The 117,354-nt window shown below is 37.3% G+C and overlaps 3 protein-coding genes and 5 long non-coding RNA genes across 18 annotated transcripts; 2 read left to right on the top strand and 6 right to left on the bottom strand.

The window, feature by feature from the left end:
- Window positions 1-4,633: 4,633 nt before the first annotated feature.
- On the bottom strand, window positions 4,634-6,577 carry LOC145233211 (uncharacterized). Its single transcript, XR_013861042.1, has 4 exons — window positions 6,205-6,577; window positions 5,692-5,745; window positions 5,255-5,413; window positions 4,634-4,951 (listed from the first exon to the last, which is right to left on the bottom strand). It is a non-coding gene; the product is annotated as an uncharacterized LOC145233211 (long non-coding RNA).
- Window positions 6,578-6,630: 53 nt separating this feature from the next.
- Window positions 6,631-13,922, bottom strand: LOC145229734 (uncharacterized). Its single transcript, XR_013860475.1, has 9 exons — window positions 13,719-13,922; window positions 13,212-13,406; window positions 12,573-12,694; window positions 12,066-12,260; window positions 11,427-11,548; window positions 10,919-11,113; window positions 8,891-9,090; window positions 7,242-7,365; window positions 6,631-6,873 (listed from the first exon to the last, which is right to left on the bottom strand). It is a non-coding gene; the product is annotated as an uncharacterized LOC145229734 (long non-coding RNA).
- A 15,375-nt stretch (window positions 13,923-29,297) lies between these two features.
- LOC145209193 (uncharacterized) lies at window positions 29,298-86,514 on the bottom strand. 6 transcript variants are annotated; one of them, XM_080079460.1, is made up of 30 exons: window positions 86,450-86,514; window positions 86,010-86,149; window positions 85,446-85,627; window positions 85,034-85,219; window positions 84,226-84,372; window positions 82,965-83,050; window positions 79,669-79,905; window positions 79,007-79,139; window positions 78,057-78,589; window positions 74,438-74,545; window positions 66,049-66,241; window positions 55,039-55,248; window positions 54,547-54,669; window positions 54,141-54,300; window positions 53,393-53,515; window positions 52,244-53,080; window positions 51,737-51,931; window positions 51,089-51,211; window positions 50,364-50,558; window positions 49,723-49,845; window positions 49,211-49,405; window positions 48,533-48,654; window positions 48,026-48,220; window positions 47,377-47,500; window positions 46,870-47,064; window positions 44,856-44,978; window positions 31,648-31,842; window positions 31,009-31,131; window positions 29,854-30,696; window positions 29,298-29,541 (listed from the first exon to the last, which is right to left on the bottom strand). In XM_080079460.1, coding segments are annotated over exons 2-7 (768 nt in total). In that variant the 5' UTR covers window positions 86,012-86,149; window positions 86,450-86,514; the 3' UTR covers window positions 29,298-29,541; window positions 29,854-30,696; window positions 31,009-31,131; window positions 31,648-31,842; window positions 44,856-44,978; window positions 46,870-47,064; window positions 47,377-47,500; window positions 48,026-48,220; window positions 48,533-48,654; window positions 49,211-49,405; window positions 49,723-49,845; window positions 50,364-50,558; window positions 51,089-51,211; window positions 51,737-51,931; window positions 52,244-53,080; window positions 53,393-53,515; window positions 54,141-54,300; window positions 54,547-54,669; window positions 55,039-55,248; window positions 66,049-66,241; window positions 74,438-74,545; window positions 78,057-78,589; window positions 79,007-79,139; window positions 79,669-79,740. The 6 variants fall into 6 exon arrangements, with proteins under 6 accessions (XP_079935586.1, XP_079935587.1, XP_079935588.1 ...); XM_080079461.1 differs by lacking the exons at window positions 29,298-29,541; window positions 29,854-30,696; window positions 31,009-31,131; ... (11 more) ...; window positions 52,244-53,080; window positions 53,393-53,515 and adding an exon at window positions 53,672-53,713; XM_080079462.1 differs by lacking the exons at window positions 29,298-29,541; window positions 29,854-30,696; window positions 31,009-31,131; ... (14 more) ...; window positions 54,547-54,669; window positions 55,039-55,248 and having other exon boundaries at window positions 64,008-66,241.
- LOC145235868 (uncharacterized) lies at window positions 36,249-37,649 on the bottom strand. The gene is made up of 3 exons (XR_013861933.1): window positions 37,450-37,649; window positions 36,779-36,917; window positions 36,249-36,466 (listed from the first exon to the last, which is right to left on the bottom strand). It is a non-coding gene; the product is annotated as an uncharacterized LOC145235868 (long non-coding RNA).
- LOC145209198 (uncharacterized) lies at window positions 63,144-63,781 on the top strand. The gene is made up of 2 exons (XR_013855029.1): window positions 63,144-63,408; window positions 63,523-63,781. It is a non-coding gene; the product is annotated as an uncharacterized LOC145209198 (long non-coding RNA).
- A 2,937-nt stretch (window positions 86,515-89,451) lies between the features above and the next one.
- Window positions 89,452-93,066, bottom strand: LOC145209197 (uncharacterized). Of its 3 annotated transcripts, none has more exons than XR_013855028.1 (5): window positions 92,730-93,066; window positions 92,295-92,365; window positions 92,117-92,233; window positions 91,898-92,014; window positions 89,452-91,611 (listed from the first exon to the last, which is right to left on the bottom strand). It is a non-coding gene; the product is annotated as an uncharacterized LOC145209197 (long non-coding RNA). The 3 variants fall into 3 exon arrangements; XR_013855027.1 differs by having other exon boundaries at window positions 92,295-92,948; window positions 93,012-93,026; XR_013855026.1 differs by having other exon boundaries at window positions 92,295-92,968.
- Window positions 93,067-94,170: 1,104 nt separating this feature from the next.
- LOC145209194 (mitogen-activated protein kinase-binding protein 1-like) lies at window positions 94,171-105,493 on the bottom strand. Of its 3 annotated transcripts, XM_080079467.1 has the most exons (7): window positions 103,353-105,493; window positions 102,491-102,678; window positions 99,871-101,591; window positions 99,226-99,332; window positions 99,006-99,121; window positions 98,524-98,662; window positions 94,171-95,029 (listed from the first exon to the last, which is right to left on the bottom strand). In XM_080079467.1, the coding sequence occupies exons 3-5, from the start codon at window positions 99,988-99,990 to the stop codon at window positions 99,115-99,117; spliced, it is 234 nt and encodes a 77-aa protein (XP_079935593.1). In that variant the 5' UTR covers window positions 99,991-101,591; window positions 102,491-102,678; window positions 103,353-105,493; the 3' UTR covers window positions 94,171-95,029; window positions 98,524-98,662; window positions 99,006-99,114. The 3 variants fall into 3 exon arrangements, with proteins under 3 accessions (XP_079935593.1, XP_079935592.1, XP_079935594.1); XM_080079466.1 differs by lacking the exon at window positions 99,226-99,332 and having other exon boundaries at window positions 99,026-99,121; XM_080079468.1 differs by lacking the exon at window positions 99,226-99,332 and having other exon boundaries at window positions 99,036-99,121.
- A 17-nt stretch (window positions 105,494-105,510) lies between these two features.
- LOC145209192 (uncharacterized) lies at window positions 105,511-110,937 on the top strand. 2 transcript variants are annotated; one of them, XM_080079459.1, is made up of 4 exons: window positions 105,511-105,850; window positions 105,950-106,372; window positions 106,467-106,799; window positions 106,913-110,937. In XM_080079459.1, exons 1-4 carry the CDS (start codon window positions 105,824-105,826, stop codon window positions 107,033-107,035), a joined length of 906 nt encoding a protein of 301 aa, XP_079935585.1. In that variant the 5' UTR covers window positions 105,511-105,823; the 3' UTR covers window positions 107,036-110,937. The 2 variants fall into 2 exon arrangements, with proteins under 2 accessions (XP_079935585.1, XP_079935583.1); XM_080079457.1 differs by lacking the exon at window positions 105,511-105,850 and having other exon boundaries at window positions 105,864-106,372.
- Window positions 110,938-117,354: the final 6,417 nt, after the last annotated feature.

The raw sequence follows: 117,354 nt of genomic DNA, 5'->3' as shown, positions 1-117,354 counted from the left end.
CCCTAACCCTAACCCTAACCCTAACCCTAACCCTAACCCTAACCCTAACCCTAACCCTAACCCTAACCCTAACCCTAACCCTAACCCTAACCCTAACCCTAACCCTAACCCTAACCCTAACCCTAACCCTAACCCTAACCCTAACCCTAACCCTAACCCTAACCCTAACCCTAACCCTAACCCTAACCCTAACCCTAACCCTAACCCTAACCCTAACCCTAACCCTAACCCTAACCCTAACCCTAACCCTAACCCTAACCCAACCCTAACCCTAACCCTAACCCTAACCCTAACCCTAACCCTAACCCTAACCCTAACCCTAACCCTAACCCTAACCCTAACCCTAACCCTAACCCTAACCCTAACCCTAACCCTAACCCTAACCCTAACCCTAACCCTAACCCTAACCCTAACCCTAACCCTAACCCTAACCCTAACCCTAACCCTAACCCTAACCCTAACCCTAACCCTAACCCTAACCCTAACCCTAACCCTAACCCTAACCCTAACCCTAACCCTAACCCTAACCCTAACCCTAACCCTAACCCTAACCCTAACCCTAACCCTAACCCTAACCCTAACCCTAACCCTAACCCTAACCCTAACCCTAACCCTAACCCTAACCCTAACCCTAACCCTAACCCTAACCCTAACCCTAACCCTAACCCTAACCCTAACCCTAACCCTAACCCTAACCCTAACCCTAACCCTAACCCTAACCCTAACCCTAACCCTAACCCTAACCCTAACCCTAACCCTAACCCTAACCCTAACCCTAACCCTAACCCTAACCCTAACCCTAACCCTAACCCTAACCCTAACCCTAACCCTAACCCTAACCCTAACCCTAACCCTAACCCTAACCCTAACCCTAACCCTAACCCTAACCCTAACCCTAACCCTAACCCTAACCCTAACCCTAACCCTAACCCTAACCCTAACCCTAACCCTAACCCTAACCCTAACCCTAACCCTAACCCTAACCCTAACCCTAACCCTAACCCTAACCCTAACCCTAACCCTAACCCTAACCCTAACCCTAACCCTAACCCTAACCCTAACCCTAACCCTAACCCTAACCCTAACCCTAACCCTAACCCTAACCCTAACCCTAACCCTAACCCTAACCCTAACCCTAACCCTAACCCTAACCCTAACCCTAACCCTAACCCTAACCCTAACCCTAACCCTAACCCTAACCCTAACCCTAACCCTAACCCTAACCCTAACCCTAACCCTAACCCTAACCCTAACCCTAACCCTAACCCTAACCCTAACCCTAACCCTAACCCTAACCCTAACCCTAACCCTAACCCTAACCCTAACCCTAACCCTAACCCTAACCCTAACCCTAACCCTAACCCTAACCCTAACCCTAACCCTAACCCTAACCCTAACCCTAACCCTAACCCTAACCCTAACCCTAACCCTAACCCTAACCCTAACCCTAACCCTAACCCTAACCCTAACCCTAACCCTAACCCTAACCCTAACCCTAACCCTAACCCTAACCCTAACCCTAACCCTAACCCTAACCCTAACCCTAACCCTAACCCTAACCCTAACCCTAACCCTAACCCTAACCCTAACCCTAACCCTAACCCTAACCCTAACCCTAACCCTAACCCTAACCCTAACCCTAACCCTAACCCTAACCCTAACCCTAACCCTAACCCTAACCCTAACCCTAACCCTAACCCTAACCCTAACCCTAACCCTAACCCTAACCCTAACCCTAACCCTAACCCTAACCCTAACCCTAACCCTAACCCTAACCCTAACCCTAACCCTAACCCTAACCCTAACCCTAACCCTAACCCTAACCCTAACCCTAACCCTAACCCTAACCCTAACCCTAACCCTAACCCTAACCCTAACCCTAACCCTAACCCTAACCCTAACCCTAACCCTAACCCTAACCCTAACCCTAACCCTAACCCTAACCCTAACCCTAACCCTAACCCTAACCCTAACCCTAACCCTAACCCTAACCCTAACCCTAACCCTAACCCTAACCCTAACCCTAACCCTAACCCTAACCCTAACCCTAACCCTAACCCTAACCCTAACCCTAACCCTAACCCTAACCCTAACCCTAACCCTAACCCTAACCCTAACCCTAACCCTAACCCTAACCCTAACCCTAACCCTAACCCTAACCCTAACCCTAACCCTAACCCTAACCCTAACCCTAACCCTAACCCTAACCCTAACCCTAACCCTAACCCTAACCCTAACCCTAACCCTAACCCTAACCCTAACCCTAACCCTAACCCTAACCCTAACCCTAACCCTAACCCTAACCCTAACCCTAACCCTAACCCTAACCCTAACCCTAACCCTAACCCTAACCCTAACCCTAACCCTAACCCTAACCCTAACCCTAACCCTAACCCTAACCCTAACCCTAACCCTAACCCTAACCCTAACCCTAACCCTAACCCTAACCCTAACCCTAACCCTAACCCTAACCCTAACCCTAACCCTAACCCTAACCCTAACCCTAACCCTAACCCTAACCCTAACCCTAACCCTAACCCTAACCCTAACCCTAACCCTAACCCTAACCCTAACCCTAACCCTAACCCTAACCCTAACCCTAACCCTAACCCTAACCCTAACCCTAACCCTAACCCTAACCCTAACCCTAACCCTAACCCTAACCCTAACCCTAACCCTAACCCTAACCCTAACCCTAACCCTAACCCTAACCCTAACCCTAACCCTAACCCTAACCCTAACCCTAACCCTAACCCTAACCCTAACCCTAACCCTAACCCTAACCCTAACCCTAACCCTAACCCTAACCCTAACCCTAACCCTAACCCTAACCCTAACCCTAACCCTAACCCTAACCCTAACCCTAACCCTAACCCTAACCCTAACCCTAACCCTAACCCTAACCCTAACCCTAACCCTAACCCTAACCCTAACCCTAACCCTAACCCTAACCCTAACCCTAACCCTAACCCTAACCCTAACCCTAACCCTAACCCTAACCCTAACCCTAACCCTAACCCTAACCCTAACCCTAACCCTAACCCTAACCCTAACCCTAACCCTAACCCTAACCCTAACCCTAACCCTAACCCTAACCCTAACCCTAACCCTAACCCTAACCCTAACCCTAACCCTAACCCTAACCCTAACCCTAACCCTAACCCTAACCCTAACCCTAACCCTAACCCTAACCCTAACCCTAACCCTAACCCTAACCCTAACCCTAACCCTAACCCTAACCCTAACCCTAACCCTAACCCTAACCCTAACCCTAACCCTAACCCTAACCCTAACCATTACGAAATTTACATGTTTTTTAATCATTCGTCTCATATTCCGCAATTTTGCAACTTGGTTTCCCCAATTCCCCAAATTCCGCAATTTTGATCTTTTTTCCGTCAGTTTCGAAATGTCTGCACCAGCTGCCCCGGCCCTGTCCCGGCGGCCTCAGACTTGCCCAGTCCTGCCCGGACCTGCCAAGACCTGCCCACACCTGCCTAGACCTGCCCCCACCTGCCCAGACCTGCCAGGACCTGCCCAGCCCTGCACCAACACTGTGCAAGCTGTCTCCGCTCGCCCCATTACTTTCAGCAATTCCGATGTCACGAGACTAACTTTACATGTTTTTTAATCATTCGTCTTTTATTCCGCAATTTTGCAACTTGGTTTCCCCAATTTCCAAAATTCCGCAATTTTGATCTTTTTTCCGTCAGTTCCGAAATGTCTGCACCAGCTGCCCCGGCCCTGTCCCGGCGGCCTCAGACTTGCCCAGTCCTGCCCGGACCTGCCAAGACCTGCCCACACCTGCCTAGACCTGCCCCCACCTGCCCAGACCTGCCAGGACCTGCCCAGCCCTGCACCAACACTGTGCAAGCTGTCTCCGCTCGCCCCATTACTTTCAGCAATTCCGATGTCACGAGACTAACTTTACATGTTTTTTAATCATTCGTCTCATATTCCGCAATTTTGCAACTTGGTTTCCCCAATTTCCAAAATTCCTCAATTTTGATCTTTTTTCCGTTAGTTACGAAATGTCTGCACCAGCTGCCCCGGCACTGTACCGGCTGCCTCAGCCCTGCCCAGTCCTGCCCGGACCTTTCCAGATCTGCCCGGTCCTGCCCAGATCTGCCCGGTCCTGCCCGGACCTGCCCAGCCCTGCCCCAACACTGTGCAAGCTGTCTCCGCTCTCCCCATTACTTTCAGCAATTCCGATGTCACGAGACTAACTTTACATGTTTTTTAATCTTTCGTCTCATATTCCGGAATTTTGCAACTTGGTTTCCATATTTTCCAAAATTCCGCACTTTTGATCATTTTCCCGCCTGTTCCGAAATGTCTGCACCAGCTGTCCCGGCCCTGTTCAGCCCTGTCCCGGCGGCCCCAGTCCTGCCCGGACGTGCCCAGACGTGCCCAGACCTGTCCAGGCTTGCTTAGACCTGTCCAGGCTTGCTTAGACCTGCCCCAGCCATGCCCAAACAAATTTTAATATTGCTGAACTCGAACACACCGACCAAAAAATGAAATCTAAAATGTTTACAATCGACATTACCCAATCTACTTTTCCCATTTGCTGGTGTCAAACCTAGCTGAAATAAGATAGCAGTACAATAACATCGCTATTGGAAAACAGATGTCGCAAAAATTTTGTTTTTTATTTTTTGTAAAAGACACTAATAAAGCAGACAAAATAAAAAAGTACAAACACACAGTGCACATAAACAATATGTTTAAATGGTAAAATCAGGGATGAACAAAGACTGAAAGGATTTTTTTGTGTATTTATACACAATGCTTCATACTTCTAAACAATTTCATTGCTTTTAAAAATCTCCTGTAGCCTCTTTCGATTGCCTCAAGCATTTTCTACTTTCGGAAAAATGAAAGGCAATCCTAGCATCAGTAGGTGGCTTCTTATAATTTGGCATTGTGCTGGTTGTTGCCTGCAGGTCTCCTACAAATAACAAAAACATAAATGCAAAAGTACGTACAAATTAGTTTAGAAGTACTTTTGTTTAATCCACAAGTGCAATCTTCTATTTCATTTGACTTTTCTGGTTTGTTTCCATCTCTCATATTAAACACAAGCCTTGGTTACAAATTACAATAAAGATGTGAAAATAAATGCTAGTTTTGATCAGAATTCTTTCCCTGCAGTACTCTGATAGCATATTGTTTGAGTCCAAGCCTTACAAACATAACACACACACAGTAGGTTTATTACAAATATGGAGCATAAATCATTTCATTTACATACCTGTGGGCTGTGGTGTTGTGTATAAATCTTAAACCATTGGATATTCAGTGTTATTTTTATATAGGTATCGGTAAATTTCTCTCCAAAGCAGGTTTCTCTCCAACTAGATTTTCTTGTTAAACTTGATTTCTTTAGTTGATATTGGTCAATCAAAGGATTCTACAATCATGATAGTTTAAAGTGCATAATTCACAGATTGTTGCAGAAACATCAACCAGTACTTAAGTGTATGTAAACAACAACTATGGACATATGATTTCGTAAGCAACATCCAAAATACTAATACAACATAGTTCCAAATTTCTAAACCCTGATGGCATATTTGCAGTTTCCTTTTTTTGAAATTTTGCATCAATGACATTAACTGCCAAAACTGAGTTAATATGAATTGACTCTTTCCTGACCCCTTTGTTTCCCGGAAAGCTATTGTTACTTACATTATTAGTTTTTTGTATCCCGCTGTTGTTCTGCATTCCAGTCGAGTTCGAAGTCTTTTTGCCGATTTAAAAATAAAACCTTGCATATTACTTCACTTTTATTTATTATTAAAAAAGGAGGGCTTCAAGTCTAGTGATTTTTTCAAAATAGTTCATACTAATCAACCAATCTAGAAATATCCCTCAGTTTGGCAATATCACTACACCAAAAATCGCATGCATTCGTCCGAAAAAATAGAACATGTTCTATTTGTTAGGATGGCCTTGCGTTAACGTCCGTTTTCGAATAAAACGCATGGTTCGCATTCTGTGTATACACGTCGACGGAAGGCGACGGACCGAAATTTACGCGCGTATACGCATGACGGACGAAAACGGACCGAAACGGATCCTGTGTATAGCCACCTTTAAACACGACTCCCCACCCAACTCAACACACAAAAAACTATGTTATTTCGAAACCTCAGTTTGCGAACATGGCTTTATTCCTTTAATGTCAGTTGTCACATTTACCTTTGACTTAACTTTTAATTTTTCTGTTCAGCGCCAAGCGTATCCCTTTACGTGCATTGTTCATTTGAATCTTTTCATCTACAGGTGGTAATGCACGAGTTTGACTTCACTCAAACCTTCCTGCAGGTTTTTGATATGCGTCATTGGTAAACAGGCGGTTTGCTTACAACCCAAATGTCTATCCTTTTACCCTTTTCTAATTCCACCCAGCATTTTCTGCTGATACAAGTACCTCAAAGTTAATTTTCTGCACAATGAACTAAGGTTAACAGATTAACAAATTCACCCAGTCTCGGCTAAAATACAACTCTGCCCATTAAACCATCGCTTTGGACAATATTTAGGAATAAATGGGCATGTGTTACTTAAACACGATTCCCCACCCCCCAAAATGCCCAAAAAACTATGTTATTTCGAAACCTCAGTTCGTGGACATGGCTTCGTTTCGTTAATGTCAGTTGTTACATTTACCTTTGACTTACTTTTTTATTTTTCTGTTCAGCGCCCAGCGTATCCTTTTAAGTGCGGTGTTCATTTGAAACCTTTCATCTTCATGCGGTAATGCGCGAGTTTGACTTCACTCAAACCTTCCTGCAGGTTTCTGATATGCGGCATTGGTAAATGGAGGATCCTCCACTAAACAGTCGCCGTCGTACACCGTTCTTACAGCTGAAAATAAGCATTAAAATGACAATAGGGTCAAAAGAAATACGTCAATGAAAGACGTGTATCCCATAAATGTACCCATATATTCCATCAAAACCCCCTTTAGGATCATACGATGTAATTCAGTGACACCGATAGTGTAAACTCTTTAACTGCTGAATTCGTTTTTCAAAATTGTGCGTTTGGACGTGGTTGTAGTTTATAAAGTTTCCAGCAAAACCGGTAACTTGCACACTACAGTTTGAAAATACAAGACAAGAGTTTGCTGTTATGCCATTGCAAGGATGCACACAAAATATAGAGCCTCAATATTTTACTTGCAATATTGCAGTTCCCACTGATTAGCCGTGCAGTAGTCCCTTTCATCATACCTGATACAATGTGTTTTTGCGGTCTGACTTTATAGTTTGCATGCCATCGACGAACAGCGTGCTTTTCGTTTCTAAGCAGCTCGGTTTGCAAACGCTGATGTTGATTGCTTGATACCTTCATGACCTTAAAAATGCAATCGATAACTAAATGTTACCCAAAACAATGTCTTAAACATAACAGACAATCCTTTTTAACTATTCCGACGCCACAAGACTAAATTTACATGTTTTGTAATTGTTTGTCTCATATTCCGAAATTTTGCAACTTCCTTTCCCTAATTTCCAAACTTCCGCAATTTTGATCATTTTTCCGTCTATTACGAAATGTCACAGAACGTGCAATTATATGTGTATAAGTCAGTCAGACGGTTTGCTTACATCCCAAGCCTCTATGCTTTGATCCTTTTCTAATTCCACCCAGCATTTTCTGCTGGTACGAGTATGTGAAACTTAATTTTCTGTTCAATGAACTAAGGCAGGGGTGGCCAACCCGCGGCTCGCGAGCCGCATGCGGCTCTTCGCCTAGTTGCGGCTCTTACGTCGTTGTCGAAGTTTGGGGCCTACTGTGTATATTTTGGTTAGTATGTGGCGATCTGGTACAAAAATCGTTGAATTTAAAGTAAAGCTTCAACAATTTTGCTTTTAAACAAACTTACTATCGGTATGGCCACAAACCTTGCCTTAAAATTGCAACCTTTTGTGGCAAATATCTTGATTATGATCTCATATATTCATTTGTTGAACAATGAATGGTTGCTTATTGTTGCGTACAATGCGAATGAGACACAAAGCAACAGCAATATTTACAACAAAGTGTTCCAAGTAAAATAATAGTGATTCAATCCGTTGGTTTTCGGGTTACGACGAACGTTGTATTTTATGGGAAGTTTGTATTGGGTTTGATTTGAGCAACTGTTGGTGGTAAATGCATTAGTGACGTCGCAATGAATTTAGTTTCGCCACTTTGCATTTTTGCTCGGCGCGTACGTTTGGGGCGCATGCGCATTAGATGAAAATACCACAAAGTTTTTCACCAGGGAAAATCTTTTGAGTAAACAATTTTTGTCAAGTTAGCCTTCAAACTGGCAAAAAAAAAGATTTTAGCAATTCACCAGACATGAATCTCACCGCACGTTATTGATAGAATGAGACAAAAAGGATATTTTAATTTATTTGATTTTGTTTGTGAGATTCGTTGAAATGAAGGTTTTGTGTGAGAGACAGTGTTGAAAATGACTGGCCGTGGTCTGTACAAGTCCAATTGTGTCATTATTATGTTGGTGTGCGACATTTGGAATAAATCTGGCTAAGCACAGGTCTCTGTGTGTGAGGAAGGGACAAGCCATTGAACATATCTGCTTATGTGTATAATGTGGCTCTTTGTGTTAACGCAACAAAAAAATATGGCTCTTAGGCTTCGACCGGTTGGCCACCCCTGAACTAAGGTTATAGGATTGACAAATTCACCCAGTCCAGGTAAATACACAACTCTGCCCATTAAACCATTGCTTTGGACTATATCTAGGAACAAATGTGCATGTGTTAAAACACGACTCCCCACATCTCTAAACGCCCAAAAAACTATGTTATTTCGAAACCTCAGTTTATGGACATGGCGTTGTTTCGGTAATGTCAGTTGTCACACTTACCTTTGACTTACGTTTTCCTATTTTCCTGTTCAGCGCAAAGCGTATCCTTTTAAATGTTGTGTTCAGTTGAAACTTTTCATCTTCATGCGGTAATGCACGAGTTTGACTTCACACAAACCTTCCTGTGGGTTTCTGATATGCGGCATTGGTAACTGGATAATCTTCCACTAAACAGTCGCCGTCGTAGACCGTTCTTACAGCTGAAAAGAAACATTAAAATGACAATAGGGTCAAAAGAAATACGTCAATGAAAGACGTGTATCCCATATATTCCACCGAAGCCCCATTTAGGATCATACGATGTAATTTAGTGACACCGACAGTGTAAACTCTTTAACACTTTTGGGCAGAGTTGTATATTTATCTGGACTGGGCGATCTTGTTACTACTTTAAACTTAGTTCTTTAAGCAGAAATTTGGGATTGCGAGGGTTTTGTAAGCAAATAATTCTTGGGGGAATTAGAAAGTGTCAAGTGATAGAGGTTTGGGATAAATGACGTCTGCTTGAGTAACTTTGGAAACAAGGTACAAGCGTTACTTAAACACGAAACCACCCCAAAAAATTCAAATATTTCAAAACCCCTGTTTGTCGAGATGGCTTTGTTTCTTTAACACCAATTGTCACCATTATCTTTGACTTACTTTTTTATTTATTTTTGTTCTGTGTATTGCTTGATGCAATGTTTTGAACATACCAGACAATCATTGTTGTCAGAACACTAGCTATTCCGATGCCACAAGTTTATGTATGTATAAGTTACTCAGACAGATGTCATTTATCCCAAACCTCTATCCCGTGACCCTTTTCTAATTCCCCCAGAATTATTTACTTGCAAAACCCCTGCAATCCCAAATTTCTGCTTAAAGAACTAAACTTAAAGTAGTAACAAGACCTAGCTAAGTTATATATACAACTCTGCCCATTAAACCATCGCTTTGGCCCAAAACTTGGAAACAAGCTGCTTAAGCACGTACGGTGTTCATACGAATCTTTTCGTTTTCGGGTAGAGATTATCGAGTTCGAATTCTGTCGTGTCCTAGTGGGAAACATCGTACAGCGCTCTTACAGCTGAAAAGAAATAACAAAATGTCAACGGACTTGAAAGAAATAAGTCAATGAGAGACTTCTATCCACACACATATAATACAACTGAACCCTAATTTGTGGGCAGTTAGGTGCCGCTAACAATGCAATAACATGACTTGCAGATTAAATCGCTTGAAATCAAAGTATGCACACATGACGACAATTTGAAAATGCTAAACAAGAGTTAACTGTCATATCTTTACAAGGATGTAAACAAAATTAATAGCATCAAAGTATTACTGACAATATCGCTGTACCACTCGTCAGTATGGCAATCAACATATTGAACCTAACCTGATTTAATGTGCTTTGTGTTCGGCTCCATAGTTTGCATTCAACCGACAAATAGTGTGTTTCTCTTTCCTAAGAAGCTCAGGTTGCTAACGCTGCCGATGATTGCTTGAAGCCTTCATAACCTAAACAAATGTCATCTATAAATAAATATTACGTAAAACAATGTTTTGAACATAACAGACAATCATTGTTCTCAGAACACTAGCTATCCCGATGCCACAAGACCAAATTTCCTTTTTTTAATTATTCATTTAATTTTCCGCAATTTCGATAATTTTTCCGTATGTTCCGAATTGTCTTAAAACGTACAATTATGTGTGTATAAGTTACTCAAGCAGATGTCATTTATCCCAAACCTCTGTCCCTTGACACTTTCTAATTCCCCCAAGAATTATTTGCTTACAAAACCCTCGCAATCCCAAATTTCTGCTCAAAGAACTAAGTTTAAAGGAGTAACAAGATCGCCCAGTCTAGTTAAATATACAACTCTGCCCATTAAACCATCGCTTTGGACTATAACTTGGAAACGAGGTACAAGCGTTACTTAAACACGACCCACCCCCAAAAAATAAGATATTTCAAAACCCCTGTTTGTCGAGATGGCTTTGTTTCGTTAACACCAATTGTCACCATTATCTTTGACTTACTTTTTTATTTTTTTGTTCTGCACCATGTGTATTGCCTGATGTACGGTGTTCATTCAAATCTTTTCGTTTTCGGGTAGACATTATCGAGTTCGGCTTCCCACAGGTTTCAGATATGCGTCGTTAGTAAATGGATGATGCTTGACAAAACACATTCTGTCATGTCCTAGTGGGAAACATCGTACAGCGCTCTTACAGCTGAAAAGAAATAAAAAAAATGACAGCATGCTTGAAAGAAATAAGTCAATGAGAGACTTCTATCCACACACATGTAATACAACTGAACCCTAATTTGTGGGCAGTTAGGTGCCGCTAAGAATGCAATAACATGACTTGTAGATTGAATGGTTTGCAACCAAAGTATGCACACACGACGGCAGTTTGAAAATGCTAGACAGGGGTTTACTGTCATACCATTGCAAGAATGTACACAAAATAAATAGCATCAATGTAGTACTGACAATATCGCTGAACCACTCGTCAGTATGGCAATCAACATATTGAACCTAACCTGATTTAATGTGCTTTGTGTTCGGCTCCATAGTTTGCATTCAACCGACAAATAGTGTGTTTCTCTTTCCTAAGAAGCTCAGGTTGCTAACGCTGCCAATGATTGCTTGAATCCTTCATCACCTAAACAAATTAAACTGATAAATAAATGTTCTCTGAAACAACGTTTTGAACATAACAGACAATCATGGTTGTCAGAACACTAGCTATTCCGATGCCACAAGTTTAAATTTACATGTTTTTTAATTACTCATTTAATTTTCCGCAATTTCGATAATTTTTCCGTATGTTCCGAAATGTCGTAAAACGTACAATTATGTGTGTATAAGTTACTCAGACAGATGTCATTTATCCCAAACCTCTATCCAGTGACCCTTTTCTGATTCCCCCAGAATTATTTACTTGCAAAACCCCTGCAATCCCAAACTTCTGCTTAAAGAAATAAACCTAAAGTAGTAACAAGATCGCCTAGCTAAGTTATACACAAATCTCTGCCCATTTAACCATCGCTTTGGCCCATAACTTGGAAACAAGCTGCTTAAGCACGAACCCCCCATAAAACTTAGATATTTCAAATTCTTTGTTTGTCGAGATGGCTTCGTTTCATTAACACCAATTGCCACCATTTTCTTTGACTTACTTTTTTATTTTTTTGTTCTGCACCATGTGTATTCCTTCAAGTACGGTGTTCATACGAATCTTTTCGTTTTCGGGTAGACATTATCGAGTTCGGCTTCCCACAGGTTTCTGATATGCGTCGTTAGTAAATGGATGATCCTTGACAAAACAGATTCTGTCATGTCCCAGTAGGAAACATCGTACAGCGCTCTTACAGCTGAAAAGAAATAACAAAATGTCAACGGACTTGAAAGAAATAAGTCAATGAGAGACTTCTATCCACACACATGTAATACAACTGAACCCTAATTTGTGGGCAGTTAGGTGCCGCTAAGAATGTAATAACATGACTTGCAGATTGAATGGTTTGCAACCAAAGTATGCACACACGACGGCAGTTTGAAAATGCTAGACAGGGGTTTACTGTCATACCATTGCAAGAATGTACACAAAATAAATAGCATCAATGTAGTACTGACAATATCGCTGAACCACTCGTCAGTATGGCAATCAACATATTGAACCTAACCTGATTTAATGTGCTTTGTGTTCGGCTCCATAGTTTGCACTCAACCGACAAATAGTGTGTTTCTCTTTCCTAAGAAGCTCAGGTTGCTAACGCTGCCAATGATTGCTTGAAGCCTTCATCACCTAAACAAATTAAACTGATAAATAAATGTTCTCTGAAACAACGTTTTGAACATAACAGACAATCATGGTTGTCAGAACACTAGCTATTCCGATGCCACAAGTTTAAATTTGCATGTTTTGTAATTACTCATTTAATTTTCCGCAATTTCGATAATGTTTCCGTATGTTCCGAAATGTCGTAAAACGTACAATTATGTGTGTATAAGTTACTCAGACAGATGTCATTTATCCCAAACCTCTATTCAGTGACCCTTTTCTAATTCCCCCAGAATTATTTACTTGCAAAACCCCTGCAATCCCAAATTTCTGCTTAAAGAAATAAACTTAAAGTAGTAACAAGATCGCCTAGCTAAGTTATACATACAACTCTGCCCATTAAACCATCGCTTTGGCCCAAAACTTGGAAACAAGCTGCTTAAGCACGAACCCCCCATAAAACTTAGATATTTCAAATTCTCTGTTTGTCGAGTTGGCTTCGTTTCATTAACACCAATTGCCACCATTATCTTTGACTTACTTTTTTATTTTTTTGTTCTGCACCATGTGTATTCCTTCAAGTGCGGTGTTCATACGAATCTTTTCGTTTTCGGGTAGACATTATCGAGTTCGGCTTCCCACAGGTTTCTGATATGCGTCGTTAGTAAATGGATGATGCTCGAGAAAATAGATTCTGTCGTGTCCTAGTGGGAAACATCGTACAGCGCTCATACAGCTGAAAAGAAATAACAAAATGTCAACGGACTTGAAAGAAATAAGTCAATGAGAGACTTCTATCCACACACATGTAATACAACTGAACCCTAATTTGTGCGCAGTTAGGTGCCGCTAAGAATGCAATAACATGACTTGCAGATTAAATCGCTTGCAATCAAAGTATGCACACATGACGACAATTTGAAAATGTTAGACAAGAGTTAACTGTCATATCTTTACAAGAATGTAAACAAAATAAATAGCATCAAAGTATTACTGACAATATCGCTGTACCACTCGTTAGTATGACAATCAACATATTGAACCTAACCTGATTGATTGTGCTTTGTGTTCTGGCTCCATTAGTTTGCACTCAACCGTCGAACAGTGTGTTTCTCTTTCCTAAGAAGCTCAGCTTGCTAACGCTGCCGATGATTGCTTGAAGCCTTCATAACCTAAACAAATGTCATCTATAAATAAATATTACGTAAAACAATGTTTTGAACATAACAGACAATCATGGTTGTCAGAACACTAGTTATCCCGATGCCACAACACAAAATTTCCTCTTTTTAATTACTCATTTAATTTTCCGCAATTTCGATAATTTTTCCGTATGTTCCGAAATGTCTTAAAACGTACAATTATGTTTGTATCAGTTACTCAAGCAGATGTCATTTATCCCAAACCTCTATCCCTTGACACTTTCTAATTCCCCCAAGAATTATTTGCTTACAAAACCCTCGCAATCCCAAATTTCTGCTTAAAGAACTAAGTTTAAAGTAGTAACAAGATCGCCCAGTCCAGTTAAATATACAACTCTGCCCATTAAACCATCGCTTTGGACTATAACTTGGAAACGAGGTACAAGCGTTACTTAAACACGACCCACCCCCAAAAAATAAGATACTTCACAACCCCCGTTTGTCGAGATGGCTTTGTTTCGTTAACACCAATTGTCACCATTATCTTTGACTTATTTTTTTATTTTTTTGTTCTGCACCATGTGTATTGCTTGATGTACGGTGTTCATTCGAATCTTTTCGTTTTCGGGTAGATATTATCGAGTTCGGCTTCCCACAGGTTTCAGATATGCGTCGTTAGTAAATGGATGATGCTTGACAAAACAGATTCTGTCATGTCCTAGTGGGAAACATCGTACAGCGCTCTTACAGCTGAAAAGAAATAAAAAAATGACAGCATGCTTGAAAGAAATAAGTCAATGAGAGACTTCTATCCACACACATGTAATACAACTGAACCCTAATTTGTGCGCAGTTAGGTGCCGCTAAGAATGCAATAACATGACTTGCAGATTAAATCGCTTGCAATCAAAGTATGCACACATGACGACAATTTGAAAATGTTAGACAAGAGTTAACTGTCATATCTTTACAAGAATGTAAACAAAATGAATAGCATCAAAGTATTACTGACAATATCGCTGTACCACTCGTTAGTATGACAATCAACATATTGAACCTAACCTGATTGATTGTGCTTTGTGTTCGGCTCCATTAGTTTGCACTCAACCGTCGAACAGTGTGTTTCTCTTTCCTAAGAAGCTCAGGTTGCTAACGCTGCCAATGATTGCTTGAATCCTTCATCACCTAAACAAATTAAACTGATAAATAAATGTTCTCTGAAACAACGTTCTGAACATAACAGACAATCATGGTTGTCAGAACACTAGCTATTCCGATGCCACAAGTTTAAATTTACATGTTTTTTAATTACTCATTTAATTTTCCGCAATTTCGATAATTTTTCCGTATGTTCCGAAATGTCGTAAAACGTACAATTATGTGTGTATAAGTTACTCAGACAGATGTCATTTATCCCAAACCTCTATCCAGTGACCCTTTTCTGATTCCCCCAGAATTATTTACTTGCAAAACCCCTGCAATCCCAAACTTCTGCTTAAAGAAATAAACCTAAAGTAGTAACAAGATCGCCTAGCTAATTATACACAAATCTCTGCCCATTTAACCATCGCTTTGGCCCATAACTTGGAAACAAGCTGCTTAAGCACGAACCCCCCATAAAACTTAGATATTTCAAATTCTTTGTTTGTCGAGATGGCTTCGTTTCATTAACACCAATTGCCACCATTTTCTTTGACTTACTTTTTTATTTTTTTGTTCTGCACCATGTGTATTCCTTCAAGTACGGTGTTCATACGAATCTTTTCGTTTTCGGGTAGACATTATCGAGTTCGGCTTCCCACAGGTTTCTGATATGCGTCGTTAGTAAATGGATGATCCTTGACAAAACAGATTCTGTCATGTCCCAGTAGGAAACATCGTACAGCGCTCTTACAGCTGAAAAGAAATAACAAAATGTCAACGGACTTGAAAGAAATAAGTCAATGAGAGACTTCTATCCACACACATGTAATACAACTGAACCCTAATTTGTGCGCAGTTAGGTGCCGCTAAGAATGCAATAACATGACTTGCAGATTAAATCGCTTGCAATCAAAGTATGCACACATGACGACAATTTGAAAATGTTAGACAAGAGTTAACTGTCATATCTTTACAAGAATGTAAACAAAATGAATAGCATCAAAGTATTACTGACAATATCGCTGTACCACTCGTTAGTATGACAATCAACATATTGAACCTAACCTGATTGATTGTGCTTTGTGTTCGGCTCCATTAGTTTGCACTCAACCGTCGAACAGTGTGTTTCTCTTTCCTAAGAAGCTCAGGTTGCTAACGCTGCCGATGATTGCTTGAAGCCTTCATAACCTAAACAAATGTCATCTATCAATAAATATTACGTAAAACAATGTTTTGAACATAACAGACAATCATTGTTCTCAGAACACTAGCTATCCCGATGCCACAAGACCAAATTTCCTTTTTTTAATTACTCATTTAATTTTCCGCAATTTCGATAATTTTTCCGTATGTTCCGAAATGTCTTAAAACGTACAATTATGTGTGTATAAGTTACTCAAGCAGATGTCATTTATCCCAAACCTCTATCCCTTGACACTTTCTAATTCCCCCAAGAATTATTTGCTTACAAAACCCTCGCAATCCCAAATTTCTGCTTAAAGAACTAAGTTTAAAGGAGTAACAAGATCGCCCAGTCTAGTTAAATATACAACTCTGCCCATTAAACCATCGCTTTGGACTATAACTTGGAAACGAGGTACAAGCGTTACTTAAACACGACCCACCCCCAAAAAATAAGATATTTCAAAACCCCTGTTTGTCGAGATGGCATTGTTTCGTTAACACCAATTGTCACCATTATCTTTGACTTACTTTTTTATTTTTTTGTTCTGCACCATGTGTATTGCCTGATGTACGGTGTTCATTCAAATCTTTTCGTTTTCGGGTAGACATTATCGAGTTCGGCTTCCCACAGGTTTCAGATATGCGTCGTTAGTAAATGGATGATGCTTGACAAAACAGATTCTGTCATGTCCTAGTGGGAAACATCGTACAGCGCTCTTACAGCTGAAAAGAAATAAAAAAATGACAGCATGCTTGAAAGAAATAAGTCAATGAGAGACTTGTATCCACACACATGTAATACAACTGAACCCTAATTTGTGGGCAGTTAGGTGCCGCTAAGAATGTAATAACATGACTTGTAGATTGAATGGTTTGCAACCAAAGTATGCACACACGACGGCAGTTTGAAAATGCTAGACAGGGGTTTACTGTCATACCATTGCAAGAATGTACACAAAATAAATAGCATCAATGTAGTACTGACAATATCGCTGAACCACTCGTCAGTATGGCAATCAACATATTGAACCTAACCTGATTTAATGTGCTTTGTGTTCGGCTCCATAGTTTGCATTCAACCGACAAATAGTGTGTTTCTCTTTCCTAAGAAGCTCAGGTTGCTAACGCTGCCAATGATTGCTTGAATCCTTCATCACCTGAACAAATTAAACTGATAAATAAATGTTCTCTGAAACAACGTTTTGAACATAACAGACAATCATGGTTGTCAGAACACTAGCTATTCCGATGCCACAAGTTTAAATTTACATGTTTTTTAATTACTCATTTAATTTTCCGCAATTTCGATAATTTTTCCGTATGTTCCGAAATGTCGTAAAACGTACAATTATGTGTGTATAAGTTACTCAGACAGATGTCATTTATCCCAAACCTCTATCCAGTGACCCTTTTCTGATTCCCCCAGAATTATTTACTTGCAAAACCCCTGCAATCCCAAACTTCTGCTTAAAGAAATAAACCTAAAGTAGTAACAAGATCGCCTAGCTAATTATACACAAATCTCTGCCCATTTAACCATCGCTTTGGCCCATAACTTGGAAACAAGCTGCTTAAGCACGAACCCCCCATAAAACTTAGATATTTCAAATTCTTTGTTTGTCGAGATGGCTTCGTTTCATTAACACCAATTGCCACCATTTTCTTTGACTTACTTTTTTATTTTTTTGTTCTGCACCATGTGTATTCCTTCAAGTACGGTGTTCATACGAATCTTTTCGTTTTCGGGTAGACATTATCGAGTTCGGCTTCCCACAGGTTTCTGATATGCGTCGTTAGTAAATGGATGATCCTTGACAAAACAGATTCTGTCATGTCCCAGTAGGAAACATCGTACAGCGCTCTTACAGCTGAAAAGAAATAACAAAATGTCAACGGACTTGAAAGAAATAAGTCAATGAGAGACTTCTATCCACACACATGTAATACAACTGAACCCTAATTTGTGGGCAGTTAGGTGCCGCTAAGAATGCAATAACATGACTTGCAGATTAAATCGCTTGCAATCAAAGTATGCACACATGACGACAATTTGAAAATGTTAGACAAGAGTTAACTGTCATATCTTTACAAGAATGTAAACAAAATGAATAGCATCAAAGTATTACTGACAATATCGCTGTACCACTCGTTAGTATGACAATCAACATATTGAACCTAACCTGATTGATTGTGCTTTGTGTTCGGCTCCATTAGTTTGCACTCAACCGTCGAACAGTGTGTTTCTCTTTCCTAAGAAGCTCAGGTTGCTAACGCTGCCGATGATTGCTTGAAGCCTTCATAACCTAAACAAATGTCATCTATAAATAAATATTACGTAAAACAATGTTTTGAACATAACAGACAATCATTGTTCTCAGAACTATCCCGATGCCACAAGACCAAATTTCCTTTTTTTAATTACTCATTTAATTTTCCGCAATTTCGATAATTTTTCCGTATGTTCCGAAATGTCTTAAAACGTACAATTATGTGTGTATAAGTTACTCAAGCAGATGTCATTTATCCCAAACCTCTATCCCTTGACACTTTCTAATTCCCCCAAGAATTATTTGCTTACAAAACCCTCGCAATCCCAAATTTCTGCTTAAAGAACTAAGTTTAAAGGAGTAACAAGATCGCCCAGTCTAGTTAAATATACAACTCTGCCCATTAAACCATCGCTTTGGACTATAACTTGGAAACGAGGTACAAGCGTTACTTAAACACGACCCACCCCCAAAAAATAAGATATTTCAAAACCCCTGTTTGTCGAGATGGCTTTGTTTCGTTAACACCAATTGTCACCATTATCTTTGACTTACTTTTTTATTTTTTTGTTCTGCACCATGTGTATTGCCTGATGTACGGTGTTCATTCAAATCTTTTCGTTTTCGGGTAGACATTATCGAGTTCGGCTTCCCACAGGTTTCAGATATGCGTCGTTAGTAAATGGATGATGCTTGACAAAACACATTCTGTCATGTCCTAGTGGGAAACATCGTACAGCGCTCTTACAGCTGAAAAGAAATAAAAAAATGACAGCATGCTTGAAAGAAATAAGTCAATGAGAGACTTCTATCCACACACATGTAATACAACTGAACCCTAATTTGTGGGCAGTTAGGTGCCGCTAAGAATGCAATAACATGACTTGTAGATTGAATGGTTTGCAACCAAAGTATGCACACACGACGGCAGTTTGAAAATGCTAGACAGGGGTTTACTGTCATACCATTGCAAGAATGTACACAAAATAAATAGCATCAATGTAGTACTGACAATATCGCTGAACCACTCGTCAGTATGGCAATCAACATATTGAACCTAACCTGATTTAATGTGCTTTGTGTTCGGCTCCATAGTTTGCATTCAACCGACAAATAGTGTGTTTCTCTTTCCTAAGAAGCTCAGGTTGCTAACGCTGCCAATGATTGCTTGAATCCTTCATCACCTGAACAAATTAAACTGATAAATAAATGTTCTCTGAAACAACGTTTTGAACATAACAGACAATCATGGTTGTCAGAACACTAGCTATTCCGATGCCACAAGTTTAAATTTACATGTTTTTTAATTACTCATTTAATTTTCCGCAATTTCGATAATTTTTCCGTATGTTCCGAAATGTCGTAAAACGTACAATTATGTGTGTATAAGTTACTCAGACAGATGTCATTTATCCCAAACCTCTATCCAGTGACCCTTTTCTGATTCCCCCAGAATTATTTACTTGCAAAACCCCTGCAATCCCAAACTTCTGCTTAAAGAAATAAACCTAAAGTAGTAACAAGATCGCCTAGCTAATTATACACAAATCTCTGCCCATTTAACCATCGCTTTGGCCCATAACTTGGAAACAAGCTGCTTAAGCACGAACCCCCCATAAAACTTAGATATTTCAAATTCTTTGTTTGTCGAGATGGCTTCGTTTCATTAACACCAATTGCCACCATTTTCTTTGACTTACTTTTTTATTTTTTTGTTCTGCACCATGTGTATTCCTTCAAGTACGGTGTTCATACGAATCTTTTCGTTTTCGGGTAGACATTATCGAGTTCGGCTTCCCACAGGTTTCTGATATGCGTCGTTAGTAAATGGATGATCCTTGACAAAACAGATTCTGTCATGTCCCAGTAGGAAACATCGTACAGCGCTCTTACAGCTGAAAAGAAATAACAAAATGTCAACGGACTTGAAAGAAATAAGTCAATGAGAGACTTCTATCCACACACATGTAATACAACTGAACCCTAATTTGTGGGCAGTTAGGTGCCGCTAAGAATGTAATAACATGACTTGCAGATTGAATGGTTTGCAACCAAAGTATGCACACACGACGGCAGTTTGAAAATGCTAGACAGGGGTTTACTGTCATACCATTGCAAGAATGTACACAAAATAAATAGCATCAATGTAGTACTGACAATATCGCTGAACCACTCGTCAGTATGGCAATCAACATATTGAACCTAACCTGATTTAATGTGCTTTGTGTTCGGCTCCATAGTTTGCACTCAACCGACAAATAGTGTGTTTCTCTTTCCTAAGAAGCTCAGGTTGCTAACGCTGCCAATGATTGCTTGAAGCCTTCATCACCTAAACAAATTAAACTGATAAATAAATGTTCTCTGAAACAACGTTTTGAACATAACAGACAATCATGGTTGTCAGAACACTAGCTATTCCGATGCCACAAGTTTAAATTTGCATGTTTTGTAATTACTCATTTAATTTTCCGCAATTTCGATAATTTTTCCGTATGTTCCGAAATGTCGTAAAACGTACAATTATGTGTGTATAAGTTACTCAGACAGATGTCATTTATCCCAAACCTCTATTCAGTGACCCTTTTCTAATTCCCCCAGAATTATTTACTTGCAAAACCCCTGCAATCCCAAATTTCTGCTTAAAGAAATAAACTTAAAGTAGTAACAAGATCGCCTAGCTAAGTTATACATACAACTCTGCCCATTAAACCATCGCTTTGGCCCAAAACTTGGAAACAAGCTGCTTAAGCACGAACCCCCCATAAAACTTAGATATTTCAAATTCTCTGTTTGTCGAGTTGGCTTCGTTTCATTAACACCAATTGCCACCATTATCTTTGACTTACTTTTTTATTTTTTTGTTCTGCACCATGTGTATTCCTTCAAGTGCGGTGTTCATACGAATCTTTTCGTTTTCGGGTAGACATTATCGAGTTCGGCTTCCCACAGGTTTCTGATATGCGTCGTTAGTAAATGGATGATGCTCGAGAAAATAGATTCTGTCGTGTCCTAGTGGGAAACATCGTACAGCGCTCATACAGCTGAAAAGAAATAACAAAATGTCAACGGACTTGAAAGAAATAAGTCAATGAGAGACTTCTATCCACACACATGTAATACAACTGAAACCTAATTTGTGCGCAGTTAGGTGCCGCTAAGAATGCAATAACATGACTTGCAGATTAAATCGCTTGCAATCAAAGTATGCACACATGACGACAATTTGAAAATGTTAGACAAGAGTTAACTGTCATATCTTTACAAGAATGTAAACAAAATAAATAGCATCAAAGTATTACTGACAATATCGCTGTACCACTCGTTAGTATGACAATCAACATATTGAACCTAACCTGATTGATTGTGCTTTGTGTTCTGGCTCCATTAGTTTGCACTCAACCGTCGAACAGTGTGTTTCTCTTTCCTAAGAAGCTCAGCTTGCTAACGCTGCCGATGATTGCTTGAAGCCTTCATAACCTAAACAAATGTCATCTATAAATAAATATTACGTAAAACAATGTTTTGAACATAACAGACAATCATGGTTGTCAGAACACTAGTTATCCCGATGGCATATTTCCAAAATGTTTCCGAATTCGAACCACAGGGCTTTTTCAGCCAATCACAGCAGCGGAAATCTGCGGGTTGCCGTTACGTCACGTCTAGGTTGCTAAGCGGTTACTTTGACTTCAGTATTGTCGACGTTGCAAGTTTTATGTCAGTTTTGATTAAAAAAAAACGTTTTTACAAGTCAGAACATAGTGAAGACGGATGCATTTTGGATGTTTGAACTGAAGGTAATGTTTATTAGGTTATGTATAGCAGTAAATTATACACACATAATTTTTATTGAGTGTAAAATCACTTTTGTGCAATACATGCTTCATTAATGTTAGATTATACACTCATACTTTTTATTAAGTCTGAAATAGCTTTTTTTTTTCTATTATTAATGCTATGTGTTTGTTTAGGATAGCAACGCAACCCCTTCAATCAATCAATGTCAAAATTTTTCTTTGTATATGATGAGCATGGCATGCAGTCAAGTTTGCATGGCATAAAAACAGTGTATTATGCCCCATTGTCTCTAGTGCAAGCACCTATGATCAACGCAATTAAACACATTATGCATGCCAAACCTTGGGATCAACAAACTGTTCCTAACCTACAGAGATGAATGGTTTATAATTGTACACAGTGCAGTTCTGACATAAGTGTACACTAGGCACACCATTTGCATAGTTGTTCCAAACAACTCCCAGTATTTTCAGTTATGAATGTTGTTCTGTGCCATCAATGTATATGTTATTTTTTTTTGTCGTAAGTTTACAATAAAACAGAAGTGATCTTGAATAGCAAATTGAAGTAGTGTGCTTGAGAGCAAATGCTGGATTTAAAAAAAACTACTACAGTATAAAGTAAATTATGAGAAGATTTACTTGTGCTAGCATATTTATTGTTTTTCTTGTGACATTGAAATGATAATAGTGCCAAAAAAGGTTGTGCAGAATAGCTACCACCTAAAAACAGCTATGCAGCAGTGTCAGAAATTTATTTTCTTATCTCACCTCATGTGAGCAGCTTTTTCTCAGTTATTTTATCTTTTCTTGTTTACACCAGTTTTTTTTATTATTATTTGCAATCTCATGTATGAAACAAAACACCTTTTTACTTACAATGCTCTAAATTAGGGCAAGCTTGGCTATTGACAGCACTCTATATGACCAGTCTTATTTGTCAGCAAGTTAAATTAGTTTGTCTTGACCTTGCTACACAGGCTAATTATTTTTCTTCATGGTTTACATCAGTTTATTTATTTGCAACTCTTTATATGGAACAAACAGTTGCACCTAAATTAAAACATTATATCACTCATTCCAACAGTCCTCCAAAAGTTTGTTTATTATACATGCAGTAACCACAGTTAAAAATAATCAGTCAACACTGTTCTATAAAGTAGATCCAATGATAATCTATTGGTATCACATTCTCCATGATAGTCAATATGTTTACTATTACAATAACTTTAGTTATAGCTAAATGTCAAGCAAATGCCTTTTAACTTGGAGTGCTTGATGTCTCCGATCTGCCCTGCCCTTTCCTTTAGTCCATCCCTTCTCAAGGTTTTATTTGTTTTGGCAGCGCAACTGCTCTTCCTTGGTTCCAGTCATACAGGCCTAAGCTCTGGTGGCTAAAGGCACACTAAGCTATAGGTATAATCACTTTGGAGCATGGAAAAGTAAATTCTAATTGTTAAACAGCAAATCTGATTATGCATCCATGCAGGTTCTGGAATAGCAAATAGCCCAACCTACAATCCAATAAATTAATCAAAAGCCAATTGCCCCAATCTACAAACCAATTAGGTAATAATAGTAAGCAATATGATATCTACCAGCAGTAACAATTTTATCTAAGACCCTTTAACAATTTATACAAAAATACATGGAAAAGCAGCAGGAAAAAAAGTAAAACACAAAAGGAAATGAATTTTTGTACCTCCCATACCAACAAAATATATAATTTTAATGTCAGTACCAAAAAAACCCAATGTATTTTGCTCCCAGCATTGCGGCTGCCAATTGAGTTTCTTCCAAATGAATGAAGTGCTGATCTTATTTGTGCAACGAAATGAGCAGAAGAGATAGAGTTCTTAAACCTTTCTAATGCTTTTTTAGTTTCCTTTTAATTAAAGTCACTAGAGTGCTTGGTCTTTATAAACTCAGAACACTATTAAATTTTAAGAAAAGTTCTCTGCAGTGTAGTCTGGTTTATGTGATGGTCCAGCAATGCTATCAGACAATGAAGTGGTTGGATTGATTTCCATGGCATTTGAACAGCCACCATGATCTTATGTTGATGTGTAGTGGCCAAATCACTAAAGAATTCCACAGATGGTGCCTGCTCCTGACCCAATGCAACGCCTGCATACATTTGCTTCTGAGGTGCTGATCCCTGATACATCCCCAATTGGACTACCACATAACAGGACTGTAAGTGAGGCATTAGTCTGAACCAGATTGGTTGTAGAAGCCACAAACACTATCTCAGAAGATTGTAACATCATTTTGTGGATTCTTTCCATGATCAGCCTTACAATGGCACAAACATAACAAAGCGGATCTTAGCCTCAGATTCTTCAGCATACTTCTGTATAGCACAAAACAAATTTATACCACTTTATGCCCCAAAGTTACATTTACGCCACTGATCCCAGAGATGGTACACAGAGCAGGGCTTTGGATTAGTTGTTAGTGACTGCACTTATTCCATCTGTAACAAGCAACTTGGTCTCATGGGTTTGTAATGCTTGAGACACTGACAATCATTGCCAAAAATACATGAAGAAAATCTTTCTTGTAGATTCACTGATCTTTAGCTAACCAAGGTTTCTGGCAGCTTTAAGCAAGTGATTGTGGTTAACTGCCACACTTACTATACATGGATGAGTAGAAACCAACTTATGTGATGTTTAGTTGACTTGGTGTAAAGTTTGATCTTAACATCCATAGACACAGGACACAAAGTGTTGAATTTGATACACCAGCTTCATGTTGGCAAAACTTCAAAGGTTTCCCCAAAATATTTTAGGGTTTAGAAATGTTTTGTATACATTCCAGCTAGTAATAGAAACTACACAAAAAGACTCAAGCCACTCGTCCCATTATTTTGCTGATTGTAAGGTCAATCTAAAAACCATTTCTTCATTTCCTTTTGTTACTAATTTTTCTCCAAGTTCCATCATTTGCTGCAGGGAATCCACTTAACAATATCAGATGATTATTTACAAGAAAGCTTATAATTAATTATTAAAAATGCCTTTTAAAATGCTTATATTTTAGTAATACAATTATAAAACCAAGCACAACCTTAACTTTCAAATATTGTAACTCGAGGCAGATTGACTGGTTACTACGCAAGCTGTTGTGAGATTGGTTCAATGAGTCGACTAGGCTGATTGGTTAAAAAGTCACATGACCCGGGAAAACCCGCCTTTGTGATTGGCTTAAAAAGCCCTGTGGTTCGAATTCGGAAACATTTTGGAAATATGCATCCCGATGCCACAACACAAAATTTCCTTTTTTTAATTACTCATTTAATTTTCCGCAATTTCGATAATTTTTCCGTATGTTCCGAAATGTCTTAAAACGTACAATTATGTGTGTATAAGTTACTCAAGCAGATGTCATTTATCCCAAACCTCTATCCCTTGACACTTTCTAATTCCCCCAAGAATTATTTGCTTACAAAACCCTCGCAATCCCAAATTTCTGCTTAAAGAACTAAGTTTAAAGTAGTAACAAGATCGCCCAGTCCAGTTACATATACAACTCTGCCCATTAAACCATCGCTTTGGACTATAACTTGGAAACGAGGTACAAGCGTTACTTAAACACGACCCACCCCCAAAAAATAAGATATTTCAAAACCCCTGTTTGTCGAGATGGCTTTGTTTCGTTAACACCAATTGTCACCATTATCTTTGACTTACTTTTTTATTTTTTTGTTCTGCACCATGTGTATTGCCTGATGTACGGTGTTCATTCAAATCTTTTCGTTTTCGGGTAGACATTATCGAGTTCGGCTTCCCACAGGTTTCAGATATGCGTCGTTAGTAAATGGATGATGCTTGACAAAACACATTCTGTCATGTCCTAGTGGGAAACATCGTACAGCGCTCTTACAGCTGAAAAGAAATAAAAAAATGACAGCATGCTTGAAAGAAATAAGTCAATGAGAGACTTCTATCCACACACATGTAATACAACTGAACCCTAATTTGTGGGCAGTTAGGTGCCGCTAAGAATGCAATAACATGACTTGTAGATTGAATGGTTTGCAACCAAAGTATGCACACACGACGGCAGTTTGAAAATGCTAGACAGGGGTTTACTGTCATACCATTGCAAGAATGTACACAAAATAAATAGCATCAATGTAGTACTGACAATATCGCTGAACCACTCGTCAGTATGGCAATCAACATATTGAACCTAACCTGATTTAATGTGCTTTGTGTTCGGCTCCATAGTTTGCATTCAACCGACAAATAGTGTGTTTCTCTTTCCTAAGAAGCTCAGGTTGCTAACGCTGCCAATGATTGCTTGAATCCTTCATCACCTGAACAAATTAAACTGATAAATAAATGTTCTCTGAAACAACGTTTTGAACATAACAGACAATCATGGTTGTCAGAACACTAGCTATTCCGATGCCACAAGTTTAAATTTACATGTTTTTTAATTACTCATTTAATTTTCCGCAATTTCGATAATTTTTCCGTATGTTCCGAAATGTCGTAAAACGTACAATTATGTGTGTATAAGTTACTCAGACAGATGTCATTTATCCCAAACCTCTATCCAGTGACCCTTTTCTGATTCCCCCAGAATTATTTACTTGCAAAACCCCTGCAATCCCAAACTTCTGCTTAAAGAAATAAACCTAAAGTAGTAACAAGATCGCCTAGCTAATTATACACAAATCTCTGCCCATTTAACCATCGCTTTGGCCCATAACTTGGAAACAAGCTGCTTAAGCACGAACCCCCCATAAAACTTAGATATTTCAAATTCTTTGTTTGTCGAGATGGCTTCGTTTCATTAACACCAATTGCCACCATTTTCTTTGACTTACTTTTTTATTTTTTTGTTCTGCACCATGTGTATTCCTTCAAGTACGGTGTTCATACGAATCTTTTCGTTTTCGGGTAGACATTATCGAGTTCGGCTTCCCACAGGTTTCTGATATGCGTCGTTAGTAAATGGATGATCCTTGACAAAACAGATTCTGTCATGTCCCAGTAGGAAACATCGTACAGCGCTCTTACAGCTGAAAAGAAATAACAAAATGTCAACGGACTTGAAAGAAATAAGTCAATGAGAGACTTCTATCCACACACATGTAATACAACTGAACCCTAATTTGTGGGCAGTTAGGTGCCGCTAAGAATGTAATAACATGACTTGCAGATTGAATGGTTTGCAACCAAAGTATGCACACACGACGGCAGTTTGAAAATGCTAGACAGGGGTTTACTGTCATACCATTGCAAGAATGTACACAAAATAAATAGCATCAATGTAGTACTGACAATATCGCTGAACCACTCGTCAGTATGGCAATCAACATATTGAACCTAACCTGATTTAATGTGCTTTGTGTTCGGCTCCATAGTTTGCACTCAACCGACAAATAGTGTGTTTCTCTTTCCTAAGAAGCTCAGGTTGCTAACGCTGCCAATGATTGCTTGAAGCCTTCATCACCTAAACAAATTAAACTGATAAATAAATGTTCTCTGAAACAACGTTTTGAACATAACAGACAATCATGGTTGTCAGAACACTAGCTATTCCGATGCCACAAGTTTAAATTTGCATGTTTTGTAATTACTCATTTAATTTTCCGCAATTTCGATAATTTTTCCGTATGTTCCGAAATGTCGTAAAACGTACAATTATGTGTGTATAAGTTACTCAGACAGATGTCATTTATCCCAAACCTCTATTCAGTGACCCTTTTCTAATTCCCCCAGAATTATTTACTTGCAAAACCCCTGCAATCCCAAATTTCTGCTTAAAGAAATAAACTTAAAGTAGTAACAAGATCGCCTAGCTAAGTTATACATACAACTCTGCCCATTAAACCATCGCTTTGGCCCAAAACTTGGAAACAAGCTGCTTAAGCACGAACCCCCCATAAAACTTAGATATTTCAAATTCTCTGTTTGTCGAGTTGGCTTCGTTTCATTAACACCAATTGCCACCATTATCTTTGACTTACTTTTTTATTTTTTTGTTCTGCACCATGTGTATTCCTTCAAGTGCGGTGTTCATACGAATCTTTTCGTTTTCGGGTAGACATTATCGAGTTCGGCTTCCCACAGGTTTCTGATATGCGTCGTTAGTAAATGGATGATGCTCGAGAAAATAGATTCTGTCGTGTCCTAGTGGGAAACATCGTACAGCGCTCATACAGCTGAAAAGAAATAACAAAATGTCAACGGACTTGAAAGAAATAAGTCAATGAGAGACTTCTATCCACACACATGTAATACAACTGAAACCTAATTTGTGCGCAGTTAGGTGCCGCTAAGAATGCAATAACATGACTTGCAGATTAAATCGCTTGCAATCAAAGTATGCACACATGACGACAATTTGAAAATGTTAGACAAGAGTTAACTGTCATATCTTTACAAGAATGTAAACAAAATAAATAGCATCAAAGTATTACTGACAATATCGCTGTACCACTCGTTAGTATGACAATCAACATATTGAACCTAACCTGATTGATTGTGCTTTGTGTTCTGGCTCCATTAGTTTGCACTCAACCGTCGAACAGTGTGTTTCTCTTTCCTAAGAAGCTCAGCTTGCTAACGCTGCCGATGATTGCTTGAAGCCTTCATAACCTAAACAAATGTCATCTATAAATAAATATTACGTAAAACAATGTTTTGAACATAACAGACAATCATGGTTGTCAGAACACTAGTTATCCCGATGCCACAACACAAAATTTCCTTTTTTTAATTACTCATTTAATTTTCCGCAATTTCGATAATTTTTCCGTATGTTCCGAAATGTCTTAAAACGTACAATTATGTGTGTATAAGTTACTCAAGCAGATGTCATTTATCCCAAACCTCTATCCCTTGACACTTTCTAATTCCCCCAAGAATTATTTGCTTACAAAACCCTCGCAATCCCAAATTTCTGCTTAAAGAACTAAGTTTAAAGTAGTAACAAGATCGCCCAGTCCAGTTACATATACAACTCTGCCCATTAAACCATCGCTTTGGACTATAACTTGGAAACGAGGTACAAGCGTTACTTAAACACGACCCACCCCCAAAAAATAAGATACTTCACAACCCCCGTTTGTCGAGATGGCTTTGTTTCGTTAACACCAATTGTCACCATTATCTTTGACTTATTTTTTTATTTTTTTGTTCTGCACCATGTGTATTGCTTGATGTACGGTGTTCATTCGAATCTTTTCGTTTTCGGGTAGATATTATCGAGTTCGGCTTCCCACAGGTTTCAGATATGCGTCGTTAGTAAATGGATGATGCTTGACAAAACAGATTCTGTCATGTCCTAGTGGGAAACATCGTACAGCGCTCTTACAGCTGAAAAGAAATAAAAAAATGACAGCATGCTTGAAAGAAATAAGTCAATGAGAGACTTCTATCCACACACATGTAATACAACTGAACCCTAATTTGTGCGCAGTTAGGTGCCGCTAAGAATGCAATAACATGACTTGCAGATTAAATCGCTTGCAATCAAAGTATGCACACATGACGACAATTTGAAAATGTTAGACAAGAGTTAACTATCATATCTTTACAAGAATGAAAACAAAATGAATAGCATCAAAGTATTACTGACAATATCGCTGTACCACTCGTTAGTATGACAATCAACATATTGAACCTAACCTGATTGATTGTGCTTTGTGTTCGGCTCCATTAGTTTGCACTCAACCGTCGAACAGTGTGTTTCTCTTTCCTAAGAAGCTCAGGTTGCTAACGCTGCCGATGATTGCTTGAAGCCTTCATAACCTAAACAAATGTCATCTATAAATAAATATTACGTAAAACAATGTTTTGAACATAACAGACAATCATTGTTCTCAGAACACTAGCTATCCCGATGCCACAAGACCAAATTTCCTTTTTTTAATTACTCATTTAATTTTCCGCAATTTCGATAATTTTTCCGTATGTTCCGAAATGTCTTAAAACGTACAATTATGTGTGTATAAGTTACTCAAGCAGATGTCATTTATCCCAAACCTCTATCCCTTGACACTTTCTAATTCCCCCAAGAATTATTTGCTTACAAAACCCTCGCAATCCCAAATTTCTGCTTAAAGAACTAAGTTCAAAGTAGTAACAAGATCGCCCAGTCCAGTTACATATACAACTCTGCCCATTAAACCATCGCTTTGGACTATAACTTGGAAACGAGGTACAAGCGTTACTTAAACACGACCCACCCCCAAAAAATAAGATATTTCTAAACCCCTGTTTGTCGAGATGGCTTTGTTTCGTTAACACCAATTGTCACCATTATCTTTGACTTATTTTTTTATTTTTTTGTTCTGCACCATGTGTATTGCTTGATGTACGGTGTTCATTCGAATCTTTTCGTTTTCGGGTAGACATTATCGAGTTCGGCTTCCCACAGGTTTCAGATATGCGTCGTTAGTAAATGGATGATGCTTGACAAAACAGATTCTGTCATGTCCCAGTGGGAAACATCGTACAGCGCTCTTACAGCTGAAAAGAAATAACAAAATGTCAACGGACTTGAAAGAAATAAGTCAATGAGAGACTTCTATCCACACACATGTAATACAACTGAACCCTAATTTGTGGGCAGTTAGGTGCCGCTAAGAATGCAATAACATGACTTGCAGATTGAATGGTTTGCAACCAAAGTATGCACACACGACGGAAGTTTGAAAATGCTAGACAGGGGTTTACTGTCATACCATTGCAAGAATGTACACAAAATAAATAGCATCAATGTAGTACTGACAATATCGCTGTACCACTCGTCAGTATGGCAATCAACATATTGAACCTAACCTGATTTAATGTGCTTTGTGTTCGGCTCAATTAGTTTGCATTCAACCGACAAATAGTGTGTTTCTCTTTCCTAAGAAGCTCAGGTTGCTAACGCTGCCAATGATTGCTTGAAGCCTTCATCACCTAAACAAATTAAACTGAATAATAAATGTTCTCTGAAACAACGTTTTGAACATAACAGACAATCATGGTTGTCAGAACACTAGCTATTCCGATGCCACAAGTTTAAATTTACATGTTTTTTAATTACTCATTTAATTTTCCGCAATTTCGATAATTTTTCCGTATGTTCCGAAATGTCGTAAAACGTACAATTATGTGTGTATAAGTTACTCAGACAGATGTCATTTATCCCAAACCTCTATCCAGTGACCCTTTTCTAATTACCCCAGAATTATTTACTTGCAAAACCCCTGCAATCCCAAATTTCTGCTTAAAGAAATAAACTTAAAGTAGTAACAAGATCGCCTAGCTAAGTTATACATACAACTCTGCCCATTAAACCATCGCTTTGGCCCAAAACTTGGAAACAAGCTGCTTAAGCACGAACCCCCATAAAACTTAGATATTTCAAATTCTCTGTTTGTCGAGTTGGCTTCGTTTCATTAACACCAATTGCCACCATTATCTTTGACTTACTTTTTTATTTTTTTGTTCTGCACCATGTGTATTCCTTCAAGTGTGGTGTTCATACGAATCTTTTCGTTTTCGGGTAGACATTATCGAGTTCGGCTTCCCACAGGTTTCTGATATGCGTCGTTAGTAAATGGATGATGCTCGAGAAAATAGATTCTGTCGTGTCCTAGTGGGAAACATCGTACAGCGCTCATACAGCTGAAAAGAAATAACAAAATGTCAACGGACTTGAAAGAAATAAGTCAATGAGAGACTTCTATCCACACACATGTAATACAACTGAACCCTAATTTGTGCGCAGTTAGGTGCCGCTAAGAATGCAATAACATGACTTGCAGATTAAATCGCTTGCAATCAAAGTATGCACACATGACGACAATTTGAAAATGTTAGACAAGAGTTAACTGTCATATCTTTACAAGAATGTAAACAAAATAAATAGCATCAAAGTATTACTGACAATATCGCTGTACCACTCGTTAGTATGACAATCAACATATTGAACCTAACCTGATTGATTGTGCTTTGTGTTCTGGCTCCATTAGTTTGCACTCAACCGTCGAACAGTGTGTTTCTCTTTCCTAAGAAGCTCAGCTTGCTAACGCTGCCGATGATTGCTTGAAGCCTTCATAACCTAAACAAATGTCATCTATAAATAAATATTACGTAAAACAATGTTTTGAACATAACAGACAATCATGGTTGTCAGAACACTAGTTATCCCGATGCCACAACACAAAATTTCCTTTTTTTAATTACTCATTTAATTTTCCGCAATTTCGATAATTTTTCCGTATGTTCCGAAATGTCTTAAAACGTACAATTATGTGTGTATAAGTTACTCAAGCAGATGTCATTTATCCCAAACCTCTATCCCTTGACACTTTCTAATTCCCCCAAGAATCATTTGCTTACAAAACCCTCGCAATCCCAAATTTCTGCTTAAAGAACTAAGTTTAAAGTAGTAACAAGATCGCCCAGTCCAGTTACATATACAACTCTGCCCATTAAACCATCGCTTTGGACTATAACTTGGAAACGAGGTACAAGCGTTACTTAAACACGACCCACCCCCAAAAAATAAGATATTTCTAAACCCCTGTTTGTCGAGATGGCTTTGTTTCGTTAACACCAATTGTCACCATTATCTTTGACTTATTTTTTTATTTTTTTGTTCTGCACCATGTGTATTGCTTGATGTACGGTGTTCATTCGAATCTTTTCGTTTTCGGGTAGACATTATCGAGTTCGGCTTCCCACAGGTTTCAGATATGCGTCGTTAGTAAATGGATGATGCTTGACAAAACAGATTCTGTCATGTCCTAGTGGGAAACATCGTACAGCGCTCTTACAGCTGAAAAGAAATAACAAAATGACAGCAGGCTTGAAAGAAATAAGTCAATGAGAGACTTGTATTAACACGCATGTAATACAACTGAACCCTAATTTGTGCGCGGTTAGGTGCCGCTAATAATGTAATAACATGACATGCAGATTAAATGGTTTGCAACCAAAGTATGCACACACGACGGCAGTTTGAAAATGCTAGACAGGGATCTACTGTCATACCATTGCAAGAATGTACACAAAATAAATAGCATCAATGTAGTACTGACAATATCGCTGTACCACTCGTCAGTATGGCAATCAACATATTGAACCTAACCTGATTTAATGTGCTTTGTGTTCGGCTCCATAGTTTGCACTCAACCGACAAATAGTGTGTTTCTCTTTCCTAAGAAGCTCAGCTTGCTAACGCTGCCGATGATTGCTTGAAGCCTTCATAACCTAAACAAATGTCATCTATCAATAAATATTACGTAAAACAATGTTTTGAACATAAGGGACAATCATTGTTCTCAGAACATTAGCTATCCCGATGCCACAAGACCAAATTTCCTTTTTTTAATTACTCATTTAATTTTCCGCAATTTCGATAATTTTTCCGTATGTTCCGAAATGTCTTAAAACGTACAATTATGTGTGTATAAGTTACTCAAGCAGATGTCATTTATCCCAAACCTCTATCCCTTGACACTTTCTAATTCCCCCAAGAATCATTTGCTTACAAAACCCTCGCAATCCCAAATTTCTGCTTAAAGAACTAAGTTTAAAGTAGTAACAAGATCGCCCAGTCCAGTTACATATACAACTCTGCCCATTAAACCATCGCTTTGGACTATAACTTGGAAACGAGGTACAAGCGTTACTTAAACACGACCCACCCCCAAAAAATAAGATATTTCTAAACCCCTGTTTGTCGAGATGGCTTTGTTTCGTTAACACCAATTGTCACCATTATCTTTGACTTATTTTTTTATTTTTTTGTTCTGCACCATGTGTATTGCTTGATGTACGGTGTTCATTCGAATCTTTTCGTTTTCGGGTAGACATTATCGAGTTCGGCTTCCCACAGGTTTCAGATATGCGTCGTTAGTAAATGGATGATGCTTGACAAAACAGATTCTGTCATGTCCTAGTGGGAAACATCGTACAGCGCTCTTACAGCTGAAAAGAAATAACAAAATGACAGCAGGCTTGAAAGAAATAAGTCAATGAGAGACTTGTATTAACACGCATGTAATACAACTGAACCCTAATTTGTGCGCGGTTAGGTGCCGCTAATAATGTAATAACATGACATGCAGATTAAATGGTTTGCAACCAAAGTATGCACACACGACGGCAGTTTGAAAATGCTAGACAGGGATCTACTGTCATACCATTGCAAGAATGTAAACAAAATAAATAGCATCAATGTAGTACTGACAATATCGCTGTACCACTCGTCAGTATGGCAATCAACATATTGAACCTAACCTGATTGATTGTGCTTTGTGTTCTGGCTCCATTAGTTTGCACTCAACCGTCGAACAGTGTGTTTCTCTTTCCTAAGAAGCTCAGCTTGCTAACGCTGCCGATGATTGCTTGAAGCCTTCATAACCTAAACAAATGTCATCTATAAATAAATATTACGTAAAACAATGTTTTGAACATAACAGACAATCATGGTTGTCAGAACACTAGTTATTCCGATGCCACAAGACCAAATTTCCTTTTTTTAATTACTCATTTAATTTTCCGCAATTTCGATAATTTTTCCGTATGTTCCGAAATGTCTTAAAACGTACAATTATGTGTGTATAAGTTACTCAAGCAGATGTCATTTATCCCAAACCTCTATCCCTTGACACTTTCTAATTCCCCCCAGAATTATTTGCTTACAAAACCCTCGCAATCCCAAATTTCTGCTTAAAGAACTAAGTTTAAAGTAGTAACAAGATCGCCCAGTCCAGTTACATATACAACTCTGCCCATTAAACCATCGCTTTGGACTATAACTTGGAAACGAGGTACAAGCGTTACTTAAACACGACCCACCCCCAAAAAATAAGATATTTCTAAACCCCTGTTTGTCGAGATGGCTTTGTTTCGTTAACACCAATTGTCACCATTATCTTTGACTTATTTTTTTATTTTTTTGTTCTGCACCATGTGTATTGCTTGATGTACGGTGTTCATTCGAATCTTTTCGTTTTCGGGTAGACATTATCGAGTTCGGCTTCCCACAGGTTTCAGATATGCGTCGTTAGTAAATGGATGATGCTTGACAAAACAGATTCTGTCATGTCCTAGTGGGAAACATCGTACAGCGCTCTTACAGCTGAAAAGAAATAACAAAATGACAGCAGGCTTGAAAGAAATAAGTCAATGAGAGACTTGTATTAACACGCATGTAATACAACTGAACCCTAATTTGTGCGCGGTTAGGTGCCGCTAATAATATAATAACATGACTTGCAGATAAAATTGTTTGCAACCAAAGTATGCACACACGACGGCAGTTTGAAAATGCCAGACAGGGGTTTACTGTCATACCATTGCAAGAATGTACACAAAATAAATAGCATCAATGTAGTACTGACAATATCGCTGTGCCACTCGTTAGTATGGCAATCAACATATTGAACCTAACCTGATTTAATGTGCTTTGTGTTCGGCTCCATAGTTTGCATTCAACCGACGAATAGTGTGTTTCTCTTTCCTAAGAAGCTCAGGTTGCTAACGCTGCCGATGATTGCTTGAAGCCTTCATAGCCTAAACAAATGTCATCTATCAATAAATATTACCTAAAACAATGTTTTGAACATAACAGACAATCATGGTTGTCAGAACACTAGCTATCCCGATGCCACAACACCAAATTTCCTTTTTTTAATTACTCATTTAATTTTCCGCAATTTCGATAATTTTTCCGTATGTTCCGAAATGTCTTAAAACGTACAATTATGTGTGTATAAGTTACTCAAGCAGATGTCATTTATCCCAAACCTCTATCCCTTGACACTTTCTAATTCCCCCAAGAATTATTTGCTTACAAAACCCTCGCAATCCCAAATTTCTGCTTAAAGAACTAAGTTTAAAGTAGTAACAAGATCGCCCAGTCCAGTTACATATACAACTCTGCCCATTAAACCATCCCTTTGGACTATAACTTGGAAACGAGGTACAAGCGTTACTTAAACACGACCCACCCCCAAAAAATAAGATATTTCTAAACCCCTCTTTGTCGAGATGGCTTTGTTTCGTTCGCCAACACCAATTGTCACCATTATCTTTGACTTATTTTTTTATTTTTTTGTTCTGCACCATGTGTATTGCTTGATGTACGGTGTTCATTCGAATCTTTTCGTTTTCGGGTAGACATTATCGAGTTCGGCTTCCCACAGGTTTCAGATATGCGTCGTTAGTAAATGGATGATGCTTGACAAAACAGATTCTGTCATGTCCTAGTGGGAAACATCGTACAGCGCTCTTACAGCTGAAAAGAAATAACAAAATGACAGCAGGCTTGAAAGAAATAAGTCAATGAGAGACTTGTATTAACACGCATGTAATACAACTGAACCCTAATTTGTGCGCGGTTAGGTGCCGCTAATAATGTAATAACATGACATGCAGATTAAATGGTTTGCAACCAAAGTATGCACACACGACGGCAGTTTGAAAATGCTAGACAGGGATCTACTGTCATACCATTGCAAGAATGTACACAAAATAAATAGCATCAATGTAGTACTGACAATATCGCTGTACCACTCGTCAGTATGGCAATCAACATATTGAACCTAACCTGATTGATTGTGCTTTGTGTTCTGGCTCCATTAGTTTGCACTCAACCGTCGAACAGTGTGTTTCTCTTTCCTAAGAAGCTCAGGTTGCTAACGCTGCCGATGATTGCTTGAAGCCTTCATAACCTAAACAAATGTCACCTATAAATAAATATTACGTAAAACAATGTTTTGAACATAAGGGACAATCATTTTTGTCAGAACACTAGCTATCCCGATGCCACAAGAGCAAATTTCCTTTTTTTAATTACTCATTTAATTTTCCGCAATTTCGATAATTTTTCCGTATGTTCCGAAATGTCTTAAAACGTACAATTATGTGTGTATAAGTTACTCAAGCAGATGTCATTTATCCCAAACCTCTATCCCTTGACACTTTCTAATTCCCCCAAGAATTATTTGCTTACAAAACCCTCGCAATCCCAAATTTCTGCTTAAAGAACTAAGTTTAAAGGAGTAACAAGATCGCCCAGTCCAGTTACATATACAACTCTGCCCATTAAACCATCGCTTTGGACTATAACTTGGAAACGAGGTACAAGCGTTACTTAAACACGACCCACCCCCAAAAAATAAGATATTTCTAAACCCCTGTTTGTCGAGATGGCTTTGTTTCGTTAACACCAATTGTCACCATTATCTTTGACTTATTTTTTATTTTTTTGTTCTGCACCATGTGTATTGCTTGATGTACGGTGTTCATTCGAATCTTTTCGTTTTCGGGTAGACATTATCGAGTTCGGCTTCCCACAGGTTTCAGATATGCGTCGTTAGTAAATGGATGATGCTTGACAAAACACATTCTGTCATGTCCTAGTGGGAAACATCGTACAGCGCTCTTACAGCTGAAAAGAAATAACAAAATGACAGCAGGCTTGAAAGAAACAAGTCAATGAGAGACTTGTATTAACACGCATGTAATACAACTGAACCCTAATTTGTGCGCGGTTAGGTGCCGCTAATAATGTAATAACATGACATGCAGATTAAATGGTTTGCAACCAAAGTATGCACACACGACGGCAGTTTGAAAATGCTAGACAGGGATCTACTGTCATACCATTGCAAGAATGTAAACAAAATAAATAGCATCAATGTAGTACTGACAATATCGCTGTGCCACTCGTTAGTATGGCAATCAACATATTGAACCTAACCTGATTTAATGTGCTTTGTGTTCGGCTCCATAGTTTGCATTCAACCGACGAATAGTGTGTTTCTCTTTCCTAAGAAGCTCAGGTTGCTAACGCTGCCGATGATTGCTTGAAGCCTTCATAGCCTAAACAAATGTCATCTATCAATAAATATTACCTAAAACAATGTTTTGAACATAACAGACAATCATGGTTGTCAGAACACTAGCTATCCCGATGCCACAACACCAAATTTCCTTTTTTTAATTACTCATTTAATTTTCCGCAATTTCGATAATTTTTCCGTATGTTCCGAAATGTCTTAAAACGTACAATTATGTGTGTATAAGTTACTCAAGCAGATGTCATTTATCCCAAACTTCTATCCCTTGACACTTTCTAATTCCCCCAAGAATCATTTGCTTACAAAACCCTCGCAATCCCAAATTTCTGCTTAAAGAACTAAGTTTAAAGTAGTAACAAGATCGCCCAGTCCAGTTACATATACAACTCTGCCCATTAAACCATCGCTTTGGACTATAACTTGGAAACGAGGTACAAGCGTTACTTAAACACGACCCACCCCCAAAAAATAAGATATTTCTAAACCCCTGTTTGTCGAGATGGCTTTGTTTCGTTAACACCAATTGTCACCATTATCTTTGACTTATTTTTTTATTTTTTTGTTCTGCACCATGTGTATTGCTTGATGTACGGTGTTCATTCGAATCTTTTCGTTTTCGGGTAGACATTATCGAGTTCGGCTTCCCACAGGTTTCAGATATGCGTCGTTAGTAAATGGATGATGCTTGACAAAACAGATTCTGTCATGTCCTAGTGGGAAACATCGTACAGCGCTCTTACAGCTGAAAAGAAATAACAAAATGACAGCAGGCTTGAAAGAAATAAGTCAATGAGAGACTTGTATTAACACGCATGTAATACAACTGAACCCTAATTTGTGCGCGGTTAGGTGCCGCTAATAATGTAATAACATGACTTGCAGATAAAATTGTTTGCAACCAAAGTATGCACACACGACGGCAGTTTGAAAATGCTAGACAGGGGTTTACTGTCATACCATTGCAAGAATGTACACAAAATAAATAGCATCAATGTAGTACTGACAATATCGCTGTGCCACTCGTTAGTATGGCAATCAACATATTGAACCTAACCTGATTTAATGTGCTTTGTGTTCGGCTCCATAGTTTGCATTCAACCGACAAATAGTGTGTTTCTCTTTCCTAAGAAGCTCAGGTTGCTAACGCTGCCGATGATTGCTTGAAGCCTTCATAACCTAAACAAATGTCATCTATCAATAAATATTACCTAAAACAATGTTTTGAACATAACAGACAATCATGGTTGTCAGAACACTAGCTATCCCGATGCCACAAGAGCAAATTTCCTTTTTTTAATTACTCATTTAATTTTCCGCAATTTCGATAATTTTTCCGTATGTTCCGAAATATCTTAAAACGTACAATTATGTGTGTATAAGTTACTCAAGCAGATGTCATTTATCCCAAACCTCTATCCCTTGACACTTTCTAATTCCCCCAAGAATTATTTGCTTACAAAACCCTCGCAATCCCAAATTTCTGCTTAAAGAACTAAGTTTAAAGGAGTAACAAGATCGCCCAGTCCAGTTACATATACAACTCTGCCCATTAAACCATCGCTTTGGACTATAACTTGGAAACGAGGTACAAGCGTTACTTAAACACGACCCACCCCCAAAAAATAAGATATTTCTAAACCCCTGTTTGTCGAGATGGCTTTGTTTCGTTAACACCAATTGTCACCATTATCTTTGACTTATTTTTTATTTTTTTGTTCTGCACCATGTGTATTGCTTGATGTACGGTGTTCATTCGAATCTTTTCGTTTTCGGGTAGACATTATCGAGTTCGGCTTCCCACAGGTTTCAGATATGCGTCGTTAGTAAATGGATGATGCTTGACAAAACACATTCTGTCATGTCCTAGTGGGAAACATCGTACAGCGCTCTTACAGCTGAAAAGAAATAACAAAATGACAGCAGGCTTGAAAGAAACAAGTCAATGAGAGACTTGTATTAACACGCATGTAATACAACTGAACCCTAATTTGTGCGCGGTTAGGTGCCGCTAATAATGTAATAACATGACATGCAGATTAAATGGTTTGCAACCAAAGTATGCACACACGACGGCAGTTTGAAAATGCTAGACAGGGATCTACTGTCATACCATTGCAAGAATGTACACAAAATAAATAGCATCAATGTAGTACTGACAATATCGCTGTGCCACTCGTTAGTATGGCAATCAACATATTGAACCTAACCTGATTTAATGTGCTTTGTGTTCGGCTCCATAGTTTGCATTCAACCGACGAATAGTGTGTTTCTCTTTCCTAAGAAGCTCAGGTTGCTAACGCTGCCGATGATTGCTTGAAGCCTTCATAGCCTAAACAAATGTCATCTATCAATAAATATTACCTAAAACAATGTTTTGAACATAACAGACAATCATGGTTGTCAGAACACTAGCTATCCCGATGCCACAACACCAAATTTCCTTTTTTTAATTACTCATTTAATTTTCCGCAATTTCGATAATTTTTCCGTATGTTCCGAAATGTCTTAAAACGTACAATTATGTGTGTATAAGTTACTCAAGCAGATGTCATTTATCCCAAACTTCTATCCCTTGACACTTTCTAATTCCCCCAAGAATCATTTGCTTACAAAACCCTCGCAATCCCAAATTTCTGCTTAAAGAACTAAGTTTAAAGTAGTAACAAGATCGCCCAGTCCAGTTACATATACAACTCTGCCCATTAAACCATCGCTTTGGACTATAACTTGGAAACGAGGTACAAGCGTTACTTAAACACGACCCACCCCCAAAAAATAAGATATTTCTAAACCCCTGTTTGTCGAGATGGCTTTGTTTCGTTAACACCAATTGTCACCATTATCTTTGACTTATTTTTTTATTTTTTTGTTCTGCACCATGTGTATTGCTTGATGTACGGTGTTCATTCGAATCTTTTCGTTTTCGGGTAGACATTATCGAGTTCGGCTTCCCACAGGTTTCAGATATGCGTCGTTAGTAAATGGATGATGCTTGACAAAACAGATTCTGTCATGTCCTAGTGGGAAACATCGTACAGCGCTCTTACAGCTGAAAAGAAATAACAAAATGACAGCAGGCTTGAAAGAAATAAGTCAATGAGAGACTTGTATTAACACGCATGTAATACAACTGAACCCTAATTTGTGCGCGGTTAGGTGCCGCTAATAATGTAATAACATGACTTGCAGATAAAATTGTTTGCAACCAAAGTATGCACACACGACGGCAGTTTGAAAATGCTAGACAGGGGTTTACTGTCATACCATTGCAAGAATGTACACAAAATAAATAGCATCAATGTAGTACTGACAATATCGCTGTGCCACTCGTTAGTATGGCAATCAACATATTGAACCTAACCTGATTTAATGTGCTTTGTGTTCGGCTCCATAGTTTGCATTCAACCGACAAATAGTGTGTTTCTCTTTCCTAAGAAGCTCAGGTTGCTAACGCTGCCGATGATTGCTTGAAGCCTTCATAACCTAAACAAATGTCATCTATCAATAAATATTACCTAAAACAATGTTTTGAACATAACAGACAATCATGGTTGTCAGAACACTAGCTATCCCGATGCCACAAGAGCAAATTTCCTTTTTTTAATTACTCATTTAATTTTCCGCAATTTCGATAATTTTTCCGTATGTTCCGAAATATCTTAAAACGTACAATTATGTGTGTATAAGTTACTCAAGCAGATGTCATTTATCCCAAACCTCTATCCCTTGACACTTTCTAATTCCCCCAAGAATTATTTGCTTACAAAACCCTCGCAATCCCAAATTTCTGCTTAAAGAACTAAGTTTAAAGTAGTAACAAGATCGCCCAGTCCAGTTACATATACAACTCTGCCCATTAAACCATCGCTTTGGACTATAACTTGGAAACGAGGTACAAGCGTTACTTAAACACGACCCACCCCCAAAAAATAAGATATTTCTAAACCCCTGTTTGTCGAGATGGCTTTGTTTCGTTAACACCAATTGTCACCATTATCTTTGACTTATTTTTTTATTTTTTTGTTCTGCACCATGTGTATTGCTTGATGTACGGTGTTCATTCGAATCTTTTCGTTTTCGGGTAGACATTATCGAGTTCGGCTTCCCACAGGTTTCAGATATGCGTCGTTAGTAAATGGATGATGCTTGACAAAACAGATTCTGTCATGTCCTAGTGGGAAACATCGTACAGCGCTCTTACAGCTGAAAAGAAATAACAAAATGACAGCAGGCTTGAAAGAAATAAGTCAATGAGAGACTTGTATTAACACGCATGTAATACAACTGAACCCTAATTTGTGCGCGGTTAGGTGCCGCTAATAATGTAATAACATGACTTGCAGATAAAATTGTTTGCAACCAAAGTATGCACACACGACGGCAGTTTGAAAATGCTAGACAGGGGTTTACTGTCATACCATTGCAAGAATGTACACAAAATAAATAGCATCAATGTAGTACTGACAATATCGCTGTGCCACTCGTTAGTATGGCAATCAACATATTGAACCTAACCTGATTTAATGTGCTTTGTGTTCGGCTCCATAGTTTGCATTCAACCGACAAATAGTGTGTTTCTCTTTCCTAAGAAGCTCAGGTTGCTAACGCTGCCGATGATTGCTTGAAGCCTTCATAACCTAAACAAATGTCATCTATCAATAAATATTACCTAAAACAATGTTTTGAACATAACAGACAATCATGGTTGTCAGAACACTAGCTATCCCGATGCCACAAGAGCAAATTTCCTTTTTTTAATTACTCATTTAATTTTCCGCAATTTCGATAATTTTTCCGTATGTTCCGAAATATCTTAAAACGTACAATTATGTGTGTATAAGTTACTCAAGCAGATGTCATTTATCCCAAACCTCTATCCCTTGACACTTTCTAATTCCCCCAAGAATTATTTGCTTACAAAACCCTCGCAATCCCAAATTTCTGCTTAAAGAACTAAGTTTAAAGGAGTAACAAGATCGCCCAGTCCAGTTACATATACAACTCTGCCCATTAAACCATCGCTTTGGACTATAACTTGGAAACGAGGTACAAGCGTTACTTAAACACGACCCACCCCCAAAAAATAAGATATTTCTAAACCCCTGTTTGTCGAGATGGCTTTGTTTCGTTAACACCAATTGTCACCATTATCTTTGACTTATTTTTTATTTTTTTGTTCTGCACCATGTGTATTGCTTGATGTACGGTGTTCATTCGAATCTTTTCGTTTTCGGGTAGACATTATCGAGTTCGGCTTCCCACAGGTTTCAGATATGCGTCGTTAGTAAATGGATGATGCTTGACAAAACACATTCTGTCATGTCCTAGTGGGAAACATCGTACAGCGCTCTTACAGCTGAAAAGAAATAACAAAATGACAGCAGGCTTGAAAGAAACAAGTCAATGAGAGACTTGTATTAACACGCATGTAATACAACTGAACCCTAATTTGTGCGCGGTTAGGTGCCGCTAATAATGTAATAACATGACATGCAGATAAAATTGTTTGCAACCAAAGTATGCACACACGACGGCAGTTTGAAAATGCTAGACAGGGGTTTACTGTCATACCATTGCAAGAATGTACACAAAATAAATAGCATCAATGTAGTACTGACAATATCGCTGTGCCACTCGTTAGTATGGCAATCAACATATTGAACCTAACCTGATTTAATGTGCTTTGTGTTCGGCTCCATAGTTTGCATTCAACCGACAAATAGTGTGTTTCTCTTTCCTAAGAAGCTCAGGTTGCTAACGCTGCCGATGATTGCTTGAAGCCTTCATAACCTAAACAAATGTCATCTATCAATAAATATTACCTAAAACAATGTTTTGAACATAACAGACAATCATGGTTGTCAGAACACTAGCTATCCCGATGCCACAAGAGCAAATTTCCTTTTTTTAATTACTCATTTAATTTTCCGCAATTTCGATAATTTTTCCGTATGTTCCGAAATATCTTAAAACGTACAATTATGTGTGTATAAGTTACTCAAGCAGATGTCATTTATCCCAAACCTCTATCCCTTGACACTTTCTAATTCCCCCAAGAATTATTTGCTTACAAAACCCTCGCAATCCCAAATTTCTGCTTAAAGAACTAAGTTTAAAGTAGTAACAAGATCGCCCAGTCCAGTTACATATACAACTCTGCCCATTAAACCATCGCTTTGGACTATAACTTGGAAACGAGGTACAAGCGTTACTTAAACACGACCCACCCCCAAAAAATAAGATATTTCTAAACCCCTGTTTGTCGAGATGGCTTTGTTTCGTTAACACCAATTGTCACCATTATCTTTGACTTATTTTTTTATTTTTTTGTTCTGCACCATGTGTATTGCTTGATGTACGGTGTTCATTCGAATCTTTTCGTTTTCGGGTAGACATTATCGAGTTCGGCTTCCCACAGGTTTCAGATATGCGTCGTTAGTAAATGGATGATGCTTGACAAAACAGATTCTGTCATGTCCTAGTGGGAAACATCGTACAGCGCTCTTACAGCTGAAAAGAAATAACAAAATGACAGCAGGTTTGAAAGAAATAAGTCAATGAGAGACTTGTATTAACACGCATGTAATACAAATGAACCCTAATTTCTGCGCGGTTCGGTGCCGCTAATAATGTAATAACATGACTTGCAGATAAAATTGTTTGCAACCAAAGTATGCACACATGACGACAGTTTGAAAATGCTAGACAGGAGTTTACTGTCATATCATTACAAGGATGTACACAAAATAAATAGCATCAAAGCATTACTGACAATATCGCTGTACCACTCGTTAGTATGACAATCAACATATTGAACCTAACCTGATTGATTGTGCTTTGTGTTCTGGCTCCATAGTTTGCACTCAACCGACGAATAGTATGTTTCTATTTCCTAAGAAGCTCAAGTTGCTAACGCTGCCGATAATTGCTTGAAGCCTTCATAACCTAAACAAATGTCATCTATCAATAAACATTACCTAAAACAATGTTTTGAACATAACAGACAATCATTTTTGTCAGAACAATAGCTATTCCGATGCCACTAGAGCAAATTTACATGTTTTTTAATTATACATCCAATTTTCCGCAATTTCGATAATTTTTCCGCATATTCCGAAATGTCGTAAAACGTACAATTATGTGTGTATAAGTTACTCAAGCAGATGTCATTTATCCCAAACCTCTATCCCTTGACACTTTCTAATTCCCCCAAGAATTATTTGCTTACAAAACCCTCGCAATCCCAAATTTCTGTGTATAGAATTAGGTTGAAAGTAGCAACAAGATCGCCCGGTCCTGTTAAATATACAACTCTGCCCATTAAACCATCGCTTTGGACTATAATTTGGACAAAAATGTGCTTAAACACGAATGCCCCCCAAAAATAAGACATTTCAAGTTCTCTGTTTGTCGAGATGGCTTCGTTTCATTAACACCAATTGCCACTATTATCTTTGACTTATTTTTTTATTTTTTTGTTCTGAACCATGAGTATTCCTTCAAGTGCGGTGTTCATACGAATCTTTTCGTTTTCGGGTAGACATTATCGAGTTCGGCTTCCCACAGGTTTCTGATATTCGTCGTTATTAAATGGATGATGCTTGACAAAACAGATTCTGTCATGTCCTGGTGGGAAACATCGTACAGCGCTCTTACAGCTGAAAAGAAATAACAAAATATCAACGGACTTGAAAGAAATAAGTCAATGAGAGACTTCTATCCACACACATGTAATACAACTGAACCCTAATTTCTGCGCAGTCAGGTGCCGCTAAGAATGCAATAACATGACTTGCAGATTAAATCGCTTGCAATCAAAGTATGCACACATGACGACAATTTGAAAATGCTAGACAAGAGTTAACTGTCATATCTTTACAAGGATGTACACAAAATGACAGCAGGCTTGAAAGAAATAAGTCAATGAGAGACTTGTATTAACACACATGTAATACAAATGAACCCTAATTCGTGCGCAGTTAGCTGCCGCTAATAATGTAATAACATGACATGCAGATTAAATGGTTTGCAACCAAAGTATGCACACACGACGGCAGTTTGAAAATGCTAGACAAGAGTTAACTGTCATATCTTTACAAGGATGTAAACAAAATGAATAGCATCAAAGTATTACTGTCAATATCGCTGTACCCCTCGTCGGTATGGCAATCAACATATTGAACCTAACCTGATTGATTGTGCTTTGTGTTCTGGCTCCATAGTTTGCACTCAACCGTCGAACAGTGTGTTTCTGCTTCCTAAGAAGCTCAGCTTGCTAACGCTACCGATGATTGCTTGAAGCCTTCATAACCTAAACAAATGTCATCTATCAATAAATATTACCTAAAACAATGTTTTGAACATAACAGACAATCATTGTTCTCAGAACACTAGCTATCCCGATGTCACAACACCAAATTTCCTTTTTTTAATTACTCATTTAATTTTCCGCAATTTCGATAATTTTTCCGTATGTTCCGAAATGTCTTAAAACGTACAATTATGTGTGTATAAGTTACTCAAGCAGATGTCATTTATCCCAAACCTCTATCCCTTGACACTTTCTAATTCCCCCCAGAATTATTTGCTTACAAAACCCTCGCAATCCCAAATTTCTGCTTAAAGAACTAAGTTCAAAGTAGTAACAAGATCGCCCTGTCCGGTTAAATATACAACTCTGCCCATTAAACCATCGCTTTGGACTATAACTTGGAAACGAGGTACAAGCGTTACTTAAACACGACCCACCCCCAAAAAATAAGATATTTCTAAACCCCTGTTTGTCGAGATGGCTTTGTTTCGTTAACACCAATTGTCACCATTATCTTTGACTTACTTTTTTATTTTTTTGTTCTGCACCATGTGTATTGCTTGATGTACGGTGTTCATTCGAATCTTTTCGTTTTCGGGTAGACATTATCGAGTTCGGCTTCCCACAGGTTTCAGATATGCGTCGTTAGTAAATGGATGATGCTTGACAAAACAGATTCTGTCATGTCCTAGTGGGAAACATCGTACAGCGCTCATACAGCTGAAAAGAAATAACAAACTGACAACAGGCTTGAAAGAAGTAAGTCAATGAGAGACTTCTATCCACACACATGTAATACAACTGAACCCTAATTTCTGCGCAGTTAGGCGCCTCTAATAATGTAATAACATGACATGCAGATTAAATGGTTTGCAACCAAAGTATGCACACACGACGGCAGTTTGAAAATGCTAGACAGGGGTTTACTGTCATACCATTGCAAGAATGTACACAAAATAAATAGCATCAATGTAGTACTGACAATATCGCTGTACCACTCGTCAGTATGGCAATCAACATATTGAACCTAACCTGATTTAATGTGCTTTGTGTTCTGGCTCCATTAGTTTGCACTCAACCGTCGAACAGTGTGTTTCTCTTTCCTAAGAAGCTCAGCTTGCTAACGCTGCCGATGATTGCTTGAAGCCTTCATAACCTAAACAAATGTCATCTATCAATAAATATTACGTAAAACAATGTTTTGAACATAACAGACAATCATTGTTCTCAGAACACTAGCTATCCCGATGCCACAACACCAAATTTCCTTTTTTTAATTACTCATTTAATTTTCCGCAATTTCGATAATTTTTCCGTATGTTCCGAAATGTCTTAAAACGTACAATTATGTGTGTATAAGTTACTCAAGCAGATGTCATTTATCCCAAACCTCTATCCCTTGACACTTTCTAATTCCCCCAAGAATTATTTGCTTACAAAACCCTCGCAATCCCAAATTTCTGCTTAAAGAACTAAGTTTAAAGTAGTAACAAGATCGCCCAGTCCAGTTACATATACAACTCTGCCCATTAAACCATCGCTTTGGACTATAACTTGGAAACGAAGTACAAGCGTTACTTAAACACGACCCACCCCCAAAAAATAAGATATTTCTAAACCCCTGTTTGTCGAGATGGCTTTGTTTCGTTAACACCAATTGTCACCATTATCTTTGACTTACTTTTTTATTTTTTTGTTCTGCACCATGTGTATAGCTTGATGTACGGTGTTCATTCGAATCTTTTCGTTTTCGGGTAGACATTATCGAGTTCGGCTTCCCACAGGTTTCAGATATGCGTCGTTAGTAAATGGATGATGCTTGACAAAACACATTCTGCCATGTCCTAGTGGGAAACATCGTACAGAGCTCTTACAGCTGAAACGAAATAACAAAATGACAGCAGGATTGAAAGAAATAAGTCAATGAGAGACTTGCATTAACACACATGTAACACAAATGAACCTTAATTTGTGCGCGGTTAGGTGCCGCTAATAATGTAATAACATGACTTGCAGATAAAATGGTTTGCAACCAAAGTATGCACACACGACGGCAGTTTGAAAATGCTAGACAGGGGTTTAATGTCATACCATTGCAAGAATGTACACAAAATAAATAGCCTCTATGTAGTACTGACAATATCGCTGTACCACTCGTCGGTATGGCAATCAACATATTGAACCTAACCTGATTTATTGTGCTTTGTGTTCGGCTCCATAGTTTGCATTCAACCGACAAATAGTGTGTTCCTCTTTCCTAAGAAGCTCAGCTTGCTAACGCTGCCGATGATTGCTTGAAGCCTTCATAACCTAAACAAATTAAATTGTTAAATAAATGTTCCCTGAAACAATGTTTTGAACATACCAGACAATCATTGTTGTCAGAACACTAGCTATTCCGATGCCACAAGTTTAAATTTACATATTTTATAATTACTCCTTTAATTTTCAGCAATTTCGTACCTTTGTTTCCCTATTTTTCAAACTTCTGCAATTTCGATAAGTTTTCCGTATGTTCCGAAATGTCTTAAAACGTACAATTATGTGTGTATAAGTTACTCAGACAGATGTCATTTAGCCCAAACCTCTAACCCTTGACCCTTTTCTGATTCCCCCAGAATTATTTACTTGCAAAACCCCTGCAATCCCAAACTTTTGCTTAAAAAAATAAACTTAAAGTAGTAACAAGATCGCCCAGCTAAGTTATATATACAACTCTGCCCATTAAACCATCGCTTTGGCCCATAACTTGGAGACAAGCTGCTTAAGCACGAACCCCCCATAAAACTTAGATATTTCAAATCCTCTGTTTGTCGAGATGGCTTCGTTTCGTTAACACCAATTGTCACCATTATCTTTGACTTACTTTTTTATTTTTCTGTTCTACACCATGTGTATTCCTTCAAGTGCGGTGTTCATTGGAATCTTTTCGTTTTCGGGTAGAGATTATCGAGTTCGGCTTCCCACAGGTTTCTGATTTGCGCCGTTAGTAAATGAATGATGCTCGACAAAACAGATTCTGTCGTTTCGTAGTGGGAAACATCTTACAGTGCTCTTACAGCTGAAAATAAATAACAAAATGTCAACCGGCTTGAAAGTAATAAATCGATGAGAGACTTGTGTCAAAACACATGTATTACAACTGAACCTTAGTTTGTGCGCAATTAGGTGCCGCTAATAGTGTATTATAATAACATGACTTGCAGATTAAATGGTTTGCAATCAAAGTATGCACACACGACGACAGTTTGAAAATGCTAGACAAGAGTTTACTGTCATATCATTACAAGGAAGTACACAAAATAAATAGCATCAAAGCATTACTGACAATATCGCTGTACCACTCGTTAGTATGGCAATCAACATATTGAACCTAACCTGATTTATTGTGCTTTGTGTTCTGGCTCCATAGTTTGCACTCAACCGACGAACAGTGTGTTTCTCTTTCCTAAGAAGCTCAAGTTGCTTACGCTGCCGATAATTGCTTGAAGCCTTCATAACCTAAACAAATGTCATCTATCAATAAATATTACCTAAAACAATGTTTTGAACATAACAGACAATCATTTTTGTCAGAACAATAGCTATTCCGATGCCACTAGAGCAAATTTACATGTTTTTTAATTATACATCCAATTTTCCGCAATTTCGATAATTTTTCCGCATGTTCCGAAATATCTTAAAACGTACAATTATGTGTGTATAAGTTACTCAAGCAGATGTCATTTATCCCAAACCTCTATCCCTTGACACTTTCTAATTCCCCCAAGAATTATTTGTTTACAAAACCCTCGCAATCCCAAATTTCTGTGTATAGAATTAGGTTTAAAGTAGCAACAAGATCGCCCGGTCCTGTTAAATATACAACTCTGCCCATTAAACCATCGCTTTGGACTATAATTTGGACAAAAATGTGCTTAAACACGAATGCCCCCCAAAAATAAGACATTTCTAAACCCCTGTTTGTCGAGATGGCTTCGTTTCATTAACACCAATTGCCACTATTATCTTTGACTTACTTTTTTATTTTTTTGTTCTGAACCATGAGTATTCCTTCAAGTGCGGTGTTCATACGAATCTTTTCGTTTTCGGGTAGACATTATCGAGTTCGGCTTCCCACAGGTTTCTGATATGCGTCGTTATTAAATGAATGATGCTTGACAAAACAGATTCTGTCATGTCCTGGTGGGAAACATCGTACAGCGCTCTTACAGCTGAAAAGAAATAACAAAATATCAACGGACTTGAAAGAAATAAGTCAATGAGAGACTTCTATCCACACACATGTAATACAACTGAACCCTAATTTGTGCGCAGTTAGGTTCCGCTAAGAATGCAATAACATGACTTGCAGATTAAATCGCTTGCAATCAAAGTATGCACACATGACGACAATTTGAAAATGCTAGACAAGAGTTAACTGTCATATCTTTACAAGGATGTACACAAAATGACAGCAGGCTTGAAAGAAATAAGTCAATGAGAGACTTGTATTAACACACATGTAATACAAATGAACCCTAATTCGTGCGCAGTTAGCTGCCGCTAATAATGTAATAACATGACATGCAGATTAAATGGTTTGCAACCAAAGTATGCACACACGACGGCAGTTTGAAAATGCTAGACAAGAGTTAACTGTCATATCTTTACAAGGATGTAAACAAAATGAATAGCATCAAAGTATTACTGTCAATATCGCTGTACCACTCGTCGGTATGGCAATCAACATATTGAACCTAACCTGATTGATTGTGCTTTGTGTTCTGGCTCCATAGTTTGCACTCAACCGTCGAACAGTGTGTTTCTGCTTCCTAAGAAGCTCAGCTTGCTAACGCTACCGATGATTGCTTGAAGCCTTCATAACCTAAACAAATGTCATCTATCAATAAATATTACCTAAAACAATGTTTTGAACATAACAGACAATCATTGTTCTCAGAACACTAGCTATCCCGATGTCACAACACCAAATTTCCTTTTTTTAATTACTCATTTAATTTTCCGCAATTTCGATAATTTTTCCGTATGTTCCGAAATGTCTTAAAACGTACAATTATGTGTGTATAAGTTACTCAAGCAGATGTCATTTATCCCAAACCTCTATCCCTTGACACTTTCTAATTCCCCCAAGAATTATTTGCTTACAAAACCCTCGCAATCCCAAATTTCTGCTTAAAGAACTAAGTTCAAAGTAGTAACAAGATCGCCCTGTCCGGTTAAATATACAACTCGGCCCATTAAACCATCGCTTTGGACTATAACTTGGAAACGAGGTACAAGCGTTACTTAAACACGACCCACCTGCAAAAAATAAGATATTTCTAAACCCCTGTTTGTCGAGATGGCTTTGTTTCGTTAACACCAATTGTCACCATTATCTTTGACTTACTTTTTTATTTTTTTGTTCTGCACCATGTGTATTGCTTGATGTACGGTGTTCATTCGAATCTTTTCGTTTTCGGGTAGACATTATCGAGTTCGGCTTCCCACAGGTTTCAGATATGCGTCGTTAGTAAATGGATGATGCTTGACAAAACAGATTCTGTCATGTCCTAGTGGGAAACATCGTACAGCGCTCATACAGCTGAAAAGAAATAACAAACTGACAACAGGCTTGAAAGAAGTAAGTCAATGAGAGACTTCTATCCACACACATGTAATACAACTGAACCCTAATTTCTGCGCAGTTAGGCGCCTCTAATAATGTAATAACATGACATGCAGATTAAATGGTTTGCAACCAAAGTATGCACACACGACGGCAGTTTGAAAATGCTAGACAGGGGTTTACTGTCATACCATTGCAAGAATGTACACAAAATAAATAGCATCAATGTAGTACTGACAATATCGCTGTACCACTCGTCAGTATGGCAATCAACATATTGAACCTAACCTGATTTAATGTGCTTTGTGTTCTGGCTCCATTAGTTTGCACTCAACCGTCGAACAGTGTGTTTCTCTTTCCTAAGAAGCTCAAGTTGCTAACGCTGCCGATGATTGCTTGAAGCCTTCATAACCTAAACAAATGTCATCTATCAATAAATATTACGTAAAACAATGTTTTGAACATAACAGACAATCATTTTTGTCAGAACAATAGCTATTCCGATGCCACTAGAGCAAATTTACATGTTTTTTAATTATACATCCAATTTTCCTCAATTTCGATAATTTTTCCGCATGTTCCGAAATATCTTAAAACGTACAATTATGTGTGTATAATTTACTCAAGCAGATGTCATTTATCCCAAACCTCTATCCCTTGACACTTTCTAATTCCCCCAAGAATTATTTGCTTACAAAACCCTCGCAATCCCAAATTTCTGTGTATAGAATTAGGTTTAAAGTAGCAACAAGATCGCCCGGTCCTGTTAAATATACAACTCTGCCCATTAAACCATCGCTTTGGACTATAATTTGGACAAAAACGTGCTTAAACACGAATGCCCCCAAAAAATAAGACATTTCAAGTTCTCTGTTTGTCGAGATGGCTTCGTTTCATTAACACCAATTGCCACTATTATCTTTGACTTATTTTTTTATTTTTTTGTTCTGAACCATGTGTATTCCTTCAAGTGCGGTGTTCATACGAATCTTTTCGTTTTCGGGTAGACATTATCGAGTTCGGCTTCCCACAGGTTTCTGATATGCGTCGTTATTAAATGTATGATGCTTGACAAAACAGATTCTGTCATGTCCTGGTGGGAAACATCGTACAGCGCTCTTACAGCTGAAAAGAAATAACAAAATATCAACGGACTTGAAAGAAATAAGTCAATGAGAGACTTCTATCCACACACATGTAATACAACTGAACCCTAATTTCTGCGCAGTTAGGTGCCGCTAAGAATGCAATAACATGACTTGCAGATTAAATCGCTTGCAATCAAAGTATGCACACATGACGACAATTTGAAAATGCTAAACAAGAGTTAACTGTCATATCTTTACAAGGATGTAAACAAAATGAATAGCATCAAAGTATTACTGTCAATATCGCTGTACCACTCGTCGGTATGGCAATCAACATATTGAACCTAACCTGATTGATTGTGCTTTGTGTTCTGGCTCCATAGTTTGCACTCAACCGTCGAACAGTGTGTTTCTGCTTCCTAAGAAGCTCAGCTTGCTAACGCTACCGATGATTGCTTGAAGCCTTCATCACCTAAACAAATTAAATTGATAAATAAGTTAAATGTTCCCTGAAACAATGTTTTGAACATAACAGACAATCATTGTTGTCAGAACACTAGCTATTCCGATGCCACAAGTTTAAATTTACATATTTTATAATTACTCATTTAATTTTCCGCAATTTCGTACCTTTGTTTCCCTAAGCAGCTCAGGTTGGGTGTAGATTCACCTGAAACACCCATTAAAAGCCATTTTCTTTTTACTTCATTCCCTAATTCAATCGACTATTTCACAGACTATTTGTTTATGTTGAGGTTTATCACGATTACAGATTCTTGTTTAATCTATCCGACCTGTTTAAAGCTGAAATTTGTAACGAATTCCAACACGAGATTGCCATTTACATTTTCAAGGGGGCCACAGGTCCTACAGCTTTACTTGAAGGGGGCCACAAGGCCAAAAAGTTACCTTTAGGGGGCTGTGCACGGTCCACGGAAGGTTGAGAACCACTGCTTTAGACTATAACTTGGAAAAAATGTACGTGCGTTGCACACGAACCCCATCTCAACCCATAAAAAATATGATGTTTTAAACCTCTGTTTGGCGAGATGCTTTTGTTTCGTTTACGTCAGTTGTCACCTTTATCTTTTACTTACTTTTTTATTTTCCTGTTTGAAGTGTGCTTCCTTTTGTTCGGCATTCATGTAAATCTTTTCATTTTCCAGTTGAAATTTCCGAGTTCCACTTCGTATGCGTCACTGGTAAATGAATGATGATCCACAAAGCAGATTCTGTCGTCGTACAGCGTTCTAACTGCTGGAACGAAATGACAAAATAACAACACGCTTTAAAGAAATGAGTCAGTGAAACACGTGCATCAACACGCAAAAAAATCAATTGGGATTGTTTACAAACAAAAGTGTGTACACACGACAGTTTGAAAGTTTAGGACAAGAGTTTACTGTCAAGCCATTGTTAGGACGTACACAAAATAAATAGCATCAATGTTTTTCTAATAATATCGCTGTACCACTCTTCAGTATGTCAACATTTTCATCATACCTGGTACAATGTGTTTTGCGGTCTGGCTCCAAAGTTTGAATTCAATCGACAAACGGCGTGCTTCTCCTTCATAAGCCGCTCGGTTTGCAAACGCTGATGATGATTGCTTGAAACCTTCATAACCTAAAGAAATGCAATCGATAAATAAATGTTACCCATAACAATGTCTTCAACTCTTCATCATACCCGACAATGTCTTTTAGCTATTCCGATAGCACAAGACCAAATTTACATATTTTTAATTATTCATCTAATTTTAGTAATTTTGCACTTTTGTTTCCCTAATTTCCATACTTCCGCAATTTTGATAATTTTTCAGCATATTCCAAAATGCATGAAAATTTGAAATTATATGTGTATAAGTCACTCATACCGTTCGCTTACACCACTAACCTTTTTCGCGCCCCAAACCTCACCCCATAAAACAAAAGCTATGATGTTTTGAAACCTCTGTATTGCGAGTTGGTTTTGTTTCGTTTGCGTGATTGTCACCTTTGTTTTTAATACTTTTGTATTTTCCTGCTTAGCGCCCAGTGTGCTTCCTTTTGTGCGATGTCCATTTGAATCTTTTCATTTTCAAGTAGAAATTAACGAGTTCGACTTCTCTCAAGTTTCTCATATGCGTCATTGGAAAGTGGATGATGCTCCACAAAACAGTTTCCGTCGTGTTCTCGTGTGAAACATGGTACAGCGTTTTTACAGCTAAAAAGAAGAAATAAATAACAACGAAAAGAAATAAGAAATAAAAGAGTTAATGAAAGACGTGTATCGACACCCACATAATCCAACTAAACCCTATTTTGTGCGCAATTAGGAACCACCATTAGTGTTTCAACAAGACCAGATTACTCGGTTTACAAACAAAAGGATGTAGCCTACACACGACAGTTAAAAATACAAGACAAGAGTTTACTGTCAAACCATTACAAAGACGTACACAAAATTAATAGCATCAATGTATTACTGACAATCAGTGCGGGATTAAGGGTCTGCTGGCCTGTAGGCACATGTTATAAGTGGCCCGAAAATCAGGGTTCCCAACTAAAAAAATAGAATTATCAGTGTTGCCAAATCAAAAAAGTGGCCTGGATTTTTGACCGGCCTGTAGGCACGTGCCTACTTTGCCTAATGGTTAATCCGGCACTGCTGACAATATCGCTATTACCACTCAATAGTAGTGCAATGATCATTTTCATCATACGTGAAACAATGTGTTTTGTGGCCTGGCTTCATATTTGGCATTCAATCGACAAACGGCGTGCTTCGCAACTGCTTAGTTTCAAAAGAAGTGTCTCGTTCTGTTTAGCAGCTCGGTGCTTAAAACGTCATTGTGCTCGATAAATAAATGTTACCTAAAACAATGTGTTGAACATAGCAGACAATTATTTTATTCTCAGTAATCCACCAGCTATACCGATATCACAAGACCAAATTTGAACCCCGCCATTTTGTTAATTTTTTCATATGTTACGAAATGTCTAAACGTGCAATATGTGTAGCCTATAAGTCACTCAAGACGGTTCGCTTAAACCTGTCTGTCATTGGTCAAACCTAATGTTGTTCTACGTTCAAAATTGAGGTTGTTTGCAGGCAATTTTTCCTCATATGGAATATTTGACATATATTTTAACAAAATTTAAAAGGTGTCTCGCAAAATGCGTTCTGCTGTAAACGCGCAAAGGGTGCGTCGTGGAGTTAACGGGACAGAAAAGAGTTAGCTCTTGGATCCAACATGGTACCCTGCTGGTTAAAAAAAAACTCTGCAACAGTTTTAAAAATAAAGTTGTTCTGCATTCAAAATTGAGGTTGTTTGAAGCTAATTTTTCCACATGAGAAAATTTTTACATAAAAATTGAAAAAAGGGACTTACTAAAAGCGTTCTGCTGTAAAAACGCGTAAAGGGTGTGTCGTAAAGTCAACGGGACAAAAAAAAGTTCTAGGCTCAACATTGAATCCTTCTAGTAAAAAGCTTACCTCCTGGACAGTTGGTGATCACAACCGTTTTAGCCTAATTTTTGCGTGTTATAACGCTGACAGTTATGATTTCTACTAATGATCAAAATATGTAAAAAAAAAGATCTTACAGTAGGACAATACTCCGCATAGCATTTTTTTGGCTAATTTTTTTTTGGGCTAAATTTCATTAAAATGCTCTATTATAATTAAATTTTTCAATTATTGTTTTGTTTTGGAATTGTGTCTTGCATTAATTTGCAATTTTACATAGTAGGGGAGAGTGGGGTAAGTTGTTACAGGGGCGGGTTGTTACCAGGGAGTCGAACCGGAACTGAACCCGAACCCGCGAACCGGTTTGAGCGGTTAATTTCATTAAACCCGAACCGAACCCGAACCGCTAATTACGATTTTCTAAAAACCCGAACCGGAGTTGAACCCCATATTTTGTTTGGCGTTGGACCCGAACCGGAACTGAACCAGTAAAAAATGCAGTCTGTTTTATATTTTGTGATTTTTTTCAGAACAGCGCACTGAGGAATACGCGAGATAACACCTATAGGGCGTGTCAAAAATAACAGTGCACGGTCAAAATTTATTTGGAGTTTAATAAGGCCAAGTAGATATAAATTAAAACGAATGAAAATTTGAACCGGTTTAAAAACCGCAAACCGGTTCGGACCGGATAATTTGCCCAAACCGGAGCAAAACCCGAACCCGAAAATATACATTTTTAAAAACCTGAACCGAACCCGAACCCTTAAAAACAAAACAAAGTGAACCCGAACCGAACCTGAACCCATATGACAAGCGGTTCGACTCCCTGGTTGTTACAACGCGAATAACTTCGGCTATGTTTTTATAAAACCGCTGGAATTACGCATGTCGGTTGGTACATCCGGGACGGCCAGCGTGACTAAATTTGGTTAAATTTGTGCGGGTATTCGCTGACTTCTTGAGTTTTGCTATTTTGAACCATCATCATTTCGCCGAAATGAAAAGTGCAAGAATTGTTAATAAGCGTTACGCACCACTGCGTGTAGTTTCCAAAATTGTTTTTATTTTCATTTTTTTTAAAACCATAAAACGTGGTCAATGTAGGTACAAATCGACATTTTGAGGTCTGGGAGACAAACGATCAGCTTGTAAAATCACATTTCAGGTTTCAAACAGTATTTGGCAACGAAATGACTTTTACCGATATGCTCGCAAATGTCGCTCACACCTAAACGCATGTACAGTATAGGGTCCAATGTTCAGAACAAAAAAAAATACATTCCGCGCCTAATATTTTTCTATAAATTGGCACAGATGTGTGTTAGAGCAAGTAGTTTCGACTCGTAAAGCCCAATTTATGGTCTCTTTTCGTATTTGACAACGAAATGACTTTTACCGATGAATGGTCGCAAAAGTCGCTCACACCTAAACGCATGTACAGTATAGGGTCCAATGTTCAGAACAAAATAAAAATACATTCCGCGCCTAATATTTTTCTATAAATTGGCACAAATGTGCGTTAGAGCAAGTAGTTTCGACTCGTAAAGCCCAATTTGTGGTCTCTTTTCGTGTTTGCCAACGAAATGACTTTTACCGATGTATGGTCGCACTCGCAAATGTTGCTCACACTTAAACGCATGTACAGTATAGTGCATAATGTTCAGAACAAAATAAGAATACATTCCGCGCCTAATATTTTACTATAAATTGGCACAGATGTGTGTTAGAGCAAGTAGTTTCGACTCGTAAAGCCCAATTTGTGGTCTCTTTTCGTATTTGCCAACGAAATGACTTTTACCGATGTATGGTCGCACTCGCAAATGTCGCTCACACCTAAACGCATATACAGTATAGTGCATAATGTTCAGAACAAAATAAAAATACATTCCGCGCCTAATATTTTTCTATAAATTGGCACAAATGTGCGTTAGAGCAAGTAGTTTCGACTCGTAAAGCCCAATTTGTGGTCTCTTTTCGTGTTTGCCAACGAAATGACTTTTACCGATGTATGGTCGCACTCGCAAATGTTGCTCACACCTAAACGCATGTACAGTATAGTGCATAATGTTCAGAACAAAATAAGAATACATTTCGCGCCTAATATTTTTCTATAAATTGGCACAGATGTGTGTTAGAGCAAGTAGTTTCGACTCGTAAAGCCCAATTTGTGGTCTCTTTTCGTATTTGCCAACGAAATGACTTTTACCGATGTATGGTCGCAAAAGTCGCTCACACCTAAACGCATGTACAGTATAGTGCATAATGTTCAGAACAAAAAAAATACATTCCGCGCCTAATATTTTTCTATAAATTGGCACAAATGTGCGTTAGAGCAAGTAGTTTCGACTCGTAAAGCCCAATTTGTGGTCTCTTTTCGTATTTGCCAACGAAATGACTTTTACCGATGTATGGTCGCACTCGCAAATGTCGCTCACACCTAAACGCATGTACAGTATAGTGCATAATGTTCAGAACAAAATAAAAATACATTCCGCGCCTAATATTTTTCTATAAATTGGCACAGATGTGTGTTAGAGCAAGTAGTTTCGACTCGTAAAGCCCAATTTGTGGTCTCTTTTCGTATTTGCCAACGAAATTACTTTTACCGATGTATGGTCGCACTCGAAAATGTCGCTCACACCTAAACGCATGTACAGTACTATAGTGCATAATGTTCAGAACAAAACAAAATACATTCCGCTCCTAATATTTTTCTATAAATTGGCACAGATGTGTGTTAGAGCAAGTAGTTTCGACTCGTAAAGCCCAATTTGTGGTCTCTTTTCGTATTTGCCAACGAAATGACTTTTACCGATGTATGGTCGCAAAAGTCGCTCACACCTAAACGCATGTACAGTATAGTGCATAATGTTCAGAACAAAAAAAATACATTCCGCGCCTAATATTTTTCTATAAATTGGCACAGATGTGTGTTAGAGCAAGTGGTTTCGACTCGTAAAGCCCAATTTGTGGTCTCTTTTCGTATTTGACAACGAAAAGACCTTTACCGATGTATGGTCGCACTCGAAAATGTCGCTCACACCTAAACACATGTACAGTATAGTGCATAATGTTCAGAACAAAATAAAACTACATTCCGCGCCTAATATTTTTCTATAAATTGGCACAGATGTGTGTTAGAGCAAGTAGTTTCAACTCGTAAAGCCCAAATGTTGTAAAATTCTGAGCGACGACCCTGCTCGCTAGAATTGTACCAGACAAGATTGCCTTCAGAGTCCTTTATCTGCTACATTTAATTAGCCGGTATTGGTTGCAAGCCACTACACCACGTCAAGGTTCCGGCAATTGTAGTGGTTTTATTTTACAGATAAAATCCTCATTTTGGCCAAAACAAAACGAGGCAAAAAAACTGTTATTACGAACAGAATAAACCCAATAATTACAATAATTAAACATTACTCGTTTGTTAGTGATGCAAATGACTTTTGTACAATCAGTTTTAACCTTTTCTGGACTTAGGTGGGGTATATTAAATTTGATCTTGATCGCATCCAATTTTACTGCTTGCATCGTGGTGTGTTAAACTGTCAGTTTTCATCACAAAATATGTGATTGCTTCCATGTTTAAAACATGGGTGAAGAAAAAAGGTATATCTAAGGTTTTAGTGTACAATAATAACTTGTCAAGTACGGAGTGCTTAACAACAAACTGAGGTCTTATGCGTCTTCCCTGGAACGTTTGCCGAATGACTTGATCTCCAATCAGTTGTTGTCGCAGACGAAGGTCGCAAAAGTAATAGTCAATAAATCGCAATAGATCTGTCATGCAATTTGGAGTCAAACTGGTTTTATCTATTGTAAATTGTGCATTGTAACCTCTCAAACGCTGTCTGTATCCCTTACTAAATAAACACAAACGATAACAATCAGGTCTGCTTCGGGCCTGTTCGGGTGTTGTGGAAATTAGATCTGATATATTGTTGGTAATATATTCATAAACTACTTTTTGTTGCCCAGAAAAACTGTGAAGACCAGAAATTTGAACACCATTTAGCTCCAAATCAGTGTCTTTGTAAATAATTCGTTCCGAAGATTTAATGGCATTTTGGTCAATTCGGCGGCGCTTTCTGCGAACTACCTTCACTGGTTGGTGTTTAGCAACAGGGGTGGTAATAATATCGGTTTTAGTTTTTTTGTAGTAAAAAATACAACTTCCAGTTAAAACGCTATTCTGTATATCTGCCCACGTCCTTTGTCTCACTGTATCGTCATCAAACTCCATTGCACCGCATTCATTAAATTTGTAGGCAACGTAGTGACCAGAATCAACATCCAAACCAACATGAACCACAACTGACGCTAAAGTATACGTGACTTTTTTAGTATCAGAGCAAAATGACAACAATCGATCGAGTATTACACGCTTGCAACTCTTCGAACCACCTAAGTTTCTGTGCAACACAATACATAAAATGTCGGAAGCGGATGCAATATGTGAGACCACAAATTGGGCTTTACGAGTCGAAACTACTTGCTCTAACACACATCTGTGCCAATTTATAGAAAAATATTAGGCGCGGAATGTATTTTTATTTTGTTCTGAACATTATGCACTATACTGTATATGCGTTAAGGTGTGAGCGACATTTGCGAGTGTGACCATAGATCGGTAAAAGTCACTTCGTTGGCAAATACGAAAAGAGACCATAAATTGGGCTTTACGAGTCGAAACTACTTGCTCTAACACACATCTGTGCCAATTTATAGAAAAATATTAGGCGCGGAATGTATTTTTATTTTGTTCTGAACATTATGCACTATATACTGTACATGCGTTTAAGTGTGAGCGACATTTGCGAGTGCGACCACACATCGGTAAAAGTATTTTCGTTGGCAAATACGAAAAGAGACCATAAATTGGGCTTTACGAGTCGAAACTACTTGCTCTAACACACATCTGTGCCAATTTATAAAAAAATATTAGGCGCGGAATGTATTTTTATTTTGTTCTGAACATTATGCACTATACTGTATATGCGTTTAGGTGTGAGCGACATTTGCGAGTGTGACCATACATCGGTAAAAGTCATTTCGTTGGCAAATACGAAAAGAGACCATAAATTGGGCTTGACGAGTCGAAACTACTTGCTCTAACGCACATTTGTGCCAATTTATAGAAAAATATTAGGCGCGGAATGTATTTTTTTTGTTCTGAACATTATGCACTATACTGTACATGCGTTTAGGTGTGAGCGACTTTTGCGACCATACATCGGTAAAAGTCATTTCGTTGGCAAATACGAAAAGAGACCACAAATTGGGCTTTACGAGTCGAAACTACTTGCTCTAACACACATCTGTGCCAATTTATAGAAAAATATTAGGCGCGAAATGTATTCTTATTTTGTTCTGAACATTATGCACTATACTGTACATGCGTTTAGGTGTGAGCAACATTTGCGAGTGCGACCATACATCGGTAAAAGTCATTTCGTTGGCAAACACGAAAAGAGACCACAAATTGGGCTTTACGAGTCGAAACTACTTGCTCTAACGCACATTTGTGCCAATTTATAGAAAAATATTAGGCGCGGAATGTATTTTTTTTGTTCTGAACATTATGCACTATACTGTACATGCGTTTAGGTGTGAGCGACTTTTGCGACCATACATCGGTAAAAGTCATTTCGTTGGCAAATACGAAAAGAGACCACAAATTGGGCTTTACGAGTCGAAACTACTTGCTCTAACACACATCTGTGCCAATTTATAGAAAAATATTAGGCGCGAAATGTATTCTTATTTTGTTCTGAACATTATGCACTATACTGTACATGCGTTTAGGTGTGAGCAACATTTGCGAGTGCGACCATACATCGGTAAAAGTCATTTCGTTGGCAAACACGAAAAGAGACCACAAATTGGGCTTTACGAGTCGAAACTACTTGCTCTAACGCACATTTGTGCCAATTTATAGAAAAATATTAGGCGCGGAATGTATTTTTATTTTGTTCTGAACATTATGCACTATACTGTATATGCGTTTAGGTGTGAGCGACATTTTCGAGTGCGACCATACATCGGCAAAAGTCATTTCGTTGGCAAATACGAAAAGAGACCACAAATTGGGCTTTACGAGTCGAAACTACTTGCTCTAACACACATCTGTGCCAATTTATAGAAAAATATTAGGCGCGGAATGTATTTTTATTTTGTTCTGAACATTGGACCCTATACTGTACATGCGTTTAGGTGTGAGCGACTTTTGCGACCATACATCGGTAAAAGTCATTTCGTTGGCAAATACGAAAAGAGACCATAAATTGGGCTTTACGAGTCGAAACTACTTGCTCTAACACACATCTGTGCCAATTTATAGAAAAATATTAGGCGCGGAATGTATTTTTATTTTGTTCTAAACATTGGACACTATGCATTTAATCCAGTGTCACTCATGCGTGACGAGAACAATGAGTCGGCCTTCCTGGTTATAGTGTTCGTTGAATATACCCTATCTACACGTTTGTGTATGGGACGTTTTCTCCCATACCTCACAATGTCGTTATTAGTACTTACCTGGACCACGTTTGCGTTTTGTTTGAAAAAAATTAAAAAATTTTTTGGAAACTACACGCAGTGATGCGTAACGCTCATTAACAATTTTTGTACTTCGCATTTCGGCGAAATGATAATGGTTATTTTGATGTGTCTAAAGTAAATTTTTGGACTTAAGCTAAATCGACTCTCCTAAAGCACACAATTTAAAAAATTCTATGATGCAAGTTTTTTTGTCAAGTGATAGTGGTATGTTAGTACCTTGTAAAAGAATAAAGTTGCAAACTTAAGCTAATTTTAATTCCAGATTGATTTAAGTTGCACCATGCTGGTGGGGTGAGTTGTTACAAGGTGTCCCACATCTGGAACAATGATTATCATATGGGCCTGAGAAAGGTAATACTCAACTTTTGTAAATAAATAATGTGCTTAAAATGTTGTTTGGTGACAATATGTTGTTATTGCAAGCTCTTTACTTTCTTAAAAGTTAATTATGTGTGTAAAATCCAGGTTTTGGACCAAGTTTGAAAACTTACTACTATATCGAGGACAAGAAACTGTAAGGACTAAAGGATGTCATTCATACCATGGTTAAAGTTATGTCAAAAGTTAAAGTTTGTAAATTCATTGACATAAAGTACTTTAAAATGAATTTGATTGTAAACTGTGTTGTGTTCGTTCTATAAACCCTTTGATCTGTTTTGTTTTTTTAATAATTAACATGATTTGTGACATACAATGATACTTGATATTACAATACCTCATTGTACATGCAAGCTTGTGATGTGACTTCTATTTTATGAAAGAACTTAAATGTTGGTGCAAAACAAGATACTTGATATTGCAACCATTCCAAAAAGTTTACTTTTGGACTCTAAACAATTGTTTTGTTCACTTCCGAAACAAAGATGTCACCAATTTAGCAAATTTGGATTGGAATTTCTTAATCGTGATGAACAAAATTGTTTTAATTGATTATAACTCAAAATAAATAGTTAAGATGAGTAAAAGTGGTTTTATTATATTTATGTTACAAAACACACAATAAAAGAAAAAGAAATTGTCACATTTGTGGATGTGGAAACCTCCTTAGAGTACTGTAACAACTCACCCCCACCATGGGGTGAGTTGTTACAACAGAGCATCAACCATAAAACATGAAATATTTTTTTTACAAGTACCAATTAATTTTGTTGGTAACATGTTTACTAGACTTAGGGGCATATCAAACTTCATACAAAAAATCAGGATGATCTGAATAATAATTTAACCCAAAAATTGCAGCGAAACAAATTTTGTAACAACCCACCCCACTCTCCCCTAACTGAAATATCGTGGTAAAGCTTTTGTAATTGGGGGAAATTATTCTGCCAGAATGACACTGGTCATTTTTTCGCAAGTTTGTTTCTAAACAGATGATTGATGGCGAAAGGATATATTTTCACAATGGTATAATTAAATTGTTTCGCTTACTATTTCCTGTGATCGAATATTAACTAAATTTTAGGTTTCACTGAGGCATAAAATTAGTTTTTTTAAATCACTTTGGCAACAAAAGGTTGCATCATATTTTCATTCTTGTGCCAATGGAACGTTACTTTCATATCATGGTTTGAAAATTGGCAAAATGTTTAAAACTAAACACTGATATCAGATTTGCCAAACTCATGAAATATTACGTCACATTAGTTAGATTCAGAAATCTTTACAAACAAATTTTCACACATATGTTCGAAACATAGGCGTCGATTTTTTAGCATAGATTTTCTTTTCTGGGGTGGCAAAATTTGGTCAGGTAGTTTCTTACGTAATCAAACCACACTACGATACACGTTAAGGTTTGTAGATGGCATTTCGCGGATATTGGCAGGGTATAAACACGTACATAACTCCGTACTCAATCTTGCTTAACTTGGGCGCAACTAAGAAAGTCATGTCATAAATCGTCCGTCTAGTTGTGTAGTTATGATGTCACAATGCGTAAGTGATGTAATCACAGCAGTGTACTGGTTAGTGGCGAGAAAAGTGTATCTCGTGCTGAGTAGCGTTATTTAACCGAAGTAGTGTGGTTCAGAAGGTAACACAACGCAGAAAACGCAACGTGGCATGTGACACACCAGCAGAGATCTGTAAATTAATCTTACATGTTCAATTTTGCAAAGGTTTTGAATCGGCACGAAAATTTGCGCACATGGATGGCCGCTGCAATTAAATTTTCCGTGCATGGAAATGGAACACTCTATGTAACAATATAATCCCCAACCGCTAATAAACATCCAAAACACATAAAAACGTGAAATTTTGCCATTGTTACGTCTTGTTCAGACTTGCTCTGGAGAAGCAAACTTGACGAAAATCACTGAAGCGAGTAGCGCAAAATGGGTTTTCCCCATGCGTTGTTCAAAAACAACAAGACATTTCACATAGCTTGCTTTGCACATGCTCGAAATATACCGACCATTCGAAAGAGCGCATGTAAATGAAATAAACGCATATCTTTAATGCACGTATATAAATTCGGCCAGGTAATTTCTGGGGTGGCAGCATAGCTATTTTATAATGGCTGCCACCCCAGAGATTTTTAGTGGGGTGGCCGCCACCCCTGCCACCCCGGGAATCGACGCCTATGGTTGGAAACTCTAAATATGCAATTATTGCCCAAGTTCATGCTGCATTTAAAAATAACAGATTTTTGTTGGTACCACTTTGCATGAATTTGTCATTTGAAGCGTGACCGAATTTCCAAACAAAATCGACAAAATTCACAATTAGGGTCTTGACAAATAAAACATTTTGTTAGCCATCAACATGTGTTTTACGGATTCGATTGATCTAATGTTGGAATCAATCTCTACCTGTCTTATCAAGTTAAAACGTAAACACACTTGAAACAAACAAACAACACAAAACAACACTGACCAAGGTAAAAAAAACATTATTCAAGACATGCAACTGATTTTGTGCACAAAACAAAACACACAAACAATTGTCCAGTGCAAAATTACATTTTTTTAGAAAATATTCACTTAGAAATACCGGTATTGTCCAGTATATCTTCCTTGAGTTGCTGAAACTAAGAATGGAAATGAAAAATATTTTCCATTCTCAGTTATTTAAGAACATGAATAGTGAATGGTGATTGTCTGTACATGAATGGTGATTGTCTGTTGAACAGGAACTGTTGAAGTGTCCAATAATGTTCAGTTCAAACACATGTCTTCTCTTCGTTCTGCAGAACACAACTTGTATTAACACTATTTTAGCAATATTACTGTCTGTCAAAAACACACAACAGATAGGTTTGAGAAATTTTAATGACTGAAGTTGCAGCTTACAAATGTAACTTGTCCAAACTATTTTATGCATACACTTGCTCATGAAGATTTGTTACCAGGTCAAACATAAACAACACAGTATTATATGCTAGTTGCAAGAAACAAAAAATGTGTACCCTTTAAGCACAATCAAAAATAATTGGAATGATTTCATGGCAAAAAAAAGTTGATTAACTCATTGTCATGATGACGAATCAGTAAAAAAAAACTTTTATGGCAAAACGCTTTCCAGTTTAAGGTCCTAAGACAAAAACAAGCAGGTCATGTACCTTATCAGTCACAAGTAAAATAATTCATCAGAAATATCAATCGTCTAAAACCACGCCCCAAATCTGTTTCCTATGCTTCTTCAAATAGCTGTGAAAGTCATTATTTGGCCGATTAAGGCAAAATTTTGAATACTAAACGAGTAAACTACTGCAAACAATTGTTTGAAATTTCAGCGCATTAGGGCTTGTATTTCTGGCCTAACACCAAAAAAGATTATTTCGGGATTTAAGGGGTGACGATTACTTCGGGGTTAAAGGGGTAAAAAATGGGTAAATCCAATAAAAAATTAAAAAATTATTTAGAATACCTTACATTGCACCAACCAACAAAGCATGAAACTCTTAGATCATCTACTTTCCAACCAACAAAGCATGAAACTCTTAGATCATGTACTTTAGTCAGTACAGCCGTTTTCAAAATTTTACATTTTGGGGGCTTGTGGGTGAACCGCTGGATCATTTGGGGTCAAACTTTAAGAGGATCAGGTTTTAAACAATAGCTAACATCTGTGTAAATTTGAATAAATTTAAAGCACTCTTTCTTGACCAAACGCGTTTGACAAACCAGCGTTAGACAGAAATGAATATTTCGGGGTTTAAGGGGTAAAAATGGGTAAATCCTGTTAAAAGTTAGAAAATTCTTTAGAAAACCTCACATTGCACCAACCAACAGAGCACATAACTCCTAGATGATGTACTTTAGTCAGTACAGCCGTTTTAAAAAATTTACATTTTGGGGGCCTGCGGGTGAACCGCTGGGTCATTCGGGGTCAAACTTCAGGAGGATCAAATTTGGATTAATATGTAACATCTGTCCAAATTTTAATGAATTTGGAGCACTCTTTCTTGACCAAACGCGTTTAACAAACCAGCGTTAGACAGAAAAAAGAAAAAAAAAATCATAGAAGGGACCCATAATAAAAGGTCCTTCATAGAAGGGGACCCATAATAAAAGGTTTATCGACACTCGTGTAGGCCGCATAGACTATTTCCCAGGCCAAGGACAGTGATGTTCAAACTTTTTGACTTACAGAATGGTCGTTTTGCTATTTCCTCGTAGTTTGTAGGACTTACGGTCCAAGCTAATTAAAATTCCTCACTACATTTTCATCTTCACTACAACATTCAGGATTTATTTAACCTAGAAATTGCTGAACCTGGAGTTTTTGGTAGTCCTATGGAAATCGCTTTATGTACCACTATGGGACCATGGGTCTTGTTTGAAAACCGCTGCCCTGGAAATAATCAAAAAATAATCTGCAATAAAATCAAAAATACGTTTCTGTCTATTTCTTTCAGCGCCTGGTGCAGTCGGTTATATCAACATCTTAAAAATGTATTTTGCCATCGAAAGTCGCACTTAGTGCCCTGAAAGGCCGCATGTGGCCTTTAGGCCGCAGGTTCCCCACCCCTGAACTAGGCTATACGTGTGGAAACAAAGAAAACCGTTAAAGTAGGACACACAAGGTTGGTAGTTATGTCGTAACAATGGACGTATGGTGCAATGGTAACAACGTCGGGAAAGGGCCGTATGTTGCCCACCCCTATTCTACATAAACATAAAGTTTCTCAGAAAATTTACTGGAGTTATCTTAGGGAGCTGTTCAATATTGCAAGGACAGCATATTTGAATGGAGACAAGAAAAAATCCAAAATTGCACATGCCCCAGATTGGAAAGTTTTTTTTTGCGCGGAGGATATTTTTTTCGTCAAAATAATTGCGCAGATTGATAGACTTTTGATTGACAGGTGGATTTAACGATTAGCGCACTTTGCATGTAGCGCTTGCAACACTATCTGACAAAAAGAACACATGATAAACATTACAAAACTTCAGTTTTGCTCTATTGCACACGCAGCGTTTCGCTAAACTCTACAAATTATCATTTTCATAACGATTCAAACATTTTTGTGCTGTTACATTTCTTTCTTATGAAGTAATTTGAGAATGCTAAACTACCCTAAATTATTATTTGTCACACAGAAAACATTATTTTATGTAACTTGCCTAGCCGGCAGTCACTTTAATGTCATAACTACGTCCTAAAAATACTGATAAATGTACTTTTAAAGACTACGTTAGCGAATTATAAATGTTATTGCAAGCGTGACGATCGGTAAGTTACGATGCGCTTGACTGATTTACGTGGATTATTTGCGGTTTGTGACGACATAGAACTTCATTGTGCAACGTAAATCTAAAATTTTATCGAAAGTTTATTGAAGTTATCTGTGGAAGCTGTGCTAAGCTGCGCGGACCACTTTTTTGCGCGGATTACACGTCAAAAGCCTAAATTTGCACGGATTACAAGGGAAAATCCAAAATATTGCGCGGAGGATTTATCCTTTAGGGCAGGGGTGGGGAACCTACTTAGAGTCGCGGGCCGCATGAATTGCACAACATTTTCGGGTGAGCCAAATACTTTTTTTAATTTCAAATTCCATGTAAAATACCCAAAGCACACAAGTGGTTTCACATTTCATCGATACAGATTTGATATCTTCTTTGCTGCTACATGTTCAAATAAAGGCATACAGGTTTATCACTTATTTTGACTAAAAAGTAAGTGTTTGACCATTCTTTCTTGAACACCCTAGCATGATTATCCCGATCTGTCATTTTTTCCGAGAAATATTTGAAATAACAATTTAGGGATCCACACTAATAGCTCTAAAATGAATTTAAAACTAACATCACATGGCAAATAATTTGTTACTGAGAGGCAATCGAGTGACTGTTACGTCACAAATAGAGCAAGTGGTTGAATGTGTGGCAATTTTAATAAGTTTGGTGTCACAAAGTGGGAAGATTAGCAATAATGTCGAAGTCGTTATATTTGTACATAAACATTTCATTGCTTTTTTATGCTATGTTGTATACTGTTCTTGAACAAAATTGTGACCGGGGCCACACTAAAAAGGCAAGCGGGCCGCATGTGGCCCGCGGGCCGCAGGTTCCCCACCCCTGCTTCAGGCCATTCTTTCCAATCTGGCACATGCCATTTCTAACCACACACAAATTGGATATATAATTCATCTGTGTGGTACTGTTCCAAGGCTAACAGCTAAAGCAGCAGAAAACTTCTGCACACAGACCTACCTTTCAGATGCTGAATGTTGTTTCAAAGCCTTGAATGAAAAAGAAAAACTGCCTGAGCCTTTTAAGCCCATCACCTCCATCTAGAGCAGGGGCGGGCAACTTCTCCAGTCGGCGGGCCTGATATGGGAAAATGAAGTACTTGGCGGGCCGGATTCCTGAATCGATACATTAATCGCGTTTTTATCCAGTGATTTAAAATGGATTTTTGACCACCTAAACCAGAGGTGGGGAAACTTTCCTAAACCAAATACAATCAAGTACGTCACAATTACAATACAGTCCAAACAATCTAACTGATATAACATAAATTTATTCACCACAGCAAATTTAATTCATACACCACCGACTTAGATACTGCTGAAGCACCAACTAGGCTACACTTGTGAAAACAAAGGAAACCGTGAAAGCAGGCCAAACACAAGGTTGGCAGTTATGTCGTAACAATGGACGTGTGGTGCAATGGTAACAACGGTGGGAAAGTTTGTTGCTATTGGGGAGCGTTACTGTCCGTTGCAACTATAATTTGACGTAGTAAGCAAGTAGTGGGGAATTGCGGCAGACTGTGGCCGCAGGCCACATTATCATGTAAGACCAGAAACTGTCTGCGGGCCGCACAAAATTACGTCGCGGGCCGGATCCGGCCCGCGGGCCGTATGTTGCCCGCCCCTGATCTAGAGTGATATGAGGTAGGTGACAGGCAAAACAAAAATAGCACCCAGTCTTGTCATAATTTGGGCTGGAGTAGAAGACATGTTTTGGATTTCATTCTCTCTGTTGCAATTCAGATCTTGGCAATTAATTGAATATTAATCCTCTAGAAACCCCACAAAACATAAGGTACAAGTTAAAATTCGTACAAGGCGGGAAAGTTTCTTAGTAAACTGTAAAACTGGGTCATCGAAAGACAACGTTTCGAACTTAAATTAAAACTCAAACTTTTGGACTATTATTTCAAAACCAAGTTACCAAACGATTTTGTCTTTAAGCTTCATAAATCTGCGACAAAACGACCAAAAACAGTCTCAATCAACTTTGAAGATAAAAAATTTCGCCATGTCTGTTTACAAACTGCTGATTAATGACGCAATGTTTATTTTCACAGTTGTTCAATAAATATGTTTTGTGCTCAATATTTTTCGAAAATAAATGCACATTAACGAACTCCTTAACTGTGGGTTCCATCGAGGCGAAAAAGTATAACTTTTAATTCAATTTTGTATCAAAAAGACGCATCCTACTATCGTTCTTGGGCCAAGGAAACGTTACTTCTCTATTTGAGTTTGCATTCGGCAAACGGTCATCGCGCGGTCAATTTCTAATAAAAATAGTTTATTACCAATTGATTGGCCTAAAACAAAACCGGAGATAGCCAGCAATAGCTCAATTTCGGCACTGGAAACCAAAGTCTATAGTCTATAGAATTTCTATGACTCTGCTGGAAACTTCTGGAAAAATGTTACGTCATATCTAAACACTGAAATCATATTTGCCAAACTTATGAATTATTGCGTCACGTTAATTATGGGTCCCCTTTTTTTTTTTTTTTTTTTCTTTTTTTTTTTTTTCTTCCCTGAAGTTTGTCCACCCCATTTTGCCATGAAATCTTTGGTGAATTTAGATGAAACTTTCACAGATGGTAGATATGGTTGTGCAGATGTGCCATCTGCTTCGTTTGTCATGACAACCCCAGTATTTACCCCGCTAGCCCCCAAAATGTAAAATGTTGTTGGTGCGCACCACAAACGTTAGTTTTCTGCTAGCCATCAAAGTGTAAAATGTTGTTGGTGCGCACCACAAATGTTAGTTTTCTGAGGTGTTATAAAGGCAACCAGACATTTGTTACCAGTGTTTGTGGTTTGTTCGAGGATGTTTTGCAGTTGACACTTAACAGCCTTATGACGTCAGAAGCATTGACGAATGTTGCTAATAACACCTCTAGTGGTCAAAATGTTAAACATTGTCAGAATTGGATAAAATTTTACATGACTGTTGATTGGGTCTTTGTGGTTTCATATTTTATACTTTTGGGTTTTAAACCCCATCAGTTACCCCACTAACCCCTAAAATGGGTGAGTGTTTTAAACGCTGTCGGAATTAGATGAAATTTTGACAGCTTGTATAAATTGTCATTTTTAGGTTTCAATTGTTGTGTTTAACCCTGTAGCCCCAATATTTACCCCTCTAGCCCCCTAAAAGGGTGAATTTGTTAAACATTGTCCGAATTGGATGAAATTTGGACAGCTTATAGAGTGTGCTACTTATAGTTGTTGTTTGTTATGTTCAACTTTGTCGCCCCAACATTTACCCCACTAGCCCCCCAAAATGGGTCAATTTTTTAACAATGTCAGAATTAAATGAAATTTGGACAGCTTGTAGAGTGTGCATTTATAGGTGTATAATGTTGTGTTTTACCCTGTTGCCCCAGCATTTACCCCACTAGCCCCCCAAAATGGTTCAATTTTTCAAACTATGTCTGAATTAAATGAAATTTGGAGAGCTTGTACAGTGCAATATTTATAGGTGTTAATTGTTGGGTTCAACCCTGTAGCTCTATCATTTACTCCACTAGCCCCCAACAGTCACGTGCAATTCGCGCTGATTTGTGTTATAGGAGCTGATTGTTGTGTTTTAGCCTATTTTCTCATTGTTTAACACTTTTTTTCTCAGATAGACCATAAAATAGAAAAACCTTCAAAAATGTATAAATGGACTGAATTTGAATAGTTTGTTCTCCATATAGCATATTTATTCAGGCACAGTACCGATCACTGTGTTTTACCTTACAACACCCGACTTTCTCATGGTTATCTCTTGAAATGTATTATTTACAACTTTGCATGTGTGGGGGACCCATGAGTTTTTGCTTGCAGAAACAGCCAAGGTTATAAAAGACAATGGATGATATGGGACCTAATATAAAATTAGTGTAGAAAATATGTGTTATAGTGTATATGCAAGGGCAATATGTGCTAAGCCACCCTTCTAGTTAGATTCTATAAACTCTACAAAAACAACTGCGTTCAATTAAAACACGAAATATTATTATTACTCCTAAAATGCAATTTTTGCCCTAGTTCAAGCCACATTTATTAACAAGAGCTTTTTTTAATGGTATCACTTTTCATGACATTGTCATTAATGCGTGACCAAATTTCCACAAAAAGCTTGTAAACAAACATTTTTGACAAATCTCAACGGTTACATGTGATTTTTTGGACTCCTTTTGTTCTATGTTTAAATCAATATCTGTCAGCCTTCTCAAGTAACAACGCAAACATAATAAAGAGATACTTTACAAAATGCAAAACAACACGGACCAATCTAGAAGAAAACTTTCTTTACGTCAAAAACATGCAACAGATTTTGAACACATGCGAAAATATACAAAATAGGATCAACTAAAATAAGACTGGAAGCATGCCTACAACAAAACACATCATCTATTAAAACTATTTCAGCAACCTTACTGTCTGTGGCGATGGAATGTCAAATATTTTCAAGCAGGCAGATTTGTGAAATCAAGGGACACACTAATGAACATATACAGCAATTAGGCTACAAATACAAAGTAGAAACAACAATCGGTGCTGAAAGGATAGGGGTTTGTATCACCATAAGTTAGCCTGTTTGAATCAAAACATAAAATGGCAGCTTGAATTTAAATGTAACATGTCTTATCAAATGTTAACTTCTGGGACCATCACATTAACCCAGAAATGAAAAACAGAAAGACACAATCCCAGTACTATACACATATGTGGCTTAAATAGTGTAAATTTGTAAAGTATATTTTATGATGGGCTTCAATCAAACAGGTTGCACAAAGAAAATAATCCATTAGTAAATACAAGCTATGACTCAAATGTTGGTATGAATGTGTCTTTCTGCTACTTTGCAAGCCTGAAATAAGAATACAAAAAGACATTCAGAAATGAAATCAAAGTTCAAAATGTATATGTGGCTTTGCCAAGCATATACTGGTCAAAAATATTTAAGGGTCAGAAAAACACTTGTCCATGAAAATTTGTTACCAGATCAAACATAAACAGCACAGCAATGTGGGCTAGTCATAGCAACAAATTATGTATGCCATTCTAGTCTATCCTCCCTGGTTCCAAACATTTCATGATGACAAAAACTCACTATCATGGTAATTAATCAATTGCAAAAAAGTTAAAACCAAAAACATTGCTTTTTTAATGTCCTTATAGACCAAAGTAAATACTAGGGATTGGACGCGCTGAGCCAGAACCAGAGTACTTGGTACCAAGAACAGTTTATTTTGGTGCTTGGTGCTCGGCCAAGCAGTTGCACAATCTCAACCGAGCATTAAATTTGTATATATATACCAATGTATATAAAACTAGTGTTCGAAAGCATATCCAAGTTCAAAAATCAATGTTTTATTAAATGTTTATATGGTGGAAAAACGCGTATTTCTGGGGCCTGTGCAGCTTAATACAAGCAGGTGACAAAAGGACCTTGGAAACTCACAAAACTAGTGTGGAATTAAAAATGTTTGTGACAACACAAAGCACCGAGCATGCTCGCTGAGCACCGAGCATTAAACATGCCAAAGACAAGCCAAAAAGTCAACCAGTAATTTCATGTCTGATTTAAACAGCTGTGTATTAAAAAAGAGCATGCTACTACCAGCTATGTAGTGTATACATTAAAATCACAAAACATAAAAGTTAACATATAACCTTGCATTTAAATACCTCATTAAAAGCTGCTGTGTTGTCTTCTGCAAAAAATAATGTCCAGCAGTTTAGATTTCTGATTGGAATTACAAGTATCTCATCTGCAGGTCAGCCAATAACTTAAACCTAAAAGATAAATAGCAAATTATAATTATAATCAAATCATAGCACTCTATGCATTTGATCCTATATTTGTTTTGTGTACTTTATAGCAGTGGTCTTCAACCTGTGGGTCGCCTAAACTTTTTCTGGGGTCGCTATAAATTTAATTTATTGGCGTTAAATTATCACCAAAAAATAATGGACTTTTTTTAGTTCGCAACCTTTGCTAAAGTACAGCTTGGACACAAGTTGTTCAACCCATTGTTACGTGATAGAGCCCCATAAAAGACATATTGTGTCCAAAATAATACAGCGGGTTCAGGGAAAAATACATAAATTTACTGATTTCTGTCAACTGGTGAGCTTTAACGCGAATTAGGTTGGCCAAATTAAATAAAACTTATGGGTTTTATCATTTGAGCGTGATACTGCACACTGAATGCTAAGATTTAAAGTCTACTTGAAAATTGGGCGGACATATTTACACTCGGCATTCCTTGAAACATTTTTCCACTACCGGAAAAAATGGGGTCGCATGTAAACACTGATTTAATTTTCCTTTAAATTGGGGTCGCCTTTAAAAAAGGTTGAAGACCACTGCTTTATAGCATAAGATGACAAAATGTGTGCCACAACCCATTGTCAGGCTGTGGGAATAAAAAACAGAACATGACTGTTATTTACTACACTTAGCCATAGATGACAGCATTTATTGCCTATGAAATAACCCAATACATCTATGTCTGTGTCATTTTTGACTCATGAGTGGCAATAAATTCCCTTGCACCAAACAACTGTAATTTTGAAATGCTTTCAGTGAATTCTTTAGGTTAAAATAATTGCACAGATTTTGCACGGAATTTCAACTTGACTGCGGCGCAGATTTGCATGACTTAATGAATTTTTGATTTACAAGTGGATTAAATGGTTCATGCAATTTGTATGTAACTCCTGCAAGACTATGACAAAAAGAATGACAAAAACACAACAAACTAGAAGTGGCTTTCTGATATACTTCCATTTTATACATTCTATATTTTATTTACCAGTTTACTATACACATCATTTGATCTACACATATGATTGTTTTTGTAAACAAAAACGAATGGGTCCCCACACGCGTGTTTATGCGGGTTTATGGAAAACAAATGTTGCAGTTATTTTTAGATTCTCAACCACAAATTTTTAACTAAGCATTAACTTAACTTACAGGTTTTTGTCCGTATTCCTTTTTCATCATTATTGTCATATAATTACAAAAAATCAGTAAAAAAAGAACGGGGAAAATACTTTCAATTCAATCTCTTGCTTTGACCTTGATATTGTCGTTTAAGGTCAGTTTTTAAACACAAATTTTCCTTGAAAGCCTTAACTGTTGTATTAGACACTTTAATTTGAAAAGTCGTTTGCTACAAAGGTAGGTATAGATAACAACTTGTTTTTCATGTAACTTCATTTTGCAAAAACGACCGTTTAATGACCTTTTGACATCGTTTTTAATAGCATGCAGCCCTTAGTGTTCAACAATACCGTTTAGCCTAATTTATACATGATTTAAGTACTGATTCTTGAATTGATTTGTCAAAAATAAAAAAAGCTACGTTACGACGAAAAATTCTTTTAAACTGAGTTATAATGCCTACAAGTTTACCGTGGTTATGTGGCGGCCAAGCTCACAACGAGAATTTAAAGACCATTTATCGCGGCGTTCTAAAAAGTTAAGTTTATTTTTTCATATTTATCTTGATCAACGACGTTTTGCCCGACACAAACAAAACCGAAGCACGTTTATCGAGTTGAAATTACATCTTAGGTGTAAAACCTTCGCCAAAACTGAAAATGCGCTGTAAAGGTAACTGGCAAAATTTTAAATACTAAAGGAATAGCCTGCTTAAACAAATTTTTAAATATTTCTGCACCATACGGCTTGTATTTCTGGCCTAAAACTAAAACCGATTAGTTCGGGGTTTAAAGGGTGAAAAATGGGTGAATCCGAAAAAAAGATACAAAATTCTTTAAAAAACCTTACATTGCACCAAACAACAAAGCATGAAACTCCAAAATGCTGTACTTTAGTCAGTAACGCTGTTTTAAAAAAAATACGTTTTGGGGGCCTGTGGGTGAACCGCTGGGTCAATCGGGGTCAAACTTCAGGAGGATCAAATTTGGATTATTAACTAACATCGCTGAAAATTTGAACAAATTTGGAGCACTCTTTCTTGACCAAACGCGTTTCACAAACCAGCGTTAGACAGAAAAAAGAAATATCACTGTTACTCACAATATCACTGTTAAAACATTGTGTTTATGCAACTATTACTGATGACCTATACATAAGTTCATGATAAAATGCTAAAATTTATCCTTCCTAATCAAACTAGCTATTATCAAATCAAGTATATATATATATATATATATTGTTTATGCACAAGCAAAACTTATGTTAAATCTACACTACAAAATCAACCTTTGAACCTTGCAACCGTGGTTTTATGTGATAAAAACAAATGTCTTTCAATCGAATATAGTCGATTAATGCCAATATAGAAAATATTCCCAAGCAAAAACAAAATAAGAAAATAATGGCATTTTTAAAAATATTTGCTAAGACAATATTCTTTGGAAATATAACAGATTGTCAGGTTTGACTCAATTAATAAACAACATAATCTACGCCAGGGGTGGGCAAAGTATGGCCTGCGAGCCGCATCAGTTCATGCAGCCCCCAAATGTTAGTAAATTTTAAAGAGAAAGTTGCCGAGCAACGCTGAATAGTATTATAAGCACAGAGTTTTAAAAAATAATAAAAAATACCGAGGGTGCGACTTGCCAATACCTATACCATGTGCCTATACCTATACCATGTGCAGTATCTGTACCCATACCATACTTAGGAACTAAACACAGATACTTTTTACATGCTTTAGCCTGTTGTTTCTGCCACGTAATTATGCAAACTGTCACTTGACACAATTTCTTCATTTGATAAAAGTAAAAGCGATTCATGTTTTTAAGTACAACCCACTGTGCACTGTTGACGCCAAAACTTTGGTCACTTTGGATCAAGTTTAGGTCATTACAGTATATTGCAAACGAAAAAAAAGGCCTTCGGAATCGTTAACACCCGCACAACACCTAAAGATGGATACTAAAAGCGGCTCGCATTGTTTAATGTTGGCGCAAGGAATTTATTAGCGAAAAAATGTGCTTGTTTAAATGCTTGGTTATTTTGAAACAATTACAATTGTAGCGTTTTAACCAATGTTTGCCCAATCAAGTTTGTCCAATCAAGAACTTATACACCAAATAGGCTACAAATACAAAGTAGAAATAGCATAAACAGCATTAAATGGTGCTGAAAACATAGTGGTTTATATCAACATGGGTTGGCCTTCCTTGAATCAAAACATACTAATATTGCAACAACACAAAACACTTGACAACATGCTATAAAAAAATACATATCAAACAGTTTGAACTAGTTGGTAAACATACTAATTACATATAGTATGTTTACCAACTTGTTTTAACCCACCTTGGTAAGTGAAAGTGTAAAGTTCAGGTTGCTGCCAGCTTATCTAAACATAAATTCACTCTACAGCCTCTCACAGAAAATATGTCATAAATCCAATGAAGGTTTTGTGGGTTTGCCAGCTTATCTAAACATAAATTCAACTTTACAGCCTCTCACAGAAAATATGTCATAAATCCAATGAAGGTTTTGTGGATTTGCCAACTTATCTAAACATAAATTCAACTCTACAGCCTCTCACAGAAAATATGTCATAAATCCAATGAAGGTTTTGTGGGTTTGCCAGCTTATCTAAACATAAATTCAACTTTACAGCCTCTCACAGAAAATATGTCATAAATCCAATGAAGGTTTTGTGGATTTGCCAACTTATCTAAACATAAATTCAACTCTACAGCCTCTCACAGAAAATATGTCATAAATCCAATGAAGGTTTTGTGGATTTGCCAGCTTATCTAAACATAAATTCACTCTACAGCCTCTCACAGAAAATATGTCATAAATCCAATGAAGGTTTTGTGGATTTGCCAGCTTATCTAAACATAAACATTTAGTTACACCTTGACCCGTATTTAACAATCAACAACTAAAGTCTTCTCACAGAAAATGTAATTTGTCAATAATATGCTCTAAATCAGTGGTTATCGACAAGGGCGGAATTAAAAAACTTCAGGGGGTAATTTACTTTTATTTATACATGTGAACATACACTTATAACCTGTAAAGTTGATAAAAGACCCAATTTTAAATTATCTTTGTATGGTTAAGCATCTACTATGTAGTTGATTAGGGAGGAATAAAAATGTTTTGAATTGTTAAGTAAGGAATTCGTTAAAAAAGTTGGGTACCACTGACTTAATGCACTGAGGAGAAAAACTAAGCTTTTACAAATGCTAAACTAAGTTAGTTACCTAAACACATCTAAATTTTCACAGTTACGTTAAGTTATTTACCTGTTCGAACACAACAACACCATTGTAAGGGTCAGACAAACTTTCAGCCGTGCAAATTTCCCAAAAGCTGATCGAGTCGAGCAGACAAGTAGCGGGGATTCACAGACTGAAAGTTGGACAGGATCAAGCGGGTCTGAAGTAAAAATATTGTGCTCAACAAATTTAGCTCTTCCAGCAGTCTTTATTGTAATATGCTGCTGTCTGTTGATACATTATGCCTGGCAGCAACAGTTTGTTTATGAAATATTGTGTTGAACACATGTAGGTGTGGTTTTTCTGTACATAACCTGATAAATTTGTGTCTGTGGGGAGTTTTTAATACTTTCAAATTGTTTTAAATCAGCTTTTTCAAGATAGCAGTAGACTTCTCTGGCTATTTGATAAAATTAGTTTGGTGGTTTGAATAAAACATCAGATTACATTTGTGAGGTAAAATGACTGAGATGCCCGGATCTAAATCATATTAAGGATTCGGCCATTGTGAACCAGTTTCCTGTGTGGTTTATGCCTAGTTGTGGCATCTAACGGAATAGGCGAGGCTTGGTTTTTCAGTCTGTTACTCCCAATGAACTGGAGTGCTGTTAGATGGTCATGTATTGGCTTGATGCTTTTACACTAAGTTGGTCATTTACTCTTTTGTTAAAACATCATCTACAGCTTACTGGTTGTGACAAAGATTCGTGCAAGAGGTCCGACAGTTTTTCCAGCATGAAGTCTTGCAGTGAATTGATATCTCATCCCCGGTAACAAGCTGCTGAGTTGGACGGAAGTAAAACTTCGTGCCAGTTCAACTTTTTGTCGATGTCTGTCATCACTGAGCTACCAGATTTTTTCACCGAGATTTCCTCTAACTTTGCTGTTAAACTTTCACCACCGGATGGCGCTGGTTGGTAAACAATCTACAAAAAAATTTGAGGTTATCATTTGCTGTTACTGTACCCCTTTTAATGATACATTTTCTGACATGGTCACTGAAGTCATTTTGCTGGGTAAATTGGGGTGTAAAAAAAACGGCAAAAACCTTTCTAGACTAGAAGGGTGGCTTAGCACATTTTGTCATTGCACATACACTATAACCTATTTTAAAACATTCATATATTTCCTCTGCTTATTTTATATTGGGTCCCCCATTATCCACCGTCTTTTATAACCTTAGTCGTTTCTGCAGGCAAAAACTCATGGGTCCCCACACATGTCAAGTTGAAAATAATGCATTTTAAGAGATAACCATGTGAAAGTTTGGTGTTGTAAGGTAAAACACAGTGATCAGCACTGGGCTTAAATAATAATACTATGCAACCACAATAATTCAACTAGAAGAGTGGCTTTCTGATATACTTCCATTTTATATATTCTATACGATATTTACCAATTTACTATACACATCATTTGATCTACACATATGATTGTTTTTGTAAACAAAAACTAATGGGTCCCCACACGCGCGTTTGTGCGGATTTACAGCAAACAAATGTTGCGGTGATTTTTAGATTCTCAAGGACAAATTTTTAGAAAGCATTAACCCAACAATAAAAAAAATTGTTCGTATTCTTTTTGCACTATTATTGTCATGTAATTACAAAAACATTAAAAAAACGTAACAAAGACTTAAATCTAATCTCTTGCTTTGACCCAGATATAGTCCTCCAAGGTCGGGTTTTGAGCACAATTTTTTTTAGAAAGCTGTAACAGTTGTTTTGCAGACACTTTAAATTAAAAAGCAATTTGCTACAAGTGTATACATAACAAATTGTTTTTCATTTAACTTTGTTTCGCAAAATGAGTACCATTGACCTGTAGTAACCTCTCAGGGTGCACACGCCAAACGACTGCTTGACCTTTTGACACCGTTTTCAATAGCTCGCCGTCATTCGTGTTCAACAATACTGTTAAGCCTAATTTATACATGCCTTGAGTATTGACTCTTAAATTGATTGACAAAAAAAAATGCTACGTTATGATGAAAGAAAGTTCTGAGCTGTGTTTGTAATACCGACTAGTTGACCTTAAGTAACCCGTGATCATGCGGCGGCCAACATGACGAGCATTTAAAAAAACATTTATTTGGCAAAAAAGTCAACTTAATTTTTTCATCTTAACTTTTATTAACAAAGTTTTTCTTGACATATACAAAACCGAAGCACGGTTATTAAGTTTAAATCACGTCATAGGTGTAAAACCTTCGCCAAAACTAAAAATGTGAGTGATAACTTAATAAAACGAAATAGCATTGCTGTGCAAAACAGCTGATTGCTAATCACTGAAACGACGTCTCGCAAAACATCTGTCCGACGTCAAGCTGAGCCCTCCCGCTATCGTAAACCAGTGAGTTACTCTCTTGGTACTTCTGCCTACAGTGTCTTTCTTGACCAAACGAGCGTTAGACACATTTACGTTTCGGGGGCCTGTGGGTGAACCTCTGGGTCATACGGGGTCAAAATTCACATGGACCATGTTTAGACCAATATCTGTAATGTGTGTAAATTTGAAAAAGTTTGAACCATTCTTTCTTGACCAAAACGTGGGAACAAATCCGCGTTAGACGGAAAAAAAGAAGAAAAAAATACGGACAAAAACAATATGTGTCCCCTTCAGGGAAGGGGACCCATAATCAATAGTACTGCAAAATTTGAGCCCAATCCGCCAATCTTTAAAATTTTGACCACTAGAGGAGATTTGAGCAACAGCTGTTAACAGTTCTGATGTCATAGGGCTGTTAACAACCCCCAACTGCCATTGCACAAAAACGTCCACCAAGCAACCAACAAACACAAGTAACATACAACTGGTTGCCCTTGTAACACTATTGGGCCACAGAAATCTTTCGTTTGTGGTGTCCAGTAACATACAAATACGTTTTACACTTTGGGGGCTAGTGGGGTAAATGTTGGGCCTACAGGGTTGAACACAACAATCAACACCTCTAAATGGCCTCTTCTTCAAGCTATCCAAATTTCAGCCAATTCAGACACTGTTTAAAAACTCACCCATTTTAAGCGGTTAACAGGGTAAATACTGGGGTTATCAACACAAACAAAGTGAGAAGCACATCTACATAACTATATTTACCATATGTGTAAATGTCATCCAAATCCATTAAACATTTGATGGCAAAACGAGTCGGACAAACATTGGGGGGTAAAAACAACATTTTAGGGGGCTAGCGGGGTAAGTACTGGGGTTATCAACACAAACAAAGTGGGATGCACATCTAAATAACTATATCTACCATCTGTGTAAATTTCATCCAAATTCATCAAACATTTGATGGAAAAACGAGTCGGACAAACTTTGGGTGAAAAAAAACATTTTAGGGGGCTAGCGGGGTAAATAGTGGGGTTATCAACACAAACAAAGCGGGATGCACATCTACATAACTATATCTATCATCTGTGTAAGTTTGATCTAAATCCATCAAACATTTGATGGAAAAACGAGTCAGACAAACTTTGGAAAGAAAAAAAAAAGAAAGAAAAAAAGAGAAAAAAAACAAACAATTTGAGTAAAATCAATATGTGTCCCCTTCAGGGAAGGGGACCTATAATTAATGTTTGCTAACAATATGTTGTTTGCATGCGTGACAGTGTTAAAGCAATATTGACCACATTAGGTAAATTCCTTATCAACTCTTAAGGAATGCCAAAACTTGATTACTTTTATCCACTCCCAGTTCTAGCTATGTCAATATTAAACGCTTACCGATTTTTTAAACAAATTCCTCACTTAGCAATTCAAAACATTTTCATTCCTCCCTAATAGACTATATTGTAGATGTTAAACCATACAAAACATTTAAAAAGGGGTATTTTATCAACTTTACCAGACATAAGCCTGGAGTGTATATTTACAAACCACATGTAAAAAAAATTAAATTCCTCCCCTAAAGTTTTTAAATTCCTCCCAGGTTGGGAACCACTAGACTAAGTGTGACATCTTGCAATGAAATAAATTATTTTACCTCAATATTGTCCACAAATGTTGGAATTCTTCCCCAAGCAAGCATCACAGAATCATTAGATGAAGACTTCACTCGGAAACGGCTTACTGCAAAATATTTTGCATTTTAAGTTAACAGCAAATAAACCTACTTCAATGCTTCTTAACTGGTTCACCCTTCAAAGTTATCTAAAAAGCCCGAAAAATAACCGAAAAATTAATCTATATGATATGTAATTATTTACAATACATTGCAACAAGAAAAACACAGATAGGTTTAGGTGCACTGAAAGCTTCAGTTTAAACAATGCTTTACAACATTGCAACTGTATTTGCAAAACAACTTCCAAACCTTGGATGGATCCTAAAAAACAAACTACAATAAATACACTGATATGTATAGTGGATAAAATATTGCTTAACAGCCAAACCATATAATCATCACTACGATTATGAAGTCTACATGTAGTTTATATAGTAAGTGTTAGCTTGAAGATAGCAGTTTTATTGCAGAACCACACATGGTTTGATGTTGTATTGTAACATGCTTTGTTTATAGTTTAAAACAGTGGTCTAGAAAAGTTTAACACAAAGGTGGGCAACCTTTTTGTGCATGGGCCAAAAAGTAGTGATATTTCGAAGGCGGGCCACACCCATGGTCCTGCAACAACATAGGAGTGTCGCTAAACTCCTCATCACTAACAACCATTCCCCAATTAGGTTGGGCCTCGTTCCTTCCAAGGTCACCTGACATTGACCTCCAGAACCCCAATCAGACATCCACTGGAGGGCGGGAGCTGTAAGATATACAAACTTCAGCAACATTCCAGCTTTCAAAAATCGAAAATAAATCTTTATGCAAATGTAATAGGACAAAGACATTTTGCCCTTACATGTAGATCACCTTCAGGATAAACAATACTTTAAGTGCAACAAACTATAATATATACAAACTTCAGCAAAAAGCCTTTTCAAAAATCTTAAATAAAACTTTGTGTCATTGTAATAAGGACAGTTCGAAGTAACATGTAGATCAGGATTAACAACACATCAAGTGCATAGTGCAACAAACAAACAGACAGAGATCATTGGCATGAAGTTTCAACAAAATGCAAAGTGGCCGTATGGTTGTTGTTTTTAGTCTATGAAAAAGTTGAAACAATCTGCATCAAAATATCTAACAAAACAGTGGAAAGTAACTTTCGCGCCGCAAATGATATGGTCCGAATAAAAGCTTCAACGAAACTTTTGTTCATACATTAAAATTCAGTTTTATAACTTACACTGGGTTGGCACTATATCACTAGATGGAGCGCTTGTGGTTGGTAAGGGTTGAAGTTGCTCACTCCGAGGTGCAATGAGATTAACAGGAAGGAAGCGAGTGTTTGGAGTTTGGGGGAGCGTGATTGTGTTGATGATCGGATCAACAACTGCAGACAAAACACAAAATTAATAAGAACCTGTATATATTGGGGGTTGCGACCACAGAGCATTGTTAGATTAAATAAACTGATTAAACAAGCTCAGACGATATAATGGACAAATTTTGAGAACAAAACATTAAAACCATGTTATTTCCATGTGTTTACATCAACATACTCATTGTAGTATTTCCGATTTCCTATAGTGGATCTTATACTGACAATAGTGATGAAAACCATAATAAGGATTATGTAGACTACAAAAGTTTGGCTTGGCAGCAGCAGAGCAATGTATGCCTTTTTCTGACAACTAATGAAGCTTCAAATAAAGGGTTTGGCAACCCCTGGCATGCGTAGCAAGGTTGGCACTCAAGGTGATTTTTCATGACAAATCTGTCTGTGGTCTCCTGATGTCAGCTGACACAAACCATTATTACTCAGAAAAACGTTGGCACACAAAGTCATTACCATGTGTAAATATCAAAGGACATAGCGTGGTGTTAACTCGTTCTTACTACGCCCCTATTTTTTGGAGTTTTTATAGTTGTTTGGCCATAGTGATTGAAAACAGCATACAGGATCATGCAGACTACATGATTTCAGATTGGCAGCAAAAAAAATGTAGGCCATACTCACACTTTTCTGGCAACTGATAAAACTTTAAACCAACCTTCAAACTGGTCAGTTGCAAATACACTTGTAGTGGTTTGTATAGTTGGCCGATCTGGTGGCAAAATTGGTCTTCTACTGGCGACTGGTTCCACTCGTTCCATGTAACCACTTCCCGAGCCTTCCATGGGATGCAGAAGTTGCTTCGGACAATCCTCTGGAAAACTCCACTGGAAGGACAGAGCAACTGGGATAGAAATCATATCTTAACACTATCTACACTTGGGGTAGCAAAGAGTTTTTATGTATATAATGTGAAATATGTTTTTTTCTAATGAGAAATATGTTTTTTCTAATGTGAAATATGTTTCTTAAAATTTGTAAACCACAAAAAAGAGTGTTCACATAATGCATGCTTTGTTATATTTTATGTTGACAGAAGTGTTAATTTAACTTTCAGGTGAAAAACTTACACTTCTCAATGACAGCAAAACTGTATGCTGGCTCTCTGAAGCAGTTCCGTAAAAACCTCGCTTCACTAAACTGGAATCGGATTCCTATTGTCTGCATTCTCTCCTGCCATCCGATTTGTTGGAAGTACATCGTTCGTGATGACAAACTTGATTCAGCAACATTCAAACATGCATTCCATACCCTAGAAAAAAAAACATTATCATACAAGTGAGATGCACAAAACACAATTTGCATTACTAGATGACTTGCAAAAGTCTTTTATCCTGTAATCTAAAAACAAATTTTTCACATGTTAGGTAAGAAATAAGCTGCTGACCATGACACTTGGTTTACAGCCACAAAATAATGTTTGAACAAATGGCATAGTTGGAATAAATGGGAGAACACTTTCCACCATATTGAAATAATACTTTATTATTGTGAGATAAATAATGTGATGATAACAAGATTGTTGAGCACATTCTCAGATTTTCACTTTTTGTCCTCCAGACAACTATTATACGCTTTACTTACATCAAGTCAATCGAGCTCTTCTGGCAGCAATAGCTTATATTTTTACTTACATCAAGTTCTGTAAGGGGGCAATCGTGGGGAAACCCCATTTTAAGCTGCCAAGCCCCAGTGGGTTGTAGATCGGGGAGTTCAAGTTTTATCTCAGCTCCTATCGCCCAAGTGTTGGTGAACTTTAAGATTGGGGTCATACCTTCAAACATAAAAAATGTTTATTAGAGCAGTGCATACAACCTTGTTCACTGAAGGGCTGGACATAATCAAACTATTTCAATCACAGGCTACACTGTTCATTGCCAACAGTTCAAAATCCAATGTTCTAAATTGAACGTTCTTCAACATAAATGTTTATTAGCACAATTCATGCAACCTACTTCAATGAACATAATCAAACTAATTAGATGACAAGCTGCACTATTACACATAAGTAAAACAACAAAGTACAAAGATTAAAACAGTATTTAGGTTGAATAAAATAAACTCATCAACTTACAATGTTCACAGTTAATACCAAAAACATTATCAGGACAAGTGCAAAGATAGTTGAACCCTTCCACACTGTTGCACTGACCGTTGTTCTCACACGGTGATGATGAGCAAGCTGCAATTTTAAAAATAAGATGAATTGTTGACAAAAGGAAACTCCAATAAATTACACTTTCATCACTTGGATGAGTTCAAAGTATCCACACAAAGCTATTTAGAAGACCCATATTAGTTATTTTCTACAGACAATGTTAGGAATAAAAAAATTTTAAGCAGTATTTTTTTAAGTTTGCACAAATTATACCAAGCTAGGACTCTCTAGCCTTTGAAAAAAATCCATAGCCCAGTAAATTAAAAGGTAACAATTATGTCGTTTACAAGTCAAGCAAGTTATTGGTGATGCTGTGTTGTCAAACAGTTAACAAATACACACATCCAATAACGTACAAATCATACATTCATACAATGTAATGGAAAAAGTCAACTTCATGTTAATCAGTTTACCATTAAGTTGAGAAGCTGTGTTAATTGCAAAAACTTGTCGTGCAATTTCTTGTGGGTCGAGCGCAACCAGAGATTGCCCTGAATTTATGCTTTGTATGTAAAGAATCCCCGCTGCTGCCGATTGAAACGCTGAGTTGTGAAGAATGTGAGGTTGGTTGCCAACAAAATATTTCCTGCAAGATAAGAGGCAAAAGTAAAAAATCCAAGTAAACAATAAAGTGCTTGTTAGTTGTTAGTTTTATTAACTGACTGCTAGTTGTCTTAAAACCAAAATACTTCTTTAATCAAAACATGTAAACAAAGCCTTAATGGCTTTAATAAAGAACAAATTGCCAGCAATGCAAAAAAACATGTTTATTTTATTAAACAGTTTTTAACAACAGAGATTGTCGAAACGTCTGAACGATGTATTCTATATACACCAGTATCTTGGCAGTAATGTTTATGAATAAATTACTTTTCAAGTCTGTATATAGTGTTCCTATGAATATGTTTTATTTGAATATATTACATTCAGTGCCGCAATAAGCGGAAAATTGAGGGGGCAGGCAACGAACTACCAACTTTCCCAAAAACGATTGTATTGCTAAGTGCGTATCATAGATTGGTCGAAAGGTCCGACGCGCTTTTCCACTAATAATCTAAAAAAACTGGGATTCGTCCTTGGATTGTACGGCTTCGAATGCCATGAAAAAGTAACACTTGTAAGTCACAAAGTCCATTGTGATAGTATATTGACGTTTTAATCTAAGGCATTGTTTCATAACAAATAAACTCGTTCGACTGGGTGTTTACATGTTAATCTTTCAATCTGTCTACTAAGTTCCAACAAAGATCGTTGTTGCGGTTATTTAGGTTGTTGTATAAATATATCGCAGAAACTTCGTTTTTACCATCGCAATACATGCCGATGAAGCGATTTACTGCTGTGCCGGCGCCTTGTCCTGTCATTTGAAAGTAATTTTTAGCTTTGATGCGAACGAACATGTTTTCGGCGCTGTACGAGAGCCGTTATACGCAATAACGCTGATAGAAAAGGGACCTGGCATGACGACGAACCTGCCCCCCCCCCCCTAGTTGCGGCCATGATTACAATGCTGGAAATTTGGTTTTTATTCAAGCTACTATTTAAGTCCGTGTCTTGTGTACCTAAAAAAGCCTTAATGGAAACAATGAATGCAAAATATTTACACAAGAAACCCTCACACAATTAGAAGCAGATTCTATTTTGTGGCAAGCAGCATTTAAATATTTGGTGGCATGCAACATGTTAAAACACAAAAACATGGAAGTGCACCCTACCTGGTGTCCACAAGATGTCCGCTGTCATCCGGTCCACCAACGATAGCTCCAGTTAATTCATGTGCGTTGTTGCTAGGCGACCCGAAAAATCCCCATCCGCACTGTTGAGGGGGAGTCGGACATGAGCTGGAAAAAAGTGGTTTATTAATGTTATGGATGCAAAAAATCTGGAAATGTGGATAATTAAAGTTTACAAATAAACCAGCAATGCAGAAACACAAATTTTCAACAAAATCATGATTTAAATTTAAATATTAAAATGTTTTTGTGCACTATGCAATCTGTTAGCTATTGACATTTAACGTAATAGAACCGTCCTGTTCAGCCAATATTTTGTTGTCGTAGGTAAATCCTTTATCCGTGTTAATCTTATCAAGACCGAATTCCTGATATTTTACAACGGCATCACCCACATAAGATTGCTTATAAGTTGCTTTATGAAGCCAAATCACGGCCAAAACCAGCTCATCGCCATAACCACTTGATCTAAACAAAATATCTTTAAAACTACGCTATCTGTACTTGATACATATACATAATCAGATAAATATTTTTAACACAATAAAACCAATTCCAATATTAGTAAACAACTTGGATTTCGCGCCACAACATGCAGTAATAAGAGAAAACAATTTATACGAACATTAAACTTACGGATAAAAATTTGCTGCTCCTGGTATAGAAAAAACGTCGTATTTTGCCCGATGCGTGTCAAAATTGCGGCGCCTACTTGGTATTCCTGACTGTCCGTGTTGCCAGTGAATTATACAATACCGATATGTTGGAAATAACTCGAGATGAACTGAATCGGCTTTAACTTAAATTCGCCCAATCCAACCGAATTTGCGAAGTCGTACCAGCACCAAGTTTCTCTACCACGCAAGCAGTGGTGCTACAGCCATGGTTGCCAGCTTGCTAATGAATTACTGGCATTAGGACAGGTAATTTAATCCTAAACGTAACTGCCAGAGTACCGGTGTATAATAAAATACATCGTACAGACGTTTCAACAATCACGGTTGTCATCATCAGTACAGGTTGTTGAAACGTCTGCATAATCTATTACATTTACACAAATGCTTCGACAGTTATGTATTCCTAAGGACAAGTATTACTCTTAAAACTGTAAAACTTCCTACTGTTATCTATATTAAATGATACAAAACAACTTTCTTACTGAGGAACGATTACATCGCAAAATAATTTAGAAAGGCAATTGCACTGTTTTATTGTCCAAATTTTACGAACAGCAGTAAGTAAAAAAAATCAATAAAAGTAAAACAAACAAACAAACAAATGGGACAAAAAAGTTCCGCTCATCCGATAATCCAAGGTATTCTGAAAGTTCGCAAAAACATCAAGGTTCTGAGGGTTGATCTTGGTTTAAAAGCCATTGCACCGCGTCAAGGTGTCAACCCACGCAATGGGTTTCGTCTAAGGCAGTAGAGAAACCCTCGTTCGGTGCAGAACTACAACCGAAAAGAGGAAAACAGACTGGCGCACGAAAAGCGCAAGCTGAAAACATTGGTAATAAAGAGCGATAATGTCAATAACAGATAATAACATACCCCTAAATTTGCGGCTGACCGCCCAAAACTAACGTTAATAACAAATGTTCAAGTTATACAACACAAACTGTACGAACTTATATTATTGTTACGAAAGTTATGAATGAGTAATATGTAATATGTAAACATGCTTAAAAACATACGCTAATACAGCTACAAAAATACAGGCTATTTGCTTACCATTAAAATTAATTCCATATATTATTACGGTGACAAACTATACAAATCTACAAACAATTAAACTTAAAATTAACGATGGCAGTCCATAGGGTAGATTACAAAACCTCAAACTATGACGTAACATGTTGGGGGCCCCATATGGGATTTCCCCTACTATGACGTAACGCGTTGGGGGGCGCATGGGAATTCCCCCACAATGACGTAACATGTTAGGGGCTTGGGGACAAATAAGGGAATTCCCCTACTATGACGTAACATGTTGGGAACGTAATGAAACCATGAACGCAAAAATTTGTTTAATTTTTTACATTTTGAAACTAATCTTTAACCCAGAACCTTGTTTAAAAAATCCGCACAAATAATATAAAGGGCCGTGCACACCCTCGATATTATATAATGCGGCGAAAAAAATATAAAATATAAAAAAACGAAAGAATAAAAAAATGTAAATAAAAATATAACATAAACGAACAAAAATAAAGAGAAAATAAAAGAGAAGTAAATAAAAATAAAACAAATGCAAAAAAAATAAAACAAATGCAAAAAAAAAATTGAAAACAAAACAAGGTTCCGAGTACTCCTACAAACATTATTTCGCAGATTTATTGAGATTTTAGCTATTATAGAAATGTTTGAACATGTTTGTAACTTGTAGCTGAGAAAATATGTATTACTTATTGATTCTAAGATCGGGGTACAGGGGTTATTAATTTGTAAGCCACAGTTTAGGGTCAAATAAGTATTATTTATGTAAGGATTGTCAGATAGGTAACGAAACAATTAAAACAGGCTCATTGCTAACAACCGTTCAAGATATTATGCGTGTTATCAATTATGGGGGGACAAAATGGTTGAATGGCAAACTCAGCAGGTTGGGATTATTCATTTGTATCAGATAATGCGGGTGTTGCAGGATGGTTAACCAAGCGCATTAAAATAAACGTCAGAAAAGTGGTCAGTATGACGGTTAAGTGAATAATAATCATCTACATGTGATACATGTAAATGTCAGCAAACTGGTCAGGTATGATTAAGTTAACATGTTGGGATTATTTTGACATCAGTTATTTTAGGCAGGTCGTTGGTTTAGTTATATAATTCAGTAAAACACTTCAGGTCTTCATTATTACGCGATTTAAGTTAAAATAAAATTTAGTTTCATGTAGTGCAGTTAATAATTAATACGAGAGTAATATATAGGATCGAATATTGCGAGTTTTTAAGTTGGATATTGTTCAACGTTAAGCTAGAGGTTTGGTAAACTAACCGAGTAAAATTAAGTTTTAAGATATCTAACACAGCTAGCCTAACCATATTTATATCTATCTATTCAAACTAAGCTAGCTTACAAAATTCATATAGCGAGTCTGTCATGCATTTTCGTCGTCCAAATATAAAAAAGCAAAACCCAGTTACGGGAAATGCAAGAAAATAAATTTTTAATTGATTACAAATCTATTGACGGAGTTAGTAAAATTAAATATGTAGTTATTATGATTTGGTTGGACGACCTGAGTGAATCACACGACAGACTTCTAACAAAACTTATCAGGAGGAAAGTTGCTTGTTCGATGGAGAGGTGGAGTTTGGTGGTATCGCAGAGAAGGTTGGATTCCTGTTAAGAAATAAACTATTTGTTGTTGTTTGCTAAGAATATTTGCTACTACCACCAAGATGCCTTTGTGTATAAGAATTTACAAACACATTTCACAAAATATGAATGGAATAAAATTTATATAAAGCGTGGGATTATTAAACATTCATTTAAACAGTTGCAGACAAATCAACAATACTTAAAACACATCAATAAAATGTTTAAAACTGCGATACAAAGTACTTTTAACTTAAGAGTTGGTTGCTAAAACGTTATTCAAACTATTTATTATCATTTAAACAGTTACCTCGTTCCCTTAATAATTTTGTTGTGTCGCTGGTTTGTCCAGTCATCTTACTTTCAGGAATCCAACCGCTCCATGAATCCGATCATCGTCGCTTCTTATCCCGTCGTCTCCACTCAGCTGCAGACAAATCAACAATGCTTAAAATGTTTAACTGTGATATAAAGTGATATAACCTTCGGTAGTTGCTAAAAAGTTATTTAAACAACTAATAACAGTTACCTCGTTCCTGTCATGATATTGTTGTGTCGCTGGTTTGCCGAGTCATCTTACTTTCAGAATCCAACCGCTCCATGGATCCGATCATCGTCGCTTCGTTATTCCGTCGTCTCCACTCAGCTGCAGACAAATCAACGATGCTTATACACACATCGTGCAACAAACATGGCGAGTGTCATACGGGTTTTGAAGTCGTACTGCTCCGTCGTGTGACGTCATCGAATAGTGACCGCGTTCTGGTTCTCACTGGTGCTTCGGTTCCATTGGATCATATTGCAATTCCCATTAGATGACATCATCAATGGTTGTGTCACATGCGTGAAAACAAAATAAAACTTATTACTAAATATTTTGATTTTATCGCGATACAAACAAACAAATAGTTTATGCGCGTAAAAACCCAGAACCTTGTTTGGTAAAATCCGCAAAAACAATATAGAGAGTCTGGCCAAACCCTCTATATTGTATAGTGCGGTGAAAAAAAATACAATAGAAATAAAAAGAATAAAAGTGAAGTGAAGTAAAGTAAATAAAAATAGTAAACCAAGGTTCTGGGTTGGTCCCTAAACTTTAAACCGTGTTTTTATAACAACAAAATCCAGCAACAACGACGAACCTGCATAGCTTGGCTTCCTCCATCCGCTTCCAGCAACACGTGCTTTTAACGCAGCAAATCAGCTGTTTGACTTTTATATCAACCTCAGCGCCCCTGCAAGTCAGCTTTGGAGTCCCCAATTCTGCGCGCAAATTGCCTGCTTAATGTCACGTGTTTTGACCGACCAATCATCGCCTCGGAAAAAGATCCTTCAAACACCTGTAGTCCCAATCTTTCTGCCTGTGGAGTTTTCGGGCATCGATTATTTAATCACTTTACCGCGCGTTTTTACCGAACATTCACCTCCTCAGGGACGAAACAACTCTTGGTTTACAAACAGTGGAAAGAAGTAACAACATAATCAAACGCTGACTTGTGTCAGGTGATGTCACATAAACATAATTAGGACGGACTTGATTAAAATAAACATGTAACAGTCAGACACCGCATCAATATATTCAGGTCGTTCTTGATGTGTTCCATCGGGAAAAAAATCGACTTAAAACCGTTATTAGGTTAAATCCAATTTGCTGGACAGGGTGGAACACAGGAATAGAATACATGAGAAACTTTGGCCCGCGACCTCATTTTTGTTAAGAAGCCCTCGAACTAAGCATTAAACATTTAATTTTCAGTTACTACGTCACCTTTACCAAATCTTCACACCTTGGCTCAAAGTGTAGAGAAACACCTTTACACAGGTGACCCACTGATAAGGAGGGAGACTACATAGATCCACGGAACATTGTCACTAGCAGCAATTTGCATCAACAATCTCGTCGTTTTCAACCAGCTGCGTTTTCAACTAAATATAAAAGCAACAACAGTTTCAACTGGCTGCCTAACTATCGTTCGCATTGTTATGTCATTTGAAACTGCGTCTTCTTGTTTACAACCTTTTTGCGAAATCAACTACTCAGCTCGGAAACAAAGTGTCATATACATTTGCCACATTTCACCATGAACAACACAAACACGTCTGCAAAGACGAAGTAGGTTATGTAGAAGCAGTGGATGGAAATTTATTAAGTCTCCCAAAACCGGTTGCACGAAAAACGAAACATGTTACTTATACATGGTCAGCATGAAGCGGGTTTGTAAGCGAGCTTCGTACATTCAAGCGTGCTGATGTTTTGAGATACACGAGAAAATATCTTGTAGCTGGGTTGGTTATGGATGACTGCACAAAGCTTGTTTAAAACCCGCTTTAACACAACACTGCATCAAATTGCGAAATAATTTTATGAACTTATACACAAAGGCACTGGGAGGTAGAAAAGCCAGATTTATAAATATGGCAAAATCCTGAAAAGGAAACATACCGACACTAGATGGAGCACTTTATAAGTTGACTGGATGAGAGGTGTGTAAATATTTTATTTGGCAACAAAAGTAACTTTTCCTTTAATAATTTGGACTTTTCTAAGTAGTGTTGTTTTGATATTTTGGATTTGACCTAAACCCGGGTTCAAGAAAATTTCTTCTTTTACAAATAAATCAGTAGTAGGAAAAAATGTAAACAAAAATATGCAAGCAACAACTGTGCTTTGTTCACCGCCACTGAAGAAAAATGCTGCAAGTTGGAATAAATAACAAGGACTGAAAAAAAAAATTGCATAAATAAAGTTTTCAAACAACAAAAATATAGAATTCATAATTACAGAGAAACAAATTGAACGAAATAACTTCACAGCAATGATATTATCACGAGGTAGATGGATGTAGCTTGGTTCAAGTCAATTCTTAATTCCCAATTTATTGCATACCACAGTGATGAATTAACTAGTTTTAACTATTTGAGATTGTTGCAAGTTTAAATGTCATCACCATTAGTGTTAATATTTCAAAATGTGAAACTTTTAGACAGGGTTCAATTTTTTCCCCAGACACATTTTGTCGAAATTGATTTTGGTCAATACTAAGTTGAATTTACCAACACTTCTTGTGAATAACTCAAGCGATTTTCCCAACTAATAACAAACTAAAGTTTTGGAATTCAGTATGTAACAAAACAGAATTTGCGATTATTTAGAATTTTAGATCGTCCAATCACAGGAAAGTGTTTGTGCAAACTCCTTTTGTGACATCACACAGTGTCGCGCGACAATATTTTTCCACCATCAACCTGGGTATGGACGATATCAAGTTGATGTTGATATTATCAACCAAGCGATCAGAGTATTCTCGTAACAGGGAAACCACTGGTGAATTGTCACTGAGATTGTCCATTGGAATATGATTTGAATCGGTGACAATATTGAGGTCAGTAATGTTTTAGCCAACTTTTTAACACCGCGGTCATTACGATTTCCACAAAATTCCTACAAATAACATCAAAATATTGCAATTATTAAATTTGTATGCACCAGAGCAGTGTTGGTAAGTGATGCCAAAATTATCACAAATCACTGATGATGACCAAAAAAAAAAAAAAAAAACACCAAAAATGAAAAACGGAAAGACACAATCCCAGTACTATACACACACATGGCTTAAAGCAGTGGTTCTCAACCGCCGGTCCGCGTCAACTTTTTGGCCGGTCCGCCAAATATATTACAATTTTATATCTCATTTGCAAAATGCAAGATGTTGAAGGCAGAGAAATCGTGTGGAAGTCAACGCTCAACTTCGCCTTGCAGAAACTTCATTAGAACCGCGTTTAACACGCATGATATCAAACAGACAGCAGTAAACTTCCCATTTAATTGAATTTTTCATACTTTTTTGATCTGCATATTTTTGTCGTGATGACATTTTGGGTTGATTTTGAAAGTCCACCGGTCCGCAAAATTATTTTTGAAAGTTTACCGGTCGCAAACTTAAAAGGTTGAGAACCACTGGCTTAAAGAGTGTAAATTTGTAAAGTATATTTTATGACGGGCTTCAATTAAACAGCTTTAAAAACCTAAAGTGAAGAAAAAGGTGCCAAAACCAGGGGATCCAGTACTTTGCCATAACACAAAACACTTGCTGTAAAAACTTGCATACCCGACACATTAAACCATCAATGCTCTGGTGGATAATCTTGAAAATACCGTATAAAAGTGTGTGTGGGGGGGAGGGGGGACAAAGAAAACTAGAAGGGTGGCTTCTAGCACATATTGCCCTTGCACATACACTATGATCTATTTTAAAACATAAATATATTTCCTATGCTTGTTTTGTATTGGGTCCCATATTAGCCATCGTCTTTTATAACCTTGGTTGTTTCTGCAAGCAAAAACTCATGGGTCCCCACACATGCAAAGTTATAGATAATGCATTTCAATAGATAACAATGAGTAAGTTTGGTATTGTGAAGACAAACACAGTGATTGGTACTGTGCATATTTAAATATGCTATATGGAGTAAAAACTATTTAAATTAAAAAACTCATTTTAGGGGGCTAGTAGGATAACTAATGGAGGTTCAACACACACAAACTTAAAAGTAGGAAACCACAAAGACTCAATCAATAGTACTGCAAAATTTCAGTCCAATCTTCCAACGTTTAAAATTTCAACCACTAGAGGTGTTTTGAGCAACAACCGTTAATGTTTCTGACGTCAAAGGGCTGTTAACAACCCCCGAACTGCAATGGCGCAATAACGATAATTGGCATACTTTACAAGCTATCCAAATTTTAGCCAATTCTGACATTGTTTACAAACTCACCCCTTTTAGGGGGTAAATACTAGGGTTATCCGGACAAACAAAGTGGGATGCACATCTACATAACTATATCTACCATCTGTATAAGTTTCAGCGACATCCATCAAGCATTTGATAGAAAAACGAGTCGGACAAACTTCGGGGGAAAATACCCATTTTAGGGGGCTAGCGGGGTAAATACTGGGGTTATCAACAAAAAACAAAGTGGGATGCACATCTACATAACTACATCTACCATCTGTATAAGTTTCAGCCACATACATCAAGCATTTGATGGCAAAACGAGTCAGACAAACTTCGGGGGGGGGGGGGACATTTTAGGGGGCTAGCGGGGTAAATACTGGGGTTATCAACAAAAACAAAGTGGGATGCACATCTACATAACTACATCTACCATATGTGTAAATTTCAGCCAAATCCATCAAACATTTGATGGAAAAACGAGTCGGACAAACTTCGGGGAAAAAATACTCATTTTAGGGGGCTAGCGGGGTAAATACTGGGGTCATCAACAAAAACAAAGTGGGATGCACATCTACATAACTATATCTACCATCTGTGTAAATTTCAGCCACATCCATCAAGCATTTGATGGCAAAACGAGTCGGACAAACTTCAGGGAAAATACCCATTTTAGGGGGCTAGCAGGGTAAATACTGGGGTTATCAACAAAAACAAAGTGGTATGCACATCTACATCACTACATGTACCATCTGTGCAAATTTCAGCCAAATCCATCAAACATTTGATGGAAAAACGAGTCAGACAAACTTCGGGGAAAAAATACCCCTTTTAGGGGGCTAGCGGGGTAAACACTACAGTTATTCGGACAAACAAAGTGGGATGCACATCTACATAACTACATCTACCATCTGTTTAAGTTTCAGCCACATCCATCAACCATTTGATGGCAAAACGAGTCAGACAAACTTCGGGGGAAAATACCCATTTTAGGGGGCTAGCGGGGTAAATACTGGGGTTATCAACAAAAACAAAGTGGTATGCACATCTACATAACTACATCTACCATCTGTGTAAATTTCAGCCAAATCCATCAAACATTTGATCGAAAAACGAGTCGGACAAACTTTGGGGAAAAATACCTATTTTAGGGGGCTAGCGGGGTAAATACTGGGGTTATCAACAAAAACAAAGTTGTATGCACATCTACATAACTACATCTACCATCTGTGTAAATTTCAGCCAAATCCATCAAACATTTGATGGAAAAACGAGTCGGACAAACTTCGGGGAAAAAATACCCATTTTAGGGGGCTAGCGGGGTAAATACTGGGGGTATCAACAAAAACAAAATGGGATGCACATCTACATAACTACATCTACCATCTGTGTAAATTTCAGCCAAATCCATCAAGGATTTGATGGAAAAACGAGTCGGACAAACTTTGGGTAGAAGAAAAAAAAAGAAAAAAAAGAAAAAAAACAAAAACATTTTGAGTAAAATCAATGTGTGTCCCCTTCAGGGAAGGGGACCCATAAATACAAAGTAGAAACAACTTAAACAATTGGTGCAGAAAACATAGGGTTCTATATCTACATAAGTTAGCCTGTTTGAATCAAAACATAAAAATAACAGCTTGAATTTAAATGTAACATGTCTTATCAAATGTTAACTTCTGAGACCAACACATTACACCAAAAATGAAAAACGGAAAGACACAATCCCAGTAGTATACGCACACATGGCTTAAAGAGTGTAAATTTGTAAAGTATATTTTATGACGGGCTTCCAGTACTTTGCCATAACACAAAACACTTGCTGTAAAAAATCACATACCCGACACATTAAACCATCAATGCTCTGGTGGATAATCTTGAAAATACCGTAAACACCTAAATACCTTATAAAAGTGTGTGTGTGGGGGAATACAAAAAGACATTTAGAAATGAAATCAAAGTTCAGAATGTATATGTGGCTTTGCCAAGCATATACTGGTCAAAAATATTTAGCGGCAAGGTACACTTGCCTAAGAAAATTGGTTTCCAGGCCAAACATAAACAGCTTAGCAATGTGACTTAGTTGTTTTTAAAAACTGACAATGCCTATTACTTGGGTGAAATATATGTCTAAATAAAACGGTGGATGACTTCAGACTTGTCAAAGTTTTCAGTCTGTCACATATTTGTAAAGTTAAATCCCACCTTTTTATTGTGTAATTTATCTCCTATTTCCCCAGTTCAGGTAAAGGTTTGTTGCTTAATAACCCTGACTCATCGTTGGACAACTGCTTAGTCATCCACTTTGACAACAATGACTCATCAGTATTTTGTTGCTCAGCATCTGAAAAAGCAATTGTAAGTTCTTAAAGAGCCAAACAAAATGCATAAAAATGTTGACACTTCTTTAAAAATTAAATTTGCATAATGAAGTTTGTACTGATGTGTGTAATAAGAAAAACAATAAAGGAATCATAATATAAAAAAAAAGTGTATTCTGAATGTCAATAAATATGATAATAGTAACATATCAAACCAGGCAAAACAGTGGTCATTCTGTTTAAATCAAGGAACAAAAATCAAGATACAAAAAAAGATTATAAGTTTAAATATATGTTAAAATAAAATTATTTCAGAAAACATAAATAATATCTTTCTTAATGCAGGATATTTTCTGGGATCATTACCAAAGCAACTCTACAAACACCTCAACTAACGGAGAAATGCAACGTGCTTCAACCGATGTTTTAGTGTCCGTGGAGTGTTTCTCCATACTTTCCAATAGAATTGTGTGTTTCAGAACCTACAAATATTTAATAACTAACTTATTGCTCGTTCAATACATATATCCTACAAACAGCCACAATATATAATGTTCTTATTGTTCGTCCAATACATATATCCTACAAACTGCCACAATATATAAGGTGTTTGGTCTTCGATTTTCCAAATCCTGACTCTGCTGTCATTTGAACACGAAACAAAACAGCTGACTCAGCACAATCAGGAAGAGTCTGCAAAAAACACCATAAGTAAGAAACTATTAGTACATGTAAACAGGGTTTTGTGCCCCAGTGATTTAAATCAGTGGCAAAAACAAAACAAGAATTTGACTAAATAAATTAAATCAGAAAGACTTTTCTGAATTTGGTTTACATTTATAATTCCACTGTTATAATTAGTGTGGAGCAGACAATTTACACTCATGAGACATGATTACAGCAGCTGACATTACAACATTTCATTCATTTTCAGCCACTACTGATGATATTTGAATAGTTATAGTATGTCTATTGACATAAGCTTATATACTTTTTGTTATGAATTATGTTATGATCTCCATGGATGTGAGGGGTACAGAAACTGACGATGCTTTTTTTGATCACATTCAACATTAAAAAAAAAATGATCAGTCACTGTTTTTCAGTATTTTGGATATCAACAAGCAGTGTGTCCCAATTAATAAGATTTATTGTTTACAATTGTCTTTTGTGGTGAAATATATTTTTTTTAGTGATGTAACTTCAATATATGTATGTTGCAAAGACAAACCTTGATATCCCAGACACACGAGCTATGGAACCTGAAAACTGAAGTGACATTTGGTTTTTCAAAATCCATCACATCAGTTATAACAAGTGAGTGATCAGAAAATACAAGATGCAGCCACATGTTGTAGACATCTACTGACGTCGCAAGCACTTCATAACCTCTGCAAAAATCCAATTGTAAGTTCAAAATAATTAATGTAAAAATATATTAAACAATATGCATGGATCTGTTCATAAATTTAGTCATAAAAATAACAGCTCAAATAGACGTAAATGCAACATGGTTTATTATTTTATAACTGCTTCTGCAAATGCTCATATGAGGAACGTGACAGGCAAAAGAAAAATAGCACCCAGTCTTGTCATAATTTGGGCTGGAGTAGAAGACATGTTTTGGATATCATTCTCTCTGTTGCACTTTAGATCTTTGGATTGCGTTTATTATTAATCCTCTAGAAATCTAACAAAACATAAGGTACACGGTAAATTCGTAAATAAAATCGCATAAGGCCCAAAACCTTCTTAGTAAACTGTAAAACAGGGTCATCGGCAACGACGTTTCCAACTTAAATTGAAACTCAAAACTTTCAGAATATAATTCCAAAACCGAGTTACCAAACGATTTTGTCTTTAATCTTCATAATTTGGCGACAAAACGACCAAAAACAGTCTCAATCAACTTTGAAGATAAAAAATTTCGCCACGTCTGTTTACAAACAGCTGATCGCTGATGACGCAATGTTTATTTTCACAGTTGTTCAATAAATATGTTTCGCGCTCAATAAATTTCGGAAATAAATGCATATTAACGAACTTCTGAACTTGCAATTCCATCGAGGCGTAAAAGTTTAACTTGTTAATCACCTTTGCAGCAAAAAGACGCAATCTACTATCGTTCTTGGACCAATGAAACGTTACTTCTTTATTTGAGTTTGCATTCGGCAAAAGGTCATCACGCGGTCAATTTTTTATGAAAAAGAATTTATTACCCATTCATTGGCACAAAACAAAACCGGAGATAGCCAGCAATAGCTCAATTTCGGCACTGGAAACTTCTGGAAAAATTTTACGTCATAACTAAACACTGAAATCATATTTGCCAAACTCATGAATTATTGCATCACGTTAATTAGATTCAGAAAACTTCACTAATAAAGTTTTTAAACAACTTCGGCAAATTAAAACACAAAATATTATTTTAACTCCAAAAGTGAATTTTTTTCCCCAAATTCATGCTGCAATTCATAACAAAGTATTTTTTATGACCAAATTTCCACAAAAAGCTTGTCAACAAACATTTTTTGACAAATCTCAACGTTTACATGTGATTTTATGGATTCCTTTTATTCTATGTTTAAATAAATCTCTGTTTGCCTTCTCAAGTAACAACACAAACATAATAAAGAGATATTTTACACCATGCAAAACAACACTGACCGATCTAGAAGAAAACTTTATTCACGCCAAAAACATGCAACAGAATTTTGAACACAAGCGAAAACATACAAAATAGGATTGACTAAAATAAGACATTTCATTCACTGAAAGCATGCCATCTACAAAACACGCCTTCTATTAAAACTATTTCAGCAACCTTACTGTCGGAGGCGATGCAATGTCAAATATTTTCAAGCAGGCAGGCAAAAAGAAACTAATCCATCAGTAAATCCAAGCTATGACTCAAATGTTGGTATGTATGTGTCCTTCTGCTACTTTGCAAGCCTGAAATAAGAATACAAAAAGACATTTAGAAATGAAATCAAAGTTCAAAATGTATATGTGGCTTTGCCAAGCATATACTTTAGCGGCAAGGGTCAGCCTACACTTGGCTAAGAAAATTGGTTTCCAGGCCAAACATAAACAGCTTAGCAATGTGACTTAGTTACAAGCAACAAATTATGTATGCCATTCTAGTCTATCACCCTGGTTTCAAACATTTCATAATGACAAAAAAGTCACTATCATGGTAATGGATCATTTGCAAAAATATTCAAACCTAAAACCATTGCTTTTTTAATGTCCTCATAGACCAGGGATGGCGAACCACTGACCAGTCATGAAGTGACCCGCCACATGAATTTTAGTGACCCACTTGTAGTTTTTTTAGTGACCCAAATTTAAATATTCACGTGCATCCTTGTTTTCACACATGAATTTGGTAAAATCAAGTGCCAGGAATCGTATTAGCTCGGATGTGACTGCTGCATGTATTAAGCTGAAAACTATCTAGGATTGTGAGACTTGCAGAGAAGATGCAGCAACAAGCTTCTCATTGACATTGACATGTAATAAAATAAGTCACCCACTTTGTTTTCTTTCCGAATTATAATCTCATGTATGACCCATTCAACTGAAAAGGTTCGCCATCCCTGTTATGGACCAAAGTAAATACTAGGGATTGGCTGCACTGAGCCAGAACCAGAGTACCTGCTACCGAGAACTGCTTATTTTGGTGCTTGGTGCTCGGCCGAGCAGTTGCACAAACTCACCAGAGCATTAAATTTGCATATATATGCCCCTGCATACGAAACTAGTGTTCGAAAGGGTATCCAAAAACAAAAATCACTATAAAGGATTAGAATACAAACAAAACATGTAGGTGTCATTTACAGTATAGTTACCTTGCATAGCTGTTCGAAAGTGCAAGGACAACATTTTTGTGTGCATAAGCTGGTGGATACTTCTAAACATGCAGCAAAAGCACTGTATGTTGTAGCCTATAGGAGTTTATTGCAATGATTCCTTCCACCTCCTGCATCCAGCAAAGACAACAGCTCACATGGAAAGCGAATTGAACTTATGTGGCCACCTGCAACATATACAGAGAGCAGTAAATAAGGCAAACAAATAATGTTTAGCGAGAAAATGAGTTATGGTACTATTCGCCAAAGATCCACCTAGGAGCCTCTTAAGTATTTGAGGACACTGGTTGAAGAACCTACATGTGCCAAGAAACACTCAACTAATGATTTTTACCATGAATAAATTAATCTGCCTTACAATGCATGGTATGTACCTACAGCCCCATCGCCTAACTGTGTCAAAGACTATTATATACATACACATTTTTGCTTGCTACTGAGGCTTTTACTGATACCGGGCTTGCTGTCATCAAAAAGTCAACCAGCAGTATCATGTCTCATTCAAATAGCTTTACAGTGGAGAAGAGTGTGCTACTCCAAACCATGTAGCATATACATTAAAAAAAGTCTTGTACTGCATTTGGCACACACCTTTTTTCCCGGTACAACGTTTAAATTGTTTTTACAAGTTTGGTAACATTCCCAAGTGATAGGACGTATATTACGATTTTTGACTGGTTTACTGTGGACTTAAAAAGGATCACAACACTTCTTCTGCAAGGAAGGGTGCTGACCAATGTAATTGTACTTGTGGAAATACATGCGTTCTCCAAACAATATTCATTACCCTTATCAGCAGCAACTCGCTCTTTATCTGTTAGAGAGTCAATTGGTAAAATACCTTGTTTTTGTGTTGGATATGTCTTTTTGTGGCATTCAGTATCCAGTGAGACACCTACACTACACTTTTGCATCTTAACAACTTTTAATCACAAAATAGGGCACATAAAATATAGATAATAGAAGCAGTATCACAAAAATATCTGAAAAATGAACCTGTTTTTTATTATGACCCTGCTTGAAACAAATTACAAAAGGCAAGCACAAAATGAAGAACAAGTAAGGTACTCAACAAGAGCTTTCATTTGAGCTATTACTCAACTTTCTAGCTAGTGCGCTCTTCAAGATATGAGCTTTTAAAGTTGTCGTTACACATGAATGCACATTCGCATACCCCCAAACTGAACACCAGAGAGAAGCCAGCGCCCAATCGCTTTACGCTAAAACTAAAAAAGATACGGTATTCAAATTTTGACACAATATTCTACGCTTTTAGAGCGTTTCAGCGCACAAACTTTCGAAAAAAAAATATTTTCCAGTTATTAATACGCGTATGTTAAAATTAATATTCAGCGATATGAACGTCATAACGCCAGGGGTACTTCATAAAATGTCTTGCAAAGTCTTCTCCTAAGCATATGCTTCAAAATAAGCCCAAACACAATGATCTAGCAACGGGGAGTCAAGTCGAATTATTAATAATAATATGCCATATTCACCCCCAACAATATCCGATGTGCGCTGGCCCTAAAATTTAACGCAGTTCATTGAAATTTACAAATGTTGTTCTCTACATTCATACCTTTAAAATGAGCCATCACTCGAGCTTGTAGCAACAAGTTAACTGTACCAAATTTGCGATTGATAATTCATAAATAATGTCCGAAATTAACCCAAAAAGTATGCGATGTGCGCTGGCCCTAAACTTTATCGCAACTCCATGAAATTTACAAATGTTGTTCTCTACATTCATACCTTTAAAATGAGCCATCACTCGAGCTTCCAGCAAAAGGGAGTCAGCACGAAAACACTATCGAAAATTCATAACCGACATCCCAAAACCGATAAAATTCCACCCAAACAATATTCAATGTGCGCTGGCCCTAAACTTTATCGCAACTCCATGAAATTTACAAATGTTGTTCTCTACATTCATACCTTTAAAATGAGCCATCACTCGAGCTTCCAGCAAAAGGGAGTCAGCACGAAAACACTATCGAAAATTCATAACCGACATCCCAAAACCGATAAAATTCCACCCAAACAATATTCAATGTGCGCTGGCCCTAAACTTTATCGCAACTCCATGAAATTTACAAATGTTGTTCTCTACATTCATACCTTTAAAATGAGCCATCACTCGAGCTTCTAGCAACAGGGAGTCAGCACGAAAACACTATCGAAAATTCATAACCGACATCCCAAAACCGATAAAATTCCACCCAAAAAGTATGCGATGTGCGCTGGCCCTAAACTTTATCGCAACTCCATGAAATTTACAAATGTTGTTCTCTACATTCATACCTTTAAAATGAGCCATCACTCGAGCTTCCAGCAAAAGGGAGTCAGCACGAAAACACTATCGAAAATTCATAACCGACATCCCAAAACCGATAAAATTCCACCCAAACAATATTCAATGTGCGCTGGCCCTAAACTTTATCGCAACTCCATGAAATTTACAAATGTTGTTCTCTACATTCATACCTTTAAAATGAGCCATCACTCGAGCATTTAGCAACAGGGAGTCAGCACGAAAACACTATCGAAAATTCATAACCGACATCCCAAAACCGATAAAATTCCACCCAAACAATATTCAATGTGCGCTGGCCCTAAACTTTATCGCAACTCCATGAAATTTACAAATGTTGTTCTCTACATTCATACCTTTAAAATGAGCCATCACTCGAGCATTTAGCAACAGGGAGTCAGCACGAAAACACTGTCCAAAATTCATAACCGACATCCCAAAACCGATAAAATTCCACCCAAACAATATTCAATGTGCGCTGGCCCTAAACTTTATCGCAACTCCATGAAATTTACAAATGTTGTTCTCTACATTCATACCTTTGAAACGAGCCATCACTCGAGCTTCTAGCAAAAGGGAGTCAGCACGAAAACACTATCCAAAATTCATAACCGACATCCCAAAACCAATAAATATCCATTTTTTAAAATTTGCATGCCTTATGGCTTGTACAGACTTGTTTTAGGTCAGTTTTGGACTTGTTTTTCTAGGTCAAGGTTGTTTACTTGCACCTTGACTCCTCGTTCGCTGCGTGATGCGGTTCCTGGCGAGCGCGGAACTATTGTTCCTTATCACCGTACTCCGAGGCGGTCAAAGTTCCTTAATCATGGCTCGAGCGTAATCGTAAGGACAATGGTATATATTTGCTGAGCAAACAAAAGACGTTCTATTCTCTTTGAGAACTATTGTCTTGCGGAACGAACTCTTGCCAATCAAGCCTTTGTTTGCAAAACGAATTTTTGTTTATTTAAACAATTGAAAAAAAACTTTGAAGAAAGATGAAGATGTCTAGCGGTTTTACCCTGGTAAGTAGGTTTGCTATCACAACAATGACAAGCAACCTTTGGCAAAGTGAATGTTTATTTAGTGTAATTAAGTTATTATATCATGAAATTTGTTTTCAGGTTTCTGGAATGAAAGCACCTCGTGGATCGAAGATGTCGCGTGTTGATTATCGCAAAGGCGTCTCCGGAAAGCAGGTCGAATGGATCATTCCCGAACCACGGAGGCCGAGAAGCGTGTTGTTTGTGTCGGACAGCAACGCAAGGAATCTGGTCAGCCCTTGTGTAGTAAAACCTTCGCCTCAATTTTGTTTTGATTTTGCAGCAGTAAGCATTCCCGGAGGAACCATCGGACATGGAATTGTTGAGCTGCAAGATCGGGCTCCCGTTCCTAGGGTCGATGTTGTGGTGCTGGCCCTTGGAACCAACGACGTACTACGAAATCTAGGTCAAATCAGGACAAACCCCGGCGGACTGATTCGGAGTATCACCGATGATATTGGTCGCCTGGTTGAGAAGACCAAATTCCTGTATCCTTGTGCCAAGGTAGATATATTTGTAACATTTTTAGTTATGATTTGAAATTGTTTTTGATGCGTATAAAAGTTTATTTGTCGGTTACACATTTTGTTTTTGACAGGTGTTTTGCTGTGGCATACTGCCACTTCATTGGTACTGCGAAGGTCACTTCATTGGAGAAATAAACTCGGCGATTCAACAGGTTTCGGCCCGAAGAGGAGTCGAGTTTATGAACTTAATTGTTCCCAATTGTAGTGATCTGTGGTACGATCACATCCATCTTTCCGATGAAGGTTTACATATTTTCTTAAAACAACTTGAGGAGTGGATTCGCCCAAATGTACCAAATCACAGTCTTGCAGCGACGCCGGACAAACGTTTCAACTTTGCCGAGGAATTTCCGCCTCTGTCCGGCAGCGCTGCTAAAGAAACGCTGAATCTCCCTTTTTATCAGGTATATTAAAACATATAAACATGCCGTTTGCTGTTGTTAATGTTTCTCGATTTTAATGAGTTCGGTTTTTGTTTTTCTGTGGTACCAATGTAAAACACTTTTTTTCTTAATAGGCGACCAAAGCGAATTTTGAAACAGCGAAGAAGCGGGCTCAAGAGGCGGCTAAGAAGAGGCGGGCGGAGAATACGATCAGTTCATTTTATCTAAACTTGTTTCTTGTGAACACAAGGAGCTAACATGTATTTTTCCTGGTGTTACAAAACAATCGGAAGATTCTGGAAATTGCGGTCCTTTTTCAATAATGTTTGCAGCCGCTTTGTGTTTTGGAATTCCTCCAGAAAACGTGCAAATCGACGAGAAAAGTTTACGAAAAGTGATATCACGATGGCTTCAAAAGACAACGGTACAGAAGAAAGACTTAGTTAAAAAGAAAAGTGTTTCAGAGTACAACAGAGAGAGTCTTCAGATTCCTGTATTTTGCACATGTCGTTTAGGTTACATCAAGGAGTACAGCATAGAGTGTAGTAGATGCAAAGAGTGGTATCATCCAGGTTGTGTCAAGGTCGGGGTTCCTAAAAACGTGGCTAAGAAAAACGTTTCCTGGTTGTGTGGTAATTGCTAAGAAACTCATCAAAATGCTTTAACAAATTTGCTGTGCATTTTACATTGTAATTTTTTAATTGAACCTACTAACACAAATTAATATTTTCGGATTTCATTTCATTTGAAAAGATTTGGAAAATTAATATAATGACTCACAAAAGTCTGGCCTTCCCGAGTTGAATCAGTCGTTCTCCAGAAACCTGGAGGTAATCATCGATCTGATTCCGGCGAGAGTCGTAAGTACCTCAGGATAAAAGAGGGAAACTAACAGACGAAGTTTGGATATTCATCGGTTCTGGGATGTCGGTTATGAATTTTGGACAGTGTTTTCGTGCTGACTCCCTGTTGCTAAATGCTCGAGTGATGGCTCATTTTAAAGGTATGAATGTAGAGAACAACATTTGTAAATTTCATGGAGTTGCGATAAAGTTTAGGGCCAGCGCACATTGAATATTGTTTGGGTGGAATTTTATCGGTTTTGGGATGTCGGTTATGAATTTTCGATAGTGTTTTCGTGCTGACTCCCTATTGCTAAATGCTCGAGTGATGGCTCATTTTAAAGGTATGAATGTAGAGAACAACATTTGTAAATTTCATGGAGTTGCGATAAAGTTTAGGGCCAGCGCACATTGAATATTGTTTGGGTGGAATTTTATCGGTTTTGGGATGTCGGTTATGAATTTTCGATAGTGTTTTCGTGCTGACTCCCTTTTGCTGGAAGCTCGAGTGATGGCTCATTTTAAAGGTATGAATGTAGAGAACAACATTTGTAAATTTCATGGAGTTGCGATAAAGTTTAGGGCCAGCGCACATCGCATACTTTTTGGGTTAATTTCGGACATTATTTATGAATTATCAATCGCAAATTTGGTACAGTTAACTTGTTGCTACAAGCTCGAGTGATGGCTCATTTTAAAGGTATGAATGTAGAGAACAACATTTGTAAATTTCATGGAGTTGCGATAAAGTTTAGGGCCAGCGCACATTGAATATTGTTTGGGTGGAATTTTATCGGTTTTGGGATGTCGGTTATGAATTTTCGATAGTGTTTTCGTGCTGACTCCCTGTTGCTAAATGCTCGAGTGATGGCTCATTTTAAAGGTATGAATGTAGAGAACAACATTTGTAAATTTCATGGAGTTGCGATAAAGTTTAGGGCCAGCGCACATTGAATATTGTTTGGGTGGAATTTTATCGGTTTTGGGATGTCGGTTATGAATTTTCGATAGTGTTTTCGTGCTGACTCCCTGTTGCTAAATGCTCGAGTGATGGCTCATTTTAAAGGTATGAATGTAGAGAACAACATTTGTAAATTTCATGGAGTTGCGATAAAGTTTAGGGCCAGCGCACATTGAATATTGTTTGGGTGGAATTTTATCGGTTTTGGGATGTCGGTTATGAATTTTCGATAGTGTTTTCGTGCTGACTCCCTTTTGCTGGAAGCTCGAGTGATGGCTCATTTTAAAGGTATGAATGTAGAGAACAACATTTGTAAATTTCATGGAGTTGCGATAAAGTTTAGGGCCAGCGCACATCGCATACTTTTTGGGTTAATTTCGGACATTATTTATGAATTATCAATCGCAAATTTGGTACAGTTAACTTGTTGCTACAAGCTCGAGTGATGGCTCATTTTAAAGGTATGAATGTAGAGAACAACATTTGTAAATTTCATGGAGTTGCGATAAAGTTTAGGGCCAGCGCACATCGCATACTTTTTGGGTGGAATTTTATCGGTTTTGGGATGTCGGTTATGAATTTTCGATAGTGTTTTCGTGCTGACTCCCTGTTGCTAGAAGCTCGAGTGATGGCTCATTTTAAAGGTATGAATGTAGAGAACAACATTTGTAAATTTCATGGAGTTGCGATAAAGTTTAGGGCCAGCGCACATTGAATATTGTTTGGGTGGAATTTTATCGGTTTTGGGATGTCGGTTATGAATTTTCGATAGTGTTTTCGTGCTGACTCCCTATTGCTAAATGCTCGAGTGATGGCTCATTTTAAAGGTATGAATGTAGAGAACAACATTTGTAAATTTCATGGAGTTGCGATAAAGTTTAGGGCCAGCGCACATTGAATATTGTTTGGGTGGAATTTTATCGGTTTTGGGATGTCGGTTATGAATTTTCGATAGTGTTTTCGTGCTGACTCCCTTTTGCTGGAAGCTCGAGTGATGGCTCATTTTAAAGGTATGAATGTAGAGAACAACATTTGTAAATTTCATGGAGTTGCGATAAAGTTTAGGGCCAGCGCACATCGCATACTTTTTGGGTTAATTTCGGACATTATTTATGAATTATCAATCGCAAATTTGGTACAGTTAACTTGTTGCTACAAGCTCGAGTGATGGCTCATTTTAAAGGTATGAATGTAGAGAACAACATTTGTAAATTTCATGGAGTTGCGATAAAGTTTAGGGCCAGCGCACATTGAATATTGTTTGGGTGGAATTTTATCGGTTTTGGGATGTCGGTTATGAATTTTCGATAGTGTTTTCGTGCTGACTCCCTGTTGCTAAATGCTCGAGTGATGGCTCATTTTAAAGGTATGAATGTAGAGAACAACATTTGTAAATTTCATGGAGTTGCGATAAAGTTTAGGGCCAGCGCACATTGAATATTGTTTGGGTGGAATTTTATCGGTTTTGGGATGTCGGTTATGAATTTTCGATAGTGTTTTCGTGCTGACTCCCTGTTGCTAAATGCTCGAGTGATGGCTCATTTTAAAGGTATGAATGTAGAGAACAACATTTGTAAATTTCATGGAGTTGCGATAAAGTTTAGGGCCAGCGCACATTGAATATTGTTTGGGTGGAATTTTATCGGTTTTGGGATGTCGGTTATGAATTTTCGATAGTGTTTTCGTGCTGACTCCCTTTTGCTGGAAGCTCGAGTGATGGCTCATTTTAAAGGTATGAATGTAGAGAACAACATTTGTAAATTTCATGGAGTTGCGATAAAGTTTAGGGCCAGCGCACATCGCATACTTTTTGGGTTAATTTCGGACATTATTTATGAATTATCAATCGCAAATTTGGTACAGTTAACTTGTTGCTACAAGCTCGAGTGATGGCTCATTTTAAAGGTATGAATGTAGAGAACAACATTTGTAAATTTCAATGAACTGCGTTAAATTTTAGGGCCAGCGCACATCGGATATTGTTGGGGGTGAATATGGCATATTATTATTAATAATTCGACTTGACTCCCCGTTGCTAGATCATTGTGTTTGGGCTTATTTTGAAGCATATGCTTAGGAGAAGACTTTGCAAGACATTTTATGAAGTACCCCTGGCGTTATGACGTTCATATCGCTGAATATTAATTTTAACATACGCGTATTAATAACTGGAAAATATTTTTTTTTCGAAAGTTTGTGCGCTGAAACGCTCTAAAAGCGTAGAATATTGTGTCAAAATTTGAATACCGTATCTTTTTTAGTTTTAGCGTAAAGCGATTGGGCGCTGGCTTCTCTCTGGTAAACTGAACCCCCTGTTTTTTAAAAACATGAAAAAACTGTAATGAGGTGATTGAGATGCTGAATGTTGTTTCAAAGTCTTGGATTAGAAAGAAAAACTGCCTCAGCCTTTCAAGCCCATAAGCTCCATCTTGGCACGACAGTGATATGAGGTAGGTGACAGGCAAAAGAAAAATAGAACCCAATCATGTCATAATTTGGGCTGGAGTACAATACATGTTTTGGATATCATTCTCTCGTTGCACTTTAGATCTTTGGATTGCGTTTATTATTAATCCTCTAGAAATCTAACACAACATAAGGTACACGGTAAATTCGTAAATAAAATCGCATAAGGCCCAAAACCTTCTTAGCAAACTGTAAAACAGGGTCATCGGCAACGACGTTTCCAACTTAAATTGAAACTCAAAACTTTCAGAATATAATTCCAAAACCGAGTTACCAAACGATTTTGTTTTTAATCTTCATAATTTGGCGACAAAACGACCAAAAACAGTCTCAATCAACTTTGAAGATAAAAATTTTCGCCACGTCTGTTTACAAACAGCTGATTGATGACGCAATGTTTATTTTCACAGTTGTTCAATAAATATGTTTCGCGCTCAATATTTTTCGAAAATAAATGCATATTAACGAACTCCTGAACTTGCTATTCCATCGAGGCGTAACAGTTGAACTTGTAAATCACTTTTGCAGCAAAAAGTCGCACTACTATCGTTCTTAGGCCAATGAAACGTTACTTCTTTATTTTAGTTTGCATTCGGCAAAACGTCATCACGCGATCAATTTAAAAAAAAAGAATTTATTACCCATTCATTGGCACAAAACAAAATCGGACATAGCCAGCAGTAGCTCAATTTCGGCACAGGAAACTTCTGGAAAATTTTTACGTCATAACTAAACACTGAAATCATATTTGCCAAACTCATGAATTATTGCGTCACGTTAATTAGATTCAGAAAACTTTACTAATAGAGTTTTTCAACAACTGCGGTAAATTAAAACACAAAATATTATTCATCAACTACAAAAGTGCAATTTTTTCCCCAAATTCATGCCGCAATTGATAACAAAGTATTTTTTATGGTATCACTTTTCATGACATGGTCGTTAGTGCGTGACCAAATTTCCACAAAAAGCTTGTAAACAAACATTTTTGACAAATCTCAACGGTAACGTGTGATTTTATGGACTCCTTTGATTCTATGTTTAAACCAATCTCTATCTGCCTTCTCAAGAAACAACGCAAACATAATCAAGAGATACTTTACAAAATGCAAAACAACACTGACCGATCTAGAAGAAAACTTTATTCACGCCAAAAACATGCAACAGATTTTGAACACAGGCGAAAACATACAAAATAGTATCGACTAAAAAATGACATTTCATTTACTGAAAGCATGCCTTCTACAAAACACACCTTCTATTAAAACTATTTCAGCAACCTTACTGTCTGAGGCGATGCAATGTCAAATGTTTTCAAGCAGGCAGGTTTGTGAAATCAAGGGACACACTAATGAACATATACAGCAATTAGGCTACAAATACAAAGTAGAAAAACAATTGGTGCTGAAAGGATAGGGGTTTGTATCCACATAAGTTAGCCTGTTTGAATCAAAACATAAAAATAACAGCTGGAATTTGAATGTAAGATGTCTTATCAAATGTTACCTTCTGAGACCAACACATTAACCCAGAAATGAAAAACGGAAAGACACAATCCCAGTACTATACTCACATGTGGCTTAAAGAGTGCAAATCTGAAAGTATGTTTTTTGACGGGTTTCAATTACACAGCTTTAAAAACTTACAGCGAAGAAAAAGATGCGGAACCCATGGGTTTAGCATATGTATCCTTCGGCTACTTTGCACGCCTGTAATAAGAATACAAAAAGACATTTAGAAGTGAAATCAAAGTTAAAAATGCACATGTGGCTTTACCAAGCTTATAGTTCTCAAGAATATTTTGTGGCAAGTGTCAGCTACACTTGACCATGAAAATTTGTTTCCGGGGCCAACATAAATAGCACAGCAATGCAGGCTCACCTCTGGTAAAAAAGATTTCATGATGACAAAAAACTCACTATCATGGTAATTGATCATTTGCAAATAAGTTGATACCTAAAACCAATAGAGCAAAACCAAATACTGTATAAATGTAGGGGTGCATTCATGAAGAAAAGAATCTGTCAGTAAATCCAAGCTATGATTCAAATGTCTGTATGTATGTGTCCTTTGGCGACTTTGCACGCCTGTAACAAGATTACAAAAAGACATTTAGAAGTGAAATCAAAGTTTAAAATGCACATGTGGCTTTACCAAGCTTACAGTTCTCAACAATATTTTGTGGCAAGTGTCAGCTACACTTGACCATGAAAATTTGTTTCCGGGCCAAACATAAACAGCACAGCAATGCAGGCTAGTTACAAACAACAAAATTATGTATGCCATTCTAGTCTATCACCCCTGGTGAAAAAGATTTCATGATGACAAAAAACTCAATATCATGGTAATTAATCATTTGCAAAAAAGTTGATACCTAAAACCATTGCTTTTTTAATGTCCTTACAAAGCAAAACCAAATACCGTATAAATGTAAGGGTGCATTCACGAAGAAAAGAATCTGTCAGTAAATCCAAGCTATAATTCAAATGTCTGCATGTATGTGTCCTTTGGCGCGTTTGCACGCCTGTAATAAGAATACAAAAAGACATTTAGAAGTAAAATCAAAGTTTAAAATGCACATGTGGCTTTATCAAGCTTATAGTTCTCAAGAATATTTTGTGGCAAGTGTCAGCTACACTTGACCATGAAAATTTGTTTCCGGGCCAAACATAAACAGCACAGCAATGCAGGCTAGTTATAAACAACAAAATTATGTATGCCATTCTACTCTATCACCCATGGTAAAAAAGATTTAATGATGACAAAAAACTTACTATCATGGTAATTGATCATTTGCAAAAAAGTTGATACCTAAAACCATTGCTTTTTTAATGTCCTTATAGAGCAAAACCAAATACCGTATAAATGTAGGGGTGCATTCACGAAGAAAAGAATCTGTCCGTAAATCCAAGCTATAATTCAAATGTCTGTATGTATGTGTCCTTTGGCGACTTTGCACGCCTGTAATGAGAATACAAAAAGACATTTAGAAGTAAAATCAAAGTTTAAAATGCACATGTGGCTTTACCAAGCTTATAGTTCTCAAGAATATTTTGTGGCAAGTGTCAGCTACACTTGACCATGAAAATTTGTTTCCGGGCCAAACATAAACAGTACAGCAATGCAGGCTAGTTATAAACAACAAAATTATGTATGCCATTCTACTCTATCACCTATGGTAAAAAAGATTTAATGATGACAAAAAACTTACTATCATGGTAATTGATCATTTGCAAAAAAGTTGATACCTAAAACCATTGCTTTTTTAATGTCCTTATAGAGCAAAACCAAATACCGTATAAATGTAAGGGTGCATTCACGAAGAAAAGAATCTGTCAGTAAATCCAAGCTATAATTCAAATGTCTGTATGTATGTGTCCTTTGGCGACTTTGCACGCCTGTAATGAGAATACAAAAAGACATTTAGAAGTAAAATCAAAGTTTAAAATGCACATGTGGCTTTACCAAGCTTATAGTTCTCAAGAATATTTTGTAGCAAGTGTCAGCTACACTTGACCATGAAAATTTGTTTCCGGGCCAAACATAAACAGCACAGCAATGCAGGCTAGTTAGAAACAACAAAATTATGTATGCCATTCTACTCTATCACCCCTAGTGAAAAAGATTTCATGATGACAAAAAACTTACTATCATGGTAATTGATCATTTGCAAAAAAGTTGATACCTAAAACCATTGCTATTTTAATGTCCTTATAGAGCAAAACCAAATACCGTATAAATGTAAGGGTGCATTCATGAAGAAAAGAATCTGTCAGTAAATCCAAGCTATAATTCAAATGTCTGTATGTATGTGTCCTTTGGCGACTTTGCACGCCTGTAATGAGAATACAAAAAGACATTTAGAAGTAAAATCAAAGTTTAAAATGCACATGTGGTGTTACCAAGCTTATAGTTCTCAAGAATATTTTGTAGCAAGTGTCAGCTACACTTGACCATGAAAATTTGTTTCCGGGCCAAACATAAACAGCACAGCAATGCAGGCTAGTTAGAAACAACAAAATTATGTATGCCATTCTACTCTATCACCCCTAGTGAAAAAGATTTCATGATGACAAAAAACTTACTATCATGGTAATTGATCATTTGCAAAAAAGTTGATACCTAAAACCATTGCTTTTTTAATGTCCTTATAGAGCAAAACCAAATACCGTATAAATGTAAGGGTGCATTCATGAAGAAAAGAATCTGTCAGTAAATCCAAGCTATAATTCAAATGTCTGTATGTATGTGTCCTTTGGCTACTTTGCACGCCTGTAATGAGAATACAAAAAGACATTTAGAAGTGAAATCAAAGTTTAAAATGCACATGTGGCTTTACCAAGCTTATAGTTCTCAAGAATATTTTGTAGCAAGTGTCAGCTACACTTGACCATGAAAATTTGTTTCCGGGCCAAACATAAACAGCACAGCAATGCAGGCTAGATATAAACAACAAAATTATGTATGCCATTCTAGTCTATCACCCCTGGTGAAAAAGATTTCATGATGACAAAAAACTCACTATCATGGTAATTGATCATTTGCAAAAAAAGTTGATACCTAAAACCATTGCTTTTTTAATGTCCTTATAGAGCAAAACCAAATACCGTATAAATGTAGGGGTGCATTCACGAAGAAAAGAATCTGTCAGTAAATCCAAGCTATGATTCAAATGTCTGTATGTATGTGTCCTTTGGCAACTTTGCACGCCTGTAACAAGATTACAAAAAGACATTTAGAAGTGAAATCAAAGTTTAAAATGCACATGTGGCTTTACCAAGCTTATAGTTCTCAAGAATATTTTGTGGCAAGTGTCAGCTACACTTGACCATGAAAATTTGTTTCCGGGCCAAACATAAACAGCACAGCAATGCAGGCTAGTTAGAAACAACAAAATTATGTATGCCATTCTACTCTATCACCCCTAGTGAAAAAGATTTCATGATGACAAAAAACTCACTATCATGGTAATCGATCATTTGCAAAAAAGTTGATACCTAAAACCATTGCTTTTTTAATGTCCTTATAGAGCAAAACCAAATACCGTATAAATGTAAGGGTGCATTCACGAAGAAAAGAATCTGTCAGTAAATCCAAGCTATGATTCAAATGTCGGTATGTATGTGTCCTTTGGCGACTTTGCACGCCTGTAACAAGATTACAAAAAGACATTTAGAAGTGAAATCAAAGTTTAAAATGCACATGTGGCTTTACCAAGCTTACAGTTCTCAACAATATTTTGTGGCAAGTGTCAGCTACACTTGACCATGAAAATTTGTTTCCGGGCCAAACATAAACAGCACAGCAATGCAGGCTAGTTACAAACAACAAAATTATGTATGCCATTCTAGTCTATCACCCATGGTGAAAAAGATTTCATGATGACAAAAAACTCAATATCATGGTAATTGATCATTTGCAAAAAAGTTGATACCTAAAACCATTGCTTTTTTAATGTCCTTATAAAGCAAAACCAAATACCGTATAAATGCAAGGGTGCATTCACGAAGAAAAGAATCTGTCAGTAAATCCAAGCTATAATTCAAATGTCTGTATGTATGTGTCCTTTGGCGACTTTGCACGCCTGTAATGAGAATACAAAAAGACATTTAGAAGTAAAATCAAAGTTTAAAATGCACATGTGGTGTTACCAAGCTTATAGTTCTCAAGAATATTTTGTAGCAAGTGTCAGCTACACTTGACCATGAAAATTTGTTTCCGGGCCAAACATAAACAGCACAGCAATGCAGGCTAGTTAGAAACAACAAAATTATGTATGCCATTCTACTCTATCACCCATGGTAAAAAAGATTTAATGATGACAAAAAACTTACTATCATGGTAATTGATCATTTGCAAAAAAGTTGATACCTAAAACCATTGCTTTTTTAATGTCCTTATAGAGCAAAACCAAATACCGTATAAATGTAGGGGTGCATTCACGAAGAAAAGAATCTGTCAGTAAATCCAAGCTATAATTCAAATGTCTGTATGTATGTGTCCTTTGGCGACTTTCCACGCCTGTAATGAGAATACAAAAAGACATTTAGAAGTAAAATCAAAGTTTAAAATGCACATGTGGCTTTACCAAGCTTATAGTTCTCAAGAATATTTTGTGGCAAGTGTCAGCTACACTTGACCATGAAAATTTGTTTCCGGGCCAAACATAAACAGCACAGCAATGCAGGCTAGTTATAAACAACAAAATTATGTATGCCATTCTACTCTATCACCTATGGTAAAAAAGATTTAATGATGACAAAAAACTTACTATCATGGTAATTGATCATTTGCAAAAAAAGTTGAT

The sequence above is a fragment of the Phallusia mammillata genome, chromosome 1 (assembly GCF_965637545.1).
Source record: "Phallusia mammillata chromosome 1, kaPhaMamm4.hap1.1, whole genome shotgun sequence".
Lineage (NCBI taxonomy): Eukaryota > Metazoa > Chordata > Ascidiacea > Phlebobranchia > Ascidiidae > Phallusia > Phallusia mammillata.
Note: the sequence above shows the minus strand (reverse complement) of the source record. Positions and strands in the feature narration are given on the sequence as shown.

What these genes read in the sequence shown, in the direction of transcription:
- LOC145209192 (XM_080079457.1), top strand. Translation starts at nt 105,875, where the DNA reads ATGACAAGCAACCTTTGGCAAAGTGAATGTTTATTTAGTGTAATTAAG. An exon ending in TCCTGTATCCTTGTGCCAAG is followed by an intron (nt 106,373 to 106,466) that starts GTAGATATATTT and finishes TGTTTTTGACAG; the next exon opens with GTGTTTTGCTGTGGCATACT. An exon ending in TGAATCTCCCTTTTTATCAG is followed by an intron (nt 106,800 to 106,912) that starts GTATATTAAAAC and finishes TTTTCTTAATAG; the next exon opens with GCGACCAAAGCGAATTTTGA.
- LOC145209194 (XM_080079466.1), bottom strand. Translation starts at nt 99,990, where the DNA reads ATGTGGCTGCATCTTGTATTTTCTGATCACTCACTTGTTATAACTGAT. An exon ending in CGTGTGTCTGGGATATCAAG is followed by an intron (nt 99,122 to 99,870) that starts GTTTGTCTTTGC and finishes AAATATTTGTAG; the next exon opens with GTTCTGAAACACACAATTCT. An exon ending in GCATTTCTCCGTTAGTTGAG is followed by an intron (nt 98,663 to 99,025) that starts GTGTTTGTAGAG and finishes TTGCTTTTTCAG; the next exon opens with ATGCTGAGCAACAAAATACT.
- LOC145209193 (XM_080079460.1), bottom strand. An exon ending in TGATATAGTGCCAACCCAGT is followed by an intron (nt 83,051 to 84,225) that starts GTAAGTTATAAA and finishes AATATTTTGCAG; the next exon opens with TAAGCCGTTTCCGAGTGAAG. An exon ending in CATTTGTGGACAATATTGAG is followed by an intron (nt 79,906 to 82,964) that starts GTAAAATAATTT and finishes ATTTTTTTGTAG; the next exon opens with ATTGTTTACCAACCAGCGCC.